Source organism: Hibiscus syriacus, unplaced genomic scaffold, assembly GCF_006381635.1.
Source record: "Hibiscus syriacus cultivar Baekdansim isolate YM2019G1 unplaced genomic scaffold, ASM638163v2 tig00110327_pilon, whole genome shotgun sequence".
Classification (NCBI taxonomy): domain Eukaryota; kingdom Viridiplantae; phylum Streptophyta; class Magnoliopsida; order Malvales; family Malvaceae; genus Hibiscus; species Hibiscus syriacus.
In genome coordinates, this window is record NW_024062684.1 from 413,882 (window position 1) to 535,464 (window position 121,583).

At 34.9% G+C, this 121,583-nt stretch overlaps 15 protein-coding genes and 6 pseudogenes across 20 annotated transcripts; 8 read left to right on the forward strand and 13 right to left on the reverse strand.

Moving 5' to 3' along the window:
* The first annotated feature begins 856 nt into the window (after positions 1–856).
* Positions 857–5,590, forward strand: LOC120118246 (choline/ethanolaminephosphotransferase 1-like). The gene is made up of 19 exons (XM_039138345.1): positions 857–1,015; positions 1,338–1,511; positions 1,724–1,733; positions 1,905–1,955; positions 2,654–2,731; positions 2,829–2,904; positions 3,002–3,024; positions 3,103–3,203; positions 3,390–3,484; positions 3,621–3,689; positions 3,992–4,061; positions 4,363–4,426; positions 4,512–4,552; positions 4,659–4,743; positions 4,826–4,888; positions 4,969–5,027; positions 5,131–5,183; positions 5,343–5,415; positions 5,515–5,590. Exons 2-19 carry the CDS (start codon positions 1,375–1,377, stop codon positions 5,534–5,536), a joined length of 1,170 nt encoding a protein of 389 aa, XP_038994276.1. The 5' UTR covers positions 857–1,015; positions 1,338–1,374; the 3' UTR covers positions 5,537–5,590.
* A 438-nt stretch (positions 5,591–6,028) lies between these two features.
* On the forward strand, positions 6,029–7,764 carry LOC120118223 (annotated as a pseudogene).
* A 348-nt stretch (positions 7,765–8,112) lies between these two features.
* On the reverse strand, positions 8,113–10,127 carry LOC120118131 (F-box/FBD/LRR-repeat protein At1g13570-like). Of its 2 annotated transcripts, none has more exons than XM_039138256.1 (4): positions 9,977–10,127; positions 8,899–9,711; positions 8,646–8,747; positions 8,113–8,533 (listed from the first exon to the last, which is right to left on the reverse strand). In XM_039138256.1, exons 2-4 carry the CDS (start codon positions 9,709–9,711, stop codon positions 8,240–8,242), a joined length of 1,209 nt encoding a protein of 402 aa, XP_038994187.1. In that variant the 5' UTR covers positions 9,977–10,127; the 3' UTR covers positions 8,113–8,239. The 2 variants fall into 2 exon arrangements, with proteins under 2 accessions (XP_038994187.1, XP_038994186.1); XM_039138255.1 differs by having other exon boundaries at positions 8,646–8,804.
* A 947-nt stretch (positions 10,128–11,074) lies between these two features.
* Positions 11,075–16,701, reverse strand: LOC120118132 (inorganic pyrophosphatase TTM2-like). 2 transcript variants are annotated; one of them, XM_039138257.1, is made up of 12 exons: positions 16,426–16,701; positions 14,925–15,277; positions 14,514–14,628; positions 14,045–14,240; positions 13,777–13,890; positions 13,489–13,662; positions 12,941–13,135; positions 12,443–12,565; positions 12,245–12,366; positions 12,027–12,144; positions 11,661–11,921; positions 11,075–11,367 (listed from the first exon to the last, which is right to left on the reverse strand). In XM_039138257.1, exons 2-12 carry the CDS (start codon positions 15,259–15,261, stop codon positions 11,143–11,145), a joined length of 1,980 nt encoding a protein of 659 aa, XP_038994188.1. In that variant the 5' UTR covers positions 15,262–15,277; positions 16,426–16,701; the 3' UTR covers positions 11,075–11,142. The 2 variants fall into 2 exon arrangements, with proteins under 2 accessions (XP_038994188.1, XP_038994189.1); XM_039138258.1 differs by lacking the exon at positions 11,075–11,367 and having other exon boundaries at positions 11,731–11,921; positions 12,062–12,144.
* A 1,932-nt stretch (positions 16,702–18,633) lies between these two features.
* On the reverse strand, positions 18,634–22,312 carry LOC120118097 (annotated as a pseudogene).
* Positions 22,313–25,469: 3,157 nt separating this feature from the next.
* On the forward strand, positions 25,470–26,496 carry LOC120118224 (serotonin N-acetyltransferase 2, chloroplastic-like). Its single transcript, XM_039138331.1, has 2 exons — positions 25,470–25,494; positions 25,910–26,496. The coding sequence occupies exons 1-2, from the start codon at positions 25,470–25,472 to the stop codon at positions 26,494–26,496; spliced, it is 612 nt and encodes a 203-aa protein (XP_038994262.1).
* Positions 26,497–26,732: 236 nt separating this feature from the next.
* Positions 26,733–37,126, reverse strand: LOC120118134 (chaperonin 60 subunit beta 4, chloroplastic). Its single transcript, XM_039138259.1, has 14 exons — positions 37,122–37,126; positions 29,642–29,816; positions 29,429–29,554; positions 29,211–29,348; positions 29,045–29,140; positions 28,727–28,969; positions 28,411–28,645; positions 28,129–28,298; positions 27,965–28,042; positions 27,818–27,889; positions 27,643–27,747; positions 27,454–27,546; positions 27,274–27,366; positions 26,733–27,193 (listed from the first exon to the last, which is right to left on the reverse strand). Exons 2-14 carry the CDS (start codon positions 29,804–29,806, stop codon positions 27,005–27,007), a joined length of 1,803 nt encoding a protein of 600 aa, XP_038994190.1. The 5' UTR covers positions 29,807–29,816; positions 37,122–37,126; the 3' UTR covers positions 26,733–27,004.
* Positions 35,162–36,009, reverse strand: LOC120118135 (basic leucine zipper 43-like). The gene has a single exon (XM_039138260.1). The coding sequence runs from the start codon at positions 35,863–35,865 to the stop codon at positions 35,362–35,364; it is 504 nt and encodes a 167-aa protein (XP_038994191.1). The 5' UTR covers positions 35,866–36,009; the 3' UTR covers positions 35,162–35,361.
* An 8,627-nt stretch (positions 37,127–45,753) lies between the features above and the next one.
* LOC120118206 (putative defensin-like protein 298) lies at positions 45,754–46,156 on the reverse strand. Its single transcript, XM_039138322.1, has 2 exons — positions 46,097–46,156; positions 45,754–46,018 (listed from the first exon to the last, which is right to left on the reverse strand). The coding sequence occupies exons 1-2, from the start codon at positions 46,128–46,130 to the stop codon at positions 45,768–45,770; spliced, it is 285 nt and encodes a 94-aa protein (XP_038994253.1). The 5' UTR covers positions 46,131–46,156; the 3' UTR covers positions 45,754–45,767.
* Positions 46,157–48,888: 2,732 nt separating this feature from the next.
* LOC120118136 (WPP domain-interacting tail-anchored protein 2-like) lies at positions 48,889–51,364 on the reverse strand. Of its 3 annotated transcripts, none has more exons than XM_039138262.1 (4): positions 50,807–51,364; positions 49,584–50,719; positions 49,319–49,498; positions 48,889–49,170 (listed from the first exon to the last, which is right to left on the reverse strand). In XM_039138262.1, the coding sequence occupies exons 1-4, from the start codon at positions 51,315–51,317 to the stop codon at positions 48,928–48,930; spliced, it is 2,070 nt and encodes a 689-aa protein (XP_038994193.1). In that variant the 5' UTR covers positions 51,318–51,364; the 3' UTR covers positions 48,889–48,927. The 3 variants fall into 3 exon arrangements, with proteins under 3 accessions (XP_038994193.1, XP_038994192.1, XP_038994194.1); XM_039138261.1 differs by having other exon boundaries at positions 48,890–49,170; positions 49,584–50,722; positions 50,807–51,360; XM_039138263.1 differs by having other exon boundaries at positions 49,059–49,170; positions 49,315–49,498; positions 49,584–50,722; positions 50,807–51,356.
* Positions 51,365–58,755: 7,391 nt separating this feature from the next.
* LOC120118138 (transcription factor bHLH49-like) lies at positions 58,756–78,199 on the forward strand. Of its 2 annotated transcripts, XR_005515719.1 has the most exons (10): positions 58,756–59,134; positions 59,796–60,743; positions 60,828–61,055; positions 61,137–61,202; positions 61,309–61,377; positions 61,485–61,556; positions 61,628–61,825; positions 61,972–62,059; positions 62,152–62,380; positions 78,189–78,199. XR_005515719.1 is itself a non-coding variant. In XM_039138264.1 (9 exons), the coding sequence occupies exons 2-9, from the start codon at positions 59,826–59,828 to the stop codon at positions 62,187–62,189; spliced, it is 1,677 nt and encodes a 558-aa protein (XP_038994195.1). In that variant the 5' UTR covers positions 58,756–59,134; positions 59,741–59,825; the 3' UTR covers positions 62,190–62,562. The 2 variants fall into 2 exon arrangements, 1 of the variants encoding a protein (XP_038994195.1); XM_039138264.1 differs by lacking the exon at positions 78,189–78,199 and having other exon boundaries at positions 59,741–60,743; positions 62,152–62,562.
* LOC120118144 lies at positions 62,659–66,189 on the reverse strand (annotated as a pseudogene).
* Positions 68,947–69,499, forward strand: LOC120118225. Its single transcript, XM_039138332.1, has 3 exons — positions 68,947–69,028; positions 69,147–69,178; positions 69,267–69,499. Exons 1-3 carry the CDS (start codon positions 68,947–68,949, stop codon positions 69,492–69,494), a joined length of 342 nt encoding a protein of 113 aa, XP_038994263.1. The 3' UTR covers positions 69,495–69,499.
* Positions 70,527–72,459, reverse strand: LOC120118137 (annotated as a pseudogene).
* On the reverse strand, positions 73,849–75,792 carry LOC120118142 (rhamnogalacturonan I rhamnosyltransferase 1-like). Its single transcript, XM_039138267.1, has 7 exons — positions 75,565–75,792; positions 75,395–75,462; positions 75,229–75,317; positions 74,974–75,139; positions 74,604–74,893; positions 74,167–74,529; positions 73,849–74,077 (listed from the first exon to the last, which is right to left on the reverse strand). Exons 1-7 carry the CDS (start codon positions 75,779–75,781, stop codon positions 73,849–73,851), a joined length of 1,422 nt encoding a protein of 473 aa, XP_038994198.1. The 5' UTR covers positions 75,782–75,792.
* On the reverse strand, positions 77,017–79,006 carry LOC120118226 (annotated as a pseudogene).
* Positions 79,007–80,611: 1,605 nt separating this feature from the next.
* Positions 80,612–86,379, reverse strand: LOC120118227. Its single transcript, XM_039138333.1, has 2 exons — positions 86,012–86,379; positions 80,612–80,780 (listed from the first exon to the last, which is right to left on the reverse strand). The coding sequence occupies exons 1-2, from the start codon at positions 86,224–86,226 to the stop codon at positions 80,612–80,614; spliced, it is 384 nt and encodes a 127-aa protein (XP_038994264.1). The 5' UTR covers positions 86,227–86,379.
* Positions 86,380–91,816: 5,437 nt separating this feature from the next.
* On the forward strand, positions 91,817–92,197 carry LOC120118228 (plant UBX domain-containing protein 5-like). The gene has a single exon (XM_039138334.1). It carries the CDS (start codon positions 91,817–91,819, stop codon positions 92,195–92,197), a length of 381 nt encoding a protein of 126 aa, XP_038994265.1.
* A 4,721-nt stretch (positions 92,198–96,918) lies between these two features.
* Positions 96,919–97,299, forward strand: LOC120118229 (plant UBX domain-containing protein 5-like). Its single transcript, XM_039138335.1, has one exon. It carries the CDS (start codon positions 96,919–96,921, stop codon positions 97,297–97,299), a length of 381 nt encoding a protein of 126 aa, XP_038994266.1.
* Positions 97,300–107,425: 10,126 nt separating this feature from the next.
* LOC120118143 lies at positions 107,426–110,467 on the forward strand (annotated as a pseudogene).
* Positions 110,468–113,086: 2,619 nt separating this feature from the next.
* Positions 113,087–115,142, reverse strand: LOC120118140 (cytochrome P450 CYP749A22-like). Its single transcript, XM_039138265.1, has 5 exons — positions 114,829–115,142; positions 114,504–114,745; positions 114,183–114,415; positions 113,715–114,093; positions 113,087–113,609 (listed from the first exon to the last, which is right to left on the reverse strand). Exons 1-5 carry the CDS (start codon positions 115,115–115,117, stop codon positions 113,163–113,165), a joined length of 1,590 nt encoding a protein of 529 aa, XP_038994196.1. The 5' UTR covers positions 115,118–115,142; the 3' UTR covers positions 113,087–113,162.
* Between the last annotated feature and the right edge of the window lie 6,441 nt (positions 115,143–121,583).

Here is a 121,583-nt window from a genome sequence, read left to right on the forward strand (position 1 = left end):
TCAAACTTCCTCCGTTAGCTTTTAGTCGGTGGAGTTTTACTAGCACTAGTATGCCTAAATAACTGAGGCCAAGCCCTGGATTATATATGGGTAAAAAACATCCATATCATTTAATTATTAGTTTGATAATGAATGAGTCATTTGTTTTTAAAAGTTTTAATTTAATTACTCAATTAAACTATTATTACTAACAAAATATTCCAATGTTAAAATTAAAACACTTTTAATGTGATCTGTAGTTCTTATTGGACTATGTATTTAATGTTTTGAATATAGTTAAAATTTAAAATATTTTAATGATTAAGATATTATTGAACTAGTTTATAATATGATTTATTTTAATGTTAAATTTTATTTTTGAGTTCTTATTGGTGTAGATCGAGTTCACTTCATATTTTTTTTATTCATATTAATCACATTTAAATTTATTTTAATATATATATATATATATATATTATAATTAATTGTCAATTAATTTTATATAATAAGACGTTTTATCTCTAATTAAGAACATATTAATGATATTAATAATAAAATTATTTTTTATAGTTAGTTCTCTTTAACACATCATCAGATGACTTTGTTTCAATCCTATATAGAAATGTTTATGATCCATTTTTCATAAGATCCTAATGATCTTTAATACTTTAGCTTTGCTTCATTCAGAAAAAGAAAAAAGAAAAAAAAAAGAAAATGTCGTTCGATAATAAACCTTTGCGATACGAGTAAGACATCGATAATTATAAAAAAAATTAAGAAATTATTATAATTTTAAAAAGACAATAAAATAAAATCCCCTTTAACTCGCATTTCTGTTTTTGACTTTCATTTTCCTTCTTTTAAGTAATATAAAAACTCCGTTTTTATTTTCCCTGCGTTACTGCTTCGTTCATTTGAAAGGCGGGAGAGAAACAAAAAACAAAAGAAAAAACTGTTGCTTTATTTTGCATTAGTTGATCCAATGCCATAATCTTTCAAGAATTAAATTTTCTCGTTTGATCTCTGTTTCTAATAGGTATACAAATTCCCATCTTTTCCCCCCCTTTTGTTCTACTTTTTTTGCTGATCTTCTATGTTATTTTATCAGTTTGTTCCTCTTTTGGAAACATAATATTTTTTATGTCATGATCTATAGTAACCTATCTTTCCATACTCTGCACCTGTAATGGCTATTGGTTTGAAAAAGCAAATCATTTTGGTAAAAATATCAACTTGAAGTTTTTTTTAATCTTTTATCTTAATTTCCTTGTTGGGGTTTCGTGTTTTTCTTGTTTTGAGAAGTTTTCATTTACATCCAATTGTTTGCTTACTGAAATCATATAAATTTTAAGTTCCAGTTTTAGCAGGTCTCAGATATTTTGTTAACAAGGAAGAATGGGGTATATGGGGGCACATGGCATGGCAGCTTTGCATAGATACAAATACAGTGGCGTGGATCACTCTTACCTTGCTAAATATGTATTGCAACCCTTTTGGAACCGCTTTGTTACCTTCTTCCCTCTTTGGATGCCGTAAGTTGGTTCTTGTCAGTCTATCTATACCTGCGTGGACTGCTCCATACTTGTACATACACTTGGGTTTTACATTTGTGTGAAAGTTTAAGTTTTAAAGACCATATCATGTGCTTCAATGGGGTTTTAAGCATTTTTGTGATGTTTTCTGGCACTAATGAATTTATGTATGTTTGTATATGTGCATGTTTCCGGCTTGGCATGTTCACCAGACCAAACATGGTATGCAACGCTTAGTACTATTAGTACTACTAATACTACTACTAAAATGTGTTTTCACTGTAGATGCATGCTTGCACATACAGAGACATCATACATGTGTCCACAGAGTGCATTTGCATGTATTACATGTCTTATTTGATTATTAATTTGTTTATGCTTTTGTTTCTTAAGATAACACTTACAGGATTTATGTTCTTGGTTATATCTGCACTACTTGGATTTGTGAGTGGGGAACTCTCTCTCCTTATATTCTTCAAAATTTTTATTTATTTTGACTTCTGATTCAGTGTTGAGCCCTTTTTCTTTTGATGCAAGATTTTATCAATTCTCTAGAAGTTTTAGTTTTATACCAATTTGCTGCAAATTATATTTCATTTAATCTTCACTGATGTTCAGTTCAAAGGAGATGAGAAAGTGTGTTCTTTATTCTATAGCTTCCAACCATTTCCTTTTCTGTGGTTGGTTGAATGTTATTTATGCTCGAATGGATTGAACTGAACAAAATATGATAGTTTTTGTGGTCATGATGTTCTTTTAATTGCCAGAAAGGTATTAATATGACTTGAGTATGCTGATTTAACCTTCAAGAACCATAGATTTTGCACTATGTGTAAATGATAGTTAAACCATGAGAAATGTATTGGTGTCACTTAAGTTGATTTAACCTGCAAGAACCATAGATTCTCTTACTTTTTCCTCTAGCATTTGCATTTTAGTGTAGAAATAAATTTCATTTCTTCGTAGCAGTTTCTGTGTTTGACACACAACTGGTGTTCTGTTTAATTTATGATGTAGTTCTCACATATAGATGTATAGTTCAGGAAACATTTTGGTTATGTGCATGATGGTGTATTTGAAGGCTTAGGAGAATGGTACATGTTATTTTTCCATTCACTTTTCTATTTGTATTGCTGTTCCAGGTTTACTCCCCTCGCTTGGATACACCCCCACCGAGATGGGTTCATCTTGCACACGGGTTGCTTCTATTTTTATATCAGGTTTATACATCCACCTTGCTCGAAATATATTTAAAATTCTTTTATCCCATTGCTGTGTTTGGGAAGGGGATGAGCATGAATGTAATTACCTTGCCAGACTTTTGATGCTGTTGATGGGAAACAAGCTAGACGAACAAACTCCTCGAGTCCGCTTGGAGAACTTTTTGACCATGGTAATTTCGCTTTTTATCTATTACCCCTCCTTTGCTATTTATATTAGTGGAAAATCTGATGGGATAATTATTTTTCGATGGTCCTGCCATATTGCAGGGTGTGATGCACTAGCATGTGCGGTATGTATTTTAACTTGTATCACATAACAATGGTTTACAGAATTCTTCACCATTATACAATATTTATTCTTTTTACAGTTTGAAACCATGGCCTTTGGGAGCACTGCCATGTGTGGAGCGGGCAGTTTCTGGTTCTGGGCAATTTCAGCTATACCGTTTTATGGTGCTACATGGGAACAGTGAGTAATTGAAGTGTATTTTGCTTCTTCTTTTTTTCCTTTCTTGGAAATCCTGCCATACACTGCAGTTCTTCAATTACTTGGTTTATTCCATAAGTGTTATAAATTTTGTTTTCTAAGAAATCAAACTACATCAAGGATCTATTATTGACGCTGATACTTCTGTTGTGGTTCATTTCTCTGCAGCTATTTCTCCAATTCGCTTATCCTTCCTGTTGTCAACGGGCCGACTGAGGGTCTTGCACTGATATATTCATTGCACTTTATGACAGCAATCGTTGGTATAGTTCCTTACATGCGCTTTGGTAGCCTGTACTATGAAACCTTTATTTCACGTGTGTTCCACGCATCAAACTTTTTGAACTTATTCTGATTTTTTTTAACCATTTATAATTGCTTTATCTTTTTCCCTGCAAGGTGCCCAGTGGTGGGATCAGCCATTTAGGCAGTCCCTGCCCTTCTTGAGTTGGATACCTTTCGTTACCGGTAAGTTCTTTGTTTAGAAAAATGGGATATTACTTTTTTTCCCAATCGCACCATTATCACGTAGTGCCTTTATTAGTTGACATCGTTCATACTGCACAAATACCGTAAATGTAATATACAAAAGATCTTAGATTCTATCATGAGATTGCTTCACGCTTGACTTCCTCAATATGTGATTGCCACCATATGCTATGTTTGTTCTTCTTTCAGTGCCATATCTTAGTGTTACCCCTGTTTCAGCTGTGTTCTTATTCTACAATCTTGTGCTATGTGTCTTACTTATTCACTTTTTTTTTCTTTAGAACTTCCAACGTACAAAGGGGCCGTATATTTGTTGTTACCATTTGCTGTTTTACCTACAGTGGCTTGCAAGTAAGCAGTTATCTACACTCTTGTGGTTTTACACTACTGCTTTGTATTACTTATGCTTTGTCCTTTTGCGGAAAATAGTCCACTTTAGCCAGTCCGATGTTAGAGCCGAAGCTTCTCGTGATTACATTATCTAATTGCATCACCATCATCAATTCCCCTATTATTTTCAACTCATAGCTTCGTAGGCTCATTTGAATTGCAGAGGCCAAGTTTTCTATCAGTCCAGCAGTCTTTATTTTGTTCATAGTAATGTAATGTATAGGTAAGATTCTCTTATGTGCTTGTATGGTTTCTATTGCAGTATATGCAACGTCCATAAGGTCGTGAAGGCAAGAAAAGGAAGCATGTTATCAGCTTTAGCAATGGTAATTCCATAACTTTTACTCATTTCTTTCTTCCTTCTGTGTATGTTTAAACAATTAATACGCATTATTTGTTCTTTCTTTTCAGCTTTATCCTTTTGTTGTACTCGTGGCTGGAGTGCTCATTTGGTAATTTGAGTCTGTAATCTTTTCTCTTATAGCATTGTCAACCTTTTTGTTTTCTTTTTTTTTTTATCTTAAATCGAATTTAGTCCTTTTCTTTCTTACTCTGAAGGGATCATCTATCGCCCTCCGATGTAATGAGAAATTATCCGCATTTAGTTATACTGGGTACTGGACTTGCATTCGGGTTCCTTGTGGTAAAAGCTTGCTTGTTTATTCTGTCATATGACTCTTTGAGATTGTCATCGGTATCTTAAAAGTGAAAAATGGTTTCGACAGGGACGGATGATTTTGGCTCACCTATGCGATGAACCCAAGGGATTAAAAACTAACATGTGCATGGTGAGTAGCATTCTTGATTTTATTACATTTTGATCGACTTGGTTACGAAAAATGGTCGATTGTTCTATTTTTGTTTGCAGTCACTCTTGTATCTTCCATTGGCGATCGCAAATGCTCTTACAGCTAGATTAAACGACGGGTATGTGTGTTGGATTGTGGTTTCTAACCAGAATTATCTCTGCTTTTATCTGTTGTTTCCGAACAACATGGATGCAAATGCTGTTTTTTCTCCATTTTTGCAGTGTCCCGTTGGTCGATGAGTTCGTTGTTCTTCTCGGTTACTGTTTATTCACAGGTATGGCAGCTATCTTATATCAGCCACTTTAACTTCAAAATCTAGGAACATGATATTCTTAAACTGATTCCGGTTCCGGTTCGGTCTCGAGATCAAGATCATGTCTATCGATGTTCCTTCAACATACTGATATGCTTGCTGTTACGCTCTGCCAAACAGGATCACTCTACTTTCACTTCGCCACATCGGTTATTCGCGAAATTACGACGGCTTTGGGAATTTACTGCTTCAGGTTAGGAATGTTGTGCATGGAACTTCAATGTGTTTCAGGTCCATTTCTTCAGAAAGATTCACTGTTTTTAACCATTTATCCCTTGCTTAAAAATGACAGGATTACTCGGAAAGAAGCTTAACCATTTGCTTAAAAAGATTCAGTTTTTCTAGTGTCACTCTTGTAAGATCGCTGTAAATCCGGTTTTAACATGCTGAGTTGAAGTCAGATTACGCATTTCGGGATAACGCAGTTCATACAGGTTTCGTCGGTTCGGATCGGACTATTACTTTTGCTCCAATGGAAGTTTGGTAGTGGTTCAGTATTTAGCAAATTCTTTGTGATTATACATTGATGACTAATCTTATAATATATAACAATATCGTTCAAATTTTACATATTTGATTATGATATAAATTTTGTTTTTTAGTGCTCGCATTTTAAAAAGAAGACTAATGATATTATTATTATTATTATTATAGTTTCATTTCAAAAAAATCATTGGATTTAAAGTTAGATTTATTGTTCGAGATATTTTTTTTACGAATTGTGCATTGAATTTTTATTGATGAGATAAAAAGAGTGTATTGAAAATTCTGGGATTAATGATAAGTGATGACGGTGGCCGGTGAAGATGACGATAGTGGTGAGTAGCGATAGGTGATGAGAGATTTTGATCAAATTCAAAATTTAATTAATATTTTATCTAAATCTAGAGATTAAATAATATTTTATCTAAAATTTAGAGATTAAATTAATATTTTAATTAAGTTTAAGGAGTTAAATTAAAAGAGTAATCTTTTGTATTAACGTATTGGATCATTCAACTAATTGGACTTAAGTATTCAATGATCAAATATAATAAATTAATCATGTAAATGTGATTGAAGTATAATAAATTGATAATATAAATGTGACTAAAATATAATAAATTAATAGCATAAATAATAAATATTATAATAAATTGATTATATAAATAATTAAAATATATATATATATATATATATATTTAAAAAAAAGCCAATGTTCAAATGAATAAAACTGAAAAAAAAGGTTTACTCTTTAAACAATCATATTTTAAGCCTTATGGACAATGAAGCAAAGGGTGTTATGCACCATAGTTTTCTTCACTATCGAACGAACTTGTGGACTCATATGTCTTTTCTGAGTGGAGTGGAGCCTCTTTGTCTATCTTCACAAGATCATCATCAAAACCTGCGGGACGACAAAGTTACTCCTTGCAATCCCACCCATCTTGAAGTTGGCTGGCGGCCTTTCTCTTACTGTGAAATCTGTTCATCTTCCCTGTTGCTCAGCCATATCCTCATCAATATTTCGGGAAACTTGGCGCTGGAAGAGAAGTTTGCTTAATGCGTGGGGAGCGATAAACAACAGAAATGACAAGTTTACTCTGCTTCAGCTGAATCAGTTAACACATGCCCCAACCTACACTCCAGAGATGTGCATGACTGATCTGGAAACCGAAATGGCTTCCTACAAAGACCAATCGAGCTCGGCTGCTTGGATGACTGTTAACTCTGGCATAAGGAACATCCTTCCATACTTTGAAATATGAGATTTTGAGTTCGAACCCTGCAATTACTCAATGAATTTTATTGAAGTCGATACTAGTTCCACCATTCACGTTACACCCGAAGACCGATTTAGCTACGCAAGATTTGAAACTGTAGGCTATGATCTGAAACAATTAAACTTGAACCAGTTGGCGGAAAGTGTTTTGGTCTGCTTCGAACCAAGCTTTGATGTAAGCATTGCATAATAAAAACAACAGAATCTCACTTAACCATCAAATTTCAGTTTAACTTAGCTCGCAACAAACTCGTACCAGTTCCTTACCTGCTTCATTACAAAAAGAAGCTTTCTTGGTGCATCAAACCACTGAAAAAACAATGGGGATTCAACGTAGACAGCTTTTCTTTTTAATCTTGGGTTGCTTTGGTCGTCTTCTTGGTTTCTACAACTGCTTTGCTTTCACCAGAAGGGGTTAAACTTTGAAGGTAACTCAACTGTTCTTTTTCTTACATATGGACATCTTGGGACAAAGTGGATGTTTTGTTTGAATTTTTTTTTTGTTTCCTTTTTGGTTCGGGTGCAAGCTTTAATGGGAATGAAAGAGCTTCTGGTCGATCCTCACGGTGTTCTTGACAATTGGGATGAAGCTGCTGTTGATCTATGTAGCTGGAACATGGTCGCTCTCTTGATGGTCTAGCCATGAGCTTATTGTGCTTGCACGAGCAGCGCGATCCAAAGGTAATTCATAGGAATGTTAAGGCTGCAAATATACCTCTTGATGATTACTGTGAGGCCGTAGTCGGAGATTTCAGACTGGCAAAGTTGTTGGATCATTGAGATTCACATGTGACAACGGCTGTGAGAGGCATATAGCAGGGGAATATCTATCGACCGTACAGTCTTATGAGAAAACATATATTTTTGGGTTTGGTATCCTCAAGCAAAGTATCTTTCAACCTAACAGTCTTCCGGGAAGCTTCTTAGAAAGCCGAAGCAACCAGGTCAAGAGCTGATGAATTCTCCTCTTCGGAGAGAGAGTCCGATCTGACCGATGACTTTCCGTTTTTGGTGTATGTATCTATGCATGCATAGTCATGATTTTCAAAGAAAATCACATTCTCATATGACAAATATGGCAGACATAATACTACTTCACTTGCAATGAACATAAACTACAGCAATCTGTTCAGTAATGTTATTATTCACATTGCAAAAGAATATTTTACAGAGATATGCATTTGGTTGCCCAACTGTTTGTGATTTCGAAAGAAAGACGAGAAATTAGTAAATCGATTAACAGACAAATAATTTATTAATCTTGAATGAATAAAATTTCTGCTTGAGCCGAGGCTCGTCTAAACCTCAACAGCTCGATTAACATATTCAGTCTTCCATCCATGACATATACACAAGGTGAGATACTCATCATCTCGAGCACTGGCGAATTTGCAAGAAGAAATTTGATGAACTCCATCTCATGAGGCACACCGGACATATCCGTCATCTTCACAAGTTTGAGTTGTTTGAATGTGCAATCCGAAGGGCGTTCATCATCCCAAAAATCCAAATCAGGTGCATCTATAGTAGCTAATGTGTTCGAGGAACCCTAAAACGAAACAATATGGCCTTGACACTCACCGAAACAATAAGATAGCACATGAAACAGAAACATAAATCAACGGCAACCACCAATGAAAATATAAGACCATAACACTCACCGAAATCTGAAGTTCCCTCAAATTAGGAGAGTTAGTAATCAAGCGAAGAACAACGAGTATCTCCTTCATATCTTCGAAACTTACTTGATTCAATTCAACTACCTTCAGATGTACATATGTAACAGGAAGTCTTCCAAGGTCATCACCTATGCTCAAATACTTCAAAAGACAATTTAACAGACAGTACCCTTTTAACAAATATAAACTAAATAAAAGTTAACAAGCCAAAAGTAGAAATCCGACATAGTTTTACCTTCGTGAAGTATATATGCCCGATTAGCCTCTCAAGACGAGGCACACTGCCAAGAAACCTGTTAAAGTTGCAGCTTGAGCTTTGCTCAAAGTGTTCAGCTATGTCATCAGTCATATACATGGCAACCGACATTGCAACTAAAAGTGGGGTATTTTCGAGACAAATGTCTTTGAATTCACCTTCCAGACACAAATACTTGAGATTCGGAGCAATGATGGTAAGCGCTAGACTATCAAAGTACGACAATGCTAAGCTTTCGAGAAGAGGGCAACTAGATATAAGACTTTCAATTGCCTCAGGGGAAACTAAAACCTGGTGAAGATTAAGACTCTTCAAGCACAAGAACCCTTTAAAACTAGGCGGCGGATCAAATTCGCAACGGAAAAGATCCAGACGGGTCAGCTTTTTACAGTTAAAAAGACATGAAGGAACCCTAAACCACTCTCCTTCTCCCAATTCAAGAACCAACTCCTTGATGTCATTCCTCGAAAGGAAAAGTAACCATTGGTCGATATCCGGGCAGCACTGCAAGTGCGAAGTCGTGAGCTGGAACTTATGAATCGGCCCTTGGTGCAGAAAAAGAGTTCGAGTGATGAACTTAACAAGACTATCCTCGACTTTACACCGATCATTTGATGAAATCACACACTTTTCATCAAATAAAAGTTGAGTAAGCGTTGCCCATTTATACCTCCATCTACTCGATAAAATGCTAGTTCTAACAGCATCTCGAATGGGTAAACGCGTGAGGATACTTTCTACAATGCTTTGAGGCAAATCACTTATCAAATCCGGAGCCGAAACATCACCCATCTGAATAATTTTAATTTTATATATATCAATCAATTGTTAAAGGTTGAAACGTTCCATATAAAATGATTGCAGCATAATCCGTGAGATTTCATGAAAGACTTCTGGGTAATTTAGGACTTTAAAAAAATGGGGTTTTCTCATAAATTCCATCAGTAAAGAAGAAACATATCAAAAGAGTTGGGATCAAACAAAATCGAGGACAACGGAGTGTAAAAAAGGTGAATACATGAGATTAAAAATTGTAAAAGTGCGAAGAGAGACTAACCTAGGATAAAATCGGGAACCCAGAGACAAGTTATGGCTTCTTCTTCATATCTGTCATCAGATCACACAGCAGCCAAAAACAAAGGAAGAGCCTTGATCTTGATGGTTAAAGGTTGAGACTTTTATTTCGTTTTCGTATTGGGTTTTTGAGTTAGGAGGCTGGTGGCCCATTTAGACTATCATCGATGACTCTTTTACCCGTTAACTAGGGCTATGGATTTATTAATTCATTTTTTATAACAAATAATTATTTAAACAGTATCGGATTAACCCATTTTTTCCCCTTCAGATTATACTAATTTAGAATTCATTCATGTTCGAATCATTAATATTATTGATCTATTATAAGATTACATCATGATTAATAAGGATAACGAAAAATGACAAAACGAAACTTTTATCCATTCAACCTTATTTTTTGTTCTTTTATCCATTTAACCTTCTTCTTTTTTCATATTTTTTGTTAAAATATAAAATAATATAATAAAAAAATACTAATTTATTTAATTTAATATCATAATCTTATTGCTTTATATTTTAACTTTTTATATAGATTTTATCAAAAATCCGATTAATAAAATATAAAAAATATTTTCATTATCATCATGGAAAATGAAAGATTCTCATTAACCCAAATTTGATACAATTTTGAATCAATTTTTAATACTATAATTTTATTATTTTACTAATACTTTTATTAAAAATTTAATTAATAATATATATTATCATGAGACATAATGAATTCTCTTTAAACTCAAATTTTATATATAAAAAGAAAAAGATTAATGAGACACTAAGTCCCTTAAGTAAGATCAGGGTTCGAATCCTGACGTTTGCGAATGAAGCAAACTGAGTTGGAAGAGTCGCCCTCGCCTCTGCAGTACCCAATCTGAATTAGTCGATCAATAGATCGAATACCAGTGATTAATTAAAAAAAATTAAACAAATTAGCCCAAAGATAGAAGTGCACTCTTCTTTATTAAAACCCCTCCAGGACAACCTAGCCTTGAAAGAAATAGTTTTGTTTATGTTTTGCACCCCCTAGTAACTCTTTCATTCATCAGTTTCAGTTGTCTTTCTTGAGGCAGAAGTAGTAACATTGGGACAATAGAAAATCTTTAAAAATAGAAAAGGGATATCAAATGTGTGCAAAAAAATACGATCGAATCAGCCTCGGGTTAAAATGCCCCTATATAAGATGATTCCCAGACCGCCGATTGCCAGTGTCGTTAAAATTAGAGAAACTTTAACAGGATCTCGACCGACAGCCAGCGTGTTCTTCTTTCTTGTATTAGCTTGCTGTGATCTCTCTCCGATTCTCTCATGGAGGAGATTACTAAGGTTGTCTAACTGATGCATGATCTGTCTTTGTCCTCGTGCAACGCTCGATATCTGCGTTGCAAAACAACACACAATATTTAGACACATTTGAATTAATAAGCTGCAAGGCCTACTTCCATCAGAACTATGAACTCCTAGCCAGTTGATGTCTGCTGAGGGAGAAAAATGGATCTCGCAGTGGTCTTATAAGCAAGGGTCCTATCCCATCGAGATGACTTTTCTCGAAAGATAAACCGTGAAGACAGCCCCTGGACTCTCGAACTCATACCAAGTATAATTCAAGAACCTATGACCCCCAGACTAAACAGTTCGAATAAAAGGACATACGAGACCGGTTACAGTACCTCTTCCATTATAGGCGAATCCTTAGCCAGCTGGGAGGATAATAAGGTATTGGGCATAATGGAACCATTTCCTAAACCATTAATGAAGTGAGAAGTTGGAGCAGAACCATTGCAAGATTCGGCTTGGAAAGCCAAGTTTTGTTGGCTGGAAGTAGGATTCTTGACAGCTAACTTGGAATTCAACTCTTCGATACGCGATGTAAACTCGTCCATTCTATCATTCAGAGCGGATATCTGTTCCGAAAGCTGAGTGATGACTCCCTACATTGTGCAGATGAGTAATACAGGAGAAATAAGTTGCCAAAGCATTTCAAGATAAATTAGCATAAGATCATTCACAAAGCTATAAAAGCTAAAGCTAAAAACCTCGTCCGCTAGTGCCGACTCTGAATTCCGTTCACCAAACCTCCTGCTGTTCACATTGTATCCAGCAAAGTTTGACATATTCTTCTCCCTTTGAGTTGAATACGAATGTGACATGCCGCTGTTTTTGTTGGCAAACATCAACTCTATTTAGTTAAATCCACTCATATAGGTCATTAACATTCTTATGCAGCATAAAGTGATGTATTGAACGCTTGTACCTTTTGAGATGCCTATTTCTCAAGGCAACCCTATCTGCAGAGGCTCGCAAGAGTGCTTCTTTGGGGCTTGATACGAGATCCTCGTCTAGGCTGAGCTTTGTCTTCAAATCCTCTGGTAGGGCCTGTCCGATAATTAAATAAGACCGACTAGCCGACTAAAATTGAAAAGACATTACCAGATTTCGAGGTTTTTCATACCATAACCTCATTTACAAGCTTTTCCAATTGGATTTGTTCGATATAGGTACGTGGAATATATGAGCCTTCTAAACCAAGTTGCTCCGCAACACATTTTACAACTGACCGATCTCTTCCTTGCACCTATTTAAGAATGTCAAAACACGATTACCAACACCGAATACAGACACAAACAATCTAGAAATAAATGGTTTAGCATTATTTTCAAGATAACAGACCATATTATTTTGAAGCACAAATATGCCCAATGTTTTCAATGCAATAAAGCATCAAATTCCCCACATTATTATCTGAGCACCCTAAAATGCCAGTTAGGCCATTTCCAAGACTGATAAATGGCACTTATCTAGCATTTGAAGTGTTAACCATATTAAACCCATACACATAAGTTTATAAACAGTCCAAAAGATACATTGGAAAATAGACAAATAACTCCAGAAGTACATTAAAACGCCACATTTTAGTACTCAAAAGAAGATTAAGGATTCTCTCAAATACCTGAAAATATTGACGATTTAGCTGTTCCAGCCAATCAATTTTCACACATACTTTATCATCGGAGAATACATGGCTATTTCTTTTGAGAATGGCTGCTATTGTATAACCCAAGGCCATTAGCCCACCAAGAAGGCGCACACTAACTTCAAACGTAATTCTCGGAGATATAACAAATGGAATATCTGTTACCCATTCCTGAAAACAAGTATCACCGGCTATTAAATCAGACTAACTTGAATAGGTAGTGTGTTAACGAACATATTAGTAGAAAAAAGAACTTCAATCCAACATTTCTTCTTCAGATAACTTCATTTGATGGAACAAGGTCATTGGGACACGACATTTTATTTTTTCATAATTAACATCTGCTTCAAGCACATACATACTTTCTCAACATATCTATAGTTATACCTCCAGTGTCCTATAAAAACTTAACTCCTGTAATGCATGAAGGACAAGTGGAACTGTCAGTCACTGATGAGAATATGATCTCACATCTAAAGGGACACAACTAGTGAAAAAAAGAGGCATAAATCTGAGGGACAAACCTCAAACATAAGACTGTATTTTCCATCTTTATTCCGCATCCGCAGATATGATTGACAAGATTCAGGATCTTCACCAGGAGGTAGAAGGTATATATCATAAGTCTGCTCCTCTGTCTCTGTATGTTCTTCAGATAAGACACTCTTAATTTGATCGACTGTTAACTTTCTTGCTGACTACAATTAAAAAAACAGATGCAAGAACATATAAGGACATAGATACCAGAGTATCACCGGTATCATATAATTTGTGGTGAAGAAACAGCTAAAGAGGTAGGTGCAAATAGAAACCTTTAAAATATAAGTAGGACTTTGAAAACCAGTAAATGGGTTGAACTTGTTAATGATTTTTATCTGTGCTGTTTGGAGATCTGGCTCGATGAAGGCCTTGTACATTGGATATACCTGTATAACAGAGAACATGCTGAGTTCTACCCTAGAAAGAAAAATTAGAACATAGAAGTATACTGATCAAATTTTACAAAACAACAATAGGAATGCCTTTTCTCTATCTTAGGCAATAAAACGCAACCCCAAAAGAGAAAGGAGTAGAACATACAGTTTCAGATATTTGATGGATTATTTCTTCAGGTTCTTGGCTAGCACGCTGTATGTCTCGTAGGACTCGTTTAACAAGGTCAAAGTGAACTCCCCCTGTGACAGATACTCGAAGATCCAGCATAGGTCGCAACTTTTCACTCAAAGCATAGATGCCTTCAATAATTACAATGCGGGAGCTAGGAACTTCAAGGGTCCTGTCATAAGAACAAGCCAGGGTAAAATATAAACTCTACTACTACATAAGAATGAAAGCACTATATTCTATATGATTAAGTATCCATTTTGTACAATGGATTAAGAAGACAGTAAATCGCATTCTCTAAACTACATTGATCAGGTCTAATGCATTTTACTATTAAATATTAATACTAATTACTTTTCTCTGGCATACCTGCAAAAACTTAACCCTCTAGAGCTTTTTAAGCAAATGATAGTACTGATATGCACTAAATGAATGAGTTTTCAACCTGTATCCTACTCGGGAACTAGCCTTGAAATCATAGATGGGAACCTGAACTTCTTTCCCTTCCTTTAAATCATGAAGGTTCTGGAGCAACTTATCATAATCTGTCAAGCGTGGATCTGTTGTTCAAAAGAATCAGAATAATGTCAGTTTACTGCTTTGCTTGCTCTCAGTTAAATCCTCAACATCTAAACCGGACATGTAAATAATCAAATAAAACTTCAAGGCAACAAGCATATATCGTTTTCTATTCATATAAATATAAACCACATTCAACAACATACATGATATTGCACATCTTTAAACGCAAAACCAAAGGATAAGAACAACAACTCAAATTGAAGGCAGGTATGAGTCAAAAGTTGCATGCTAGAATCATTATAGTTGCCAACAAATGAGAGAAAAGATGAGTTACCATCAAAGTTGCCATCAACAATTCTACTAGCTTCGTTATAGTTGTCCATCGATATTGTGGCAATGCTGGGCATGAAGTTGAGTATCTTCTCTGTAAATACAGTCTTCCCTGCTCCAGAAGGACCTGCTAATCCTACCAATATTATTCCTTCATTTTTCTGTGCCAACAACTGGCATGCACGGATGACAACAAAAAACCCCTTCTCGAAAGACAAAGGTTCTTGGATTGAAACAATCTCATGGCGATCACAATCCTTTCTCTTGACCAGCCGGACTTGATCTTTTAAGAGGCCTGCTCTTTTATGTTGTGCTTCAATACTAGAAGCATCTTGAGGCATTGTATGACAGCAATCTCTGGTATAAGTTACAAAAATAAACAAATAAGAAGCGGTAACAAAAAATTATAGTATAACTTTGAGGCTAATAAGACACTGAAAATACTTGAATGTTGAATATTTTAGTACTAAAAGCAGCCTGCAATATTTTCTTTTTCCAGCTAGAGTCCAAAATAACCATTTATTTTGTCTTTAACATTTCAACATAAAAGATGCATGTATAAAACCAGAAAATGATCAAATTCCAATCTCAATCATCGACAGTAATCCCCCAACTATATTTGTTAATCCCACATGTGTTCCTTTGTTTTTCGACAAAATGTTAAAGAAAAACATATACATAAAATGCACAATTTTATGGTTTTCAATAAACCAATTCTCATAATATAAGTTGAATTGCTTGATGCCAGATCAGGTAGAATTAAGAATCAGACATTTATGCTCTTTTTTCTTTATGGAGCAGTAAAGAGTTATGTGGAAGCAAAAGATTTCAACAAATGAGAGGGAAATCGATATGATTCACTGTCCATGTAAAACTTAGTATGCCCTACTAATCCATAAAGGAGAAAATAAAAGCATCAAAGGCAACAATGATAAGAGAAAAAAAAGAAGCTAATTTATCAATAAAAGAGTACAGAAAACAAATTGGCCTTGGAATGCTAAACCGTTGCGATTATCGGTGGTACTGGCCATTAATATTTCAACACTAAGACTCAATAACTATCAGGAATTTACTGTAAAAAGGTGCAAAAGATTAAGAAGAAAAGCAAAATCAAGCAATGGAAATCAAATTAATTAGTTTTGTTTTCTTCATTTGCTGAACTCTGTCAGTTTTCAGGAAAAAAACAATATGGAAATAGCATCTTTAAAGATCAAAACAAACTTCCTTCACATTCAACAAGCGACCAAAATACAAAAGGAAAAATAAAACACCAAATTTAACAAAGGATCAAGCAGTCAAACAGAAAAAAGGAAAAATACCTCTAAACTTATTAGAATCTATATTCTAACACGATATTTGGATCTAAAACAGCCACCTTTACCCGAAAATAAGGAAACCCAGATTAAATAATGGCAAAAGAAACAATACCCTGATTCCAGAATTAATGAAAAATAAATAAAAACGGAAATAAAAAAAGATTTGGCATTGGTGACGAGTGTACTCACCGAGTCAGACCAAATGAGTCGGTTTTTCTTTTTCCAGTTTTTAAAGCAAAGCTGCAAATGAGACGCAGTGAGTTCACCGTTTCTTTATACACATTAAAAAAAAAGAATTGGTTATGTATTCTTTGTTTCTTTCCCTGAATATAAACAAATGTGATTTTCCGGGATTTTCTTTCTTAATTTTCTGGGAAGTCGGAAATTCTTGAGAATCTACAAAGCGATAAGTAAAAAAGAAGGAAAACTTTTTCGAGAATGGATTCACATATAAAAGCAAAATGAAAGATACCTACATATATATTTGTGTGTATTATGGGATTAAATTACAATTACAAACAATGCATAAAAACAAAAGAAGAAATTGTTAGGTGCAACTCACTCAATCAGAGGAAGCCTACTCTTTGTTATCTGGAATGGACTCTTGTCTCTCTCTGTTTCAGAACTCTTTATAATTAGGATTGGCGGTGATGGCAGAAGGCGGTTGGAGTTGGAGACTGGACCATAATATATATATATATATATATATATATATATGTACACACAATAATGTCTTCATCAAAGCATTAAATTTTGAAAAAGAAAAAAATCCAAGTATTACAAACAATGAAAAGTTATCAATAAAGTATAAAATATTAGGAAGGACGGAGTCAGATGAAACTTTGGAGCATCTACTATGAACAACAATAAAATGGAATTTATTGTCAAAAAATAATAAAATGGAATTTAGTATTTAATTGCTAAATTATTAATTTAAAAAACAATAGTGGGAGACGAAATTAATTTATTAATTTGAAAATTGATAAAATTTTGAAAATGTTTAAATTTAGAAATATGAATGTGTGAATTAATTAATATATTATTTTGAAAAAAATATGAACAAAATCTATTATCTATGATAAAAATTAAAATCATCAATATTAACATAAAAATAAATATAGCGATGATCACATATTAATAATTGATTGTATCATAATATAAATATGTTTTATCCAAGATAATTGTGAGTAACTATTAATTTAAGATAATCAAATCGATAATTTAAATTAGGAGTAGATTAATAAGATAATCATATAAACATCGGTTAGAGAAATGATATCAAATCTAAACTTTAAAAAAATCTAGAAAAATAATGAAAACATACATAATAACAATGAAAAAGCATTTACTATTTTCATAAAAAAATACTTTTAAAATATTTATTTTTTTGGGGTACAGAATCATGTTATTCTTGTACGGTATAATATTATGACATCATATTTAATTATTTAATGACATATTCGTCGTGTTATCGTATTTATGTAAATGTAAGGAAGTGGTGTATGTGACTTTGCAGTTTGGGGTTTATAGACAAGATCATGGGAACATTACTTAATCCATGCCAGGATGGAAGTTTTACAATGTTTCCAAGTCGAAGCATGCAAGTGCCAACCCCCCTGGATCACCTTGTCTTATATATATATAATAAAAAAATATTATTATATAAAATTAAAACATATAATATTGTATATGTTTATCAGTTATATTTTTAAGAAATACATATGATGTGACACGTTTTAGTTATTGTCTTGCATCTAAAATTATAACTTCATGTAAAAGATAATTATTGACAAAGATTGATATTTTTTTCTCGTAAATCTGATTTAATATATCATTATTTATAGGTCCAAGTCCAACAATGATAGTGGTCTTAGTGCCTATAAAAATAGGGACATAAGTTCAAATTCTGAGGGGAAAACAGTAATCTTTCTGTTACTAATATCTGTTGAGTACTCAGACAAGTTGCATGGCAATGTAAAGTCACAATTTGTGAATTGACTGAACCTAATCGTGAATTAATTTACATAAACCAAATGAAGAACAATATCTGGTAAAGATGTGAAACAACATTTATTGTGACGAGCGTTGTCCTAAAGGGACCAGGATCCTTGAGCTGTCGGATTCTTGATATTTTTGTAGATACTATCAATACATGGGCCAATGGAATAAGCATTAGCATTTAGAATTAAGCAATACACAAACATATATCTATAGGGAGTTTATGCATATATCATGTGTGTATATATATATAGGGAGTTTATGCATATATCAAACTCGGGACTCGGTAATTAAAACAATCAGTTTCAGCCCAACACATTGCTTGTGAGCCGGAAAGTGGTATGCTCCGACATCAAATCAACAACGAATTTTCATTTTGTTTTCTCAGTTGAACTCTCTGAAATGTTTCTGTAACTCATCACAAACACGATATAAAATCCATTAGCAGAAGTATTCCGTCCGGCTTGAAAGAACATCCATGGCTAGAACCCCAACTGATATCCATCTGCAGAAGTACACAAACGGGAGACCGTAGCATTAGTTTACAGAAAAAGAATACAAAGGGAGTTAAAAATCAAAACTCTGCATAAAAGGAATGTGTTCTCATTCACCGTGCACTCGATATACCGGGATGAATCCCGGTCACTAAAACAAAGAGTTTGGTGCAATATTGATATACCACATGAATAATGGCTTTCGTATAGAAAGATTACCCTCTCACAAGTCCTGTTAATGCGGTGTTCCTATTTCCAGATCAATCTTCATGTTCATCTTCAGAATCTGCATCGGATAATAAAAGGGACGTAAGCTGGTTGACAATACAAATATATATACACAATAAATCCATGTTTTGCATGTCAGAAATGCTTATCGAGATTGATTTATCACTTCATATGGTTCATCTACGTAGATACTGCAGTCCTCACCTGATCGAACATCTTCGCTAAGTTTGCCTCTCACTTGGATTTGTTTCACAAGCATTCGATACATAAGTACCCACCAACAAACATGAAGAACCAGAAGACAAAATAGGAGTGTGTCGAACAGATAATAACAAATCGGTCCATCTACCGGATGCTTTTCCTTGTCCAATGTCAGAAGAACTTCATAACTGCAACAGATGAGAGATATAAGATAAACGAAACGAAAAGAAAAAAAAAATAATCGCTAAGTGAAATATTATCAAAGTTTCTGATCTCTATATAGGAAGTGAGACAGCATATGAATTGCTGCGTGCTACATTGAAGTAAATAGTTGTTATTTGGTGTATGCATAACTTTTTCCACAGATGCTTTCTTCCTCCCTTGATTTGAATGCCATGTGAATCGATTCGGGTGAGTTTCTCAAGTTCTTAAGGTGAAACCTTATAAAAGTTGGGCAGAATATCAGACACAAATACGAACCTTGTACTCCAGAGGATCCAGAAAGGGTAGTAAATGAGGCGCAGTAAAACCCAAGACAAAACAAAAACTAGAAATGCAGAGCCAGCGAGAGTTTCAGCCCCACTATATTTGCTCATCTTCCCTATCTCCAGAAATACATCGCTAGCATCATGAATTGCCAACACAACCGAACCAACACGACCAAATCTGCAAGATACCGGCATAAGAAAAGAAGCAACTACTCTATAAAATTTTAAAATTCGGGTAAGAACCTTTCGAACCGTACCTAAATATGTAAGATAACACAATGAGGATGACAATTGCAACATGATGACCAATCTAGACTCCAAAGTCGGAACACCTTGTTTCCCAGAAAATCAGAGCAAATATAGAGTACGCATAAAATCCAGCAACATACATATAAAGTCCCTTTAGTTTCAATCTGGAAAAGAAACATAATAGATCCTCATATATCTGAATGTATAATAAATGCAAGGATATGTTTGAGCAAGAATTGACCAAAGCGAAACGAATAGTTATATCTATTTTTGAAGTCAATGAAGCTTACTTAATTTTCTGATCAGGCCAGACCTGGTCTCCAGGTCCTACCCAAAAGTTTCTGGTATTTCTAAACCAGGGTTCGTTGTAAGTTACATAGAGAGCCAGGATTTCTGCTGAAAGATAATAAATGCATTTCCAAGCTGACTCCTTAAATTTTCTACTCTTCTTCCTTTTCTCTTCTGTATCGCCATCCAGCATCTCATGTCCCTTCCTGAAAATCAACCGCCTTCCAACTTTCTGAAATCATGTATGAATTATGATATTTTCAAAAGGTGACAGAAACAGAGAGAAAACAAAGGAGAGAATAGACCAGTCTAGTTACACTCAGATAGCAACCATATTACACAGAAATAATATGCTAAGTCACATGCTTCAATATACTTCATTTATGCTTGCTCTTATCAACTAAGACACTTTTATCTGTACTCAAATATCGCCTTTAATTAATTTCAAGTCATTTTGCAAGCAAATTGCAACAAAACGTCTCCCTACGAACTTATATATCAACACCAATAGCATTGGCATTTACAGAAAATAATCTTAAAGCAAATCCAGTGCCACAAGCCTGCATAACGAAGTCACATATTAGCAGGAGGACACCCATGTTTCAACATGCTATTAAGAAGGTAAAGATATTAAGGTTTTTTTTTTCAGTAAACGAGCCGACTTCAAAAATTCTAGAAAATGGTAAAAGAATCTACAATTGTTTGTTGAACAGCTCATAAACATACAAGATATGGTCAAACAACATCCTCATCCGAAGCTTTACCAATAGAAGAAGTGTTATGTCAAAACAATGGCATGACACTTATTTTTAGTCATCCTCGGAATGACAGTGCCAAGCACCTTAAAACAAAAATTCTCATTTCCACCTATTTACATTTGTTCCTCCCTCTGGCATTAATCAACCCATCAAACATCTAAGTAAACTAAGCATAGCTTGAATCAAGCTAGCATTTAGCTGACACAGATGCAAAACCACCCAGTTAGCCCAACTCAGTTCCATATTAATCAAGCTACATCGAACAGCTCACGTCCATAAACTACTATGACAAGGCACTAAAGAATACTTCGATACAAGTTTGTGACATGCAAGCTTTCAATGGATTCTCAAGTTCTAGGTCCGCTAAACATGTAGCAAATGAAAGATAACTTTTAATGTGTCTTGGAAGATACGAATTGTTAACCTAAAGCAAATTTTTCGGAGTGAAAATTAGAAATTTAAGATCGATAAAAAGAATAGAATAATTACATTACAACCATCATGCAGTAAGCCTGAAGTTCAAACTTCCAGATCTCACCTTCTAATGTCAGCAACATAAACGAGTGCTTGTCAATGGCATAGTTTTAGCTTGTAGGATAATGCAATGGTATCACAAACTAAGATCGATATGGTGCCCGAATCTGGAAGTCAAGGATTCAAACACGAATGGGATCTACTGTAGACTTTGGCAGAATTGAGGGAAGAGGATAAGCAATACCTCATTGAGTAGCCCAAAGAGAAACTTAGACAAATAAAACATCCATCTATCCATTCAATACCAATGTAGCCAACAACACTCTCATTAAGTCTAAGGTTAATGGATTACATTAGTGAAAAGTGTTGCAAAAGAAAATTTGCTCAAATGATTCTACATATCTTAATCTTCATTCAAGTTACTAATTTTCTTTTTAAATTCATTAATCTAATATGGGTCGATCTTAGAACAATAAAAACTAACCCATCAAAGCAATTCAATAAAGATAAAAAGGCAACATCAAATAAACCAGAAGAAACAAAATTTCAAAACTTTTTACCTTTTTGTTGTTTTAAAGCAATGAAAAAAATCCAATCAAGTCATCAAAATTCATAAATATGGATAAAGAGAAAAAAAAAGTACCTCAAAGATGAATCTATCGAGAAAGAAACGAACAGAGGGGAAAACAGAGCAAAGAGAGGAAGGACAATGAAATCTCCATAAGCAGGGTAAGCTTCTTGCTCCCAACCGATTGATTTGATAAACTGAATCGAACCCATTTTTTGAATATCGATCTTTGATCCAAAAATTTTCTCAGGAAACAATCAGGAAAAAAAAATGAACACGACAAAGGGCGTGAACTGTGGATCACATGCACACTGAGTTGCAACAATGTCCTCGTCTTCTCTGTTTCTATCTTTTAATTTTACTTTATTTATGATTTAACTTTTCTTCCAGTCCCTCTGCTCTTTTGACTTTTAAAATTTAGGGTAAAGTACATTAAAGATCATTAAATTATGCACAAATGATTGTTTTGATCACTAAATGTTTATAAATTATTAAAAATGTTTATAAATTATTAAAAATATTTATAATATTTTATTAACAAAATTCCATTAAATATGAATATATGATGTTTCAATATCCACATTTCTAATTTAAAAATTAACTCAAGAAAGGATAACACATAATCAAATTTAATAGAAATTCTCATAAGGTTTAATGATATGGAACACACATATATTTATAAGTTAAGTAAGGATTATTAATGAAATTCGAACTTTTATTCTAAATTAGTTATCTTCATATCATTTGTGTTATGTCATATTCAATTATTTATCTTGTAAATCATATAGAATTAATCCATGATGATATCTCTTGTAAATCATATACGGCTTCTATCTAGATTTATTCTAAATTAGTTATCTTCATATCATTTGTGTTATGTCATATTCAATTATTTTTAATGATTAGTTTTTATTTACAGTGTTTCAAATATATTGTTTTTGCAATTATAATCAGTACAATAGTCATAATACATTTCATAAAAAAATAACAAAAACCAATTCATAATATTATTAATTGAACTTTGATTTTATAAATCAAACATGTAAAAAGGCAAAACTCTTAGAGTTAAAAATAGATAGACAAAATTTAAAAAATATGGAAAGTACATGGACTGAGGGTAGAATTAGACCTTTATTTATTTATTTAAACTACTGGAAGTATGCTTTCCTAAAAGCCAGGAGGTTGGGGGGTAAAAATGAATGGGGAAGAATAAATTTATTAGATTCAGTATTACTGACCCTTGGTTTTTGTTAGATTATCTAAATTGCCATTCATTTTTGGGTTCACCATATTGCCCTTACGTTGAAATTGTAGTAGACCCGGTCTGGTTCACTTGCTTTGTTCTCAATCGTGAATTTAAGTTCAATTCATGGTTGATTATTCAGCTCAGTTAGTAGAGCACAATGTTCTTAACTTTGAGGTTGTGGGATTGAGTCTCACGGAGGACATTTCATAATTCGGAGGTATTCTACGGAAGTTGCTCTCAACCTGGTATTGGGGGCAGCCTACTATCTTAACTCCCCTTATCCCATTACATATGAGAACAAGGGACAACCATTGTTTTTTCATGGGTGATTAATGAATTTAATTAACAATTATCTTTTTTAATAATTTCTATCTAGAAAGGACAAAGATAAATTTTATTGTTAATGGATATTATACTCAAGGAGAAAGGAGATAATTTATATTATAGTACTAGATGTGTATGATAATCATTGAAAGGGATAATTTATATGTTAGATTATTGGATTTAATTTCAATTTTCATTTTGATCACAAAATTTTAATTTAATTATATTATTTGATTTTTATATTGATAAATTAAGTCGTTTATACTAATATCTTTAAATAACTATAATGAACAAACTCAAATTAATACATAAAAAGATTTTAAACCCTAAAACTATAACCCTTATTTTTAAATTGCATCACACGTCTTTGAACTATACTTTTTATTTTAAATTGATTTCTAAAATTTTGAATGTTCCAATTTTATTCATAATTTATTATCCTTATTTTAAATTATTTCTTGAACTTGTGAACATTTTAAATCCATCCTAAATTATCATATATACTAACCACATAATTTGTTAATGAAATTGTTATGCCAAACTATATTATTACATGTTAGAAAGAAAACTTAGGTTAAGCTATGATTGAAATTAAATACATAATTAGATGATTTTGAGGATGAAATTCAAAGATTCAAACATTTGGGAGTTGATCAGAATGAGGGTTACATTTTGAAGATGAAATTGGAATATTTAAAAGTTTGATTACTAATTTAAAATGAGATTAGTTTGGTGATGAATTTGGAATAGAGAAAATAATCTCAGTGACCGAAAATGCCTTATAATATACGATTTTGACCAACTTTTTTTCGATTTGCCAAAACGACCAATAAAATCGCAATGCGATCTCTAAATCGCAAATCAATTTCCAGAATCGTAAATCAGTTTCCAGATTCGCAACGTGATTTTGACTATCGCATTGCGGTTTTAGAAAATCGCAATGCGAATATGTAAATCGCAACGCGATTCTGACTATCGCAATGCGATCTCCAGTATCGCAAATCAGTTTCCAGATTCTCAACGAGATAATACAGAATCATGTTGTTGCGATTTTAGAAAATCGCAATGCGAATATGTAAATCGCAACTCGATAATACATAATCGTATCGCAATGCGATTTCTTAAGAATTTTCTCTAAAAATATAGTATCCGCTCGGACGTGTCGAAGACACGTATTACCACGACCACGACCACGACCACGACCCGAGACGGGTCGGCAGCGACGGCGGTGCGCGAGAGTCCCCCTTGTTCTCTTCCACTCAACAAGGAAGTGAGAAATTCAAGCCTTAAATACCCATTCTCAATAGTGTTTCCAATACTATGTGGGATTGAGCATTGCAAACACTTGGGAATCTTTTACACTGTCGTAACACATTCTTTATTGTTTCAAACTAAGATCTTACAAATGGCTTGGGAATCTTTTACACTATCGCAACACATTCTTTATTGTTTCAAACTCCACGTGAATTTGGAATAGTTAAAATGTAAACTTATTTTGGATTATTCACTATCGCAACAACACGTTTTTCAAACTCTCGCAACACATTTTTCAAAATCGCGTTGCGAATTTGGAAACTAAGTTGAAAAATTAGAGTTCTCGTTGAGAATTTAAGATCGCGTTGCGATTTTGTTGGTCATTTTGGCAAATCCAAAAAAAAGTTGGTTAAAATCGTATATTATAAAGCATTTTCGGTCACTGAGGTTATTTTCTCTTTGGAATATTAAAAAAAATTAAAGACTAATCTAAAACAAGAATTATAATTTAGGGACGTGTGATATTGCTTAACTATAATAAAAATCAAAATGGTAATCTATATAAATACTAAGGAGTAACTTTATCATTATACCTAAAATGAAAAAAAAAACAAAAAATACCATGAGTAGAAGGATATCTTTGAAATAAAGTAAAATGAGGGAATGCAAGATTCGTCTCTCACATTAAGTAATAACAACAATGGGAACTTTTCAAGAGTCAAAATTACAACGATCCATTCACATGTTTGAATAAGCATTCAATTCAAACATATATTTAGAATTTATATCCATTTATTACCATAACTTATACCCAAGGAAGAAAATTGTAGACAAAGCTGATCAATTGCAGTTGCAGAGTTTAAATATTTGCAGACAAAATGGGACCTTCCCCATTAAAAGGCCCACCACCCCCATTGCCACCACTAGCAGCTTAAGGGCACATGGTCTTTCACTGAATAAGAATTCGATTTGAATAAAAATATTTTAAATTAATTAATTTAATGAGTTTTATTTTATAATGTAATTTTTCTTCACCCGATTCTAACCGCCATTAGCAACCACGTAATTTCCAAACAAAAACGACCCACCATCCTCCTCGTTAGCCATACGTGTTCATTTATTCACCAATGCTTTCACGTGCATTATCATCTCCAACTTCCGAACCCCAACAACATGCAAATACTCCATCTGGGACAAGGACCTCGAGTCTCGAGGCTTCGTCCTACGCCGCACCATCTCCAACCTCAACCTCAACCTCAACCTCGACCACCTCCACTCTGTCTTCGTAGCCGTCGGATTCCCCAGGCGTGATCCAGAGAAGGCTAAGCCGGCACTGGAACATACCCAATCCATGCTGTGGGTCGAACACAAGAAGAGCCAGAAACCGGTGGCCTTCGCTAGAGCTACGGGAGACGGCGTCTTCAATGCTATAATATGGGACGTGGTGGAACGGTTGATCGAGGAACTGTTGGAGAAAGGTATTGGTAATTTTGCTTTGTACTCGGAGCCGAAGGTGTTGGGGTTTTATAGGCCTCTTGGGTTCGTTGCTGATTCTGATGGAATTAGAGGCATGGTGTACTCTAGAAAGCAAAACCAGAAGAAACAAACTGTTGGTTCTTCTTCTGATTCAATGTTTGCAATTTTATTTACAGAATCATGTTCAACTTCAATACATTGCAGACTTTTGTAGGTACACTGTCATCGAATTAAGTGATGCATTGTGTGTTGTTAGCGCACATTCTCTTCCATTCCATTCAATCTCGTGATATTCTCGTCCGAAATTTCTTTTAAGATTATATTCTTGTATCATTTTTCACGAGATCATTACACCTTCACGTTACTTGTATATTAATCCAACTCGATCCCATCATGTCGTGAGAATATATATTGGAATCGAGTATCGGCCTATAAATGCATTATTTGTTTTGACTGTGTCAAAAAATATACATATTTCAGGCATTTTTTACAAGACCAACGCTTTCACAATGTTTCTTCGTGGCCTCAGCTTGCACCATTACCGTTTACCAGTACAAATAAATCTTCTTCTCAAGAGAATCAGCAAAGAATCTGGAAACCAGATTGGTTTAAAGTTGGCATTAATCAAGAGAGAATGAACTGAATGATCTGTTAATGCATTGCATCGAAGCATCTCCGAATGTTAGTTGAACAAAGCGGACTGAAAAATCAACTTTCGCGCATCATATGCTGAATGAGGGCCGTCGTAATCGTTTAGGCAAGATCGAGTTAGTCAAGCTTTGCATTTGCTTTCTCGTCGGTGTGGGTGTGAACTTGATATCCTTATTGTCTACTATGTCTACTACAACAGCATCAGATGTTAGAAAAACCTTGGCAACCGATGCTGCATGCTCCAGACAACATCGAACTACCTACTCCAACAAAAGTGTCGGATCAATAGGTGCATTCTACGGTATACATTAATCTAGAGGCTCAATTTTATTACTGATACCTTTGTAGGATCCATTATTCCAGCTTCCATCAAATCCTCGTAAGAGTTTCTTGCGGCATTGTACCCGTATCGGGTATCATCATTCGATAAGACCTACAAGATGAAACAAGTGAAAGTACAAAGTGGCTGAACCTCCAAATGCATAATGATGCAATGATACGATGGAACTCAGAGACCGACCTTCTCTACAACAACACTCCCGTTAACACCAGCATTTTTGGCAATTAGTTTCGCCGGATAGCTTAATGCTCTCTTGAATATCTCAGCTCCAATCTGCTCGCATTTGCATACAAAAGCTCGTAAATTTTCGTTGGTTGGCAGTAGAGACTGAGAGAAACGGTGAGATATATATGTTGTATCCTTGATTACCTTTTGCTCTTGATTATCTAACAGGTTTTTTATGCCGTCCACCTTTTCAGAGAGCCGCAAGAGGATACAACCACCTCCGACTACGACACCTTCCTCGATTGCTGCCTACATAATATAAAGTCAGAAGCTTGATTTTCATTATTCGAAAATCATCCCTGGATTTGTAAATCACTACCTTGGTTGCATTTAAAGCATCTTCCATTCGAAGTTGTTTGTCCTTCAATTCAACTTGTGTTTGTGCTCCAACCTATCATATAATTGATGAAATTAGGTAGATTACTTCATATGCAGGTCTTCGGACATTTCTAAAACACTGAGCTACCTGAAGAATTGCAATTCCTCCTGATAATCTGGCAATTCTTTCATTGAGTATCTCCTTTTGAAAATTCTCCTCTGTGTTCTGCAAATTAAGAGTTCGGAGGTTCACGTTCAAATCCGCCCATCTTCACCTGTGTAGTGTGTTATGTCACTTCTAATTATACGTACCTCAACCAGATTTTGTATCTGAGAAACTCTTTTCCGAACTGCTTCTCGTGTGCTACCATCGCTAACTATGTAGGTAGAATCCTTAGTAATCACGACCTTTGTCGCTGTACCTAGAACCTCTTTCCCCACACTATCAAGAGTTAAACCCATATCATCTCTGACCACCGTGCCTGAAATGAAGGCGAACTCGATAATATCATGTTTTCAATTGCTTTCTTCTAGCTGAAGGAACTGATACATAGACATTCCTATGGTAAGATGGCACGGAAATAAGTACGTTACCTCCGGTCAAGATAGCGATATCGTCCAAGCAGTGGCTCTTGCGCTCACCGAAGGCCGGGGCCTTAATAGCAGCTGCCTTCAGCACACCCTTGAGTTTGTTCCTAATCACTGGAGCAAGAGCTTCCTTCTCGATCTCCTCGGCAACGATCACGATCGGGTACTTCTCTTTAACAGCACTGTCCAATATTTTGAACATCTCCTTTGGATTTGTGATTTTCTTGTCAACCAATAGTAACTGCAAGCAAAGAATTACATACCCTCTAATCACTTTATAGGAACACGTGCCGAGTTTTCTTTAAGAACCTAATGTTTATACCTTGCAATTGTGGAACTCGATGATCATATTTTCTCGATCGGTGACGAAGTAGGGAGACAAATACCCTCGATCGAACTGCATTCCTTCCACCATCTCTAGACTGGTTTCAGTACATTTTCCTTTTTCGATTTTGACTACACCCTTCCTTCCAACTAGTTGAAGAGCATCCGAGATCATCTTTCCTACCGCGTAATCGTTTCCGGCACTAACAGCAGCAACATGTGCAAGTTCATGATCCTCAACCTGCAAGTCCAACATAAGCTCGAATATTAAACTTTGCACGTTTATGAAAATATCATAATTTATAGAGCTATGCACCTCTCTGGACATCATTTTGAGTTCAGAAACAAGGGCGTTCGCGGTCTTCTCGATCCCGCGAGCAATTTGAACCGGATTCAATCCAGCTGAAACTACCTGGAAGACATAAAATTATTGCATTTGTATGCACCTTTCATAAAGAATCCCCCATGTTTCTGATTCTTACCTTCACACCTTCTGTAATTAAACCATGAGCAAGAATTATAGAGGTAGTGCAACCATCACCAGCAAGGTCATTTGTTTTTGCACCAGCTTGCCTCACTAATTTAACCCCAACATTCTCCAATGGATCCTCCAGCTCAATCTAAACTAATTTACTTACAAATTTCAGTAAGAAAGTACCAAACTTTGAATTACATTAGACCATATGGAAGCTCAAATTACCTGTTTGAGAACAGTTTCTCCATCATTAACAATCTTGGGGGGTCCATACTTGTTCTGAAGCACAACATTTCTCCCCTTTGGACCTAATGTAAGCCCAATCAGTTCTGCCACTTTATCCACACCAGCCTGCACCATACCAGCACAAAGAAAGAAGAACTAAAACACCATCTGGGTTTAAGCTTAAATATGTTTTTGGGATTTTTTTCAACTAACCTGAAGCTTCTTAGTGGCAGAGCCATCACGGTTGAAGTAAATTTCTTTGGCCATGGCTCTGGGCTTTTTCAAGGTGGAATAATGTGAAGAAGATGACCTTCTGGATTTGGACAATGTTGGGTTAGTGAAAGATATCCCAGGAAGTGGAGATGGTGAACATGCCATGATTGAGTTTCTGGCGAGGTATTTTCCGTGTAAAAAGAAACTGATATTCATGTATACATATATGGATGAAAGGGGAAAAAGAAGATAACAAGAAAATATCTTGGCAGTTGTTTTTGGCGCTATTCCATTTCCGTGGCTAGAACATTTTCATGGGCTATATGTGGACTGGTTCGAGTCGGGCCTTAAGACCAATTAATCTCAGACTTGCCTGTTGTAAAAATATTGAGGGATTTGTAGATATTCAAAGAAGATAATTATAATAAATATATATCAAATTCCTAAAATGAAGAGATTCTTGAGATTATATAGGGAAAGGTAGATTAATATAAAGCTAAAAAATAACACAATCGGAAATCTAAAAAGAATTTTAACGAAATCGGTTTAGCGCGACTGGAAATATTGACTTATATCTAATATATTAATTACAATGACGTAACCGATAAACATATCTGATTGATAAGCATCGAAATGTTTTCACAAGTATAAATAATTTTGAATTAAAAAAAATATATGAAAAATGAGGTTACAAAGTATTAATATTTTTCTACAAATATCGATAGTTTCAAATTTTAAAAACACATGAAAAATGAAAATGTTTCAAAGTTTCAATATTTTTCCATAAAAATCAATACTTTCGAATTAAAAATAAAAACATAGAAAATGAGAAGGCTGCAAAGTATCAATTTTTTTTAAATAAATATTGATAATACGATATGATGGTCAATACTTTAACATTTGATGAATGATAAAATATCGATATTTTTTCTATCATGTTTGATAATTTAACATTTGAGAAAGTTGATTGAAATTAAAATATCTATACTTTTTTATTTGAAAAATTTGTTCAAGTTAATATCGAAAGTTACTTATTTAAAAATTTTCATTAAAATATCGTTATAAAAATATCGATAGTGTAATAATAATTACAACTTAATTGGTTAAGATAAAATAGGTGCAACCTATTACGTTAAACTAGTTAGCGGATTGTTTAAAGGTATAATAATAATGTAAACGGTAAAATATTTACAACTTAACTAGTTAAAATAAAATAAGTACAACCTATTACGTTACCCCAACTACCGATTTGTTTAAAGATATAATAATAATATAAATGATAAAATAAAATAGGTGCAACCTATTACGTAAACTAGCTACTGGTTTGTTTAAAGGTAAAATAATAATGTAAACAGTAAAATAAAATAGGCGTTACCTATTACGTTAAACTAGCTATCGATTTGTTCAAAATTATAATAATGAAGTAAACGGTAAAATATTTACAACTTAACCGGTTAAAATAAAATAAGCGCAACCTATTACGTTAAACTAGCTATCGGTTTGTTTAAAGATATAATAATAATGTAATCGGTTTAAAATAAAATAGACGCTACCTATTACGTTAAACTTACTACATGTTTGTTTAAAAGTATAATAATAATGTAAACAATAAATTAAAATAGGTGCTACATATTATGTTAAACTGGCTACCGGTTTGTTTAAATGTATAATAATAATGTAAACATTAAAATATTTACAACTTAACCGGTTAAAATAAAAGAGGAGCAACCTACTACGTTAAACTAGCTACTAGTTTGTTTAAAGATATAATAATAATGTAAACGATAAAATAAAATATACGCAACTTATTATGTTAAACTAGGTACCAGTTTGTTTAAGTGTATAATAATAATGAAAATAGTAAAATAAAATATGAACAACCTATTACGTTAAACTAACTACCGGTTTATTTGAAGGTAAAATAATAATGTAAATGGTAAAATAAAATAGGGCCTACCTATTACGTTAAACTAGCTACCGATTTGTTTAATGGTATAATAATAATGTAAGCAATAAAATATTTACAACTTAACCGGTTAAAATAAAATAGGTGCTACCTATTACGTTAAACTACCTACCGGTTTGTTTACATGTATAATATTAATGTAAATGATAAAATATTTACAACTTAATTGATTAAAATAAGATAAACACTACCTATTACGTTAAACTACCTACCGGTTTGTTTAAAGGTATAATAGTAATGTAAACGGTAAAATATTTACAACTTAATCGTTTGAAATATTTTTTTAAAATTCAAAAGTATGAATACTTGTAGATTGATATGGGGGAGTTCATCAACTTTTTCAAAAATATCAACACATCATATATCAATTATCGATATTTTAACATTCATAAACTTTTTCAAATAATAAAGTCTCGATAACAGTCATAAAAAATCTAAAATTCTAAAGTATCGATACTGAGTATTAATAATTTTCCTGAATATGTATCGATACACATACACTAAGTATTGATATTAATAATTTCCATACATCTACACTAAGTATCAATACGGAGTATAAGAGTTTCGCTACATCTACACTAAGTATCGATATTTTTAAAAATATATTTTAATGGAATTTTGTAAATAAAAAACTTTTGATCTTAATATTTCAATTTTTTTCTTCATATTAACAAGTTTCTAAAATGCTAAAATATCGAACATCATAGAAAACAATATCAATATTTGCTAAAGTATCGACCATCAAATCATAGTAGTATCAATATTTATTTTAAAAAAAATTTTCCATCCAAAGATACATAATATATTATATCGCTACCAATTTTATTAAACACAACTTTAATATTCCAGATCACAACCTACTTCTTTATTCACAATAATATTATTAAGTGCAACCTAGTATGTTAATATTTATTTAAACAAAATAAGTATTTAACCTATTTTGTTGTCATGAGATTTCGAATGCCCATCAACTTAAACTTTGGTAACATATTATACGCAACCTAATTTGTTGATAATATTTATAAAAAAAATAAGTAATTAACATATTTTGTTATCATGTGATTTCTAAGCCTCATCAACTTAAATTTTAGTAACATTTTAGGTGTTACCTAATATGTTGATAATATTAATAAAAAATAAGTAATTAACCTATTTTGTTATCGTCAGATTTCTAAAGTTACATTAGCTTAAACTTTGATAACATTTTAGGCGCTACCTAATATGTTGATAATATTAATGTAAGGTATGGCTCATAAATATACCGGTAAAGGTACGGTACAAGGTTAATTTTATAATTATGTACCAGGGTTTTCTATTATAAATAGAGATGTAACCTAAACCTATTATCATTGAATAAAAATTTTCTAGCGTCGCCTAGGCACCGAGGACGTAAGCACATTGCCGAACCTCGTTAAAATTCTTGTGTTCTTTTGTTTACTTTGCCCGATTTATCAACAATTAATAACAAAATAAGTAATTAACATATTTTGTTATTGTTAGGATTGTTTAAGCTCAATTTGAATAATCGAAAAATTGTACAAGAGGGGTGAATAAACAAAAATTGTTTAGGGAGTAAGGAGAAGAAAAGATAGACAATTTTGTACAACGATTTATAGTGGTTCGACTTCTCAACTAAGTTTACATCCACTACCTAAGCTCTTCACTTAGGATTTTCCAACAAATTCAATACCTAACTTTTTAAAGGCTCAGCTAGAACCAAAACTCCTTTTCAAAATGATAAAAGAAGTAAACAATAAAACTCGTACAAGGTAAAGTGTTTACAAAATAAAACTCACAAAAACACAAATATGCACAAGAAAATATAAATAAAGAGTGAAAAGTCATTCTATTGTGTTTGATTGCTTGAATAGGTGTTCTAACCCTTCTTCAAGTGCCCTGAACTTGTATTTATAAGTTGGAATGAGGTTGTGGCCGTTGGGAGTGATTTAGAGCTGTTGATGATATTTTCTCTGCAAAATAAAACTACCCAGTACAGAGGGTATTAGTACTCCTATAGGGAGTATCGGTATTATCTTTGTTATTTTTAAATAAAATTAGCAGTTTCTAGTTGTTGGGTCTGACGGTGTAGATACTAAGCCTATGATATTGATACTACTATGTAGAGTAGTACCGGTACCCTTTTAGGTATCGATACCTATTTTGTATTCTGGAATTTGAGCAATGCTGATAGTATTAGTACCATCTAGGGAGTATCGATACTTCTCTTACATAGGGTATCGGTACCACATGAACAATATCGTTACTATTCATATAATATCAATACTGTAAGAACAATATCGGTACTACTTACGTGAAAACTAGTTTTGTGCTCAAATTCACTTTAAATGGACTTTGAATTATTTTTGAAAACTTTCATAGCTTTGAATAAATTAAATTCAAGTCCAAAAACATTTTGTCTTAATTTGTTATATCAAAAATATTATAAAACTTAGTTTAACAGTTATCGTTAGATTTCTAAGGTCTCCTCAGCTTAAACTTTGGTAACATTTTAAGTCATATCTAATATGTTGATAATATTAAAAACAAAATAACTAATTAACATATTTTATTATCGTCAAATTTATAATGACCAATTAGATTAACTCTCATAATATATTATGCACTACTTAAATTTTGATAATATTAATAAAAAAAAATTAGTAATTTACTTATCTTCTTACCGTTTATTTTAAGTGTAACCTGTTATGTTATTACGGTTGATAATATTTCCAATAACTAACCTAAATTATTAAAGTCAATATTTTTTTGACTCATTTTACATACGAGGATAGTATTTCTAGTTACCCAATCACCTGTTTAACCAGTGACGTAATTTTTTAGTCGTATTTTAACAGCATATCACAGTAGAACCTCCCGAGATTCTTAAACAACAATACTGTTTGACTATATTCAGCAATACTTGTCTGTCCCTTTAAAGGACAGGCAAAACATGCAGGTTTTGTGGATAAAGCTTGCTATTTATGCAGTGGGCTCACTGTTCAACCAGCACCTGAACCGCAGGTTGTGCTTTGGTTCCTCTTTTGGTGAAAACAATGTAAGCTTGGGGCTGAAACCCCAAACTGATGCCCTAACAAAAAAGCTGAAAGTAGTACTTTAGGTCATGTTTTAGTGGATAGCCTTTTTACAGTACGTTTTGCTTAGTTAAAGCAACTGTTTTCAATGATGAAGCCACTAGCAACACCATTTTCCACCACCATTTGTCCTCTTACCTGCCCCTGTTGTTATGAACAGCAATGGAGAATTGGACTGGCTATGGGGCCACCACTCTGATCCACTCTAGGATCAGTAACATTGGTTAAATAAAATCCATGTTGCAGGTCAAAGTTCTTTACACAATCCATATATTTAATATTCTTAGGTGAAATGATTATTAGATAAAACTCATGATTGAGTGTTTGATTTGTTTCTGAGAATGGGTTACTGCTGATTCAAATTTTGTTTTTATTGTATTTTGCTTCGGATTAGTGTTTATGCGGCGAGAAGAGCTGCAGAGGAGTTGTATGAAAATATGATCAGAAGATGTTATTGCATGGTTTTATTATAATCCCATACAAGCGCAAATGCTTGATTAAACACCATAGCAAACTGAGGAACATTAACATATATTATATATACGTGTGTATATGGGAAGATGACTCTTATCTCAATGAAGCAAGTCAACGGAGTTGTCAATGGATTGATTTGTGGACTCAGCTTTCAAGTGAGAAGTGTTGCAGGGGATCTCTTCCAGCTCTCAGAATGCAAGGGAATAAGGGCTGTCGATTTTTATGTCAAACAACATTTGGCGGAGATCGGAAGCTTCTTCCTTGAGCCTTGCATTCTCTTGAACGACACGGTCGTGGAACTCCGATACGTGGTTTAACTTGTCTATGAGACTGTGGTTCTCGTTGCGGAGCCTGGTTACCTGTGACCAAAGTTCATCCAGGTGCTTCTGTTTACGCATCCTCGACCGACGAGCGGACTCTCTGTTGGATATCATTCTTCGCTGCCTCCTTTCGTGGATGACGTTGACCTGGTGCTCCTCTGCTTCATCTGAAGTTGAATTATTGCTGATACTTGAGGACAGTGTGGCAAATTCAAGAGCAGACGGCGAGATGTGGGAATTCGGTAGGCTGTTTAAGAATGTATTGAAATGAAAAGTTGGTATAGAGTTTTGCATCATATCAAGGTTGGCAGGAATCAGGATCGGGTTTTCCCGTGATAGGTAGTGAAGTTCTCTTAGCTCACTTGGAACCATGGTTTTAAGTCGTGGAAGTCGAGGCCTGAAGCCGAAGGGTTAGATATGTTGTAGTGATTGATTGTTGATGAGTTTGAAGGTAGGGGAGAAAGGCACAAATGAAGAGCTTTTATAGGAGGAAAATTGTTTCTAAGGTGGGCCAGTTTCAGCAAGTGTAACAGTATATATGTATGTAACCACTTGCTCTATATCACATATGTTATTTCTAAAGACAACAATGATATAGCGACATGTATGTGTGCATGTATTTATGTATGCATGCATGCATGAGTATCATGTATGTCATAGAAATTTCAGATTTGGATAATCATATAGCATCTGATATAATGCTTAGAAAACAGGAAACTTGCTGAAGTCAAGATCCCAGGAGAAATTTTCATACTCCAAAACTCCAATAGGGGAATAAAGCATTTGTGCCTTATGACGCAATCAACTCTGGTTTAAAAGGTAAACCATTAAACAAATCATAGTTTCTTATGACTAATTTTATTATAAATCAGATGACTCATGTAAGCACTTCAATTTAAAGATATAGTTTAACATCGTGACCTAATATCCCAGCACTCTCATCCTCTTCCATTGAACTGAACTGTAATAAAAAAACCCCCAAAATTCCTTACGTTATCATCCATGCTAATTGTTTAATACTTGAGCCGAATTTCTTTCTATCTGATAAGTTATGTATCGAAAAAGTCGAAGACGTCAACTCAACAACAACCAATCTACATGTGGGAATAGTCCATTTCCTGTTAACAGGTTATCTGGTTTGTTATTCTTCCATGACATATCATCAATTGGCACGATCACCATGTAAGTACCTAAAGTAGCTTCTGAAGTATCTTTCTCAATACATGAGCACTGAGTTGTTTGTTGAGGCCCACTTTTAAACATGATAAGAATGAGATTAGTTAAAAAACATGATAAGAATGAGATTAGTTAAAAAAATGTTGGCAAATCACAGAAGTAGCATCTCAGAAACGCATGTTTTTTCTGGTATTTGTTAATGGGAGTACAATATTCTAACCACATGTAATTCGTTTCCGTGTTTCGTAACACTACATATAGTTTAGGCGACTCTCCACTAATAAAACTACTCTTGGCTGCAAAAGAAGTGAACATGTTTCAAATGCAAGGCATCCAAAGTAGGTTAGGTAAGATTATTGGACATCATGTGGAAATGCTCTGCATATTTGCCTTAATACTCCTCATGCATGCCTCGTTTTCCTCCAGCCTTGTTTTATGCATACATGCATCACATGTAAGAAAATGAAGAATCAGAGACAAACTTTTTGAGCGACACCTGAAAAACCAAAACTGACAAAAGGAGTTGGACCAGACATGATTGACTGATTGGTCATCATTCCTACAACTTGATGGCCTGTGGGTACCATTGCATATGCTATTTGTGGAATGTGAATGGTCAAGTGAGCTGTTCATTCATGATTTCAGGTGCAGAATACGAGCAACTGATATATACGACAATGATGATTTCGACTACACTATATGACCCAAGATGAATTTTTCCATGTTCACCTATAGCAGTTAGTACTAATGTCAATGAGATTTGTTAACCTTTTGGATCACAACTTGCATCAAATGCATACACCATGTACAAGACTAATCCTATGTATTATCTGAAATTGGACTTTCTTTATTCAATAAAGGAGTATTCCTTGGTTTCATTAATCATTGGAAAAATTGGGAGCTGAGCTAAAAAAAGTTTGAAACTAAAAGAACAAAAAACAATGGCTTACAGAGACATGCCTTTTTCTTTATCCTCATTCATGCCTACCCTAATATGTTGCTATAGCTTGTGTGAGGAGAAGGGGCACCACAAACCGGAACAAGTTCTACGTACGGTGGGGGGCTAGATTTAACACCTAATCCATTTCGTGCCCAAACACCATCCAGGAGGGGGTAAACTTTTTTCTAGTGGGTCCTTTTTAGTAGTGACCATGTATGCCTGGTGCACCATTTCTGCACCTTATTGCCCAGCCCATCAACTCAAGTATACTCAACCATGCACACTTGTGCCTATATGTCCATAAAACAACATGTTTGTATCCAGATTCATGGAGAAAACTAGGGTTAACTCCATGTTAAGAACAAGAAATTTCGTGACCACGCAGTCTACCATATCAGCAAAGGCTTTTCAAACCTTTTTTTAGGCTTCTCCATAAAAGAAATGCCAAGTATATTGGTACTCTCACCTGTACCAAATATGCACTTTCTCCACTTCCCCCCCCCCCCAAAAAAAAAAAAAAAGACTTGAACTACCCCTACTTTTTATTCTATTTTCTCTTTCTTCCTTCCATGAGGTCATAAGATCAGTGCGGTGATTGGTTCAAATAGGACAAGCTCATCACCATGTTCCCTCTTCTTCTAAAGATGAATTAAAACACAAGTTGCAGTTTTTTTTATTCATTTACTGCTAAATCTTAGGTTTGTTTTGTTTAAAGATACTAATGGTGCACAATGAAATTACAATATTACTAAACTATATAGCATACTTGTTTGTAGGCACTGACGTAACGTTTATTAAGGTCTTAATCCACTAAACTAAAGTCATTATGCTTTTGGATTTTGGGTTTAATAATGCTATTGATCAGATCTGATCGCTCCAAGGGTTTCCTGCAGGAGTCATTCATCATTCATTGAAATGTTGTGTCCCCATCATATTGTGTTTCATAGTACAATACCGTAAAGTCTCCCGTTACTGTCCGCAGAACTTGACACCAGAAGACGTGCCAGAACGATCAATCGATATCTACCAGAAACCAGAATATTCATTAAATCCGATGGCAAGGCCTAAAGTTCTTTCTGGTATGTGATAGCCATAGGAAGCTTCCTCGGTGATCTCATATACCATATTACCGAAAACGAATCAGCATTAAGAGCTTGATATGCTCAACCTTGTTAAAATATATTTCATATAGGAATGATTGATGGGATTCTCCAAGTACTCTGAGCCACAAGCTTTTCATTTAGCCCCACGCATAACCATACACTAATGACATATGCAAAGGCAATATGCGATATGCTTTACTTATACCATCATCATCACCTTTGAACCTAACCAAAAAAAGCTGGCATAAGCATTTCAACTTCATAATTTTGGTGTCTCCATTAGCAAGTAAATTGCACCATGGGACTAAGCTTAAGTTTTCAAGCAGTTTAATCACAGATTAACTTAAGTATAAGGTTAACTAAACCATGGTTAAAATATTATATTCCTAGATTCTTTTAGATATTATGTCTGCTGGTTAATTTTTCCTGCAGTGCTTTAGGTGCTGAATTAGTTGCATATAATATTATATAGCATATTATACAAAGATATGTTTGTTTCTTATCTCTGATACATGTATCTGCAGATCTGTAGTTCCTTTTTATGAACCAGATTTCTAGTACATGGATATTTCTTCGAATTTTTTGCGGATATGCTTCGTTTTACTATAAGTTCGAGCGATAGGATCCCGGAAATACGGTCCTGCGTATGTTGTATCTAATTCGGAGAAAGAAGTGCTCATTCACAGAGTACACATAGGCTGATCACAGATTACAATGCTCAAAAACTTGGGATGCACATAGGGTTGACAAATGTGTTTATGATGATGATCAGGTAGACAGGTTTAGATTTTAGAGGGCTGGCTTATGTGGTTTTTTTTTTTGCAAATTGAACAAAGGACTTTGGATTTGTGGGTAGGTAAACATCTTCATTCTCCCATAAGTCAGCCACGAAGATGATCGCATTGTCACTGGCTAATGGCTATGAGGACAATAATAGTATACTTGTCGAGACACACACAAGAACTTATGTCAGACAGTACAAATTTAAGAAATTATATTAAAAATTTAGAAATATGAAATTATAAAATTTAAGAAGTACAATAGGGAGTGTGATCGTACCCAAACACTCCCTCGATCCATCCGAAGAATTATCTCAACCGTCTATTTTTACATAACTAATTGTTATAAATTTATGTAAAAATAAAAAAAGAAAATTACATTGTGTAAGAGGACCTTTTATATATATATACTACAAACATTTTTGTTTCAAATTTTGTGTAAATCTTGTTAAAAGTCCAAAGGTTGACAACCAACTTTGAAAATGTTTTCAAAGTTTGATAAATGTTTCTTTGAAAATAGTTTTCAAAGTTTGATAAATGTTTCTTTGAAAAATGTTTTTCAAAGTTTGGTAAAGTTTGGTAGATTTTTGTTGAAAATAGAAATGAGTAGATTCACTTTAGTCATTGCACTGTAGGGTATTTTCAAAGATTAGTCCATAAGTTTCAACTATAAATACCCTAGCTCATTTAGCTTCAAAACCATCCCAAAATCCCAAAAATCATTTCTTTCTCCTAATACTATAGAGTTTTCTTGTGAATAGTGAGTATTTTGTAAACACCTGTAAATTTTTTCTCTTAGTAAAAGATCTGCGGCAGTCCGGAGACATAAGCACAATTGGCTGAACTCTGTTATCAATTTCGGGTATTATTTTTCCGCTTTTATTACGCATTCTCACTAATCTGGTTATAGGAAAATTATTTGTACTCGGTTTATTTTCCAACAACTGGTATCAGAGCTTTTGGTTGTGAATTTTGTCAATTTTTTTTGCGAGGTTACTATTTATTACTATTCACGTGAATAGTGAATTTCGTGAATAGTAAAAAAAATTCGGCGATACAAGCTTGTCAACGGAGGTGTTCTAATACACGGTGGTTCGCAAGAATTGTCAGAAACGATCCAAACGAAACCAGATTTAAGTAGGAGCGATGGCTGCAGACGAAGGGAATATATGAAAATTGAAAAGTTCGATGGTGCGGACTTTGACTTTTGGAAGATGCAGATTGAAGATTTTCTGTACCAGAAAAATATATATCAACCTCTCTCAGGAAAGCAACCAGAGGGCATGAAGAATGAAGACTGGGCTCTTCTCGACAGACAAGCCCTCGGAGTTATCCGACTAACGTTATCCCGCAATGTTGATTTCAACATAGCAAAGGAAAAGACCACAGCGGGTCTTATGACCGCTCTCTCCAGTATGTATGAGAAGCCATCAGCCTCAAACAAAGTGCACTTGATGAGGCGATTATTCAATTTGCGGATGACGGAAGGGACATTGATGACATAACACCTAAATGAACTCAACACAATCACAACCCAGTTGAGTTCAGTGGAAATTGAATTCGATGATGAATTTCGAGCTTTAATTCTCTTATCATCTCTACCAGACAGTTGGAATGCTACTGTTACAGTAGTTAGCAGCTCATCGGGAAATAGTAAATTGAAATTCAACGATGTTCGGGATCTGGTACTGAGCGAAGAAATTCGACGGGGAAAATCCAGAACGGGAAAGAAAGATTTTACATGTTATAATTGTGGCAAGAATGGTCACTTTAAAAGAGATTGTCAAGCACTGAAGAAAAATACTGGCGCACATGAATCTGCCAACGTGACAGAGGAGACGGGTGATGCCATGATTCTAAGCGTCAACAGTCCGATTGAATCATGGATCTTGGATTCAGGGGCATCTTTCCACTCCACCCCATGCCGAGAAATCATGGAAAATTATGTCAGTGGTGATTTTGGGAAGGTTCATCTAGCTAATAATGAAACCTTGAAGATCGTCAGAAAAGGAGACATCCGACTAAAGTTGCCAAACCAGACCACCTGGACGCTGAAAGGAGTGAGACATATTCCTAGTCTCAAAAGAAATCAGATTTCTGTTGGACAGCTTGATGAAGAATGATATAACACAATCTTTTCAGGCTGTGAATGGAAGATTACCAAAGGAGCACTCGTCATTGCTCGTGGTAAGAAAATTGGTACTCTCTATGTAACCTCAAATTTAGAGAATATATCATTGCAGCCGCAGATGCTGATGGAAAATCAAACCTATGGCACCAAAGGCTTGGTCACATGAGCGAGAAAGGGATGAAGACACTTTTGTCAAAAGGGAAGCTGTCGGATCTAAAGAATGTAGATGTCGGACTATGCGATGATTGCATCTTTGGCAAACAAAAGAAAGTTAGCTTTACAAAGATTGGTAAGATATCCAAGGCTGAAAAGTTAGAGTTGGTTCATACTGATGTATGGGGACCATCTCCAGTTCCATCTCTTGCAGGCTCACTATATTATGTCACCTTCATCGATGATTCTACAAGGAAGGTGTGGGTTTATTTTCTGAAGAAGAAATCAGAAGTCTTTAATACCTTCAGAAAATGGAAGGCCATGGTGGAAAATGAGACTGGTCTGAAAGTCAAGCGGTTGAGGTCTGACAATGGAGGAGAGTACATAAATCGTAGATTTAGAGATTTCTGCGCAAATAATGGGATCAAGATGGAGACAACAGTTCCCATGACACCGCAGCAGAATGTCATAGCAAAGCGCATGAACATAACTCTGAATGAACGTGCCAGAAGCATGAGGATACATGCCGGATTGCCCAAACTTCTATGGGCTGAAGCTATCAACACTGCAGCTTACTTGATCAACCGTGGGCCCTCGGTTCCTTTGGCAGAATACCAGAGGATGTTTGGAGCAAGAAAGAAATAAACTTTTCACACTTAAGAGTGTTTGGTTGTATTTCTTATGTACACATAAACTCTGCTGAAAGAAGTAAACTTGATGCCAAGTCCAACAAATGTGTCTTTGTTGGTTATGGTGGTGATGAGTTCGGTTACCAATTTTGGGACTACGAAAATCGGAAGATTATCAGAAGCAGAGATGTCATTTTCAATGAGAATGTGATGTACAAAGACATATCAACCATAGAATCAAGTAGCTCAAACATTGAAGCTGAAACAAAGGAATTTGCTGAGTTCGAGGAGATTTCTGGAAATGATGTTCAGATCAGTCCTGAAGCAGTTCAAGAAGAACCAGGCACACCGGAACTAAGACGCTCCTCCATAATTCCTAAACCAACACAACGATATTCTCCTTCTTTGCACTACTTGTTGTTGACTGACAATGGTGAACCAGAGTGCTATGATGAAGCAATGCAAGTGGAGGATTCAGTCAAGTGGGAGCCTTCCATGAAAGATGAGATGGACTCGCTTATGTCAAATCAGACGTGGGAATTAGCTGAATTATCACCAGGCAAGAAAGCGCTCCACAACAAGTGGATTTACAGGATCAAAGAAGAGCATGATGGGAGCAAACGCTACAAAGCAAGATTGGTTGTCAAAGGTTTTCAGCAAAAAGAATGTATTGACTACAATGAAATTTTCTCTCCAGTCGTAAAATTGTTCACAATCAGACTGGTGTTGAAAATTGTAGCTGCAGAGAATTTACATCTTGAGCAGTTAGATGTAAAGACAGCTTTCCTTCATGGTGATTTGGAGGAAGAAATATATATGAGGCAGCCAGAAGGCTTCATAGAGGCAGGCAAGAAAAACCTGGTATGCAGGTTGAAGAAGAGCTTGTATGGTTTAAAACAAGCTCCTAGACAATGGTACAAGAAGTTCGATAGCTTCATGAGTAGCAGCGGTTTTACCAGATGCCAAGCAGATCATTGTTGCTACATCAAGAGGTTCGACAATAACTTCATTATTTTATTGTTGTACGTTGATGACATGCTCGTTGCAGGCTCAGATATGCAAGAGATTATAAACTTGAAGCAAAAATTGTCGAAGCAGTTTGCTATGAAGGATCTGGGCGCTGCAAAGCAGATTCTTGGGATGAGGATTAAGAGAGACACAAAGTCGGGGACTTTGATGTTATCACAGGCTGAGTACATCAACAAAGTACTCTCCAGGTTCAACATGCAAGATCCTAAACCAGTAAGTACACCTTTAGGTGTTCATTTTAGACTCTCCAAAGAACAGTCACCAAAGACGGAGGAAGAACGTGCACACATGGTGAAGGTGTCGTATGCCTCAACAATTGGAAGTCTAATGTATGCCATGGTTTATACCAGACCAGATATTGCTCAAGCAGTGGGAGCTGTTAGCAGGTACATGAATAATCCAGGCAAGGTACACTCGGAAGCAGTCAAATGGATCCTCAGATATCTGCGCGGTACTACAAACAAATCACTTTGTTTCAAAGGTGGAGATACGATACTGACAGGCTATGTAGATGCTGACTTAGCCGGAAATGTTGACATCAGAAGGAGCACTACAGGGTATGTCTATACTCTAGGAGGCACCGCAGTGAGTTGGGTTTCTCAACTACAGAAGATAGTTTCTCTCTACACAACTGAAGTAGAATATGTCGCTGTTACGGAAGCTAGCAAGGAGATGGTTTGGCTCCAAAGTTTCTTGGAAGAGTTAGGCAAGAAACAAGAAAACAATGTCTTGTATTGCGACAGTCAAAGTGTTATCCATCTAGCAAAGAATCCGTCTTTTCATTCCAGGACAAAACACATACAATTACGATATTATTTTATCCGGTCTCTTCTGGAAGATGAGATTTTGAAACTTGAAAAGATCAGGACAAATTAAAGTTTTTAATTGATTTTGGTATCTAACCATTATTGTAATTAAAATATCCCATTGAATTCAAGTTTTGAAAAGAGAACAAACTCTCTTCAATGCCCATAAATTTCTTCCTCTACTTTTCTAAGATTCGAGCATATGATATTATCATCTTATAAAATAACACAAGGGTTTTATCCTCAAGGATAACTTCACTAAATAGAGAAATAAAAATTAGAATATAATACAATAAAAATTTAAATATAATATAAAAATTAATCGTATCAAAGGAGTGTCAAAAGTCTTTAAATTTTTGGGGAAAAAATATCAATTGATTTTTTTAGGACGTTAGAGAATTTGTTTAATTTTTAAAGTAAATAATAGAAAATTAAAAAATTATTTAAAATTTAAAATATTATAAGTATAAAAATATATGTTGTGGGAGAATGAATGAAAAGGAAAGAAATCACGCATTAAAGGACTGAAATCGATAGTTATGCGAATCAAGTTCATTCTTTTCTTTTCTTTGGGTTGTTCGTATCGTAGCTCGTGAAAATGGTTTATTTATGGTTTCAGTCCTTCAACTAAACAGATTTTTCGAAAATACCAATTTTCAGCATAATAGAGGGGACTGAAAAAAAAAGCAAAGCAAATAAAAATGTTCGATTTTATTTATTTACTACTGAATATAAAAGAAGAGTGAAATCAATATAACAGTAGAAAGGAAGGTTCCTAGTCATGATTATTTCCGAAATACACGTCGTTCGTCGGCGGCGACAAAGCTCGAGTATCGTCGGCTCCGGCACCACAAATGCATTTACAGTTGACACAGCGCCTGGGAAACCCTTGGCACACTGAACTGCAGTTCACCATGCGAGGACAGCAAAAAGGTCCTCTTGCTTCAGCTCCAGGCAACCTCAACAATGGCGATTCTGTCAAAGCAAATAATTATTTTGTCGATGAGACTCGAACTCGTATACTTGTCGGGGTGCTAAACGGAAGATAAAAGAGGAAAGGATTCACATACCGGAAGCCATAACCAAGAGAGTGATACAGAAAACGAGTTTGGTCCTCCACGTACTTGTTTCCATTACCATTATTATTATAGTTCTTGGTTTTCGGCACTGTTGCTTTAGGGGGAGTTAGCTTATTATATAGATTTATGTTCATGGATGCGTTTTATATGGCGATATTTATAGAGGTTAGAGGAAGTAGTAAATGTCTAAATCCAAACGTGTGTATATATATATAACTTTTATTTTTCCATGTCAAATTTAATTAATTTCCTTTATAAATATATTGAATGGTTTTAAACATAAAAGATATTGTTAAACATAACATATATTACCTTATAATCATTCTAAATTATTTAAAAAAAATAAAAATAAAACTAAAATTAAAAGAAATAAGAGTTAACAACAACCAGATTGCTTTATTTCTTGACGTATATTACTGAAAATTACATCCTCCATTGTTTCGCAAAATTTAATCAGATGCACCGCAAAGGCAATGGCCATTAAGACAGATATCGTTATTGGCCTTAGGACCACATTTTTCATGACATTCAAAGTCATTGGAACAAGTAAGAGCTTTGATTTCAAAAACTGTGCATTGGCATTGGCCTTTAATACAATGTGCAACTCCTCCATGACAATCAACTGCTTTGCAATCTTCTTCACTGCTGCATGGAATAAATACCTGCCCTCGACCTCTTTGTACCAGTGAGAACATCATTGCTGCAAAATACATATAGAACTACAATTATAGTTAAATTTATCGAATAACAAACATCGAAAAGAGCGATGAGAACTTACAGGAAACAATCAGCAAAAGGATGAGAGATTTCATGTTTGAAGGAGGTGATTTTTCCTGGGATTTTGATTGTATGAGAAATTGTAGAGAAGAAAGGTGAGGTAAACAAGGTTATTTATAGTTGAGTTATTCAACCATAAATCATGGTTGATTTGGAATTATAAGGTAAGTAAATCCCAAAATGAAACTATTCCTTTTGGGTGTTTATTTTATTTGCAGTGCTTTCTTTATCAGTCTTATATGCATTTCATGATATTGGAAATATATTAATCTTTATATTGCTTTCCTTATCAATCTTATATGCATTTAATAAAATGTACGATTGGATGAATTTTGATGCTTTTAGGTCTTTACCCTGTTTCTATTTATAAACAATGGTTAAAGAGTTTGTAAACACCAATTTTTTTATTTTTATTTTTTGGTTTAAGATCTGAGCCCAAACTTAGCGGACTCAAATTTAGATCCGAGTCAAATTTGGATCCAACTCCATTTCACATAATCAATGTCATCTTAGTAAGCACGAATCAAACGATCTCAGTAGTTAATGAATTGTAATATGAGCGTTTAATATCAAATGGTTGAGGGTCTTTGAACATATACTACATTGTATTCACTCCAGGTTAATCAAAAGATCAACATAATGTCTACGATATTTATACAATTTTCTAGTAAAACTAACCTCAAATTTAAAATCAAGATATCAAGACAAAACAACTGATGAAATTTAATACCGGACGACTACCGTCTTTCGTTTTAATATTGTTTGTATCCAACCTAGAATGTTTCATCCTAATTTTATCATTGGTGTTACTAAATATTATAATTAGATTCAAACTTTGAATATCAAAATCTAAATTCACTTTCGATTTTGAATATATATTTAAATAAAATTGGGTCTCGTTAAAAATCTCTTCATGACTCAATCAAACTGAGAATCAATTGAGACAACGGAAGAAAAAAATACCCTTAACTATTACTAAAATGCCAGCAAACCGCAGCAAAATATTGTTATCCGATACACACTGCACAACATTAAACAACACTTACTGGCGCCAAAACCAGTCCCTATAGAACACGACCCGATTTCAAACAAAGACTTAGCTATTGCGTCCATTTAGTGTGAAGGAACTTAATTTAAGTTTGACGCTTTTGATGTATGATTCCGGTTGCTACATGACCGAAGAAGTTTGTGTTACCATGTTATTAAATGCCAATGTTTTCACCATCCTCGGATCCCAGCATAGCCATTGTTAAAACCCCATCATCAACACAGCTATGGAGAACCCTTCTTTGGATATCACAAGAGGAAGAGGAGCTTCTCTACACTAAAACCATCGCCTTCGTTAACCCTTAGCATAAAACTACAAAATGTGTATCATTTGTTAAGTTGAAAAATCTTAGAAATGGAACCCATCAAGAGGTAAAGGAAATATTATTTTTACTAGAGATCTTGGGTTCAAGAAGTTGCATCCATAGGGTGTATGTGTTTGTTGTCAATTACTTAAGAAAATTCCGAATAGATATTACCTTGTAATCACCCTGAGAAATCTTACTAATGGAAACTAAAATCAAATTCCTTTGTTGAATTATAAAATTTTAGCAAGGAATTAAAAGGTAAAAGTAAAATTAAAAGAAGAAGAGAGTTAACCACCACCAGATTACTTTATTTCATGACGTGTACTATTGAAAATTACATCATCCAATTTTCAGCAAACTTAATCAGATGCACCACAAAGACAACGGCCATTAAGACAGACATTGTTCTTGGTCTTAGTACCACATTTTTCTTGACATTCAAAGTCACTGGAACAAGTTTTGATTTTAAAAACTAAGCATTTGCATTGTCTTTTGATACAATGTGCAACTGGTCCATGACAATCAACTGCTTTGCAGTCTTCTTCAATGCTGCATGGTATAAATACCTGCCCTCGACCTCTTTGCACCATTGAGAACATCATTGCTGCAAAATATATATATAGAGAATTACAATTATAGTTAAATTTATCGAATAAAAAACAACGAAAAGAGCGATGAGAACTTACATGAAGCAATCAGCAAAAGCATGATAGAGTTCATATTTGAGAAGGATGTGATTTTTCCTGGGATTTTTATTTTATGAGAAATTGTAGAGAAGAAAGGTGAGGTAAACAAGGTTATTTATAGTTGAGTTATTCAACCATAAATCATGGTTGATTTGTAATTATAAGGGTAAGTAAATCTCAAAATGAAACTATTCCTTTTGGCTGTGTTAATTTATTTGCATTGCTTTCATTATCAATCTTATATGCATTTCATGATATTGGAAATATATCAATCTTATATTGCTTTCCTTATTAATCTTATATGCATTTCATGATATGCGAACTATTCCATTTGGGTGTATTATTCTATTTGTAGTATATTTTATTCAAGTACAAATTTTTATATTCGTTGAGATCATTTCTCTTCAAACATGAATATTAGGGTCGGTTTGGTTTAAGAAAATAACCTTTATTTTCTTATTTCTTAGAAAATATGAAATATTGAAGAAAACATGTTTGGTTGTAAAATTGGAAAATGAAAACAAAAATAAGTGAAAGATCCTAAGACCAATATCCATATTTGTCTTGATGGCCATTGCCTTTGTGGTGCATCTGATTAAATTTTGTAAAACAATGGAGGATGTAATTTTCAATAATGTACGTCATGAAATAAAGTAATTTGGTTGTTGTTGTCTTTTTTTTAAAAAAAAATTATGTTTACCTTTTATAAATATGCCAATGAATGCACAATCATTCAATCGGAAATGGCAAGAATACACAACACCGGACAATGTGTGCCGGAAAACATAGCTTCAGCTGGTCTTCAGAAAAATAACCGAAGATGACCTGTTTCTCACTCTTGAAAAATACATAGCTAATGCAGAAATTAATGCAATGAGAATTACTATCAACATGTATGACAGTTTAAGGTTGCCTGTCTTTGCTTTTTCTACTACCTGCATGCTCGGAACAGTGCTAGTGTCACTGCCAGTTCCGGTGCCAAATGGCTTAGCTGCTTTCCTGTGATGAGATTCATCTTTTGATGGCTCATCCACCTGTTTTAGAAGAGAGAGAAATGAAAATGATTCAAATTTTCAAAAGAAAAGGTACATAATGGTGAACTTATTTTTTAATTTTGAGAAAGATATAATGGTGAACTTAAAAGGGAAGGCAATGGGAAATTTTTAATAGAAATGTACCTGCCTGTACACTTGTGGCTGAGGGAACTGCATTCTCCAATGGTTTTGTACTCCAATCACTTTTCGGAACAGATATTTCGTCGCCATCGTCATCTCCGGAGTTACAGACTGCTGTTGAGTTGGCTTTTGCCTTATTCTGTAACTTTTTCATCAATATTTCCTTCTCATTTACTAATGAAGATAGCTGCAAAGAACATTTTGCACATAATTAAACCGAATGTAATATCTAATCTCCTCATTCCGAAGAAAAAATGACACAAAGTTAATACCTGTTTTTGAATGCGTTCTCTTTCTGAAGCTAGTTGGGCAACCATATCTGTGATTAGCTTGGTCTGATGACTGATTTGTTTTGCATTTGCGTCTTTTTCGATGTGAGCTTGGTTCAAAGATGTCTCCAAGCATTCAATTTTATGCCTCAGGATGCCTAGCTCGTCATTGATTTCAGAGTTAGATTCGGATAATATAATGCATTGCTCCTCCATGCTATCAGTTCTACTTTCAGCTTTCGAAACTTTCGATTTTAGATCTTCGATTAAAATTTCCATATCCCAAATTGCAGAGTAAAGCATGTTTTGCTGCTCCTGACTCGCTTCAGATGATGCTTTTGAATGCTGTAGTTGAATCTCCGATTCCCTCAACTGCTTTTCGAGTGAGGTCACCTTCTTTGTGCTTTTCTCGTTATTACCTTTGAGGAAATTCAACTCTTCGGTAAGTTCCAGGTTTGTATCTGTTAACTCCGACACCTTGGCTTCCGCACTTTCGGCCCTGTTTTCAGCTTCATAAAGGCTTTCTTTTAGTGAATCGATAACAATTTCCATTTCCTGAAGATGCTCTTGACTCGTTTCATTGGAAGCATTTGCTTTCTTCAGTTGTAGCTCGGATTCTTTAAGCTGTTCCTCAAGTAATTTCATGTTCTTTCTCAATGTCAATACTTCGGAAGCCTTTGCAGCATGTTCGGCGTTGCTGATCTCTAGCTTTTTTAAAGCAATATCTTTGACGTTCAAATCTTCGATGCAACCTTCAAGTTTAGATTTGAGCTCAGCTTCTCGTAGAATCGAACCATTTAGGTTAAACTGACCAATCTGAAGTCGACCTAACAGTTCTTTCGAAATTCCCATGAGCACCTCAGAAGCATTCTCAGCCTCTAGAAACCGTCCCCAAACGACTTCGGCCGCCTCTTCCATGCGAAGAGCGACTTGTTCGGTATAATGTAGCTTTAGCTTTACTTGGTCTTCGTTTAGTCCGGACTTGGATAATTTCTTTTCGAGATCTAGCTCCCTTGCGAGTGATCTATCGAGCAACCTTAGAATTTGTCTTTGTTGTTCAACAGTCTGCACTTTGTATTTCCCGATGAGGTTCGATAGCTGATATTGCTCGGATATATCCACAGCCTCATTGTTATTCCCTATTAATATGCCAATGTTAAGAGTGGTCAAATGCTGTTAAACTCTAAAGTATATCAGTTATTTGATAAAATCGAACTCGGACTTACAGTTCTCGTTTCTGAAATACGGAAACGAAGCCTGCAGCTTGGTCGACAGAAACTTCACCTCCGAGACAATCCCTTGACACTTCTTCATGGATTCTTCCGAATCATGCAGCTTCTTATCCATTTCATCAATCTGTGCTCCTGAAGGCATGCATGAAGATGTTTTACGACGAGCCTCAACAATCTCCGACTGAACGGTACTAAAGAAAGTTTCAATTTCCCTTAACTCCGAATCAAGAATTCCACATAAAAGGTCGAATGTCAATGCCTTCTCGATGAACCGAGCTGAAATGTCACTATTCTCTAAGGCCATCCCTTCCGGACCGTTGTCCCAACCCAAAAGAAGCATCAAAAGTACATGCAAATTAACCAATTTCTCATTAGAATACACCAAATCCAAGTCAATCCTGTCTAAATCTGCACTCAATTGTTCTTCGATGCCCCCTGCACTCAATAAGGCCTCTTCATGACAATGAACCGTATTCGACTCCAGGCTTCCGATATTCATTTCCATGGCTTGATTAGTGGTCTAGCTATCTGTTAGGCAAATGATGATAAGAAAAATCCAGTTCAGGTCTCTCTCAGCCACAAAATTTGGGGTTCTAAGTTCTAACTACACATTAAGCAGTTAAATTCAGCTATAAAGAACTCTTCGATGTGAATTAGGGGTTGTCAAGGGATCAAATTCGATACTGATGTCAACCGAAGACTCGATCCAATCATAAAAACAACAAGTCAGATTTTCATTAGCTAACCCATCTTGGAACATGAAAAATTCACCAACCCAAATTCATTCCAACATCTTAAAGTTCCCCAAAAGTTGTAATAATGCAACATTCATCAATTTACTTAAACTCCACAACAAGATTCAGATGAAAAAGCCAACAAAAACTTCAACAAAACTCTAAATTCAACCTTCAGTTCTTCACAGATACTTTCCAGCAAACAGGTGGTTGAAAAGTTAACGTCTTTGAAAGTCAAAAGGATAAGCAGCCATTGAAAGAGACCAAACAGTCAAAATTCTTTCCAACAATAAATGAACATAAACAATCAGAGAGACAAAGTGCCATGTAAGAGTTAAATCTCAGACACAAGAATGGTTTTTTTTTTATTTGCAAGGAAGACAAGAACTGAGATGAAAAAGAGGGTACCTGAGACCAAAATCAAGATGGGTTTTTTTTGGGAAAATGGATCAGCCAAAGAAGAAAACTTTAATTCACCGTTTGAACAGAGACCTGTTATGTTCATAATACCGTTGATGATTCATCGATTTTGTCTGTTACAAATGGGTGTGTTAGCAAATAACAAGTCAATTGTCATTGAGAGTGGGCGTTGGTTTAAGGAGTTGGAAGCAAAAGATGAGGTGGTCGGCGCACTTTGGCCACCGTGAGCCATGGGGTCCTACGTTGAATTATTGAGATGCCATTAAAATAATGTTATGGCCTACTACCATATTTTACGAGTATTTTAACGTCTCGAACTCCCATTTTACTATATTTCAATTTGATTTTTTAAAATTTAATGTTAATTTTATTTATAGGAAAGAATAATACTCTTAATGAGGCTAAAACTCATAATATAAAAAATATAAAAAATAAAGATGAATAAATTAATCAACAAAAAAATAAAAATAAATTAATTAATTAATCGATTAAATATGATTGTTCATATTTAAATTTAATTTAAGTTTATTGTAATATAGAGTGGGGAAGAAACTAGTCCCCTGACATTATCGCATGTATACATCCAAATACCTAATTCCAAAAGACAAAGAGAAAATCAACTATGGGAGATAACAAGAACTGGATAAAATTCTTGGCCAAAGCAAACGACAAGTTCCCCTGTTTTTGGTCATATGGAAACAATTGACATGGTCGATTCATGTCCTAAACAATTAAGTGGTCTATAGTCGGTTAATAAAATATTGAAATTATTGATTTCAATTTTTAAAAAAATATCATTCATAATTTATTTTATAAATCTAGAGTGAATATAAGATAGTATATGTTGAAATACTTTTAATTCTTTCATAATAAGCGTTCATATCTCTAATATATACAGTACTTAAATCCGATACTTCAAAAAAAAAACAAGTCTCTTAACTATCGAAATCGTTTAATTCGTGTTATCTTTCAAAATTTTAAAATATATAAAAACAATTTCTCTAATATAAATTATTTTAAGTTAAAAACACATTATTTACTTAAATTATTTACACACATAAAATTGTTTTTAGGCCCAACATAAAATTCAATTTTGGATCACCGTAGTATAAATAATTAATTGCTGAAGGCCATACAAACAAAATATTTATTTTGGGCCTATTTGTAAGGGGCCTTGTCTTTCCATTTTTATTCACTTGAGAAAACATTTGAGATAATTTAATTTTTTATTAACATTAAATATTAAATAAACTAATTAATAACTTTAATAAATAATAAATACAAATAAACATTAATATCAGCTAAAAGATAAACATTATTATTGTCATATAAATAATAAATACAAATAAACATTAATATCAGCTAAAAGATAAACATTATTATTGTCATAGGATATTATTAGTATTAAATGACACATGAATCAAACCCCATGAAAAAGTTTTCCATGTCGTTGCACGTCTGAATTTTCTTTTTAATTTTTTATATCTTATCTTTGCTTCTTATTTTTTAAATTTTCAATACCTATGTCTTTATTACATGTTTTTTTTTCTTTTTGCACGTTTTTCTATCTTTATGTATCGATCGTTTGGTCATTTATTTATTTAGGATTAAATTTGACGTCGTCTCGACTGATAAAGATGATGCTTATTTATTATCACGCTAATATTTCCTACTTTGAAACCTAATATTGGATTTAGATACACGATTTACGCTCGAATATAGTTATCTCACGACATCCGACTCTTATTTTATGATTATCGATGGTCTTTCAATAGCTTGATATTCTGTTGCGGTTCGTTTGTCAATGCAATCAAATTTGTTTGTATCTTTTAAATGAATTTTTAACATTTTCATGTATGATCTCAAGTTGCTAGTTACTTATGTCTAGGGGTGTGCAAAAAAATCCGATTTGACTATCTGATCCATTGATCTATTGACCCGATTCAAAAATTTGGATATCCAATCGATTTTTTAATTTTCGGATAATCCTGATCTAATATTTGAAAAAATTTAGATAATCGGATTGAATACGGATTGTCTAAAATTTGATTTCAGATTATCTAAAAATTTGATAAAAATGGGCCTTTATATTATTGTACTCAGACCCAAATAATGATAGCCAATCAGCCCGCCCCAGCCTAAAATGCTTAGCGCCCCAACCTTCAGCCTTGTTTTACTGATTGAACAATCGAATTTCCCAAAATTTCACCGTCCAAATTATGCTGCAGCTTCCAAATTCCAATTGAATAAAATAGATTTTCATGGATTGCAGCCTTCTCTTTCACATTCTTTTGATAAGTATATACACTAGACGTATATAATATGTGTATAAAGACACAAAAATATTAAATTTAAATTTAATTTTTTTAAATTAAAGTTTATATTCGAATTCATATATCTTAATATCCTATCAAAAAAATCGGATATATAGTTTTTCCAGATCATAAACATATCAAAATTTTAGTGATCTGGATTTTTAATATATCTGAATTTTCATATCAGATCATATCTAATATCCGAAAATGTACACCCTACTTATGTCAATGATTATAAGAATCTTTTATAATTATATATTTAATTTATGATTGAAAATTTTCATTATAATGTTAGATATGTTTATCTTTTCTAATAAATTATTGATTTCTATTTGCATTGCAAAAAATTAAAAATTATCAACACTAATATAAAATTTTTAAAATAATGATAGTTCGCTGATAAACTAACATTACCATAACCCAATCATAATATACTATCGGTGATTATAAATGTTTTTCAATATTTAATCCAAATTTTAAAATTAATATGATAATTAAATAATACTGTGTAAATAAAATGTGTTAAGTATTTTTCGTTGGATCTTCGAAGTTTTGAATATATTAATAATATTGATAATAAAAAAATTAGTGTTGTTTAAATCATAAAAATATAAAATGTATATTGGTAATTAATTTAAAAAAAATTAAATAAATATTACATCATAATTATTTAAATTATTTAAAAAAACCATAAAAGGTCTCCGTCACCGTCATCAATCTTTTAGGTTTTGAAAAGCAAAGCAAAAGCATTACAGTTTCGAGGAACATGACAATCGACAACGACTTCTCAACTCCATCACCGTAGTCTCTTTCTTTCTGTTTTTCATGGATGTCATGAATGCCAACTTTTGAATAAAAATTCTACATTTATAAACCGCTCACTTTAAGTTTAGACTTAATTCATAAATTGGTCCTAAACAATATTCATTTTCTTAAATTAATATCTAATTTTCATTTTCATCAAAAATGACACTTAAATCTTATTTACGTTCTATATTTTCGTTTTTCTTAATTAGCCGATGATAATCAATAATAATATAATTCAATAATTGGATAACACGTGGTAGTACTTAACTGACTTTTTTGTCACGTGATAAATTTTAATCAATTAAATTTTATTTTGAATAAAGAACATATTTTGAACCATTGGAAAGATAAAGTTTAGGTATTACTTCGTATCTGAAACTTAAATGTTTTTTAGAATTTTTCTTAATAATTAAAAATTTTCTTAATCATTAATAACATACATTTTGTAGACACAACTGCTCGAATTCAAAACTTATAGAAATAATAATTATTTTTATTGATTAAAACCGTTTGATAGCTTCATGTCGTATTAATAATATATATATATATATATATATATATATATATATATATTATTAATAATAATATTCGATGCTTGTCTAGGATGGAGTCGGGGATAACAGATTAGAGATAAATAATAACAATAATAAATATTTTAAGCTCTAATTGTTAAGTAAAAATTTCAAAATTGAGAGATTAAAATTTAATTTACTTAAATTAAAAAAAATAAAGACCTAAAAGGTATTTAAACAAAAACAATGAATATATTAATCAATATTATTATATCGTTCTATGGAAAGGCTGACCATTTTTTAACCCAAGTCAAACCAATGAGCTGTGCCGTCTAAGCTTCATTGATTTAGAATATTAAAAATCTACTGATTATTATTATTTAAATATATTTTGATTATTAATTTAATTGTACATTTTACGTTAACACATAATAAATTAAATAATATAAAAAGAAAGTGCTTTGCTTTGCTTTAATCGATTAAAGCATAGGAGCAAGGACTACTTTTATAATTAAAAAGAAAATGAAGGAGTGGAAGAGTAATCATGGAAGATACAGTCCATTGATTCTGTTTAAAGAACCTTAAAGCTCTGTTTAAGAGATCTCGAATACCTAACTCCCATCCCATGTTGCTTTGGATGGGATTTTCTTTCTTTCTTTTTCCTAAAAGTTCCTAAAAGGAGAGCCATGGCCAACCATGACCCAACTCTTACTTTCTTGTAATAATATTTTTTATGAATTTTTGTTTTAATCCCTTTATTATGCTAAACTTGGAGATTTAGTTTCTCTATTTTTAGTTTAATATAATTTAGCCATTCTACTTTTATAATGTTGTTAGTTGATCTGAATTGTTAACTATTAACTGCAAGTGATGATGCAAATTTTCTACTGTAAAAGTTATGCAAACTATTTAGTAGTGAAATAAAATATTATTCTCTATTAAAGATTTAGGTTCGAACAATTATATCTATAGGATGTGTGTACATTATAAATATGTTAATTTTTTTAAACAAATACAATTTTATAACCATCTCATATTATTAAAAGGAATAACACATAAATTATGTCACTGTTTAATTTTAGATATTTTGATCAATTAGATACCTAACAATCTTTTTTAACTACTTGTACATTAATTTAAAAATGGACTCATATTGATAATTTATTGTTAAAAAGGGATTATTGAGGTAAAAGTTATATAAAAATAACACATATATTGAAAAAATCATTAGTACAAGAAGAAAAATAAAAATTAAGAATATGTATAGAAAATTTAAAATTTTTGTCAGAACATAAAGCCTAAATTTAATGAAATTCATGAAATAAAAAGTGAACTATTTAATTTATTTTGAATAGTGCTTAGGGTTAAGTAAATAATACTGTTTTTATGTTATAAAGAAAAGTTAGTGTGTGAGAGATGCCATTATTCTAAACCTTAGGTGTTTGAGAATGATAGTTCTGTCATACGACAGTTTTAATATACAATTAATGAAATATGCTACTGGAAATGTTATTATTTTTAAATATTTTTAATAAAAAATTACCTACAAATTATTTTTTACCTTAAACATTATTGTTTCTTAACATTTATGGTAAAGTGCATAATATTAACATTTTCGGTAGAAAAAATAATATTTTAGGTAATGTTTTACCGAATATGTTAAATATTTCCGGTAAAACGCCCAATAATAACATTTTCAGTAGAAATAATAATATTTTAAGTAAATTTTTACCAAAAATATTAAAAAAAATAATAATATTCTAATAGCGTATTTAATTAATCGTATATTAAAATTACCGTACCAGAGACTTTCTCCTTTCAAAATTGAAAGTCCATGGCCAACTAATAATGGCATGGAAGAAAGAGATAAATAGACAGTCCATAAATTATTGTTCATGGTGAGACTTGGTTATAGGGGAAAGAAATTGGTGTTCAAACTTGTTGGTCAACTCTCTTGAGAATTTTTTGAGTAATTTTTATACACAATAATTATTTAATATATCAATCTTTTAATTTCTATTTTTATCTATAAATTAAAGTTAAAAGTAATTATACCTTTAATTAATAAGTTTTCATAATATTTGATTTAAATTAATTAATTAATAAATAAAATATTAATAGAATTTGCTCAATATGATATGTGTATGTCACGAGATCATTGTTCTATTTATAAAAAAAAATATCTGATAGTATATACAACATTATCATTTTCAAAATTGAAATAATATTTTTTTATTTAATTTTTTTTAAGACATGACATTCTTCCTCAAATCGTCAAAGGACCGCTCATTTATTGTGGGATCACTATCTTATTCTTAAAAAAGATATATCTAATAAAATGTGTAGTGTCATGTTTTTGAACTTTAACACCTCACTTTTTTTTTATGTAGGATCAATGTCCTCCACGTATCTAAAATGTGATATCTAAATATATTTATAATTTGATCATGTTTTAAATATGTGTAACATGAGCAAACATATTTGGTGATTGACCAAATTATTAATATTTATTCCTTCATAATTATTTTAGATAAGTGTTCTATATTCATTGGAGCATTCCCCTTCTTCAAGAGTTTTTTTCCCCTCTATATATGATTAAGATTAGATTTAGAATTTATAAAAAAATATTTAATATTAAATCTAACCTGAAATTTAACAATTAAATTAATATAATATTAACATTCTAACAATTTTATATAGGTAATAATTTGAGGATAATTGATATTTAACCCTACAGATTTCATTGATATATCAAGGGTTGGATGATAGTGATAAATAGTTCACTTTGTCTAGTGCAGGTGAAGGGTCAATAATTAAGGGGACTAGAGTAGAAGAAGAGGGAGAACAATAAATTTTTATAAGGTAATAGTGTGAAATGAGCTAGATTTTAGCTTATTGACCAAACAAACCTCCATTAAAGATCTTGAAGCTCTCTTCCCAAGGTTAATTTTTTAATCAAAAGGACAAATGCAACAAGTAGACAGAAAAAAATCATTTAATGGAGTTGGCAGTGTCAGTTGCTAGCTCAAATGGGTATAATTATAACCTAAATATACACTGGAAACAAACTTTACCCAAAGTGATTTTAAAGTTTTTCTTTTGGAGTTTTAAAGAGAAGACTGAAGAGAAGGGGGTGTTCTGTAATATTTTAACAGTAGTAGTGGTGGTGGTTAATGATCAAAGAGCTCTCTTTTTGATGCAAGCGTGGGTATAAATGCAGCAAATTTGCCATCACTTTCCTCTTTCAGTCTGTCTTCTACAAAATAGACAAGTACCCATTGATTTTCTCTCACTCAGAAGTAATAAACCTCTCTCCTTTATTACTTTTCTTCTCTAGTTTTATTTGACTGTTTTATAGCAGAGTTGCTTTGTTACTGAGCAAAGCAATCACACACACACACACAGAGAAAATAGCTAAGCTCAAATTCTATAAAAGCTTTAACTTGTGTGTGTCTGGGAGTATTGAATTAGAAGGCTTTGAATGAGAGAGCAGGGAGAGTACAGAAAAAAAGTAAGCACAGAATCTGAAAATGGGTATCTTTCTCTCTCTCTCTCTCTCTTTTCTGGGTTTCTCTGCTACGTTCTGACTAGGGTTTTGAATAAGAAGGATAACTTTATTTATTGTACTGAAACCAATGCTGTTCTTTTTCTTTTTGGATTAAATTGACTGTTTGTTGTGGACTTTCAGTTTTCCTTACAGCTTTCCCTGTTCTGTTCAATCCTTTTCATTTGTGCAAGTTTGTGTACTTCCAATTCTCAGTTGTTGCTTTGGAAATGACAGCTGTTTTCAGCTATGTTATTTTGGGATTTTCACTAATCGAGTTTCAGAAGTGGGGTTTTCTTTGACACTCCTTCTGGGGTGGGTGGATTTTTTTTTTTTTTTGGCTTTTGAGGTCTATATCTTTCTTACTTCCTAAGCTTTGTCGACCCCTTGAGAACTTAGTTGAAGCTTGCTTGTAAAGTTATTGTGTACTAATATATTTTAAAAATATACATAATTTGCCCATGTGATGTGTTTGTTGTTGTTCTTTGAACCTATCTCCATTCTCTTTTCTGGTCTTTGATCTTTGGTTGATGAACTTAGACTTTGGTATTTTTAGGTAGTGGTCAAATTTCCATGGCTTAGTTTCTGTTCATCAGCCTGACTTTGGACTATTGCCTAGGTGTTCATACATAATTGTGGATAAAGGCCTAGACTGAAATCTGCAATTCGTGTCGAAGAGGGATGGATGTTGGTGAAAAGGATAAATTCGAGCTAGAAAAGAGAAATGAGAATGGCATAAACTACCAAGGATCCGGTATGTCAGCAGCTTGGCAGTTTGCTGGTGGTGGCAATCTCACAAGTACTCCCATGAGTTTAGTTCCTAGTGATAATCCCTTGGTTATCGGTTCTTCATCTGGTTCGGCTTCGATGGTAGATTCGTTTTGTTCTAACCTTTGGGAGCACCCTTCTAATTCACAAAGTTTGGGATTTTGTGATATTAATGTGCAAAATGGTGCGAGCTCTTCAAATGCGATGGGAATTACAAAAGGCGGTCCAGCCTCTATGAGTAGTAGTATCGATAGACAATTTGATATGGCATGGAATGCAGCAAGTTCAATGTTGAAAGGGGGCATGTTTTTACCGAATGCGACTGGAATTCTACCTCAGAGCCCATCTCAGTTACCAGCTGACTCGGCTTTCATTGAGCGTGCTGCCAAGTTCTCGAGCTTTAATGGGGGAAGTTTTAGTGAAATGGTGAACCCTTTTGGTATTCCCGAATCTATGGCTGTGTATAATAGGGGTGTGGGCCTGATGCAAGGAACGCAAAATGTTTTTGCAATTGGTGGGTTGAAGTCGGTATCTGGTGTCGAATCTCAGAAAAGTAAGTTGATTGCCACTGAAACATCTGGAGATGCTTGTTTGAAAACTGAAAATAGGGCTACTCAAGAAAGTCCGCATAAGAACGAAAGAAGAAGTGAAAGTCTCGTCTGGTCTAATGAAGAAGCAAGACAAGAAAATGGTGGCTCGGGTAATGAGTCTAATGAGGCTGAGTCTAGTGACGGTGTTGGTGGTCAAGATGAGCCATCGGCATTGCATAGTACAGGCTGTGAACCGTCAGCTAAAGGTGTTAGTTCTAAGAAAAGAAGAAGGAGCATACAGGTAAAACAATGTTTATCGATTCTTTCCCTGATCCACTATTTGCTTTTCGTTCATTCTCAGTTTTGACTGTTAAGTTTACGATAGGATGTTGAGACTGATCAAGCTAAGGGAAGCCAATCACCTGTCGATGCCGCAAAGGATGGTGCTGAAAATCAACAGAAAGGAGACCGGGACCAATCTACAGTGATGAATAAGACTACAACGAAACATGGAAAACAAGGGTCTCAAGCTTCTGATCCACCAAAAGAAGAATACATCCATGTCAGAGCTCGAAGAGGCCAGGCAACAAACAGCCACAGTCTTGCAGAAAGGGTAAACTTTACATGGAACACTTACTAAAGTTTAGTAATATTGAGATCATCCGATCGGAGCTAAAATCGGTTATAACTTCAGGTAAGAAGAGAAAAGATCAGTGAAAGGATGAAATTTCTGCAGGACCTTGTACCCGGTTGCAGTAAGGTATGCTTCTTGGATGGTATAGCTTAACGAATACAGTCAAATTAACTTGGCTGCGGACGAAACGGCTAGTTTAGTTCAGTTTGTAAGGCTTTATGGGTTCTTGCAGGTTACAGGCAAGGCAGTGATGCTAGATGAAATCATTAACTATGTGCAGTCACTTCAGAGGCAAGTTGAGGTATTGGATCCGAATTCTTAACAGTTACCTGTGAATACTGTATAGGTATAACCATATGCTATCTTTCACAATCTCTAATGTGTCACTTTATTTTCTTCTTTTTGCAGTTTCTATCAATGAAACTTGCGACAGTGAACCCACGGCTTGATTGTAATATAGAAGGGCTTCTTGAAAAAGATGTAAGCTGATTTGTGTAGATTTAGCAATTACTCGTGTCTATATGTATCTCTTCTAATCCATTAAAATACAGATTTTTAAGTCACGGGCTGGTCCATCAGCTTTGGGGTTCTCTCCGGACTTGTCTGTGTGTTATACTCTGTTACATCCGTCTCAGCCTGGACTTGTTCCGGGTGGCCTTCCTGTCATGGGGAATAATGCTGATTTTATGCGTAGAACGCTCGGTTCCCACTTCACGCCAATGGCAGGAGGATTCAAGGAACCTAATCAGGTTTAATTTTTCTTCATTTTTCTTATAGTTAACGCTTTATGTATGCTTTAGTGCATGATGCGAATGACAAAATGTTTTGTCTTCTTAACTTCGTGAATGTATGAGGATTACAAATTTACTTTAGTGTCTATCCATTTTGATTCTAGCTATCAAATGCATGGGAGGATGAGCTCCACAGTGCCGTCCAAATGAACTACGGAGCCGGGGCTCCTTCCAACAGCCAAGAAGTGAATGGTATTCCTCTCTTTATTTAACACACCCCGAAGCCTGTGTCCTAGGTTGAATATTCTTCGACCCCGGCTATAATTTATCTATTTCTTTTGCAGGGTCTCAACCATCAGGCCATGCGGAAGTAGAACTTTGATCCTAAGGGTTTACAGCTCCATTCCGGTCAAGCTCACATTTATAACACATTCTTGAAGGTAGCCAAGGACATGCAATTTGAATATGATATCAACATACCCTGTACTTATTGAATAACTGAAGATGCCATTGGCCCGGTTTTATAGCCGGGAATATCAGTCACGTTCAATCGAAACAGGTGCATCGTGCTTTGTTAAATGTTTGTATAGATTGATGATATGATTTTATGTGTGTGTGATGTAGGAGTTATGTTTTATCTAGTAATCTTAGATGGTGTCTTGCTGTAATTTACAGATAACAGTGAGATGTATTTTGTTCAGTTCAGAGATGTAAGTTGCAATATTTTTTAATTATACTTTAATGCCATATAATGTTCTTCAATCTTCTTAATTTCATCTTACACACCAAATTTCATTGACTCGACCAAATGAATTCAATTTAAACACAAAACAAGTTCTGATTTTCTTCTTTTACATGGAGTAATAACTAGAGCTGCTTGTCATCCTGTTTACGCGTCTTAAAATGTTCTCGGCGATCTGCCTCGTATTGCCATTCTCATGGTGAAAAGCACTAACCAACGAGGCAGGCAGCGACCTATCCAGTGAGATGTCTGAAGCTGACTTATTTCCACCTTTCACTAGGAACTTTTCAATCATCCAAAAAGATTTCTGCCATAAGCCCTCTTCTCTGTGCTCTTTCACTGCATTCAAGATATGCTGGATGGCATTCAATTCATTCAACAGGCTCACACTCTTGTCAACGTCGATATTCTCGTCCAACAAAGTACATATAGTTGCCATTGAAGCTTCAACTACCTCACTGTTCTCATGATCCAGGCATGCCAACAACCTTTCGACCGCCTTCGTATCGATCAAACAAAATGTGGTTTCTGAAGAATAAACACCTCTATGAACTGGACATAGTAATGGTATCCCTATCCTTTTTGATGAACTGGAAGATAGAAGTTTCGGCAGGTGGAACAGTTTCGTAGGCTTGGTTTTCTTAATTGTCGGTAGCTGAGATAGATTTATCGACTCTAACAACAGATTCTCCAGTCCGATGGCTGATAATTTTTGAACTTCATCACTAGATGTCCTCGTGAGCAGTTCGGTGAACACCGATGTGAATCTGTGAGCTTTTGCCAGAGACAATATCTGTGGTTCATACAGTGTAGTTGTGAATCTAACAATAATCCCAACTAGGCCCTCTAAGTAAACGGTTGCATGCCTGCTAGTTCTTATTCCACTTCTTTGGATTATATTGATTTTCTGAAGGATTATGGGGACAACATACTTGTGCAGAAGAGCAAGGTTGAGTGTTAGATTCTGCTGGGGGAGTTTTGCCAGGAATTTTGCTGAAACCACCTGCTTCTCGGTAATGTGCTTTGTTTCCGTAGGGCTCTCGATTAAACTCTCAGGCAGCCCCCTGGTTTTGCAGAGTCTCTCTGCTAGTGTGTTACCTATGTGCGGTGAAAGGGTAATGAGTAGCTTGATTGCTGCAACCCCGATTTGTTCGTGTGGGTAATTGATGAATTCGATGAGGTGTAGCTTGCTTCAGGCTCATTCAGAGCCGAGAAAATCGTTGCCATCGACTTGGATGACTTTGTCAGGCATAAGAGAATCCTGATGAGACTGATGTTGAGCTCATGAGCACTAGAGTTCTTAAGCATGCTGATAATGCTATAGACGACATAATCCGAACTTATCCTGTGGCCATGGGGATTTACTTGGATGCTGTCATGCTCGACACCTGATTCCAGAATATTAGCAAGAATCGCTGCACCTTCTTTCTTCGAGTCCATAGGTTCATCGTATATCCTACGAGTGAACATCTCTTCAGCCATAATTTGGATGATACCGGCTTCTACAAGTATCCTTCCATTCAAATGGTGAGATGAGATTTGTGCCAAAGCTTTGAATGCTGCCTGTCTGACGATGGAGTTTCCACTTTGCACCATTTTAATGAGACTAGGAGCAGTCCTCTCAGCCACATGTTTTGCTGTCATTACCAAGAATGACTTCCCCTAAGTAGCTTGCCATTTCCATCTGCACCTCCTTGGGCCCTGCTTATTTACACATCAGCACATTTCTCTTAAATTTATCATTTGGAACTTGGAAGTGTCAATCATAAAGGAAGTTAGATTACCTTCTGTTAGATGATTCATAAGAGGTTCCAAGAACCCAAACTCGGCCATCCGCTTTATGTTATCTCGAACTTGCTCTAGGTTCTTTAAAATTCCATCTGCTGTTTGGGAAGCAAAAGAATCAACCTGATGGTTGTACTTGATTCTGATCAGAATCAAAATTGCTCCGGTTTCCAATCCGGCTTTTTCACCTAAAGCTCGACATCTTGAAAGCTCAAGTAAGAAAAGCAATGATGCATAAAGAACTGGCTGGTGGCTACTTGATAACAACTCAACTAGTGTTGACATATCCACTGTATCAGCAATCTTTTCCTGAACAAAACATAAAGAAAATGGTGCAATAGTTGAGCATCATGTTCTTTCGTGTTTTGTTTTAGATGAAATATCTGGCAATAGTAAGAATGCAAACCTTTCCTTCGTCGTCGTCCTCGGCCAGTTGTCGTAATAGGTCCAGAGTTTCACATCTGACATCTCTATCTTTGTATCCGAGTAACTTATTAAGCAATGGCAATATTCCAGCAGTAAGTACTTGTACCTTACTGTATTGTTTCCTTTGGCATATATGATACAGATCCCGTATTGCCTCTAGTATCATACTATCCGAACTAGCCAAAGCTAATGCGGCTCGAGCAACCTTGATCCTCGCAACTTCGTTCCAATCCTTCCATTGCTCTATCGTGGTCTTTAAAGCAACATTGGTGCTTAAAACCCTGTTTGTGAGCTTCATCCCTGTGGATGAACATGTTATATCCTCTAGATGACTGAAAGTTTCGAACCACTCCAATATCGCCTTCCTCTCGTAGGTCACTCCACTCTCAGTGGTTACTGGATCATCCATAATCTGCTTAGTTAATGGACAGAAGAAAGCGTCGTACATAGGTTCCATATAATGAGCTACCTTTGGCAACGTTGTCAAGGATTTGTTTATAATCTCATACTGTCCTCTCGGACTTGAAATTTTAAGGAAATCATTTGAGCACGGCATGTTCAAAGGTCGAGAACTTTCGGTGCAGGTGGAGACTTCGACATCAACAGAGTAAAGATCCGATTCCATTGGCATTTGTTGAGACATTTGAGAACTTTCTATTCCCATTTTTGATTTCTTAGGATGTTTTGTAGCAGAATACGTCTTCGGTTCATAATTCTTGATGCTGCTCAACTCGTAAATGGACATTCTGCATTTCCTCTGAAAGAGACCAGACAATTGGCATTTGTTGTGGCATTTGAGAACTTTCTATTGCCATTTTTTATTTCTTAAGTTGTTCTGTTCCAAAAGTCATCTTCGGTTCGAGCCCTTCCATTCATAATTCTCGAGGATGCTTAAGTTCGAAACAGACATTCTGCATTTCCTCCGAAAGAGAGCGGACTGCGGTTTCCGCATATTCCTCGCCTCCGAATGTTGCAGACGGTATCAAGCACAAACATTCACCTATGTCTTTTATCACCACTTCTAGCTTGGCTATGATACTTCCCGGTTGGTTCTCTTTATGGCATTCTCCCACAATATCTTTTGCCCGATTGACATTCTGGGAAATAGATTGTAGAATCTCCCTCACATTTTTCGGGCTGTTTTCAGTACACTTCAACTCCATTATCGCCGTAAAAACTCATAAAGGTAACTTCCCACTTCAATAAAGTTTTCCTGCTCTACGTCTATACATTCTACTGATTCCACGACTGCTGAAATATCTGCCAACAAGGATTCAAAAAGACTGGCAAAGGCAGTGTCGTCTTTCTGGAAAATGAAAAAAAAGATCGAAATCGAGATGCTAGTACTTTCTGTTTCTTGCAATTCAGAAAAACAAGGCCAATATGAACATTCCAGGATACAGTCAAGCATTGTTTATGACCTAGTCCATGGTTGCACTTCACCAATCTATACATGTTTCGACGACGATGAGGCTAGCCTATCTTATCCGGACTCGAGTATCGAATACAGTAGGTGTTCTATGTTAACCATACTTGAATTTTCTCAAGTTCTTTCATACATTCTTAAGACTATATATCAACAAATGCATCTAATATAAAAGAATGGAAGAGTAGTACAGAGAGATGAAGATTTTATAAAGCTCGTACCGACATCGTTGAATCGGAGTTGAAACCCTCCGAGGATTCTCCTGGTATTCAAAAAAGTTGTAGAATTTCAAAAGACTTGAGTTGAGGATACCAAGATGTTTCAAGAAATAATAGTAGGTCATTGAATCAGTCTCTTGTCCATGGTAGTTCAGCATCCTGTTCACTTTCATCATACTGAAAGTGGCCAATTTTAATTTCCTGATAACAAAAGTCAAAAACACTATTAATTATAATATACAAATTGTGTATGTATGGATATGTACTGACATGCAAATACATACATGAATATGAGATAAAAAAAAAGTTGTTTGACAAAGGGTTATTGTATAATATTAATAATTCTAAATTCATCTCTTTTAGGTATTTCACTTTTAGCTTATTGTTTATATATTGACCTATTGGAGTTGCTAACTTGTGATTTTGGGGAAAATGAAACATTGGTTGATTTAATTAAAGATGTTAGTCCACTTGTTCAGATGATGAGACTTTGGCATTTGACTTTCAATATATATTATATGAGAGTAAATTACATACTATGTTTTATTCATATTAAAATAAAAGATTGGTGGTATTTAGATTGTTACATCTATGCTTTTTGTACCATATTGGATTATACTACATGTGTATACATATGGTGTGATTTAGGTAATTTTTTTTCATCTTGTCCAAGAGTTGGAACAATGAAAAGTCTGATTGAATTAATCAGGTCATGTAAGAACAAGATTTCAATTTATCAGTCTATTAGGATGTCTCAATTACGTATATCACCAGCATACAATTAGAATTTCACCTAGCAAATCGTGCTACTTTAGATGTCGAATCGAACACTTAAATTAATTTGCAAAACAATTTTGCGAGCACTTAAACTCATCAAAGCAACAAATACGTCTTCCATGCTTAATAATGTGGATGTATAACACCAAGGGCTACTGAAGTCATCAAGAGAGGCAACGAAAGCAAAGAGACGAAAAAGAATATAGATTAAATGCTTCTATTACTCAAAAGTGAAGAATGAATGAAATACAAGTAAAAACATTCACTCAATTCTCTTGTTTTTTTTTTTCCAGTGTCCGTCATTCTCTTGCTTTGTGTTTTTGCTTCGGCATCGAGCTAAGCATTCTTGCTTGGATTTTTAGGCTGACTTAGTCACCCACATCGGCTGAGAAACGTCAAAGGCTGCACGATTCAGCTAAGGAGATTCTAATCTAACCCTTTGACGTGACCTTTTTTAGAATTCTCAAAACTTGTATCACTTTATCCTTGCAGGGACAAAAAACCCCTTGTCGTCTCGACTGTGTCGCCGGAGGCTCTAAGGAAGTCGGAAGAGTTGGCTACAGTGGGCCTGAGACTGAGGAAGTAGTCACCTACAATGGGCGAAGTGTTGGATCAGTTGGGTTTTGTACTTTGTATTGTATCCACCTGGATTTCTAGTTTTTGGGTTCAAGGATGGATGATACAGCATAGTTAGCCCTACTATCACATGCTATGGACGTTGGGGGCAAAAAAAGTCACTACAAACAAGATTTAAGTAATTGTCTTATGTTTTCGATGCATACGAACCTTAATGTTTATCGAGAAAACGAATAAATAGTAATGCATTTTTCTCCCTATATTTTCATCTCTGTGCTCAGTTTCCTTCCTTCAACGTCTAACTGTATTATTTCTTCTTCTCCAAATACGGTTTCGTACAATATTTTGTGGTGGGCATGTGGCGGAACATGCTATCCCACATATTTCAAGGTGCGTGTGGAACTATGTTGCCGGTGGTTGCTGGCGGGTTTAGACCCACTGAATCGTTCAAATGGTGCTGGAAAATGCACTTCAGCTAACCCATTTCTACACTGCTTTTCAAGCATGGGCATCAAGTAAGAGGACCAAGGTTTCACAATTCTTACCTCTCGTTTCTCCACTTAGTTTAGGTATTAAAAGTACATTGTTAGGCCGATATAGTTGATTGAATTTACGTGATTTATCATTGCATTCAACACTCGTTATATATATCGAAAACAGTTAAAACGACTGGAAATTGTTTAAAAAGAATTCAAGTTATGGGGATGGGGGAATAGTAGCCAACTCATTTGGGAAATCAAGATCGAAACCATACGAGCGGCAAACAAAAACAAAAACCCTAATATTTCTCGTTGAATGCATGGCGGTAGACAGGCGCAGAACACACGTACCTTGCATTCTACGTTATCTAACGCACCACCTCTAAGACTATGCAGCTTCATGGACCACTCTTTCAAATCCCCTGGTTCGTCTTGGACCTTGAAACAAGTACTTCAATTTACTACAAATTCTAAAAGCATTGAGATCCCCATCTACTTTTCAACTTCAGTCTCGTTGACACAAGTGGGATGATATATCTGGAAGGTCCAAATAATGTATATATATATATATATATATATTGGGAACCATAGTCCTAAGCTAAGAGCTTTGACTTGGGTTTTTGTTACATAGGTGCTAAAATCTGTATTTGACCTAATTTCACCTTTAAAACCCTAAATTTGCATCTGGTTTTTCATTTCCAGAAAGAAAAATGGCTGCTGAGAGGGTCATAACATTCCTCTTCATTTTAGTTCTAGTAGCTGCATTGATCTCCTTTGCGCAAGCCAATCAAGGTAACATAACACAATATCAATTTCTTTTTTTTATCTGAGCATTTAATGCTTGTTGCTTACCCCATAGTTATAGGGTTTCTAAAGTTGATGAGCTTGATTTTGTTTTTATTGTTCCCAGGTTCAAACCATAAGACAGCTCCAACTGGAAAGGTAATATAAACTGATAACAATTAACATTTGATCTAGTTTTAACTATTTAATGTTACTTATATCTGAAAAAAAAAATGGGTTTGAGCAGGAACTAGTGAATGGCGCTGATGAACTTGCTGCAAACGAGAATTGGGTAATTGGAGGGAGAAAATTAATGGTGCAAACGAAGAAGGTGAAGATGAGTGGTGGTGTCGGACTTGGAGGGTCGACCGCTATTGTTAACTTGTCTGATGAGGTCGATGGTCATCAGTCAAGTTTCGAGACCTTGAATGCTGATTATCATGCACCAAGGCATCCTCCTCCTAAGAATAACTAATTAGGCAATATATAAATAGTAGTTTTCTTCAATAAAGAATATTAAAATTAAGAATAGTTTTGATATCAGGAATGTTTTGTTAAAATACAGTTCTGGTCTTTCCTTATATATATCCATGAATGTTAAACATATTAAATGTAATTAGGATGTTCTTTTTTCTTAAATATGGGATGCACTTTTAGTCCATGAATTTGCTAATATTGTTCAACATCGTTCCTGAATTTTTTTTATTCATGATACTAATCAATGAAATCTACCTATTTCATATTTTTTTCTCCATATCTTTAATTCTCAAAATTATTTTTAAAGTACAACTTATTCTACGTTTAAATGAAGATTCATCCATAAAAATATAATGACATAGAGAGAAGGGTGAAGTGAGTGATTTTCATCAACTATGATTATAAATTATGTGATGAGACAAATTCATATAATAATGTTTTCATCAAAAGAAAATATGGTTAAATATTTAGGGGCTAAGTTTTAAAAGTTGCCAAGTTTAAGGATTAAAATTTGTTGATGTATAAGAATTTTAAAATTCTAAATTTTAAACTAGAGATATTAAACTCTAACATCTAAATTTAAAATCCCAAATCTATAATATAAGCCTAAAGTATTATCTCTAAATTTTTTAATAATTCAAATAAATATTAAATTAACAGGACTTTGATTTTTATTGATATGGACAACCAATTATAGGTTCTCCCGACAACCATGTGTTTTCTGATCATTCAAAGAAAACACCACATACCGACGTTTTTCAATTCTCTTGCACAAACCAGAAGAATCCATGATGAACAAAGAAAAAATTCATCTCAAAAGCAATATTATTTATCAATCAAGGTCCATGAGGAGATGATTCAAGTGAAAGAAGAACAAAATCCAAAGGGATTAAAGAAGAAATAAAACCAAATACTACTCGGCTCACCACCTTAGCTTAAAAGAAGCCTTTATATTTATATCAGTTCTTCATACAACATTCCCAGAATCTGTCCTGACGAATCCTTCATCCTAAAACCACGGTAGCAACATACGGATATCTCGATGTCAAAACTGGCATGAAGTACCGAGCCTCTGTATCTGCTTCTGAGCTAAAGTGACGGATTTTCGTTTATTGAATGCCGGGTGGAGCAACTCTTGGAACTTCTCCAAGAAAAAGGCCCATTCCTCCTCATTCATGTCGGCTAGCGTCACGAAGCTCGCACTTCCTGGAAGCTGTTCATTTGCACTCCTGTCGCCAGGCAAGTTAGTGAAATAACCATTTTCTTGTCTTGTTCCAGAGGGTTTTGAATACTTCTGGCTCTTGTCAACTAAGCTGGTATTTTTGAATGACATTGAAAGCTTTGAAATGGATGGGATCGTCTCGACGGCTTTGAAAGTGGAGGAACACTGATGCTCTGCTTCCTCTTCACTTTCCTCCTAATCTTCCTCAAAGCATTCATCTAGCCTTGAAAGTGGGAAATGGTTATTCACAAATCCATTTCCCAAATGGAATGGTGCTCTTGTCATGAAATCATCTGTACCTATTTTCGGGTTCAAGTCTAATTCCAGGTCCTCAAAGTCAATATCAAATTGGAATTCAGGATCTCGCACATTGGACTTGGGAGATGACAGTTCCCTCTCTGCAATCAACCTCCTTGCCTCAAGACAAACTTCTAGCTCACTAGGTTCCTCCTCTCCAGCCCGGAATTCTCGACTCATCATTTCACCAATCTCAGCAAGACAGAGACCAAGAGCTGCAGCTTCCTTAAGGAAAATTGTGCACAGTACCAGAACACGTAAGCAAGCCTCCCGTAATCATGGGGAGTTCCCTACGCAGCATCTTGCAATCCTTAATAGGATCAAGGTTTTGTATATACTCAAGTTCATCCTCAGAGAAAGGAATCGAGGCCTGAGGCCAGTGAATCCACTCAAAATACGGATCCTCCAAAGTTTCAGGCAAGCAAAGACCATGATCAATAGGAATGATTTCCATTTGACCAAACTTTCCAATGCCATCAAGCTTTCGCACTAAAATGTTTCCTGCTGTCCGTTTTAAATATCCTTATATCGAGTATCCCTATGCAGTGCACAGAAGAAACAGGGAAGCTTGATGTTCCAAGATCACTAGCATCAAAATCATGCTGAACAAACTGTTGGAATGACGCAATTTTGCTAACCAGACTCTTCTTGTGAGGCCTATTTTCGTTCACACCATCATTGAGGTTGAAGACCGAGTGCGTAATCTTCACCAGCGCTGTTGGTGGTACATTGGAAAAATGATAATAGTCGAGAAGGTAAGCCACAACTTCTCTGACACCTGACTCTCCTACACGAACTGAGCGTTTCAAACCTGGTTGACCAAGAGCTTTCCCAACAAAGCCTTTTGGATTGTTTGGTGCAAAAGGTTCTTCATCCGTCGGTTTCACAATCGCGACACTCTCACCTCTAGGGTTCCTAAAGTAGTAGGCACCTCCCAGACCACTATGAACCGGAAGCAGATCAACACCCATCTTAATTGCCTTAAAAATCTCCTTCACCACAACTTTTAATATATTAAAGCTATCATAATGTCCCAGTATCTCGATAGGACCGCTTATATCTCTCTGCTGAAGATCCTTTCCAATAGGCGAAAGACAGGGAGTAGAGGAGCTTCTGTGTAGACAGTTCCTTGTTAGGAGAAGCGGAGTATCATTCCGAACGGCACTAAGATCGTTTTTCAACTCCATATCCCCGAAAATCAGTGAGCTTTGCTCAATAGGGAAATTAAGTGCAACTTGCAACCTTCTTTTAACAGTATGAGCACTGTCACTGCGATCCAACTCCATACCCAACACACAAGCTTTCTCTGTTTGCACAAAAACCCGTCTCCTCCAACAGGATGTTTACCTTCCACTCCATTCTTCTGAGGATATTCCCCTCTAAGAGGACTTCTAAACACTGCCAATGCCATCTGTGTTCTCCGAGACATAAATCGTCCAGAAAAACCAATTACAGGTTCAGTGGCAGCCTGAGGCGGATGTGATTATGGGAGTGAGATTCGTCTCCCCTTCCAAGAAGACCCCAAACTGGGAATCCAATAGCAAATGAACAAGAAGAAATTCCAAATTCACCAAAAATCATCAATCAACAAAACCAAAACCTAAAATTAGAAAAAATATAATCCAAGTGACAGAACCAGCAGACCGAAGTGAAGATCTATCCTTCTTCTACATCAAATAAGCCATCTTTAGGTGGAAATCCCCCCAAAAAACCTGCAAAAAACACAAGAATAAAGATTTGAATAGAAAAACCCTGAATTTGATTTAATTCATAACCGAATTACTATCAATATATATATCATATATCACGTAAATTGTTAGAACGTAGACAAATTAGTGTAAAACTAGCTATGTAAAGTAGCAGTTACCAAAATTAATGCATTCATGACGTCCAGAAAAACATAGTTAAATTAATTCAATTCTTCAATATTCAAGGAATCTAAATAAGATGCTAATATGGATATTAGCTTAAAAAGCATTCAGATTAGCAACTGAACCAAGGAAATTTATGGTTTTCAATTAATTGAACAAATATACATAAAACAATAAGAACTCTCTAGACATTGAATCTTTCAAAGTTCCATTTTACAATAAAACCCTGACATTCAAGCTCTAAAAACACCCAGAAAAGAAAAAGAAAATTAGCTTACCAGTTGTTAAGAAAAAAATTGAAAGAAGAAAAAATCCAGAAAGTGATTTTTAGAATCGGAATAAATGTGACGAATAAGGAGAAGCAATAAGGGCGAGTGCAAAACGAGGGAAAGACTCGACCGAGTAACTCGGTTGTCAAAATCAGAGGAAAACTTCCTTCTCTCTTTAAGTCTCTATCCTTCAACGTGTGAATCCTTTTATCTTGAATTAGTGTCTATATAAATATAGATGTATAAAATTTATTAGTTTTAACGAAAAATATAATAAAGTCACGAAATTTATATATATTTAGATTATGTAAGATTAATGAGTTTTATATAAAAATATATAAATTAAAATAGTGGTATGGCGGCTGACCAAGTGCTTTGCATTGTATGGAATTCAAGGAGATATAGCCACGACAGGGCGAGACAGATTCATCCAAGGAACAGCAAGTTGTCGTTGAAAGAGAATCAGACAAATGGATTCGATTGATTCAAAAACATAAAAGATAATGTTGTCAGTGAATATTATTTCCTGTTGGCGTTTGCACACGGATTCCTTACTCCCTTGTGTGCGCTTACCAAAATTTCGCATAATTTTTCTTGAATTGAATGAATGATGTTGTTTTGCAGGTGATAGTGCATGTCCAGTATTTACAGGAAAAAGGTACTATTTTGGTATCAAGTTTAACATATATAGGTTCAAGCAAATGGTGGCAAACATTCATAAGGATTAGAATAGAAATAATCTTCTTGTCTGGGATGATCCGGATTCTCGGTCCTCCTTGCCGGTTTCCCTCTCCGATCTTCATGAGTTTTATTCACTAAAAAAGAAAACTCATCCCACGTCAATGTCCCATTCTTGTATTCATCAATTAGACCAGACAAAAGTTTCCTGTCTGGTGAAATTGTTGGCTTATATCCCATGTATCTGCAAAATAGGATGAACCAAAACAGAAATTGCAGCACTTGGAAAACCAGACATATCTTCAGCCACAAGAAAGGGTTATAAGTAAATACCGGCGATGGCCTTCGACAGCATTTACCATGTTTCCGACAAAATTCGGAACGAAAATATCACTTTTGATTGCGATGATATAATCCAATGCAGCCATCTGGTCTGTGTGTCCCAAGAATGGTTCGAGCTCTTCCGGTTTTAATATGGTCTGTTTGGTAAACAGATTAGGATAAGCTGCTGCCAGATCTGCCATTCTCTTCTCTTTATTGTATATTTCTCCAGCTGCAATGTAAATTGTGGTGTTGTTATCAATGCTTAGTGCCTGCAATACTAGAGCCGTTTCCTCTGGAGTTAAAGGGCACGATCCAATTTCTCGTTTCTTCTTCGAATCGATCGGTTTATGCCTCCATCCATCATGAGAATATCTGAATACTAACATACTTGGATCAAAATATTGCAGTTACATGGTCAATTGCAATGGATAGTACTTTGTACTTACCTCATCTGTTTCATCTCTGCAGCCTCTTTGTCCGTTAAGCCTTCGTTGCAACCGGTGAATGCCAATACATCCTTATCGTACCTGAGATGAAGAGCCAAGAAAGGACCCTTTTGTCTCAAGAAATCGACAATCTTCCTACCGGTTTCCTCGATCGGTGGAGTAAATCGCAACGCCTCGTAGTTCACTCGACAACGCAACCTCTGCAGCTCTTTAGGCAACCCATTGTTAGCAAGCCTAGCATCAGTTTGAGCAAGCAACAAAGTCTCGCGCTTCTGTACTCGAGGAAGGACCTGTAAAACAGATTTTGCATCAAATAAAGTTCATTCAAAGCACGAACCTTGATGAACATGTCGGGAAATCGGAACCAAACCCTTTGATGATAATATTCTAAGCTAGCAAAACTCATAGGAAACATGTAATAAAGTGGTTCTGATTCTAGTTTTCTCTTCTGTTCTTGAGGCAACTCTTTCAAAATTGTAACCTCGTCTCTCAGAGATGTAATGAAATGGTTGACATCGAAAACATCTGCGAATTCACTGCCATTATGCAAATCGATCACGAGTTTAGACAACGAGAAAGGACGATGAAGGAGAGCTTGTTAATAGTTGAATTGTCTTTCTTTTACCTGGTATCATTCCAGTATGCACCATGAGCAAATTTAGGAACAATAAGTGTGACATTCAAATATCTTGCAATGGCAACCATATCAGAAATCTGAGGGAAGAAAGACCACGTTAAAGGGGTAGCTAAATTTACTATTATGAACCCTAAACAATGTTCTATTTACTCACCCCAAGTCGCTTTTGATTCAATCCTCCATTAGGTGAAATAATTAGATATCCATTGCTTTTATAAACCCCTGAAAGTGAACATTTGGAACCATCATTTTATTGTATTTCGAATCGACAATCAAAACATATTCGAATTTGACATGAAAAGATGAAGAACAGGTAGAACTCACTTTGAGGTGGGAAGGAATATGGGAAATAAAATGCAGATTTTGGCACCATGATTCCATCATCAAGAGTTGCCGACTGCATGGTGCAGAACCAAAGAATGACTAGCATGGTTGAGATCACAAATACCCAGAACTTGATACAAGCCAATGAAGATGGTTGCTTTGCTGCTACAGTCTTCATCTTTTCAGCTCTAGTCCCTCCTCCTATGGCGGTCTCCATGCCTACAAAGAAAGAAAAAAAACTTCTTATAACATAACAATAAAACTATATATATATATATATATATATATATATATATATATATATATATATATATGTATATATGTGCGTGTGTTTGTGAAGTGTAAAAGAATTGATCAGCGAAACATGGGACACATGTTGTGGAAGAGAGTTACATTTCAATTTTCAGTCACTTTGGAATGTGATGTTGAAAAGTTGTCTCGACAATTTTATTAAATTTTTGCACCAAAAAAAATAATTTTATTAAAATTCATCATTTTCACCTCTATACACGTGATGATGTTTCAAGAGAATAGACAATAACATAATTTAAAAATATTAGTATTAAAATTATTGTATTTTATATTATATTTAAAAGTATCAAATTTAATTTTTGAGACTTTAGTTTTCTCTTTTTACATGTTGAAAATAAAAATTACTTGTTTTTGTATGTTCTAATTTTAGTAACATGCATGAATCAACATACCTAAATAGTTAAAAGAATTATTGTTCTTTCTAAAGGTAATGAATTTGAGCACAAGTGACAGCAAGGATGTGATTGAACATTCATTGTTAAATGATTTAAAGTATTTTGAACATATATTATTCTATAATCACCTTTAGTTTAATAAAAAATATTTTTTAAATTTAATTATTAATTTTTAAAAAAATATTTTTTCAATCATTCAAACATTATTATTTTTATCGTTGTGATACTATGGTACAAAAACACTTTCTTTTGTATATTTTCATTTATGAAAATATTAAGTAACATTCATTTTTATAAACCTACGAAAAAAATTGAACAAAGATTGATATATATATATATATATATATATGATCTTTGAGATACATACAAATATACATAAACTTTTATCTCAGTCTTTTTATCTTTTATACAAATCAGTGTTTTTAATGTTTATTATTTTAATAGTTTAAATAAGAAATGATCGTATCGAACTTGGTTTATTAAAAAAAGAAAAAAAAATCACAACATTTCTCTTGTAAATATAATTTGATTATACTTGCATGCACATATGCATAATTAATAAACATGAAACAAATGTTGGTGAATGGATGTATGCATATATGAAAATCGAACTGAGACTCAACCAATCTTCACTGACTTTTATCCTCCTCAAAATGATTGTGCCATCTTCCATTTCTTTTAACCCAATGCAAGACACACAACCTGCAAATCATTTCCCTGTTTAGGGATTAATATATATACATATTCATGGTTCAGCTTCTGCATCTGTTTCTTGGAGCTGATCACCAGAAACTTGCGGTTCATCATCAACTCTTGCCAAGCATTCTTCCGGGTTTGTGTAAAAGTGATCTTCCTTGGGCTTATCGGGAACCACCAATCTTTTTTCAGGGTTTCCCATACGGTCAGCATGAGCTTCTTTCATTTCTGATGAGAATTCTTCCCAGCTCATTGATCCAGCTCTGAATAGATCCACTAAGTCGACGATCGCCTTTCTGTCCAACCGAATTGTTTTCTTGAACCCCAAGTAACTGAATAAGATCAAGAAAAGGACCATTAATCTTATATCAAATTAATGACTTGAAATGAAATGAAGATTGGTATATATATATATACACACACATACCGTCTATGGCCTTCCACCACTTTAGTCATGTTGCCTCCATTCATCGGAACAAAAATATCGCTTTCCACCGCCCCATAATAATCCAATGCTGCCATCTGGTTTGAATGGTTCCTGAATGGATCAAGCTCTGATGATGATAGTAATGTTTCCTTCTTCACCTGTATTGCAAAATGCCAAGTAAGATTAACTTAGACAAACGTTTTTTCGACTCGAACTTCTTCGACATTGATATTAGTAGAAGGAGTGATTGCATGAACTAACCGAATCTATTACCTTTTCTTTCCACCATGGATTTACATATCTGTCATCATCACACGATTTAGTTAAGAGTATCGAACCGATAACGCTTCTATCGGTTTAATGTTACCTCATTTTCGTTAATTCGTCGATCTCTTGTTCGTTGAACCTTCATTACAACCAGAGAAAACTATCACATCCATTTCGTATCTGAGATGAAGAACTAAGAAGGGACCTTTTTCTCTCAGGATCCTAACAATATTCTCCACCAAGGCTTGTATGGGAGGTGCAAACCTTATTGCTTCACAGTTCACAAGGCAAAGCAACTTTTGGACCTCTTCCAGGAGTCCATTGTTAGCCAGCCGTGCATCAGTTTTCTGGAAATGCACCACTTCGTGCGTTTGAATTCGAGTGCGCAAACTCAAATCGAGGTCTACTCATCCCAAGGTTATATATATAATTTGTATGGAAGCCTACCACACTATAGTAATATGTCATGTTGGACCAGCTGATTGGTGGAATTGAGAAGACTGATTCAGCAACTTTCTGCGCAGGAGGCAGCTCTTTCAATATCCGAACTTCATCTCTCAGTCATGCAATGAAGTATTCGACGTCAAATATATCTGCAAACTGACTGCAAATTCAAAGAAAAAAATGGAATTTCTTCATCAGAAATGGGATCCATTTAAGCACCAGATGTTCATAGTTTACTCCATTAATGAAAAAGTAAATGAATTTACCTGTAATCATTCCAGAATGATGTGTTATCTAATTCAGGAACTATGAGGGTGACATTTAAGAATTTGGCAACTGTAACCATATCACAGATCTGCAAACAAGATGGTTGTTAATGAAATCAAAACAGCAATAATGAGAAGAAGCAAATTGATTACTTACACCAGATCGCATCTGATTCAATCCTCCATTTGAAGATACCATTAGAAAACCATTGTTCTCATAGACCCCTGGAAATATTTGAAGAACAAATAGCTAGTATTCATAACATATTGATACATGAAATGACAACTAAATTGAACCAACATCAAGCATGATCATACATACATACATGCATGCATATGGATGTTTACGTACTTTCAGGGGGAAGAGGAAAAGAAAAGGTAGATTTAGGTGTCCTTGATGAAGAAACTATTTCTCCAAGTGATCTCAACTGCATGGCGAAAGTCCATAGCAGCAAAATGCTCAAAGCTCGAGTGACCCACAACTTGATTCGAGCCTCTCGGATCCTTGCAAGAACTAAGCTCTTCAGCTTCTCAGCTTGCACCATGCTCATATACAACCTCATCTTGTTTCTGTAGGGTTTCTCCTTCATTTCTCCACTCTTTGTCTCCTCGAAGCTTGCCTCGCAATAACCCATATTCCTCGGCTTTTTTGATTCTACACAACGACAAAAAAAAATAATAATAAATAAAATGGCTATACAAGGCACGAGGATTCTCTCCCTCCCTTTTCTGGATTCATTTAACATAGTTTTATGAGATTGGTCTATTAAGTTAATAAATTGGATTTAAATGAAATGAAAATAATGTTAATTTTTGATATTTTCGGGGTAATGTATTTTTGCAATCCTTCTTTAAAACTAGTTATTATATACATCATTTTCTGAATTTACTAGTTGTATTGATTTTGCACTTAAGTTATTTACAATCAGTATTTATAATATTTCATATATATATATATATAGGTGAAAAAGATATAGGTTAACTTTTCTATGGATACGATAATATCTTTTCATCATTTTAATATGTTTTATTCAGAGAATATATATATATATAGGTAAAAAAAAATTTGACTATTCTAACTCGAATCAATCCTAAATTTATTTTAATGATCTTACAAGATCAAATCATAGCTTGTCAAATTAGAGTTAAATGCTAGTCCGTACATGCGTCTAAATATTACTCTATGTTATTATTACTAATTATCGGTTGGTTTAATATTATGAAATGTTATATCTCTCAAGTAAAATTAGGAGTTTAAATCTTTATATCGTAAATAGAGAAAATTCAATTAGAGGATTATTTTTAAAAATGTTATTTTTATAATAAATCTTTTTAATACGCAATTTAAATTAATCGATCAATAAATTAAATATAAACAATTACACTAAAAATTAATTATTAGTTATTAGTCACTCACTCAAATAATCACAAATAAATACCAATACTTGGATGTTTTTCTGAAAAAATTGCGCAAGTGATCCTAATTTTGAATCTACATTTTTTAAAATATCGGGTGTTTCGATGTATTACTTCGGATTAATCATCTTTAAATTCTTTTTTTTATTGCATTTATAAGTTTCTCATAAATATATATTATACATACATGCAAGCATATCTAAATTACATATGTATACGTAAATATGTGTTTGAGTGGAATTTTCTCAAGTTTGGAGATGTTATTTGACTAAGAACAATATGAGATTCTTTGTACAGAGGCAACTTCTAGCCTCCCCTCCTTCCCCGTCAAATAGGTATCGGAACCTGCTTTTTGTATATAATGCAAAATGTGTTAACAAATAGTAAATCATATAGCTTGTATAAAGTAAACATACAACCATAGTTACTGAACTCCGAGCCATCGGATCATAATTTGAGAACTAGCAACTGCTTGGGCTACCCCCCCCCCCCCCGGTGGTCGTTGTCCCAGCATAGAGGCTGAGTTTCGACATTTACTCCGACATGTTTCCTCTGAGCGTAACACCAAGCCTTTGTTCCTTCAGCATGTCCTTCCCATTTTCAACATCCTGCAAGCAGCCGTATATATGGAATCATATGTTACAATTTATAACCAATTCAAAGCAAGAACCTTGAAATAAACAACAATGAATTAAGGCAACACTTACACATGTTACGAATCGGAGATCAGAGGATGAAACCGGAAGCATTGTTGGGAGTTAGATCAGAGGATGAAAAGATATCGTTACGGTATGTGAAAATCAAAACTCTAAGCCTAGTGAAAATTACATAAGAAATTTGTATAACCTATGGATGGTATAGAACTTTTTTTCTTTTTTTTTTCCCCAGAATTTACAGCAAAGAATGCTGTGCCTCCAACCACAATGCTTCCGATATTGTCTCCGGTCAGCTTTCCCCATTCGAACTGGACTGCTATTCCATTCAGACTGCAATCTGTATGTAGCGGAAAAGTGAGAATAAAAGCTACCGGCTAGTTTTGAATAGGATATAAAAGAAGATAGGGGCTGGAAACAAGTAGTTTTTGTTGCGGAAGACGGTTATCGGATAGAGCAAAATCGCAACTGATAATTTGAGAAAATAAAAATGAAGATAAAGAAGACACAAAATTTACGTGAAAAACCCCCAAATAATATAGGGTAAAAACCATGGGCAATGGTAGAAGAATTTCACTATGAGAAAATAGAAATTACAACCTCTCTCGATCTACCAAGGAGAAAACAATGATAATTCTCTCTTGATAAAAAGGAGAAAACAACTCTCAAGAAACTCTCTAAATTCTCTCTAGTATTGGAAGAAAGCTAGAATGCTTTGGGATGATTTTAAAACTAAATGAGCTATGGTATTTGTAGTTGAAACTTAAGGACTAATCTTATAAATACTCTAAATTACAATGACTAAAATTAATTACCCCAATACTCAATTTCAACAAAAAATTAGGTGCCTAATTTTTTACTTTTACAAAGCACCATTTGGTGCCTAATTTGGTGCCTAACATTATTTGACTTTTAACAATCTCCCACTTGAAGATTTGATTGAAATAATCATATATTCACACCATTCTTTCTACCTTGTACCTTCATGTTGCTTACGTTTCTAACAGGCCACAGGAGGATCGACACCAGGTAAATTTATCAGCATTGATTGCCTTCGTCATGAAATCTGCTATGTTGTCTTTGGTATGGATCTTCTGCATATCTACCGTTCCATCTTCCACTTTTTCACGAATGAAATGGTACTGAACTCGTATGTGTTTTGTCCTTGAATGAAATGCTGGATTCCTTGCTAGATGCAAGGCGCTTTGACTGTCACAGAACAGAGATACATACTCTTGATTGTGCCCAAGCTCCTCCAATAGCATCTTCAACCAAATTGCTTCTTTACTGGCTTGTGTAGCTGCTACATATTCTGCCTCTGTTGTGGATGTAGCCATAACTGACTGCAATTTTGAAACCCAGCTTACAGCTCCACTAGAAACTTTGAACACATATCTTGTAGTAGATTTACTTTTATCCAAATCCCCTGCATAGTCAGAATCTACATACCCATTTAATAGTAAATTTGATCCTCCGTAACATAATGCAACATTTGAGGTCCCTTTAATGTATCTCAGAATCCTCTTTACTGTATTCCAATGCTCTTTGCCTGGATTCGCCATGTACCGACTAACCACTCCCACTACTTTTGCAATGTCTGGTCTTGTGCATATCATAGCGAACATTAAACTTCCCACTGCCGATGCATACGGTACTCGAGACATCTCCATCCTCTCTTCTTTACTGCTAGGACTCATACTAGAGTATAATTTGAAGTTAATAGGAAGAGGGGTAGAAATTGGCTTACAATCTTGCATGCTGAATCGTGACAAGATCTTCTTCAAGTAATTCTTTTGTAAAAGCCAAATCTTCCTATTACTTCTGTCTCGGTGAATTTGCATCCCTAGAATCTTGTTTGCTGATCCCAAGTCCTTCATTTCAAATTCCTTAGCCAGTTGTGCCTTCAATTCATCAATATGATCTTTGTTGGGTCCTGCAACCAACATGTCATCCACATACAACAACAATATAACAAAATCGTTATCACCAGACCTTTTGAAATAAGCACAAGGGTTTGCATTAAGTCTGTTGTATCCAAGGCACATAATGAAGGAACCAAATCTCTTATACCAACACCTCAGCGCTTGCTTTAGACCGTACAGAGATTTGTTCAACCTGCAAACCAAGTTCTTCTTTTCTTTTTCTTCAAAACCTTCAGGCTGGAGCATGTAAATCTCTTCTTCAAGATTTTCATGAAGAAAAGTTGTTTTAACATCTAGTTGCTCTAGATGTAAATTCAATGTAGCACACATTTCCAAGACTACTCGAACTGTTGTTAGTCGAACCACAGGAGAAAAAATTTCATTGAAATCAATACATTTTTTCTGAGCATATCCTTTGACCACCAGTCTTGCACGATACCTCTCCACTTGATCGTCACCATTTCGCTTGATTTTGAAAACCCATTTGTTACCAATTGGCTTCCTTCCTTGTGGTGGTGGCATAAGGTCACATGTATTATTTTTATGAAGGGCTTCAATTTCTTCTTGCATCGCCATCATCCACAGTGAAACATCTGAACTGTTTATTGGCTCCTGGTATGTTGATGGCCCACCGTCCTCTGTTAAAAGGCAATATGCAACATTTCCTTCTATAACATAATCTGAGTGCCAATTGGGACGTCTTCTCACACAATCTGATTGAAGAGTTGTTGGAGCTTCAGAACTCTCTGGTTCTTGTTCATCATCTGCTGGTTCTGCTTCAGAAAAATCTCCTTGTTCAAATTCCTTTTCCATATGTATCTGAGTAGTCTCTGACTTTTTAGCGCAATCATTGTCTTCTTTTCTTTGTAGTTTATCTTCTACAAAGATAACATCCCTGCTAATGATCACTTTGCGGGCAGTGGGATCCCACAAGCGATACCCCTTTACACCATCAGCATACCCCAAGAATTTGCATTTCCTGGATTTTGGATCCAGCTTTGAAATTTCTTGGGAGTTGTACATCACATACACAATACTTCCAAATACATGGAGGTTTGAATAATCAACTGGTTTACCAGTCCACATCTCCATTAGCGTCTTTAGCTCTATTGCAGTTAATGGAGCTCGATTCACCAAATAACAGGCGGTATTGACTACTTCTGCCCAGAATGATTTTTCTAGGCTTGCATCCCTTAACATTGCTCTTGTTCTTTCTAACAATGTTTTGTTCATCCGTTCTGCCACTCGATTTTGTTGAGGAATGTTCGCCACTGTGAACTGTCTTTTGATGCATTCTTTCCTGCAAAAGTCATCAAATTCTTCACTTGTGTATTCTCCTCCATTATTTGTTCTGAAACACTTGATCTTATTTCCAGAATAAGTTCCACCCGCGCTTTGAAGTTTTTGAAAGTTGAAAACACATCTGACTTGTTCTTAATAGGGTATACCCAACATCTCCTAGAGTAGTCATCAATAAATGAGACAAAGTATTTTGCTCCGCCTAGGGATGTAACTGGTGCTTTCCATACGTCAGAGTGAACCAATTCTAGAACACTTTTGCCTCTAGAATTTAACGTGTTGAATTTCAACCGGTGCTGCTTACTTGTTATACAATGCTCACACAAAGGAAGTGATACCTTTGTTAAGCCGGGAAGTAGCTTTTGCTCCACAAGGACTTTCATTCCTTGTTCTGACATGTGTCCAAGTTTCTGATGCCATAGCATTGTAGAATCTGAACTACACGAGGCAACAGAGGCTTCTGCTTCTAGCAAAGTCTCTCTCTTCAGCATGTACAAGTTTGCTGCTATCTTTTCGCCTTTCAGCACCACAAGCACTCCACGGAACACCTTCATGATTCCTTTCTGTGTTTCAATCTTGCTAGCATTATTATCCAACAATCCGTAGGATAATAAATTTTTCTTCAGGCCTTTTACGTGTCGCACATCTCGAACAACTTTAATTGTTCCATCATACATCTTCAATTTGATGGTTCCAACGCCAACGATCTCTAAGGTATGATCATTACAACTATACACAGATCCTCCTGAGACAGGTTCATAATGATGGAACCATTCTCTTCTTGAGGTCATGTGATATGTTGCTCCCGAATCAATGAGCCATATATCTGCAAATCGTTTTCTGCCTTCCACGGTAGTTGTCGCTTCACAGCATAGAGCATCTCCATCATCTGAAGTGTTTGCGGTATTACCTTGTGGATTAGAGTTTTTATTTAAACTCCAACAATCCTTCTTTAAGTGACCATTCTTTCCACAGTTGTAGCACTTTAAATTCTTCTTGCTCATCGACTTCGATCTACCATGTTTGTGACTGTTGCTTTGGCCACGTTCTGTTGATCTCTCTCTCATCGTTGTCAACGCTTCTGCTTGTTGCAGATTTACTTGTCTGTCTTCTTTGTTCTTGCGCCAATTTTCTTCTTGGAGAACAACAGCTGCAACGTCATCGAAGACTAGACTGGTGACATTACTGTTTGTCAAGTTTATGATGAGTTGATCATACGAATCAGGTAGACTTTGAAGTAGAAGTTTAGCACGTTCTTGTTCTCCTATTTTACAGCTTAAAGATGTAAGCTGAGAAAATAAAAGTGTTCAGTGTATTTAAGTGCTCCGTCACTGAAGTAGATTCTGGCATACGGAGAGTGTACAATTTTCTCTTAAGGAAAATTTTATTGTGCAGCGATGTGGCCTCGTACTGTTTGGTGAGATGATTCTATATCTCCTAACCTGTTTTTTTCTCCTCGATGCTTGACAATACTTCATCTGCTAATGCTAGATGAAAGTTTGCCATAGCATTCCCGTCCATTTCGATCAATTTGTTGTCATCTGTGAAATCCACCGGCATTTCACTAATAACTGCTAGACAATCGTCTTTTCTTAGGATGACATTCATCTTCAATTTTCACAATGAGAAATTTCTCCCATTGAATTTTTCAATATCAAATTTCGTTGACATAGCTTCTTTTACGGATAGCTCCCACTATTTCACTATCGTGAATAGTTCTCTGGAACCTTCAAAGAATGGGTAATACCTTCTTACTTTCTTATGTTGGAGGATCCACCTTTTGGTGGCAACCATAAAGACAATAAGCAGATATTATACACTCTAATCTAGCTCTGATACCAATTGTTGCGGAAGACGGCTATCGGATAGAGCAAAATCGCAACTGATAATTTGAGAAAATAAAAATGAAGATAAAGAAGACACAAAATTTACGTGGAAAACCCCTAAATAATATAGGGTAAAAACCACGGGCAATGGTAGAAGAATTTCACTATGAGAAAATAAGAATTACAACCTCTCTCGATCTACCAATGAGAAAACAATGATAATTCTCTCTTGATAAAAAGGAGAAAACAACTCTCAAGAAACTCTCTAAATTCTCTCTAGTATTGGAAGAAAACTAGAATGTTTTGGGATGATTTTGAAACTAAATGAGCTAGGGTATTTATAGTTGAAACTTAAGGACTAATCTTATAAATACCCTAAATTACAATGACTAAAATTAATTATCCCAATACCCAATTTTAACAAAAAATTAGGTGTCTAATTTTTGACTTTGACAAAACACCATTTGGAATCTAATTTGGTGTTTAACATTATTTGACTTTTAGCAGTTTTAACAGTGAATTACGTAGGGAAGGCAAATGAGCGAGTGCTTGTCGTGCTGCTGTTCGATCTATGGGAGAGGTCGCCTGAATGTGCCATCGGTCCTGAGTAACTTCTTAGACCTGTTACAGGCCCTGCAGCAGAGAAACTAGACTCCGTATCCACGTTGAAGATAGCTCGAGAAAGGCTGATAAGCCGTATCTTAGGGATCTCTTCGGGTCTTGAGTGGTTCACGATCATCTTTGCTGGTTATTGGTGCAGCAGAACCAGAGTCAGATGTCATATTTCCAGTTTCCAGTTCGTTATCATTGGATATTTCCTTGAAAAGACTGCTGGTGGTGGATTCCTCTGAAGCAGAGGCCCGAGCAGGACTGATCGGCATAACTTCCCCCTTCTCACTGTCCGTTACTTTGGAAGTAGAGGCCAAAGCGAGGCCAAAGCAGGAGCAGAAAGAATTGCTTCTTCACTTGGATTGTTCGATTCTTCAACCGCAGAAACCACTATGACTTCGTTTTTATTTGTGTTCTTCATAAAAATCAAGATAATGAACATTTCATTGCATATATAGCGAACCAGTGATGTTATTATAAGGAATTTCGATGTAGTAGATTGAAATATTATCAACTTTGAACTAGATAAGCTTACCTCAAAGGACCGTTGTTCGATTCCATTGCTTTCACAATTCATAGACATGGCCTCGGATTTTACCGTAGTCAATTCAGGCAATGAAATGAAAGTATATCTCCTAGGGTAAACAACTCTTTGTAGGCATCATCCGCTATCATTTTCACTTCATACTCCTTCCCTTCCTTTGTCATCATCAAATCCTTAGAATCACATTGCTTCGTAATTCTCTTGTTAGACTCGTTTTCTTTGAGAGATAGGGGAACATCTTGCATACGTGTATCGGTATCCTATTTTTTATTAGAGCCACACTCATCGTTGACATCTTTCCCGGATTGATTTTCTTCCGGAGACGAGGAAACATCTTGCATGGGCATATTGATCTCTGGCCTATCTTTCGTCAGTTTACTATCTTGATCTTTTTTGCATTGCAGAAAGTAGCAATCACTCTTCTCATCCACATCACAGTCAAACAAGAACTTATCTTGTGTCGGAACTGTTGGTTTTTGGCAAAAGTCCCACATTGGTTGTGTATAAGGAGGAGGGGAAATTCTTTTGTTATAAATAAAGCCCTCCTCCTCCTTAGTTAATCATCCCACAAATATAAGCCTTCTTCTATTTTAAAGGCTATTTGTATTCTTTCTCTCTTTGTAATATTTCCTCTATTAGTGAAATATTTTGGTGTTCTCTTTTATGTCTATTTAATAGCTATTGTCGGGTATAGTTGTCAATTATTGTCCTATTAAAATTACTTGTCTTGGTAGTTCTGTCTAAGGAAAGTGGGTTTTAAGAGGGACCATTGTGACCCCTCCTTTTTCCTGGGAATCTACCTTGGGGTGATTTTTAGTACAATCGTTTTCACACTAGTCACCTAGATAATAGTTTTCAAGGTGAATCTGTTATTGGTGGAAATTAACCCGAATTTCACAACAATTGGTATCAGCGCTCTTGGTTTATTTTAGTATGCTCTGTGGTTGCGGCTTAGGCTGATCTTCCACATCAGAAAAATTTCCTTGGGATAATTGACATTCTGCATTGGCAGCTATTAAATAGAATTTGTAGCAGAAATGGCAGACGCTTCTTCATCTTCAATTTTGGCAAGAAATGCTGTGACAAATGTTAGATTTGCAGTGGAGATTTTTGATGGCACCGGTCATTTCGGCATGTGGCAAAGCGAGGTTCTAGATGCCCTATTTCAGCAGGGTCTAGACATTGCTATTGAAGGAGAGAAACCAGATGATTTTGAGGAGAAAGAATGGAAGAGGATCAATAGAATGGCATATGGTACTATTCGATCGTGTCTTTCTAGAGAGCAGAAGTATGCATTTTCTAAGGAAACTTCTGCAAGTAAATTGTGGAAGGCACTGGAGGAGAAATTTTTGAAGAAAAGCGGTCAGAACAAACTCTACATGAAAAAGAGACTATTCCGCTTCAACTATGTACCAGGTACCATTATGAATGATCACATTACTAGCTTTAATCAGCTGGTGACTGATCTGATGAATATGGACGTGACTTTTGAAGACGAAGATCTGGCTCTGATGTTGATGGGATCACTTCCTGATGAGTTATAGTATCTTGAAACTACTCTACTTCATGGGAAGGTTGATGTGTCTCTCAATGAAGTAACTGCTGCCTTGTATAGTTATGAATTGAGAAAGAAAGACAAACAAGAAAACACAAGTGTCGAAGCAGAAGCTCTTGTTGTTAGAGGCCGTTCCAAGAGTCAGAATAAAGGAAGCAGAGGGAGATCGAAGTCAAAGTCCAGATTGAGCAAAGATGAATGTGCCTTTTGTCGAGAAAAAGGGCACTGGAAGAAAGAATGTCCCAGGCTAAAGAATAAAGGCAAACCTGAAAGGGTGAAGGCTGTCTCAGAATCAAATGTGGTCGAGTATGATGATGGAGATTCAGATTTCGTATTCTTTGCTACGCCATCAACCAGCTGTTCCAGTTCATGGCTGTTAGATTCAGCTTGTAGCCACCATATGACCCCCAATAGAGAATGGTTCTTTGATTTTAAAGAACTAAAAGGTGGAATTATCTACACAGCAAATAATTCCCCTCTTGACACACTTGGGATTGGTTCAATTCGCTTGAGGAATCAGGATGGATCAATCAGAACCTTAACAGGTGTCCATTATGTACCAGATTTAATGAGAAATCTCATCTCTGTGGGAACCTTAGAGTCAAAAGGTTTAGAAGTGAGGGCAAAAGATGGGATTATGAGGATTATCTCTGGTGCACTGGTGATAATGAAGGGAATCCGAAAAAGAAACAATGTGTATTACTTTCTGGGTAGTACAATTGTTGGGACAGCAGCAGTGGCAGCTTCTACTGATGAACAGGAGTCAGAAGCAACCAGGTTATGGCATATGCGCTTGGGGCATGTTGGTGAAAAATCCTTGAAATTACTGATAGATCAAGGATTATTGAAGAGTGCTCGGGCTTGCAAATTAGCTTTTTGTGAGCATTGCATCAAAGGGAAGAAGACGAGGGTGAAATTTGGAACAGCAATCCATGATACTAAAGGTATTTTGGATTATGTTCATTCAGATGTATGGGGGCCTTCCAAGACAACTTCATTGGGAGGAACACACTATTATGTCACTTTTGTTGATGATTTTTCCCGGAGAGTTTTGGTGTATCCAAAGAAGACAAAGGATGAGGTGCTAGGATTTTTCCTTAAATGGAAAAAGATGATGGAGACTCAAACAGGCAGAAAAATCAAACGTCTCCGTACAGACAATGGTGGAGAGTACAAAAATGATCCATTTCTGAAAGTCTGTGAAGAGGAAGGTATTGTTAGGCACTTCACTGTCAGAGGTACACCACAACAGAATGAAGTGGCAGAGCGTATGAACCGGACATTAGTGGAGAAGGTTCGGTGTATGTTGTCTAATGCTGGGTTAGGCAAAGAATTTTGGGCTGAGGCTTTGGTCTATGCTTGTCACCTTGTCAACCGCTTACCATCGACTGCTATTGGTGGTAAAACACCATTAGAGAAATGGTTTGGAGTACCTGCTACAGATTATGATTCCATACATGTGTTTGGTTCCACTGCATACTACCATGTTAAGGAGTCAAAGCTGGATCCAAGAGCAAAGAAGGCGATTTTTATGGGGATCACCTCTGGTGTGAAAGGCTATCGTCTTTGGTGTCCAGAAACAAAGAAAATAATCTTCAGCAGGGATGTTACCTTTGATGAATCTACCATGTTGAGAAAGGTGACTTCAGAAAAATTGGAGCAGACAGATGGAACTCCCAAAAAGGTGGAGTTTGAAGGAAGCAAATTTGTCCCAACCAGTAAAGAAAATGATGTTGACTCTCCTATGGTAGAAGAAGAGTCAGATGAAGAAGAGGTTCAGACCCAAGAACCTCCACAGCAACATGAATCAATTGCACTCAGAAAGGGAAAGAGGACCATTAGACAACCTGCTCGTTATGCTGATATGGTCTCTTTTGCATCACCAATTGCAATTGATGACGTTCCTGCCACTTTTAATGAAGCAGTTCAAAGTTCAGAACATAAAAAGTGGAGGATTGCCATGAATGAAGAAATGCAATCCCTTCAAAAGAATCAGACGTGGAAACTAGCTAGTCTTCCGAAGGGAAAGAAGGTAATTGGGTGCAAGTGGGTATATGCAAAGAAAGATGGATTTCCTGACAAGAATAACATCCGCTACAAAGCAAGATTGGTGGCTAAAGGCTACGCTCAAACGGAGGGAGTTGATTATAATGAAGTATTTTCTCCAGTTGTAAAACATTCCTCCATCAGAATTTTGTTGGCTTTGGTAGCGCAGTTGGATTTGGAACTAGTTCAGATGGATGTAAAAACTGCATTTTTACATGGAGACTTGGATGAGGAAATCTACATGACTCAGCCAGATGGATTCAAAGTTGCTGAAAAAGAAGAGATTGTGTGCAAATTAGAAAAATTGTTGTACGGATTGAAGCAATCTCCAAGGCAGTGGTACAAGCGATTTGACAAGTTTATGATAGGGCAGAAGTACACAAGAAGCAAATATGATCATTGTGTGTATTTACGCGAGCTAGAAGACGGATCCTATATATATCTTCTTCTTTATGTTGATGATATGCTGATAGCTTCCAGGAGTCAGACAGAAATTGCGAAACTAAAGACTCAATTGAACAGGGAGTTTGAGATGAAGGATCTTGGTGAAGCGAAGAAGATTCTAGGCATGGAGATATCAAGGGATAAGAAATTGGGGAGGCTTTGTTTGTCTCAGAAAGAATATCTGAGGAAGGTACTAAAACGTTTTGGCATAAATGAGATGTCAAAACCAGTTAGTACACCTCTTGCTCCTCATTTCAAGCTCGGTGCATCCATGTCACCTAAGGATGATGCAGAACGGGAATACATGTCAAAGGTTCCGTATGCAAGTGCTGTTGGTAGCTTTGTCACATCCCAATTTAGGGGCTAAAAGTTTTAGATTTATAAAGTATTATGTTCAAAAGAATTATGGAGAAATTCATGGACTTTAGTTATAATTTTCCTCCCTTGTTTATTATAAATTTAAGAGAATTATAAAATACGTTAGTGCATTATTGTGAAATGATATGAAGTAGTTGGCAAATAATGGTTCAATCATACTGTTATTTTATTAAAGAAATTGAGTACCACTCAATAAGGTAAGAGATATTTGTTTTAAGTGAGGGTAGTTTGGTTTTTATTAAAAAAAACGTTAGAAAGGAAGCTATAACTTATAGACACATCATGAACTTGTAATAATGGCTACATGCACCGCACCTTTATTCTCATTGATGATATCACACGCCACCTCCACCTTAAATCACTTAGACCTCACTCTTCCGGTTCTATCTTTCAAGTCCAACAAGAGTTTGCTTTATCATCGTCCCTCCCTATTATTTCATCTTTACGCACAAAAGAATGAGTCTGTTGCCTCCTTTTTGGCCATGAAAGGCGTTTCCTCAGGTTGGTAACTCTCTACAAAATTCAACATCTTGGTCTCATTTTGAATTGAACTTAATATGACCTCATTCATTTCTTACAAGCACCTCTGACCAAACTGCCTTCTGATGGAAAAAAAAATATCAAGTATCAAAATTTACCTTGACAGTGGGAGCACGAGGTGGTCGCCAGCGAGGTTGGAGGGAGATTGAGAGTTGCTCATGTCTCAACACATAACCAGTTGGTTCTCGGTTATGGGATCACACCAAAAGTGTGATGCAGTCTCAATGTCCAAAAGAGTTTCAACCAGCTGATCCGAGAACAAAAGTGGAACTTCATCTCCTTAGACGGGATGGAAACTATTTTGAACCGAATAAGCCCCAAAGTGCGTTTCATGGTATTGGAAGAACTCTTGGAAGTAACAACTCAAGCTCTACTCCTTCTAAGCTAACTGTTGCTGCCAGTAGTATTACCACTGCACCACCCCCATCTATGGGGCTTGTTATGGATTCAACGTTGCCAACAACCTCTATTCAGATAAGGTTTTTGGAGGGTACGCTCATGGTCTCACGCTTCAATTTCCATCATACAATCAGAGATGTACGTGGGTTCGTTGATGCACAACGGCCATGGTTTCGGCCGCAAAGCTTGAGCTAGTGTCAAACTTATTCTTGGTGATAAGTGTTTCATACCCTTTGATGAAAGAGATAAGTTTATGAATGCACATGAAGATAAAGGAAAATGGGGTTATGATTCCAATATGAAAAATCACGTGGGAGATGTCTAGGAAAATAAAGTGGTAAATCACAAGGTAAGTCACCCAAGTTTGGTGAGATCTTTACCTTGTCTCTTAGTTCCAAGTGATTATAGTTATGACATAATAGTTTTTTTTTCAAGATCAATTTAGTCACTAATTTAAGTAATTAACTATTCTGATGGCAACGTCAATTTTCAATTTTATCAATTGAGTCCTCAAATTATTATTTAGATTCTAATAAGTTATTTTTTTAGGGCGAGAGAAATTATTTGGATACGAGTTAGTAATTTTAATGGCCTGGATCGTTAGGAAAATATTGGAAGTTGAATTAAAGATCGAGGGCGTTCAAATGGAATTTAAATGGTCGACCAGTATGGCACGGAAAATCGAGGTAATACTTTACTACCTCTTTATGCTTTATGGAACATGTTGATATTGGTAAATGCATGAATAAGTTAATGTTGGTCACTTTTGTGGAGTTGAATAATTTATTCACTCGATATGAATGTGGTAGAAATTCTGTAATTGAATACGGATCGAATGACTAATATATGAGATTGAAAGATTGTTAGAATTAAATTACAATTTTGTGAATAGTGATAAAGAAATCAGACATGGATTTGTAAATTATATTTTATATCATCAAAGGATTAAATGTTAAAGGTACTTGGATGGGAAATTATGAGAATACTTCGGTATGGTAAAAATAGGAAATTACCCTTATATTGGAAAATGATAAGAATTGTCCCTGGAAGTGGACTAATAAATCTGAAAAGACATATTGATACGATAAATATATTGATGTGCATAAGAAATGATAGTTATACTTAGAAATTATGGATAACCAGTTTTTAACCCCAAGAGGGTTTATACAAGATACTAGAAGTGTGTTAAGGGAATTATTTCAAGATCAGAGAGTGTTCAAGAAAGCAATTAATCACAGGATCTCTAAATTATATTTATTTTCGTTAAGAGCTAATATCGAACTTATCTGGTTAAGAAATTACGGAAATGCCCTTAAGAGGTAGAATAGTCTGAGATGACTCTGAATGAGAAAATACTTATAGGATTCGTACTTAACTCGATTAAGTACGGATTTAATTGTTAAGATCCCGACTTAGTGCAGAAAAATTTATGATATTCTGTTTGTAAAGTCTGAGAAGACACTTGACCTGAAAATATTCAAATAATGAGTAAATACTTGAAGAGTAATTTATCGGGGGTATTCTGCTATCAGAATTGTTCGAACGGACTGGAATAGATAATAAATTGGAATTAAATAATAAGACCGGATTGAGGAAAAATGTTGAAATACCGTGAATCTGTAAAATGACCAAAATACCCCTGTAATAGAAATGACCCAAGAATATCACCAAGCTCAGGAATGATTGAATATCCTCGAGCTCTGAAATGAATGGAATAAAACTGAACATCAAAATTACCAAAATACCCTTATGGCCTAAATTAAGTAAATGTCTTGGATTACTTAAGGAATCAAAGTAAGATAAGTATTGGACTACCTTTAAAGGTAATGGAAAACAATTCAAGTGAATAGATCAACCCTAAAGCTATGTCAATACCTGAATGACATAAATATTACTGGAACATGTGTTCATCTTCTCAAGTTTGGCTCGATGATAAATTTTGGAAGTATTCAACTCAGCTCTAGATTGTATTCAGTACTAAGAATTGAACGTTTGTTCGACAATCAACCACGAAGACCAAATTGAATGGAATGGAAGTACAACATGTATCTGAAATTCAGGAACGTTTGAATTACTCTGGAAAATCCTGAAGTAACTGGAATAGAGATGACTGCTAAATGAAATAGGTAACTTCAATGACTGAGGATTTAGTAAGTGACTTGGATAAGTCTGGAAACTCTGATGAGTTTACGTAGTGTACAATTACAATGAGTTTGAACAAATTAATCAAGTAAGTCAGCATTTCATGATATTGTAGAAGTGTGGAAATGAAATAAAGACATTGGAAGATCTATTCAACGATGATTCCGAAAATGGTCTATGGACAAGAATTGTGGTATTAAAGAGTAAATACCCTGGAAGAACAATGAATTGACCAATCGACATGCATTAGTTCTGGAAACTATTCATCTAAGAGTTGTCCGATAATTCGATCAATCGATAGATAATATAAATGTCCTGAACCTTCATTTCTTCCTTATCAGCTCAAGTCACTTTCTGAATAACTGATGATTCTGTCAGTTATTGAACTCTTTCAATAGTGATTCTGAATTCCGATATTCTATCGGTATACTAAAGATCCGTGTTCCCCTACTTGTTAAGATTATCCAATATCTTTGAATACTATCTGTAAATTCTGGTGTTCCCTACTCACATGAATATTTTACCTGATTTTCGATTTGATTTCTGATCTGATACTTGACATGGATTCTGATCTGATATCTGACATGGATTCTGATCTGATACTTGACTTGGATTCTGATCTGTTACTTGACCTGATTTCTGATATGATACTTGACCTGATTTATGTTTTGATTTTTGATATATCCGTTTACGGACGGACATATCTTACTTGGGGGGGTAATGTTGGAGGAGTATACCTGGAGGCTCCTCGGCTGTGTGCTCAGGGCCTTATTTACCGGTTCCTCGGCTGTGTGCTCAGGGCCAACTGGACTTGATGGTGGGTGTATGGTTCTGGGGAACCTACACAACTTGGACTTGTTGGATGGGGGTATATATATATATATGTTTTTAAAAAAAAATCTGAAAAGTTACATGATTTTTGGGAACACACTAGAAAACCTGTTCTGATCTCCTGAACCTAGACATCCGAAATATTTCCATCTGAAATGAATACTATTTGTTACTACATGCGATATCAATGGACCTCAGCTCAACATAAAGATCTGTAAATATCTGAACCAATAAGGAAAATATGTTTATCTGTATCTGCACGTTTTTCAGCATCATCTGGTAGTTCTGTATTACTGAGCTTTTTCGAAGCTCACTCTATTACTCACCTTTTCAGGTTAAAAGAATTGTACCAGTGCATCTATCGACTTCAGTAAGGGAGTTCTTCCGGCGTTGTTGCAGAGTATGGTACATGTGATTAGGGGGCATGTAATTGTATTTTGATTTATATACGAGTCTGGAAATATGTTTTATTTTTAAATAGTGACAAATGATTTTATAAGTTTACATGTTCTGATAAAAAGATTTAAATTTTCCGCTATTTTTACAATGGGTCGCTCCGATGGCCCTAATGTGACTTCTCGGATCGGATCGAGCTACCCCCATCGGTCTGGGGGGGTTACATTTAGTGGTATCAGAGCTATGGTTTGAGTCAAAATTTTTAAGTTAGACCGGCCGGTCGAATATCAAAATATGTTTGAACAGTACATGCCCCTAGACTACAATCATACCTCTTCGAGCCGGAACTCCAGGGCTGAGTCCTTATCTGTAACGAGTAAACCGAAATTTCTATCTATTAAGGCTATACTTGTACAAAAAGGAATACCAGTAACATCTGTTTTAACGCTATAAAGTACCTCACGAGCCATGTGAGAGTTATTCATCTGAGAAATTCTGACTTAACTCCAGAAATGAAATTTGGATATGTTATTACTCCATGAGCCTATTTTCGTAACCAATGCTGAATTGATTCTACAAGGATATTTCCATTCGGATTCTTTTATTGGAATGAGGAAGAGTTTTGATAAGAATATATACTCAACTGGTTAAGGATTAGTAGTGGACATGTACTTTTGTAAAAGTTACTTGAAGATACAAAAGAACTGATATGACATGAATGAATTTCGAGGACGAAATTATTTTAAGGATGGGAGAATTGTCACATCCCAATTTAGGGGCTAAAAGTTTTAGATTTATAAAGTATTATGTTCAAAAGAATTATGGAGAAATTCATGGACTTTAGTTATAATTTTCCTCCCTTGTTTATTATAAATTTAAGAGAATTATAAAATACGTTAGTGCATTATTGTGAAATGATATGAAGTAGTTGGCAAATAATGGTTCAATCATACTGTTATTTTATTAAAGAAATTGAGTACCACTCAATAAGGTAAGAGATATTTGTTTTAAGTGAGGGTAGTTTGGTTTTTATTAAAAAAAACGTTAGAAAGGAAGCTATAACTTATAGACATATCATGAACTTGTAATAATGGCTATATGCACCGCACCTTTATTCTCATTGATGATATCACACGCCACCTCCACCTTAAATCACTCAGACCTCACTCTTCCGGTTCTATCTTTCAAGTCCAACAAGAGTTTGCTTTATCATCGTCCCTCCCTATTATTTCATCTTTACGCACAAAAGAATGAGTCTGTTGCCTCCTTTTTGGCCATGAAAGGCGTTTCCTCAGGTTGGTAACTCTCTACAAAATTCAACATCTTGGTCTCATTTTGAATTGAACTTAATATGACCTCATTCATTTCTTACAAGCACCTCTGACCAAACTGCCTTCTGATGGAAAAAAAAATATCAAGTATCAAAATTTACCTTGACAGTGGGAGCACGAGGTGGTCGCCAGCGAGGTTGGAGGGAGATTGAGAGTTGCTCATGTCTCAACACATAACCAGTTGGTTCTCGGTTATGGGATCACACCAAAAGTGTGATGCAGTCTCAATGTCCAAAAGAGTTTCAACCAGCTGATCCGAGAACAAAAGTGGAACTTCATCTCCTTAGACGGGGTGGAAACTATTTTGAACCGAATAAGCCCCAAAGTGCGTTTCATGGTATTGGAAGAACTCTTGGAAGTAACAACTCAAGCTCTACTCCTTCTAAGCTAACTGTTGCTGCCAGTAGTATTACCACTGCACCACCCCCATCTATGGGGCTTGTTATGGATTCAACGTTGCCAACAACCTCTATTCAGATAAGGTTTTTGGAGGGTACGCTCATGGTCTCACGCTTCAATTTCCATCATACAATCAGAGATGTACGTGGGTTCGTTGATGCACAACGGCCATGGTTTCGGCCGCAAAGCTTGAGCTAGTGTCAAACTTATTGGTGATAAGTGTTTCATACCCTTTGATGAAAGAGATAAGTTTATGAATGCACATGAAGATAAAGGAAAATGGGGTTATGATTCCAATATGAAAATCACGTGGGAGATGTCTAGGAAAATAAAGTGGTAAATCACAAGGTAAGTCACCCAAGTTGGTGAGATCTTTACCTTGTCTCTTAGTTCCAAGTGATTATAGTTATGACATAATAGTTTTTTTTCAAGATCAATTTAGTCACTAATTTAAGTAATTAACTATTCTGATGGAAACGTCAATTTTCAATTTTATCAATTGAGTCCTCAAATTATTATTTAGATTCTAATAAGTTATTTTTTTAGGGCGAGAGAAATTATTTGGATACGAGTTAGTAATTTTAATGGCATGGATCGTTAGGAAAATATTGGAAGTTGAATTAAAGATCGAGGGCGTTCAAATGGAATTTAAATGGTCGACCAGTATGGCACGGAAAATCGAGGTAATACTTTACTACCTCTTTATGCTTTATGGAACATGTTGATATTGGTAAATGCATGAATAAGTTAATGTTGGTCACTTTTGTGGAGTTGAATATTTATTCACTCGATATGAATGTGGTAAAATTCTGTAATTGAATACGGATCGAATGACTAATATATGAGATTGAAAGATTGTTAGAATTAAATTACAATTTTGTGAATAGTGATAAAGAAATCAGACATGGATTTGTAAATTATATTTTATATCATCAAAGGATTAAATGTTAAAGGTACTTGGATGGGAAATTATGAGAATACTTCGGTATGGTAAAAATAGGAAATTACCCTTATATTGGAAATGATAAGAATTGTCCCTGGAAGTGGACTAATAAATCTGAAAAGACATATTGATACGATAATATATTGATGTGCATAAGAAATGATAGTTATACTTAGAAATTATGGATAACCAGTTTTTAACCCCAAGAGGGTTTTACAAGATACTAGAAGTGTGTTAAGGGAATTATTTCAAGATCAGAGAGTGTTCAAGAAAGCAATTAATCACAGGATCTCTAAATTATATTATTTTCGTTAAGAGCTAATATCGAACTTATCTGGTTAAGAAATTACGGAAATGCCCTTAAGAGGTAGAATAGTCTGAGATGACTCTGAATGAGAAAATACTTATAGGATTCGTACTTAACTCGATTAAGTACGGATTTAATTGTTAAGATCCCGACTTAGTGCAGGAAAATTTATGATATTCTGTTTGTAAAGTCTGAGAAGACACTTGACCTGAAAATATTCAAATAATGAGTAAATACTTGAAGAGTAATTTATCGGGGGTATTCTGCTATCAGAATTGTTCGAACGGACTGGAATAGATAATAAATTGGAATTAAATAATAAGACCGGATTGAGGAAAAATGTTGAAATACCGTGAATCTGTAAAATGACCAAAATACCCTTGTAATAGAAATGACCCAAGAATATCACCAAGCTCAGGAATGATTGAATATCCTCGAGCTCTGAAATGAATGGAATAAAACTGAACATCAAAATTACCAAAATACCCTTATGGCCTAAATTAAGTAAATGTCTTGGATTACTTAAGGAATCCAAGTAAGATAAGTATTGGACTACCTTTAAAGGTAATGGAAAACAATTCAAGTGAATATATCAACCCTAAAGCTATGTCAATACCTGAATGACATAAATATTACTGGAACATGTGTTCATCTTCTCAAGTTTGGCTCGATGATAAATTTTGGAAGTATTCAACTCAGCTCTAGATTGTATTCAGTACTAAGAATTGAACGTTTGTTCGACAATCAACCACGAAGACCAAATTGAATGGAATGGAAGTACAACATGTATCTGAAATTCAGGAACGTTTGAATTACTCTGGAAAATCCTGAAGTAACTGGAATAGAGATGACTGCTAAATGAAATAGGTAACTTCAATGACTGAGGATTTAGTAAGTGACTTGGATAAGTCTGGAAACTCTGATGAGTTTACGTAGTGTACAATTACAATGAGTTTGAACAAATTAATCAAGTAAGTCAGCATTTCATGATATTGTAAAAGTGTGGAAATGAAATAAAGACATTGGAAGATCTATTCAACGATGATTCCGAAAATGGTCTATGGACAAGAATTGTGGTATTAAAGAGTAAATACCCTGGAAGAACAATGAATTGACCAATCGACAGGCATTAGTTCTGGAAACTATTCATCTAAGAGTTGTCCGATAATTCGATCAATCGATAGATAATATAAATGTCCTGAACCTTCATTTCTTCCTTATCAGCTCAAGTCACTTTCTGAATAACTGATGATTCTGTCAGTTATTGAACTCTTTCAATAGTGATTCTGAATTCCGATATTCTATCGGTATACTAAAGATCCGTGTTCCCCTACTTGTTAAGATTATCCAATATCTTTGAATACTATCTGTAAATTCTGGTGTGTTCCCTACTCACATGAATATTTTACCTGATTTTCGATTTGATTTCTGATCTGATACTTGACATGGATTCTGATCTGATATCTGACATGGATTCTGATCTGATACTTGACTTGGATTCTGATCTGTTACTTGACCTGATTTCTGATATGATACTTGACCTGATTTATGTTTTGATTTTTGATATATCCGTTTACGGACGGACATATCTTACTTGGGGGGGTAATGTTGGAGGAGTATACCTGGAGGCTCCTCGGCTGTGTGCTTAGGGCCTTATTTACCGGTTCCTCGGCTGTGTGCTCAGGGCCAATTGGACTTGATGGTGGGTGTATGGTTCTGGGGAACCTACACAACTTGGACTTGTTGGATGGGGGTATATATATATATATGTTTTTAAAAAAAAATCTGAAAAGTTACATGATTTTTGGGAACACACTAGAAAACCTGTTCTGATCTCCTGAACCTAGACATCCGAAATATTTCCATCTGAAATGAATACTATTTGTTACTACATGCGATATCAATGGACCTCAGCTCAACATAAAGATCTGTAAATATCTGAACCAATAAGGAAAATATGTTTATCTGTATCTGCACGTTTTTCAGCATCATCTGGTAGTTCTGTATTACTGAGCTTTTCGAAGCTCACTCTATTACTCACCTTTTCAGGTTAAAAGAATTGTACCAGTGCATCTATCGACTTCAGTAAGGGAGTTCTTCTGGCGTTGTTGCAGAGTATGGTACATGTGATTAGGGGGCATGTAATTGTATTTTGATTTATATACGAGTCTGGAAATATGTTTTATTTTTAAATAGTGACAAATGATTTTATAAGTTTACATGTTCTGATAAAAAGATTTAAATTTTCCGCTATTTTTTACAATGGGTCGCTCCGGTGGCCCTAATGTGACTTCTCGGATCGGATCGAGCTACCCCCATCGGTCTGGGGGGGTTACAAGCTTGATGTATGCAATGGTGTGTACGAGACCCGATATTTCACAGGTAATTGGGGTTGTGAGCAGGTATATGCATGATCCTGGAAAGGAGCATTGGCAAGCTGTGAAATGGATTCTGCGGTATATTCTGAACACCGTAGATGTTGGTTTGGTCTTTCAGCAGGACAAACAAGATGGTCAGTGTGTAGTTGGGTATTGTGATTCAGACTATGCAGGTGATTTGGACAAGCGTCGATCAACTACTGGTTATGTGTTTACATTTGCAAAGGCACCAGTCAGTTGGAAGTCCACCTTACAGTCAACAGTGGCTTTGTCTACTACAGAGGCAGAGTATATGGCAGTTACAGAGGCTGTGAAGGAGGCAATTTGGCTTCAAGGGTTGCTTGGTGAATTGGGAATGGAACAAAAGCACATCAAAGTGCACTGTGACAGTCAGAGTGCTATTCATTTAGCAAAGAACCAGGTTTACCATGCAAGGACGAAGCACATCGATGTTCGATATCACTTTGTACGAGAGATTCTAGAAGAAGATGGAGTCATAATCCAGAAGATTCGGACCACTGAGAATCCTGCTGATATGTTGACAAAAGTGGTAACTGCGGTCAAGTTTAAACATTGTTTAGATTTGGTCAATATTGTTACAAATTAAAAGATTGTTTTTTTTAGAGATGTGTGTGGAATTTGCCAAGGTGGAGATTTGTTGGTTTTTGGCAAAAGTCTCACATTGATTGTGTATAAGGAGGAGGGGAAATTCTTTTGTTATAAATAAAGCCCTCATCCTCCTTAGTTAATCATCCCACAAATATAAGCATTCTTCTATTTTAAAGGCTATTTGTATTCTTTCTCTCTTTGTAATATTTATTGTCGGGTATAGTTGTTGTCAATTATTGTCCTATTAAAATTACTTGTCTTGGTAGTTCTGTCTAAGGAAAGTGGGTTTTAAGAGGGACCATTGTGACCCCTCCTCTTTCCTGGGAATCTACCTTGGGGTGATTTTTAGTACAATCGTTTTCACACTAGTCACCTAGATAATAGTTTTCAAGGTGAATCTGTTATTGGTGGAAATTAACCCGAATTTCACAACAGGAACTCCCTCGTCGATACAAATGTCCTTGACGAAATGATATGTACTCTCTTTATAACAAACTACCAATTCAGGCAATTGGCATTCCGTCACACTTTTGTCCAAATAGAAAGCCGAGTCCTGTAAACAATCCGTATTCTTCGAAGAATGAGAACTCAATGTCACAAAATCTCTGACCTCTTTTTCATTACCATTGGAAAGATCATGGACGCTGTTAGAACAATCGAGTTTCGGTGCTGCCAATTCATCTCGTGTATTCTCCAGATATCTTGAGAAACCTGAATCCTGATTATCGCCCTTTGTATCATGCACGACTCCATTCTGATTTTCCTGCACAATTTCATCTGTGCTCAGTCCAGTGGAATCCAAAGGCTCGTCTTTGTTCTCGAAAGATTTAGTATCAGCTACGAAGGAATAAGGCTTTGAGTCACTATTGTATCCTACGGTTGAATGGCGAATCACTAGTTCATTATCTGCAAGCACATAAAAAGTATCTGATAAACACCACATTCTTCATATATAAATGTCTAAATATAGTTGACAGAATAACATCTTAAAGACGAAAATGTGTGCGAGATGCAGAAATGAACGGAAGGAAAGTAGTTGTTTTTGAAGTACGAGGAACTGAAAGAGCAACCTCAAGTGCAGGAGTTGAAGCTAGCTAAGTTCCTTGGCCGACCATTTTCATCGTAAGAAGAGGCAGACGGTACCGTCAATGGTATATTGAAGCTATGCAGCTTTGAGAATTTGAGCAACTTGGAGATTAACAAAACTGGCCTCCGGTGAGGATTTCAACAACTTTTTCAGGCGAGGTGAAGTAGGAGATGGTAAGAATCATCTGACTCCACATATGATCGAGAAGCTAAACCAAGTTACTGAAGAAAAGTTTTATGGCCACGGCTTAAAGTTATAGCTCCGACTACTCATCACAGTACCCTGTCTTGGTTTGTCTTAGTTTGATTAATCTGTGTGTGTTTTAATAATTAATAATGACCAAGGGCTTCGTTATGTTCAACGAAGTCCACCCTCATTGATACAAAGTTTAATGCTTTACTACTTTTTTTTAATTTGTTTAGTTTTAATGAGTCATGGCCGTGCAAAATAATACATATCGGATTTTTATACAAAATCATATCTTATTAAATATGAAAAAAAATTATTAGCCAAGGGATATACTATTAAAGAGTTAAGTTTTATTACTAACCTCAAGTTAATCTAGTGGGATAATACACTAAATTCTTTAAGTAATCGAAATTAAATTAAGAGGGTCATCGCATAATGGACCTCTGCAAAACCTGATTTAGATTGATTGATCAAAAGATCAAATATATAAATCACAAGCCCACAGCACATGATTAAAAGAAAAAATCAAACTCTCTCTCTATCTGTTTCTATAAGTTGACACTATTTATCATCTTCTACATTGGAATACTTTCCATCTCTTTCTCAGATTGATCGATTACAATTCTCTTTATAAACTGAAAGAGATAAATCATTTATACCCATCACAAACACTATTTTTCCGATCAACAAAGGTCATCAGGGGAATTAAACAAATCATAAGAGACTACCTCTCAAATCCCGACAAATAGCCTATGCGATGAAACTTGTTTTGTTTTCTTGAACAACAAAACGTTTGAAGCAAATGATTTGGGAAGATGGGTTGTTGAGGTCCACCACTTTAGGTTTTGTTTCTTTGCCCCACACACCTTTGGACACAACCCAACCCCATTTGCTAGCATCTATCGGGATCGAGTACTATCTTGTTGGGGGAGTTTATGGGGCACAACATAACAAATATTTTGGTCTAATGACAAATAAAGTTTTTTTATAGGTTTAAATATTAGATAAACTAAATTTTACTTTTTAGATTTTGAATTTAAATAATAAGTCTTTGTTTTTAAAATTTAATAATTTGATTTTTTTTATGATCGACCCTAATTTTATCTGTATTTAATATCATCAAATTTTATTAAAGGATTTTTTTGATACAATACCTCCTCAAATATCTATATCAAATCAATTATGTTTAAAAACACTTAATCTACTACCTTCAAAAGTGTCAACTGATTGAAAATTCGGACAGCTTCTTTTATTTTTTTATTAAATAAAAAGACGAATATAAAAAAAATGTATATGGATTGGAACAAGTATAACAGGGAAAAAGCATTTGACAACGTGAGTGAGAGTGGCATCCACCATTAGCTTTCTCCCACGTGGATGGCTGCTGAATTGGCAACCACCCTTTGGTCACTCCTAGAGACCATTCGATCTACAATATTTTAATTTTACGGTTTAATATAAAAAAATAAATATTTAAATTATATATATATATATATATATATATATATTATTTTACATGCTTAATTTTTCTTATTAAGATAGACATTTAACGTTCCTTTCATTATTATTTTAAAATTAAATCATTAATTTTATAAAAGAAATTAATCCTCCAATAAATATATATCACGTACATATCAAGTCTGCTTTAATAATAATAAAAGGGGGGAAAAGCTTATACACGATGGACGCACGTGTTACCTGCGTGACTGTCATGCTGGCTAAATATGTAATTCTGCTCACGATGGGTCTGCTGTGTTCTGACTTATATCACGTGCAGCATTGCTATTCACGAAGAACTAAAAACCAAGCCCCATAAAAATATTTTAAAATGATTTAATACATATTTTAAAACTTCTTTTATTAGATTTTTCCATTGAATTAACTGAAGTTTTTGTTTAATACCGGTAAAAAAATTTAAGTTGAATTTTACCCATTAGTTTAGATTTATTTTAATTTTGTCAATTTGAGTTTAAAAAGGTTATTACATATAATGATAGTTTATATTGATGATAAATAAAATTATTTTTAATCACTGGTATCCGATCTATTGACATACTAATCTAGATTAGGGAACTGCAGAGACGAGGGCGACACTCCCAACCCATTTTGCTCCATTCAGAAATGTTAGGATTCGAACCATTGACCTTGTTTGAGAGACCTAGTGCCTCATTCCACTAGATCAACTGGTTGTTGGTATAAATAAAATTATTAAGCACTAGATTTAATATGCTAATAATTTTATAAATATGAGGATAAACTACACACAGATCATTTAATTATGGATTTCATAATAAATATGCCACTTTTCTTTTAAAAGTTACAAACAAGTCCCTTAATTAAAATATCAATGTAAACATGTCACTAGTCGTTAAATATTAGACAGAAATATCAGTTCTCAAAACTATGCAATCTATTAATTTGGCCGTAATTTAAAACAATCAATAAATTTAACTCTTTATATTTAAAACTTTTATCATTTTAGTCTTTGTTTTCTCCCATAAATATCATATTACTTTATTGTTACTTTCATGATTTAATATAATATTTTAAAGTAACTTGTTGTTGCTTTATGACAGAATATAATTATCTAACTATTGTTTTGATCCAATGGACTGGCTTACTTTGGCAGTATCACAAAGAAGACTACATTTATGAAATTTTTAAATATGAAATGTTAAAATTTATTGAATTATTTCGAATTAAGATAAAATTAACATAAATATAGAAGTTATAAGAACTACAAATATTATTCTATCAGATCACATTAAACGCTGGTTTTAGTTTTAACAATGAAACAACTTATTTATAATAATATTTTAATTAAATTATATGTTCATATATTTTTTTATAAAAAAGTAACTTATTTATTATCAAACCTACAATTGAGTGGTTTTGAGTGTAGTTTACTCATATATTAATAATAAAGAAAGACAAAATATTAGGTAATTAAGCAGTTAAAAGTTGTGTGGGGAGAAAAGCTGCCGACTGTTAGAATGGTGATTAGGGTTGTCATTGGATTCATAATTTTGAATACAATACAACTATATAATTTAAAATTATTAAAATATAATTAATCAACGCTTAATTCGATTAATAGTATCATTGATAGTAAATTAAAATAGATTTAAGCACACGTTAATATCTGATTTAGAGAACTGATTTAAAGATAATTTATATATTACATTAAAAATTTATATGATATGTTTGATTAATAAAAAAATATCATTTTATAAATTACTTTAAAACGTGTGTTAATTTAAAAATAATAATAATACTCCCGAACCAATGGACAATCATCTTATGTTTGCCTTTATTTTCTTTGACCTAGCTCGGAAATGCATGATGACTGTAGAATTCCTAAAAAATAGCTGATTAGGACAGCAATTGAATGATGTGAATATCGTCAGATCAATCCCTTGAGAATTGGAAAACTCTTAGGAAAACGTAATCATCTGTTCTTGAATTTTTATATTATGAGTTTCATTTTCATATTATTATTTTGGACACTCTAAAATAAGATTTGTTAATATAAATTTAAAAATAATAAAAATTAATTATAATTAAAAATATTATTAAGAGCATAACTTTTAAGTTAGATAAGATAATATAATATTTTAGGTTGAATCTAAAATTGTGATGGTTTCCTCTACATGTTTCAATACAAGTTGTGATTGTTTGGTTAGCCATGTTTAATAGGTTGTGTGCATGCGGAAACACGTGATCATTTATTTTTTGAGTGTCCTTTTTCTACTAGCATTCGAGGAAGGATCCTCGGCTGCTCGTTCGTGGAATCTGGAGCTGTCTGAGGCAGTTGTTGGCTACAAGGGAAAGACACTGCTTGCTCTTATTTTGAAGCTAGCCTGAAGTGTTTCCATTTATCTACTATAGGAGGAAAGGAATAGAAGAATCTTTCGTGGGGTTGAAAGGGGAAGATGTCATTCACGATCTGATTAAAAGCTCTGTACATTCCAAGCTATACGGGAAAAAGGTAAATAGAGTAAGTTATACTAATTCTCAGCTATGTATAATTTGGGGATCTTGAATTGAGTATCGGTTTGAGTTGATACTCTGTTTTCTTGTAGCAATTCATTGATTCCTTTAGACATATAATATACGATTTATCCCAAAAAAAAATCAGTCGATTCATATAATTAAATTGACAAAATTATCATACTTTTAATTTTATATATATACCAATCATTGTTACATAAGTTATATGCTTTTATTTTATACATGTATACATATTGAACATGCTTTCATTATCATACATTCATATTATCGGTACTTATATAAAATAATTTTATTAAATTAATTGAGATTTAAAATTTTTATATCTGAACATAATCGAAAATATCATAATTCATTCAAATTTATTGTATACATCTGATCTTATATAAGATAAATTAAATGTCAGTTCGCAAGCATAGCATATTATACAATAAGCTAACATATAAGAACTCACCTAATTTCTAAGTTTCCAAATTTATATTTTATGCATTATCTTTAAAAAGTGATGAAAAAAAATTAAAATATAAAGAAAATTGATTATATTTTCAATTAAAAATTATGTTCATTAAATAGCACTATACTTAGATTCACAAGAGACAGTAAAATTATTATTATTATTATTTATTATTATTATTATTATTATTATTATTATTATTATTATTATTATTATTATTATTATTATTATTATTACTACTACTACAAAAGTTATAGATCTCATCTCATATACATTAAACCAAAGCTAAAAATAAAAACAAGGAAATAATAAAGAGAGAGAAATAGCTATGAAAGCCGAAAGGGTACCATTTGGTTAAATAAGTTGCAGACTTTTGGAGCATCGTGTTGGGGTGTGTTTCATTCTGATTCAAGAATTAATAATATTTCTCTATATTCGACAAAATTTTCTATCTTTTGGGATATTTTGATATTTTATTACCTTAAAGATTCTTTCTTTTTAGTATATAAATAGAATTCTGCATTTGGGGTTCTTTCGATCATCATTATTCATTCCCTGCAAAAAGAAAAAACCTTGTTTGTTGAAGCGAGAATCAAAGAAAGAGAGTAACTTTGGTGAATCCCAGATCACAAGTTTCTCAGGAAAAAGAAATCTGTAATTATGGGTAAGCCCCTTTGCTTGTGTTCTCTGGTTTTCGGAGACTCTGGGTTGTCTTAGTTTTTTTTTCGACTCACTGAAAATTTTCAAACTTTTTAGAGCATTTTTGCTTGTTTATCCAGCGCCGGGTTTTCGTTTTTCTTCTGCTTTTTCGTTGTTGCTTTGGTACTTTCAATAATCAACGTTCTATTTCTCCTTTTAATCTCTTCTTAATTGTTCCACGTTTTCTTCCCCCCTTGAATGTTTCAAGTTTCAAGCTTCACACATTCCCCTCCCCCACCCCACCCCACCCCACCCCACCTTGTCAAACACCATTTTCTCAGGCCATATCCCAAGTAAAACTCCTTTTTGCATATGCCCTTTGTATCATGGCTTCTTATTGACTTGCTCCTAAAAGTTTCTCTCATTAGCTGATTAGGATATTTGCTCTTTTTGTAGAGATGAACATGATTTTTTCACATGACATTGATGATGAATATGAGAAATTCATTAGAAGAATGAATCCACCCAGGTAAGCCTAACAGATCATCTTTCTTTATTGTTTCCATTAGAATTATTTGAAACCTGAAGGAGAGATTTCACAGTTTACATACCTTTCTTGTCAGGGTGGTGATTGATAATGAAACCTGCAAGAATGCAACTGTGATACGGGTATATTTATATATATATATATATAACCTTTTGGATTTTCTTTTTTCATTCTTTGACCATTTTGCGGTAGCTTTTGGTATTTATTCCATATTGAAATTACAGGTTGATAGTGCAAACAAACATGGGATCCTTCTTGAAGTTGTACAAATCCTTACTGATCTTAACCTTATCATTACTAAAGCTTACATATCCTCTGATGGAAATTGGTTCATGGATGGTAAGATATCCCATGTTTTTTTTAAATATCAAGTTGTCTGCCAAGTTTTACATTTATTCTCAAATGTTTCAGTCTCTGGGACCTGAATCTTGGTTTACATCATCAATGAGATCTGTTGGGGTGAAGCAATCAACGGACCACACTACAATCGAGTTAACAGGGAGTGACAGACCAGGATTGCTATCTGAAGTGAGTGCTGTCCTTAGGCATCTTAAATGCAATGTAGTGAGCTGCGAAGTGTGGACGCACAACACCCGTGCTGCGGCTGTGATGCAAGTGACCGAAGAAGAAACGGGATCCACGATCACCGACCCAGAAAGGCTATCTAGGATAAAATCGCTTCTTTGCAATTTACTTAAGGGAAGCAACAAATCCAGCTTGGCTAAAACTGATGTCTCTAATTCGGTCATGCATACCGAGAGAAGGCTTCACCAGATGATGTTTGCTGATAGGGATTATGAACGAGTGAGTGATGATGTCTTGGATGACAGGCAAAGGCCTAATGTGGATGTTGTTAATTGGTATGATAAGGACTATTCAGTGGTTACCATTAGGTGTAAAGATAGACCGAAACTCCTCTTTGATACGGTTTGCAGCTTGACTGATATGGACTATGTAGTGTTTCATGCAAATATTGGTACCGAGGGCCCAGATTCTTATCAGGTAATGCCTGGCTACTTCTCAACGACTTGGTTATGTTTGCATTGTGTTTTGATTATTTTTGCTTATTATGTATCGTGTTCTTTCTCTTAGGAATATTACATTCGGCATGTAGACGGATACCCTGTAAAATCAGAAGCAGAGAGACAAAGGTTAACTCAGTGTCTTGAAGCAGCAATCGAGAGAAGGGTATCTGAGGTGAGTGCTCTGTTTTATATATCAGAATTTGGCAGTATGCTCTGGATTTTTGTTTCAGAAAATCATATTATTTTACTTGAATGATGGATTTCATGACATCAGGTTCAAAGATTTAGAAGAAAGTAGAATTGGGTCAAGGAATAATTTTCCATGTGTTTGTTTACACACTGTAACTTCCGAGGGGTATCTGAGGTGAGTGCTCTGTTTTATATATCAGAATTTGGCAGTATGCTCTGGATTTTTGTTTCAGAAAATCATATTATTTTACTTGAATGATGGATTTCATGACATCAGGTTCAAAGATTTAGAAGAAAGTAGAATTGGGTCAAGGAATAATTTTCCATGTGTTTGTATTATCACACTGTAACTTCCGAGTAAAGTAATCTCATAGCCTGGAAATATTTGTTTGAAGTTCCTGGGCCCTCTTTCTAGTTAATGCAACTTGAATAAATTAGTGATGACAATGACACAAAGTATTATGATATGATTATAAGATTTCACTGTTGCAGGGTTTAAAGCTTGAGCTTTGCACAACAGACAGAGTCGGATTGCTATCCGACGTTACCCGTATCTTCAGGGAGAATAGCCTCACAGTCACCCGAGCCGAAGTGACGACAAAAGCAGGGAAAGCTGTTAACACATTTTATGTTCGTGATGCTTCAGGGTGTCCGGTCGATGCTAAGACCATAGACTCAATCCGCCAAGTGATTGGCCAGACTATATTAAAAGTTAAAGGCAGCCCCGAAGACCTAAAATCGCCTCCTCAAGAATCTCCGACCAGGTTCCTTTTCGGTGGTCTCTTCAAGTCAAAATCTTTTGTCAATTTCAGCTTGGTTAGATCCTATTCTTAAGGAACCTATTTAACTCCCTCCACATGTAAATATTAAAACAAAAGTTCCATTTAGCTCTTCCTGTAAACAGAAACCGTGGATCGAACGGCCTGTAAATTTCCCTACTCACCATGTGTTCAATGGAAAGTTGGATACAAAAATCTCGTGTTTGACCCTATCCATTGGAAAAATGAGGCCATTGGAATTATTTTAATTTGTGGGGTGACTACCTACTTTGAATGCTGATCAATTCATCCCACCAAATCAGCCATTATACACGCAAGAAAAAGACATGGCGGCTATGGTTTTTGTTCCTATCAAAGCTCTGGTCCACAAATGACTCAACTAATTTGCAGCCAGCCATTTTGGAATCAGACCGGTCTTCATTTGTGGGTGTTCATATTGGAACCTGTCTGAATAGGCATCCAAGACATTGATTTGTCACTGTTTTACCAAATGGTGTCATCTTCCTCCACCTATATATGATTGGGAAACGCCATTATTGGTTGGCGTGCAATTGCAGGGTGCCACCACTTTGGCGCAGAGGAGTTCAATATGAAATCCCAACGAGGAAATGGGGCATAAAGTATACATCTTTTTCAAGCATTAATGCTTGTGCTTGCATCATGGGAAATGATAAAATTGGTGAAAGGCACCATGATTGCATTTATAATTCTCTTTTAGTATTTAATTATCGCCAAGAGAAGCATGCCTTAGCACATTGACGTAACCAGAAAACATGTATGGCACGTGGTTCTGGGGATCTCTGTCACTTAAAACTTTGGGAATAGTTTTAAATGTGTTGAATGATTCCTGGGTCACATGGCAGAGAAGCAGATGCAACCCCATGTTTCCACATGTATGACTGATCAGAGTTAAAAGCATATCACATAACTTATTTATTTCAGTATCATTGATCTGCTTGAAACTTGGAATTTGTACTAAAATTAAATCCAAATAATAGTATAGGGACTTTTGAGGCAATTAATATTATTCTTTTTTAGTGGAATTAATATCGAGTTTTTTAGTTGAAGTTGGAAATTAATGTCACCGCCCAAGGATGCTTCCTGGAAATTCCACTCAACACCCATTTTATTTTATTATTATATTTTTTTTTAAAAAGAATGGAACAAATGGGATTTTATTTCCAGATTTACCCCTCTTTCCTACCACGATTTACACCAGATTCCAAACACAATCATTTGGTCCTTGCTCTACGTGTCGTTCCGTACGTACAGCATTACAATACCATAAACGTTTAACCTTATCCTGCCTCCTTATCCAACAAGGTCTTATAGATTACAAGGGTAAAATACACCCTTTGCTCACTTTTCTTTTCTTTCAATATATAACAATTTAGTCATTTGATTAAAATATTACTACCAACAAATTACCGACTATTAAATATTAGACATATAACTTAATATAATTTAAAATGATTTAATAAATTTAATCATTTTTTATCAATTTAATCCTTATACTTCTCATAGTTTGTTTATTCTTATTTCAAAAATATTATATTACTTTTCTATTAGTTTATTAATATAATAACAATTTTCTAACAATTTTTTATTATTTTATGATAAAATATAATTATTCAATTGTTGTTTTGATATGATGAACTAACTTTTGTTTATTAATTTAGGAGGATTACAATGAAGTATTTATTTAAAAAAATTTTAGCCTATTGATAATAAACTAGGAAGAATAATACACTTTTTCACCACTGAAATCGCTTAATGAACTTCCAATGAGTTCATTTAATTTGACAATATCATAAAAAAAATTAAATGGATGAAATTCTTAAATATGAAATATGAAAAATTAAGCGATAAAACTTTTAAATCTTTGTAAGGCCCCAAGTTTTCTCTCAATATTTTTTAATGTCTTTTTCTTTCTTTTTGATTTTAATTTAGATAGCGACGACTTTAATCCTAACGTTGATTGTCGACTCTCCAGTGATCATTATTTCTTTTCTTTTATTTTTCATATTTTGCCATTTGTTTTAGTTTTATTTTATTTTTAAATTTTGAATAAGAATCTCTGTTCTTATGTGTACCTGATATGTTTTTTCTCTGCCCTTTTGGTACATTCCTTATGATTTTTTTTACGTTTTTCACATACCTTTATTCTAATGCTCGCACAAAGACACTCACAACATTTATTTTCTAATTAGTTTCACGATAGTCACGTATAATCAAATATCCTCTTTAGTAAAAGATTATTTGCTGATATAATTATAATTGTGTAACGAAACAACTTGTCAAATAGTACAGTTCGCTCATCACTATTTTTTTCATTTCGTAAAACATCTCATTTGACAAAGACAATGACGGTTTTGTATGACCTCATCTTTTTTATGTTTAGATGTGTTATAATTATGATTTAGTTCATTATTTTAAATAATAAAATCTAGTTATCATTTAAGAAAAAAATGAAAGATTAAATTTAATAAATTATATAAAATTAAAATTAAATTGATAATTAATGTGACCGCCCAAGTATGATTCCATATGAATCAATAAAGGAGTACATTAATTCCTTAAAAACTTGTTGGATGTATAGAAAATGGCGTCCACCTATATTTGTGCAGGATTTTGGTTATAGCTATTACCAGAGACAAGAAAAATAGAGGCTGCAGCAGGGACTAATGCTCTTGTCATACAATTCATCATTTGCAGATGATCCTAAACGACTATCTCCGCTCTTTTATTCATGTTGTATTTTATTTTATTCCAAAATTGAATTATATGTTAAAGATGAAAAGGTTGATGATATATATGTCGGCCGGTTTTAGCATCATCTGAAAACATAATCTTTTGTAATCTTACATTAATGATCCAAAAAGACAGCGATAACACATCTGTAATATGTCAGGTAAATGCTACACTCTCGAGGCCATGAAGCATTACCTGAATTCCATGTTGTGGCTGAAGCATTAGCTGAGTAAATGGTGAGTGGCTGTAGGTAGGAGAAAGCGAAACCACATAGCGTTGTAGTATCATTGAAAGAGCCATCTTCATCTCCGTCATCGCAAAGCTCATCCCGACGCAAGATCGAGGTCCCAACCCGAACGGAAGAAATGCACCCGAATTACGTTTCGTGGCATTGGCGATCCCTTCGGCGAATCTCTCAGGTTTGAAGACATTCACATCATCACCCCATAAGTCAGGATCATGGTGAAGTGCAAGATTTGAGACGAACAAAACCAAATCAGCTGGCAGAATCAGGTTTCCTAATTTAGCTTCGGTTTCAACTTTCCTTACCACGGCAGTCACAGGAGGATATAATCTTAGTGTTTCATTAATGATCATGGTCATCTGAATGCAAACACAGGTACTAATCATTAATCATTAACCATACCGAATCGATCCCGAATTTGACATTCATTCGAATATATGTGCTGAAGGGTTAGATTTGCTCACAGTCTTTAGTTTGCCGATGCCTTCTGGATTCGGATTTCGTCCACCGAAGACCTCGATCACTTCTCTCCTTGCTTTGTCCTGCCAATCTGGATGTGTTGCAAGAAGGAAGACAGTCCATGCGAGTGAAGAATTCGTTGTTTCTTGTCCAGCAAAGTAAAATGTCTTGCATTCATCGACCAAATCTTGTTCCGAAAGCTTGTTCTTCTTGTCTGTATCATGGTAAGCATTTAACAGCAATCCCAAAAAATCAGTGCCGAAGTTGTTGGCTTCACCATTCGCTACTTTCTCTTCTCTTTTCTTCACTATCTCCATCACACATTTGTGTATTCCTTTTGCAAGCTTGTCTGCTTCAATCTCATCAGCAGTTTTCCAAAACTTGCTGGAAGAAAAATAGAGCAAAATCCAATTATTCTTGGCTAGTTTCTTAGATAATTCAAGATTTCACCTTGAAAGAAAAGAAATCTTTACCTGATGACAGGAAATCTAGCCTTGAAAAAGTTTCTGTTTGTGATGACAGACAACTTGGTCAGCATGTCGAAAATCTTTTCCCCATCCAAATAACTGCTGCCGAAAGCTGTTCTGGAAATCACTTCTGAAGTCAGCAACCTGATCTGTTCAAACAATTCGATTTCTTTGCCTTGGAACTGTTTCCATCTTTCCAGCATCGTCTCCACACTTGCAATCACTGCAGGACTCATACTCTGCCATAATCATCATTATTTAACTATATTTTTCCACAATTATACTTTAACTTGGATTGGACTAATTTAAGTTGTTTCAGAAGCATACTTTCAAGCTCTCCCCATGAAATGCATGATTGGCCAATTTCCTATGCTTTGCCCATTTTTCACCTTCTGATGTCACAAGTCCATCTCCAAGTATCTTAATGGAGAAATCATCTTCCCCCTTCCTTTCTCTACTAGTCCTCTTTGGGAAAGCACCTTCATTACTTTTCAGTAGCTCTTTGGCAAGTTCAGGTTCTGTAATAATCAGCCGAGCACTAGCACCTATCCAACTTAGATGATTCTTCCCTACACAAAGATTAGATTGTTTCTAAAAAAAGGGTCTTAAACTAAATTGAAAAAAGGGTATTTAAAAACATCTCAATTCTTACCATATGAGTTGATCCTTGAATGAATTTGAGGTTGGACTCTGGGAAATATGCCATGTGACAAAGCAGGCATGGGGTTTCTCAAGGCTTCTTGTCTCAGTCTGAAGTTCTCTTTGTTGTTGCCATGGATGAACTTGTAAGGGGGTCCGGTGATCCCTTGTGAACTCATGAAGTGCTGTATACGGAGCGGCGTCCACCAGTATTTGTGTAGGATTTTGGTTAGAGCTATGATCAGTGACACGAAAATAGAGCCTGCTGCAACGAGGACTGATACCTTTGCCATGGGGTTCATGATTTTGCGGGGATGATCCTAATGAGACAGTGGAGATATCATATATATATTTTTATCTTTATGTTGAAGATGAGAAGAGATGGGAAATATGTCGGCCAGCTTTGGCATCATATGAAGTCATTAACTCTACGTGCACTAAAACGTATGGTTAAAAGTCAAGATTTCTCTTTGATTTGATCGAACCGAACACCCCGTGTAGAATACTAATTACTCCACATAGAAATATGACAGCACTATTTCTTGTTTGACAAGTATAGTTATGGCGATGTCAGAATTTACTGTCTTTGAAAATAACACCTTGAATTGACCAAATAGAAGCGTAAAAGATTTTATTTCTAGGTACAATAATGGAATGTTTATTCATAATATTATAGGTTACAAGTATAATTATAAACAATCCATTCAATAATTATATTTTGATTGAAAATTACAGTTCACTTTATTTGATTGGACAAAGAGTAACAGATAATTTTTTTATTCAAATGATAAATTACTCTTCAACGTTAGATTATAAATAGACACTTTATCCTTAATTTTTAGAATTAATTTTTATTTTAAAAAATTCAAAAATTGAAACCTAAGTTTTAACAAATTTAGTTTGGTCCCTTATTTATTTCCCACGGTCCTTAAATTTTTCGCTAAACTATAAAGAGGTATAATATTTATTTATTATATTAGTATGAAGATAGCACTAAAAAGTGGCACGTTTTGATTTTTTTTTTAAAAGATGGGTCTTGTTAAAAATCATTTCTAACACTAGGTTAAGGTCTTATAAAGGAAAAAGAGTACCCAAATATTAAAGAGGATTTACATCATTTTTGACAACTTCAGAAATAATCTTGAGACAAACCTCGAAATATATAAAAGAACTAGATCTAAGAGCCCATCGTGCAAGAACATGAGCTACTTTGTTCGCAGAACGTCTAACAAAATGAACAGTGAAACCATCATGACTATCAAGCAGAAGACGTAGGTTCTGCATGTGCAAACCTAACGTAGAAATATCACCCTCCACACGGTGAAGAGGGCCATATATCATTTACATTTTATAATTTTTATTAGTGTGAAGAATCCCATTTAGGGGTGGTCCTGTTGAATGGGAGAAGACATCTCATCTTAAGGTATCCCTAAATTTTCTTAGCACCGATTTAGTGATGGGAGAGTCTTAGGAGCATCCCGTTTGTATAGTCAAAGACAATATATCATGAAGGACATTGACTGTTCATCCTTTATTGATTCGAACAGAAAGTTACAGATCATCTCACTGGTTGACATCCTAATAGGAGCATATATTATATACTTATGAAGGGATCATAGCGGTTCAGTCTTTGTTGATCAGTTAGAGTGTAATAAAATTTTTCCTACTTCGTGTGTATGGAGCTTTGGCCAAAGAGCTTCTCTGTTTGTATGGGAGGAGGCGTCTCGATTTGAGGAATTATAAGTAATTTTAATACCGATCTAGCAAATGTGAGCATGTTGGTGGTACAAACGAAAGTTTTCAAATAAAAGGATGTACAATACTAACATCATTGATTCTTCTCCAGAGAGATTAACACTTTGTGATTCGGGATAAAAGTGTGTGAAGTATCCCACAATTCTATAATCATGTGAATCTTTAAAGGAGCTCTCGGCATCCTTCTCAATTGTATGAACAACGGTTTCATAAACAATTTATTTCTATTATCTTTTAAGTAAAAATGAGTGAATTATCCGCAAAGTACAAATGTGTTGGTCTAAGATTCCTGCACTTAGAATAAAAAAGAGAAGACCCTGAGCAACAAGTATTATTAAAATGGTTAGACAACGCATTAATTGCGATAATGAAGAGGTTGAGAGAGATTGGTTGCTCTTGTCTTGTTTGCCCCTTGTAGGTTCTACAAAATAGCAAACAAAATATGGTGCCTTACCAGTTAACACACAAAGTTGGAATGTTTAACCTATTCAAAACCCACACAAATCATTAACATTAATCTAGTTGCTTATTGGCAGCATTCCTTAAGGTTATATACAATGTTTGAGTGCAATGATGACCTTATTTCATGTCTCGGTCTTGGGGTTTAATAACTTTTCTAACAGGGACCTTCCTCACTTTGCAAAGAGAGAAGGATAACCTGAATTCCATGCTGTGGCACAATCAATGAATTAAAAACAGGCGAGTGAACATAAACCGGGGAGACGACGAATATGTATCGTTGCAGTATCATCGTGAGAACGATCTTTGCCCCGACGATCGCAAAGTTGGAACCGACACAAGTTCGAGGTCCGATCCCAAAGGGAAAATAAGATGTCACATTGTTGTTTGTAGCTATAGCCACCCCTTCTGAAAATCTCTCCGGTTTAAACAAATGAGCATCGTCACCCCAAATTTCGGGGTCATGATGAACTGCCAAGCTTGGGAAGAACAACTGAAGGTTAGCAGGCAGAGTGAACTTCCCCAGTTTAACTTCACTTTCACATCTCCTTAGAATGCCGACTGCAGGAGGATACAGTCTTAGGGTCTCATTGATTATATGGCTATCTGCAATGATGGAAAAAGAAAAACATTTAAGCTGTTTGGATCATATACAATGCATGATTAATAACTTAATTTCTTACGGTGTTTAGTTTAGACAAGTCATTTGGATGTGGATTTTGGTGACCAAACAACTTGATCACTTCCTCTCTTGCTTTGTCTTGCCAATCTGTATGGATTGCCAGCAGCAAGACAGTCCATGAAATCAAGGAATTGCTGGTTTCTTGACCAGAAATGTAAAATGCCTTGCACTCGTCAATCAAATCTTGTACGAGGATCCTTTTGTTTTCATCAACATCATAATATGCTTGTAAAAGCAATCCAAGAAAATCATTACCAAAGTTATCTATGTCTCCAAGTTTGACTCTTTCTTCTCTTTTCTCGACGATTCGCATCACGGAGCTGCGCATTAAACTTAGAAGCTTGTCTGCTTCAATCTCGTCCGACGTTTTCAAAATTTCACTGAAAAACAAGAAAAAAAACATTCATATCAAAGTGCATGGTACATGATAAGGCTAAGGTGGAAGGTACTATTGGTTTTTGGCAAAGTTCCACATTGGTTGTGTATAAGGAGGAGGGGAAATTCTTTTGTTATAAAAAAAAGCCATCCTCCTCCTTAGTTAATCATCCCACAAATATAAGTCTTATTCTATATTAAAGGCTATTTGTATTCTTTCTCTCTTTGTAATATTTCCTTTATTAGTGAAATATTTTGGTGTTCTCTTTTATGTCTATTTAATAGCTATTGTCGGGTATAGTTGTTGTTAATTATTATCCTATTAAAATTAATTGTCTTGGTAGTTCTGTCTAAGGAAAGTGGGTTTTAAGAGGGACCATTGTGACCCCTCATCTTTCCTAGAATATACCTTGGGGTGATTTTTAGTACAATCGTTTTCACACTAGTCACCTAGATAATAGTTTCGAAGGTGAATATGTTATTGGTGGAAATTAACCCGAATTCCACAACAATTGGTATCAGCGCTCTTGGTTTATTTTAGTATGCTCTATGGTTGCGGCTTAGGCTGATCTTTTACATCAGAAAAAATTTCCTTGGGATAATTGACATTCCGCATTGGCAGCTATTAAATAGAATTTGTAGCAGAAATAGCAGACACTTCTTCATCTTTAATTTTGGCAAGAAATGCTGTGACAAATGTTAGATTTGTAGTGGAGATTTTTGATGGCACCGGTCATTTCGGCATGTGGCAAAAGTGAGGTTCTAGATGCCCTATTTCAGCAGGGTCTAGACATTGCTATTGAAGGAGAGAAACCAGATGAAGTTGAGGAGAAAGAATGGAAGATGATCAATAGAATGGCATATGGTACTATTCGATCGTGTCTTTCTAGAGAGCAGAAGTATGCATTTTCTAAGGAAACTTCTGCAAGTAAATTGTGGAAGGCACTGGAGGAGAAATTTTTGAAGAAAAGCGGTCAGAACAAACTCTACATGAAAAAGAGATTGTTCCGCTTCAACTATGTACCAGATACCACTATGAATGATCACATTACTAGCTTTAATCAGCTGGTGATTGATTTGATGAATATGGACGATATTTTGAAGACAAAGATCTGGCTCTGATGTTGATGGGATCACTTCCTGATGAGTTTGAGTATCTTGAAACTACTCTACTTCATGGGAAGGTTGATTTGTCTCTCAGTGAAGTAACTGTTGCCTTGTATAGTTATGAATTGAGAAAGAAAGACAAACAAGAAAACACAAGTGTCGAAGCAGAAGATCTTGTTGTTAGAGGCCGTTCGAAGAGTCAGAATAAAGGAAGCAGAGGGAGATCGAAGTCAAAGTCCAGATTGAGCAAAGATGAATGTTCCTTTTGTCGAGAAAAAGGGCACTGGAAGAAAGAATGTCCCAGGCTAAAGAATAAAGGCAAACCTGAAAGGGAGAAGGCTATCTCAGAATCAAATGTGGTCGAGTATGATGATGCAGATTCAGATTTCGCATTCGCTGCTACGCCATCAACCAGCTGCTCCAGTTCATGGCTGTTAGATTTAGCTTGTAGCCACCATATGACCCCCAATAGAGAATGGTTCTTTGATTTTAAAGAACTAAAAGGTGGAATTGTCTACACAGCAAATAATTCCCCTCTTGACACACTTGGGATTGGTTCAATTCGCTTGAGGAATCAGGATGGATCAATCAGAACCTTAACAGGTGTCCATTATGTACCAGATTTAATGAGAAATCTCATCTCTGTGGGAACCTTAGAGTCAAAAGGTTTAGAAGTGAGGGCAAAATATGGGATTATGAGGATTATCTCTGGTGCACTGGTGATAATGAAGGGAATCCAGAAAAGAAACAATGTGTATTACTTTCTGGGTAGTATAATTGTTGGGACAGCAGCAGTGGCAGCTTCTACTGATGAACATGAGTCAGAAGCAACCAGGTTATGGCATATGCGCTTGGGGTATGTTGGTGAAAAATCCTTGAAATTACTCATAGATCAAGGATTATTGAAGGGTGCTCGGACTTGCAAATTAGCTTTTTGTGAGCATTGCATCAAAGGGAAGAAGACGAGGGTGAAATTTGGAACATCAATCCATGATACTAAAGGTATTTTGAATTATGTTCATTCAGATGTATGGGGGCCTTCCAAGACAACTTCATTGGGAGGAACAAACTATTATGTCACCTTTGTTGATGATTTTTCCCGGAGAGTTTGGGTGTATCCAATGAAGACAAAGGATGAGGTGCTAGGATTTTTCCTTAAATGGAAAAAGATGATGGAGACTCAAACAGACAGAAAAATCAAACGTCTCCGTACAGACAATGGTGGAGAGTACAAAAATGATCCATTTCTGAAAGTCTGTGAAGAGGAAGGGTATTGTCAGGCACTTCACTGTCAGAGGTACACCACAACAGAATGGGGTGGCAGAGCGTATGAACCGGACATTAGTGGAGAAGGTTCGGTGTATGTTGTCTAATGCTGGGTTAGGCAAAGAATTTTGGGCTGAGGCTTTGGTCTATGCTTGTCACCTTGTCAACCGCTTACCATCGACTACTATTGGTGGTAAAACACCATTAGAGAAATGGTTTGGAGTACCTGCTACAGATTATGATTCCTTACATGTGTTTGGTTCCACTGCATACTACCATGTTAAGGAGTTAAAGTTGGATCCAAGAGCAAAGAAGGCGATCTTTATGGGGATCACCTCTGGTGTGAAAGGTTATCGTCTTTGGTGTCCAGAAACAAAGAAAATAATCTTCAGTAGGGATGTTACCTTTGATGAATCTACCATGTTGAGAAAGGTGACTTTAGAAAAATTAGACCAGACAGATGGAACTCCCAAACAGGTGGAGTTTGAAGGAAGCAAGATTGTCCCAACCAGTAAAGAAACTGATGTTGACTCTCCTATGGTAGAAGAAGAGTCAGATGAAGAAGATGTTCAGACCCAAGAACCTCCACAGCAACATGAATCAATTGCACTCAGAAAGGGAAAGAGGACCATTAGACAACCTGCTCGTTATGCTGATATGGTCTCTTTTGCATCACCAATTGCAATTGATGGCTTTCCTGCCACTTTTAATGAAGCAGTTCAAAGTTCAAAACATAAAAAGTGAAGGATCACCATGAATGAAGAAATACAATCCCTTCAAAAGAATCAGACGTGGAAACTAGCTAGTCTTCCGAAGGGAAAGAATGCAATTGGGTGCAAGTGGGTATATGCAAAGAAAGATGGATTTCCTTACAAGAATAACATCCGCTACAAAGCAAGATTGGTGGCTAAAGGCTAAACTCAAACGGAGGGAGTTGATTGTAATGAAGTATTTTCTCCAGTTGTAAAACATTCCTCCATCAGAATTTTGTTAGCTTTGGTAGCACAGTTGGATTTGGAACTAGTTCAGATGGATGTAAAAACTGCATTTTTACATGGAGACTTGGATGAGGAAATCTACATGACTCAGCCAGATGGATTCAAAGTTGCTGAAAAAGAAGAGAT

Bases quoted from the DNA above. Each gene is read 5' to 3' on its own strand.
- LOC120118206 (XM_039138322.1), bottom strand. From the start codon at position 46,130: ATGAAATCTCTCATCCTTTTGCTGATTGTTTCCT. The intron at 46,019-46,096 runs GTAAGTTCTCAT...TGTATTTTGCAG, and splicing joins CCTTTTGCTGATTGTTTCCT to CAATGATGTTCTCACTGGTA.
- LOC120118246 (XM_039138345.1), top strand. From the start codon at position 1,375: ATGGGGTATATGGGGGCACATGGCATGGCAGCTTTGCATAGATACAAA. The intron at 2,905-3,001 runs GTAATTTCGCTT...GCCATATTGCAG, and splicing joins TGGAGAACTTTTTGACCATG to GGTGTGATGCACTAGCATGT. The intron at 3,025-3,102 runs GTATGTATTTTA...TTCTTTTTACAG, and splicing joins GTGATGCACTAGCATGTGCG to TTTGAAACCATGGCCTTTGG.
- LOC120118228 (XM_039138334.1), top strand. From the start codon at position 91,817: ATGCAGTCTCAATGTCCAAAAGAGTTTCAACCAGCTGATCCGAGAACA.
- LOC120118136 (XM_039138261.1), bottom strand. From the start codon at position 51,317: ATGGAAATGAATATCGGAAGCCTGGAGTCGAATACGGTTCATTGTCAT. The intron at 50,723-50,806 runs GTAAGTCCGAGT...TTGGCATATTAA, and splicing joins GTATTTCAGAAACGAGAACT to TAGGGAATAACAATGAGGCT. The intron at 49,499-49,583 runs GTATTAACTTTG...TGTTCTTTGCAG, and splicing joins GAGAACGCATTCAAAAACAG to CTATCTTCATTAGTAAATGA.
- LOC120118132 (XM_039138257.1), bottom strand. From the start codon at position 15,261: ATGCCTCAAGATGCTTCTAGTATTGAAGCACAACATAAAAGAGCAGGC. The intron at 12,367-12,442 runs GTATGAAAAACC...ATTATCGGACAG, and splicing joins AGCTTGTAAATGAGGTTATG to GCCCTACCAGAGGATTTGAA. The intron at 11,368-11,660 runs GTACTGTAACCG...TTTGCAACGCAG, and splicing joins ATTCGCCTATAATGGAAGAG to ATATCGAGCGTTGCACGAGG.
- LOC120118134 (XM_039138259.1), bottom strand. From the start codon at position 29,806: ATGGCATGTTCACCATCTCCACTTCCTGGGATATCTTTCACTAACCCA. The intron at 27,748-27,817 runs GTAGTGATTTAC...TATATTATGTAG, and splicing joins ATGCTTTAAATGCAACCAAG to GCAGCAATCGAGGAAGGTGT. The intron at 27,367-27,453 runs GTCGGTCTCTGA...TTCATCTTGTAG, and splicing joins GGAGTGTTGTTGTAGAGAAG to GTCTTATCGAATGATGATAC.
- LOC120118138 (XM_039138264.1), top strand. From the start codon at position 59,826: ATGGATGTTGGTGAAAAGGATAAATTCGAGCTAGAAAAGAGAAATGAG. The intron at 60,744-60,827 runs GTAAAACAATGT...AGTTTACGATAG, and splicing joins AAAGAAGAAGGAGCATACAG to GATGTTGAGACTGATCAAGC. The intron at 61,203-61,308 runs GTATGCTTCTTG...GGGTTCTTGCAG, and splicing joins TTGTACCCGGTTGCAGTAAG to GTTACAGGCAAGGCAGTGAT.
- LOC120118131 (XM_039138255.1), bottom strand. From the start codon at position 9,711: ATGGGTGATGTTTCGGCTCCGGATTTGATAAGTGATTTGCCTCAAAGC. The intron at 8,805-8,898 runs GTAAAACTATGT...TGTCTTTTGAAG, and splicing joins GGCATATATACTTCACGAAG to TATTTGAGCATAGGTGATGA. The intron at 8,534-8,645 runs GTGAGTGTTATG...GTTTCGTTTTAG, and splicing joins TGAGGGAACTTCAGATTTCG to GGTTCCTCGAACACATTAGC.
- LOC120118229 (XM_039138335.1), top strand. From the start codon at position 96,919: ATGCAGTCTCAATGTCCAAAAGAGTTTCAACCAGCTGATCCGAGAACA.
- LOC120118224 (XM_039138331.1), top strand. From the start codon at position 25,470: ATGCAAGATTCGTCTCTCACATTAA. The intron at 25,495-25,909 runs GTAATAACAACA...CCTCCTCGTTAG, and splicing joins AGATTCGTCTCTCACATTAA to CCATACGTGTTCATTTATTC.
- LOC120118227 (XM_039138333.1), bottom strand. From the start codon at position 86,226: ATGATCGTGAACCACTCAAGACCCGAAGAGATCCCTAAGATACGGCTT. The intron at 80,781-86,011 runs GTAATTCACTGT...CGCTACATACAG, and splicing joins CGCTCATTTGCCTTCCCTAC to ATTGCAGTCTGAATGGAATA.
- LOC120118142 (XM_039138267.1), bottom strand. From the start codon at position 75,781: ATGGAGACCGCCATAGGAGGAGGGACTAGAGCTGAAAAGATGAAGACT. The intron at 75,463-75,564 runs GTGAGTTCTACC...GTTCACTTTCAG, and splicing joins ATATTCCTTCCCACCTCAAA to GGGTTTATAAAAGCAATGGA. The intron at 74,530-74,603 runs GTAAGTACAAAG...GTTAGTATTCAG, and splicing joins GCAGAGATGAAACAGATGAG to ATATTCTCATGATGGATGGA.
- LOC120118140 (XM_039138265.1), bottom strand. From the start codon at position 115,117: ATGAACCCCATGGCAAAGGTATCAGTCCTCGTTGCAGCAGGCTCTATT. The intron at 114,416-114,503 runs GTATGCTTCTGA...TGATTATGGCAG, and splicing joins TTCATGGGGAGAGCTTGAAA to AGTATGAGTCCTGCAGTGAT. The intron at 114,094-114,182 runs GTAAAGATTTCT...TTTTTCTTCCAG, and splicing joins GCTAGATTTCCTGTCATCAG to CAAGTTTTGGAAAACTGCTG.
- LOC120118135 (XM_039138260.1), bottom strand. From the start codon at position 35,865: ATGGTTCCAAGTGAGCTAAGAGAACTTCACTACCTATCACGGGAAAAC.
- LOC120118225 (XM_039138332.1), top strand. From the start codon at position 68,947: ATGGCTGCTGAGAGGGTCATAACATTCCTCTTCATTTTAGTTCTAGTA. The intron at 69,029-69,146 runs GTAACATAACAC...TATTGTTCCCAG, and splicing joins CTTTGCGCAAGCCAATCAAG to GTTCAAACCATAAGACAGCT. The intron at 69,179-69,266 runs GTAATATAAACT...GGGTTTGAGCAG, and splicing joins AGACAGCTCCAACTGGAAAG to GAACTAGTGAATGGCGCTGA.